Source organism: Elephas maximus, chromosome 7 (assembly GCF_024166365.1).
Source record: "Elephas maximus indicus isolate mEleMax1 chromosome 7, mEleMax1 primary haplotype, whole genome shotgun sequence".
In the NCBI taxonomy this organism is placed as follows: Eukaryota; Metazoa; Chordata; class Mammalia; order Proboscidea; family Elephantidae; genus Elephas; species Elephas maximus.
The window spans coordinates 88,254,524-88,398,702 of record NC_064825.1 but is presented as its reverse complement, the minus strand read 5'-3'; the positions used below and the strand labels follow the sequence as shown (position 1 = coordinate 88,398,702).

General features: G+C 37.4%; 1 protein-coding gene across 1 annotated transcript; it reads left to right on the top strand.

Moving 5' to 3' along the window:
* Window positions 1–56,621: 56,621 nt before the first annotated feature.
* Window positions 56,622–140,960, top strand: CSTF3 (cleavage stimulation factor subunit 3). Its single transcript, XM_049890856.1, has 21 exons — window positions 56,622–56,824; window positions 76,424–76,525; window positions 76,644–76,739; window positions 113,188–113,220; window positions 113,630–113,727; window positions 116,961–117,027; window positions 117,109–117,143; window positions 117,250–117,376; window positions 122,334–122,411; window positions 123,156–123,318; window positions 127,552–127,661; window positions 127,944–128,060; window positions 128,320–128,394; window positions 130,003–130,146; window positions 131,054–131,156; window positions 134,190–134,259; window positions 135,563–135,758; window positions 138,425–138,578; window positions 139,299–139,393; window positions 139,539–139,599; window positions 140,248–140,960. The coding sequence occupies exons 1-21, from the start codon at window positions 56,798–56,800 to the stop codon at window positions 140,448–140,450; spliced, it is 2,154 nt and encodes a 717-aa protein (XP_049746813.1). The 5' UTR covers window positions 56,622–56,797; the 3' UTR covers window positions 140,451–140,960.
* Window positions 140,961–144,179: the final 3,219 nt, after the last annotated feature.

The following is a 144,179-nucleotide window of genomic DNA, read 5'->3' as shown; positions in this document are numbered from 1 at the left end:
CATTGCTGTTGAGTCATCTCCTGCTCATAGTGACTCTATAGGACAGAGTAGAACTGCCCCATAGGGTTTCCAAGAAACAGCTGGTAGATTTGGACTGCTGACCTTTTGGTTAACAGCTGAGCTCTTAACCACTGTGCAACCAGGGTTCCTAAGGAATGGATAGAGGAATGTGTTCCTTGGGGTGGGATAGAAGTTTAAATCTGTAGATTAAAAGAGAAGGTTTTCTAATTTTTTAAATTGTCAAACCCATTTTCTAGTCTGTTATATGCACAATTATTTTTCTTTTTTTTTAATTTTTATTGTGCTTTAAGTGAAAGTTTACAAATCAAGTCAGCCTCTTACACAAAAACTTATATACACCTTGCCACATACTCCCAGTTGCTCTTCCCCTCATGAAACAGCCCGCTTCCTCCCTCCACTCTCTTTTAGTGTCCATTTCGCAGCTTCTAATTCCCTCTACCCTTTCATCTCCCCTTCAGGCAGTAGATGCCGACAGAGTCTCAAGTGTCCACCTGATCCAAGAAGCTCACTCCTCATCAGCATTCCTCTCCAACCCATTGTCCAGTCCAATCCCTGTCTGAAGAGTTGGCTTTGGGAATGGTTCCTGTCCTGGGCCAACAGAAGGTCTGGGGGCCGTGACCACTGGGGTCCTTCCAGTCTCAGTCAGACAATTAAGTCTGGTCTTTTTACGAGAACCTGGACTCTGCATCCCATTGCTCTCCTGCTCCCTCAGGGGTTCTCTGTTGTGTTCCCTGTCAGGGCAGTCATCAGTTGTAGCCAGGCACCATCTAGTTCTTCTGGTCTCAGGCTGATGTAGTCTGTGTTTTATGTGGCCCTTTCTGTCTCTTGGGCTCGTAATTACCTTGTGTCCTTGGTGTTCTTCATTCTTCTTCGATGCAGGTGGGTCGAGACCAATTGATGTATCTTAGATGGCTGCCTGCTAGCGTTTAAGACCCCAGATGCCAGTCTCCAAAGTGAGATGCAGAATGTTATCTTAAAAGATTTTATTATGCCAATTGACTTAGATGTCCCCTGAAACCATGGTCCCCAAACCCCTGCCCCTGCTATGCTGGCCTTTGTAATTTGTTTTTCTATATGCATTTATTTCATAAGTCTATCTATACTTTTATTTACTTATTATAAAGTCAGTCAGTAAGAATGGGATCACTTTGATTAACATAAAAAAAAGTCAAGAGTTATGTATTGTATGTTATGTATGACTATTTTCTTATGTCCACTCCTGCCCTTCAATTTTCCACCATTTTGTCATCTACTGTGATTTTACCATGTGTTATAAATCCTACCACTATGATGTTAATAAGATGGATTAGCGACAGTTATGTTGATGAGATCTACAAGATTAGATTGTGTCTTAAGCCAATCTCTTTTGAGATATAAAAAAGAGAAGTAAGCAGAGAGACGTGGGGGCCTCACACCACCAAGAAAGAAGCACTGGGAGCACAGTGTGTCCCTTGGACCCAGGGTCCCTATGCTGAGAATCTCCTCAACTGGGGAAGGTTAATGACAAAGACCTTTCTCCAGACCCAACTGAGAGAGAAAGCCTTCCTCTGGAGTTGGTGCCCTGAACTTGGACTTCTAGCCTACTAGACTGAAAGAATAAACTTCTCTTTGCTAAAACTATCCATCTGTGGTATTTCTGTTACAACAGCACTTAGGTGACTAAGTCACTCCTCATCACAGAAACATGTATTTGCAAGAAATAATTTTTTTGCCTTGGAACTCTGGGTTGCTCTTTAATTAAACCAATTCATAAATGATAAAACTTATAATAACATTTGTTTCAAAATTTCATCACTAATAACTAATAACATCTAACAATTGCTTTATCTTATATAAGTCTGACTAGCAACGCTCAAAACTTAAACTAAGCATGGAATATATCTATAATAAGGTATTATCACGACATGACAAATGTTGCTCTGCATTACAAAATAATTTTTTTCCAAAATAAATGAAAAACCAGAATCAGAGTCAGAAAGCATGAGAAAGATGATCTGGATCAAAGGATAGCATATTGATTTACAATTCACATATTTTTTATAAAAGACAAATTGCCAATTTAGCAAAATAATGTTCATGTCCTATAGGGTTGCTATGAGTCGGAATCGACTCGACGGCAACAGGCTTCGTTTTCAGGTTTTGGTATTAGTCAAGGAGGGAAGGGATCCTAGTGGTGCAGTGTTTAAGCGCTTGGCTGCTACCTGAAAGGTCAATGGTTTGGACCCACCAGCTGTCCCGAGGGAGAAAGATGTCGCAGCCTGCATCCACAAAGATTACAGCCTTGGAAACTCTATGGGGCAGTTTTACTGTGTCATGTAGGGTTGCTATGATTCAGAATCGACTCCACAGCAAAAAGTTTGTTTTTTTATTAGTCAAGGACAGAAGAAATCTGACTCAGATGGAATTCAATTTTCTTCATCATGTTTGACATGTTTAACCCTAATGCACGTTTTGGCACCCATGAAGCTGCACTGCTCAGATATTCTTTCAAGAGAGAACTTGTTTTAGAGCAGTGGGCTAACCACCTCCAGCTGTAGCACCTTTGAGATCCATCACAGCATTCAAACTAATGGCACAGTTTCCCCAGGCAGCTCTCGGCCAATGATTGAGCATGGCTTGGGGACTCAGGCCTGGCCATTTCTGCCCATCAGAGAACTCGTCTATGGGCAAGATTTGCGTTAGAGCTACCTTGTACTTCTATCTTGGTGTCTGCTTCCCAGAAGACATGATATGCGTGACATAATACAGATGACATACATATTTTTAAAATACACTCATTGTCTTTATTTTTTGGGAGCCCTGGTGGCACAGTGGTTAAGAGTTATGGCTACTAACCAAAAGGTCAGCAGTTCAAATCCACCAGCCGCTCCTTGGAAACTATGGAGCAGCTCTACTCTGTCTTACAGGATCAAAGTCTTAGTCATCTAGCGCTGCTATAACAGAGATACCACAAGTGGATGGCTTTAACAAAGAGAAATTTATTTCAAAGAGAAATTTATTTCCTCACAGTAAAGTAGGCTAAAAGTCCACATTAAGGGCATCAGCTCCAGGGGAAGGCTTTCTGTCTCTGCCGGCCTTCTCATCAATCTTCCCCCGGACTAGGAGCTTCTCTGCACAGGGACCCCAGGTCTAAAGAACACACTCTGCTCCCGACACTGCTTTCTTGGTGGTATAAGGTCCCTGCTCTCTGCTCGCTTCCCTTTCCCTCTTGTTTCTTGAGAGATAAAAGGTGGTGCAGGCCACACCGCAGGGAAACTCCCTTTACATTGGATCAGGGATGTGACCTTAGTAAGGGTATTAAAATCCCACCCTAAACCTCTTTAACACAAAATTACAATCACAAAATGGAGGATGACTGCACAATACTGGCAATTGTGGCCCAGGCAAATTGATACACACATTTTGGGGGGACATAATTCAATCCATGACAGTTGCTATGTGTTGGAATCAACTCGAGGGCAACAGTTTTTTTATCTTTATATTTTAATTCACTCATATAAAATACACAATCTTCACTCATTTCTCTTTCTCTCTCCCACCCCGTCCTTTCAAATAATGTAACTTATACAGCCACAGTGATATGTTTGTTGCTTGTTTGCCATTTAATTTATTGAAAGGATGCTACCTATAAGTATTTGCAATCTGAAGAATCATTTCCCAAATAATCCATCCCATTTTAGCATTAGCCTGTAGTCTTTTCGTGGCAAAAGATACATAAAACATTATACCATTTTTCATCAAAAAGTGATAAAGCCAAGACATCTAATTAGCAAAAAGCTTTCTATTTGAGACAACAGCCCAATTTGTTGAAACAAGTGCTTACTATAAATTTAAAATATTTATTACTATTTATAAAAACGGTGAAGAAATTTGCAAAGAGGGCTTTTTTGTGTGTGAATTTCACGTTCTAAAACTGTCAAATACTTGAGATTTAATTCAAAAGCAGAATGTGAATATCACCATTAATTAAACCAAATTAGTAAACATTTATCAGGAATGCTCACCAAGCATCCACTAAAAATAGCAATTTCCAGCTCGTATCAGAAACTGCAAAGTTTCAGATATGGACGCATCCCTGTGAGATCTCTCTGACTGCCATATTCATTATAACTAAAGAACACATCTCCAAGAGAAATGGCTTCAGAGAATTTTAAAAACATGAGAAAGGAAAAGTGACATCATCCTTTCAGTTATACCCTACCCAAAACGAGAGATAAGTTTTATCTGAGTTTGTTTTCCTGGCTGTTGACAATAGGTTTGCTGCAACAGAGGTGTCAGATTGCTTCTCTCTGTGTCAACATCAAATTCAAATTTGAGAAGTCACTCTGCCATCAGAACATGTTGTGCAAATCAGGGCTTTGAACCGGTTTGTTGTGTTTCAAACACCTGCTGAGAATTTGCATTTCTAACAAGTTCTCAGTTGATGCTGATACTGCTAGGTAGGGACCAATTCTGAGACCTGCTAGTAGAGCAGTAGGCCTCAAATTTTAGTATACATAAGAATCACCTGGGGATCTTGTTAAAATGTAGATTCTGATTTAGTATATCTGGGGTGGAAATATAAATTCTCAGCAGGGGTTCGAACCAGAATGAACCAGTTTGAAGCCCTGGTGCAAATTAACATTAGATTTCTAAGCCGTGAATATATTTCAACAGATGTAAATTTTGCCTGTTGTTGTTGAGTTCTGATTCATAGCAACCGTATGTACAACACAACCAAACACTGCCAGGTCCTGTGCCATCCTCACGATCATTGCCATGTTTGAGCCCATTGTTGCAGCCACTGTGTCAGTCCACCTCATTGAAGGTCTTCCTCTTTTTTGCTGACCCTCTACTTTACCAAGCATGATGTCCTTCTCCAGGGACTGGTCCCTCCTGACAACATAACATGTCCAAAGTATGTGAGACAAAGTCTCGCCATCCTCCTTTCTAAGGAGTATTTTTTTTTTAAACCACTTAGAAATAAGAGTTTATTAATGTATTTATTTTTAAAACTTTTCTCCTATGTAATATACATTTCTATTAACTGGAATCATGCTGTGGATACAATTTAGTGTTTTGATTTTTCCCCAAGCATTTGTTCTGGTGACTGTGGGCTTCTTTGGCTGCTTTTTCCATTTGTTCGAGTTGTAGGGTTAAGCTATTGATTTTGACCCTTTCTTCTTTGATTTGTGCATTTATTGCTATGAAGTCTCCTCTAAGCATTGCTTTTTCTGTGTCCCACAGGATTTGATATGTTGTGTTTACATTCTCATTTGATTTGAGGAATTTTTTTTTTATTTCAATTTTTAATTTCTTCTGTTACCCAGTGGTTTTTCAGCCAGGTGTTACTCATTTTCCATGTATTTGATGTTTTCCCCCTGTTCTTCCTATTACTGATGTTTAGGTTTATAGTGTTGTGGATCAGAGAAGATACTTTATAATATCTCAATAGTTGTGAATTTATTGAGGCTTGCTTTGTGGCCTGAAATATGATCTATTTTAGAGAAGGATTCATGTACATTGGAGAAAAATGTATACTGTGCTGCTGTTGGGTGGAATGTTCTGTATATGTCTGTGATGTCAGGTTGGTTAACTGTGTTATTTATGCCTACTATATCTTTGTTTAGTTTCTTTCTATTCTGTCCTTCAGCAAAAGTGGTGTGTTAAAATCTCCAACTATTACTGTAGAACTGTCAATTTCTCTTATCAATGCTGTTAGAGTTTGTTTTATGTATCTTGGAGGTCTGTCCTTGTATTTAAAGTCTATTTTATCAGAGATTAATATTGCTAATCCTGCTCTTTTTTTTGTTACTGTTTGCATGATTTTTTTTTTCAATTTTATTGTGCTTTAGGTGAGAGTTTACAGCACAAATTGGTTTCTCAATCAAAAATTTATACACAGATAGTTTTGTGACATTGGTGACAATCCCTGCAATATGTCAGTACTCTCCCACTTTTCCTTTACACCCTAGCTTCCCTGTTTCCATTTGTCCCATGTTCCTGTCTTTTCCTGCCTTCTCATCTTTGCCGTTGAGCAGGTGTTGCCCATTTGGTCTTGTATATTTGATTGAACTAAGAAGCATGTTCCTGATGTGTGGTGCTGTTTCTTTTACAGATCTGTCTAATCTTTGGCTGAAAGGTGGACTTAGGGAGTGGCTTCAATTTTGAGTTAGCAGGGTGCCTGAGGGCCATAGTCTCAGGGGTTCCCCAGTCTCTGTCAGACCAGTAAGTCTGGTCTTTTTTTGTGAATTTAAATTTTGTTCTACATTTTTCTCCTGCTCTGTCCAGGACCCTCTATTGTGATCCCTGTCACAGTGGTTGGTGATGGTAGCCGGGCACCATCTAGTTGTTCTGGGCTCAGTCTGGTGGAGGCTGTGTTTTATGTGGTCCATTAGTCCTTCGAACTAATATTTTCGTTGTGTCTTTGGCTTTCTTCATTCTCCTCTGCTCCAGATGGGATGGGATCAAAAAGTATATCTTCTCCCCAGGTCCTTCTTCCCAGCCTGTAGTCTGGAATCTCTGCTGAAACCTGTCCACCATGGGTGAGCCTTCTGGCATTTGAAATACCAGTGCCATAGCTTCCAGCATCATAGCAACATGTAAGCCATCACAGTACGACAAACTGACAGAGAAGTGGTGGAAATTTTGCCTAGGCTGTATTTTTTTGCATCTCATTATAGTTGCTTTGTAGAAGTGATCGTTAACTCCTATCAGGCATTGGGGTAAAACAATTTATCAGAGTTGAGAATTGGAAGAGTTCTTCAAGGACAACACAGTGTTGTTGGTTTTTAATGTTTCCAATACTCCTAGCAATAAGGAGCCCTGGTGGCACAATGGTTAAAGAGCTCGCTGCTAACCAAGAGGATGGTTTGAACCTGTTTTTATGGAGAGATCTTATAATCTGCTCCTGTAAAGATTACAGCCTAGGAAACCTTATGCAGCAGTTGTACTATGAGTTGGAATCAACTCAACAGTACGCAACAGCAACGAGCAATAGTCTTTTCTGTAAAATACTGAGGCAAAAGAGTTATGGATTCCCTAATGTGATTATTATTTTCATGGATTAGGTAGCTGGTGCCTCACAAGTGTCTGAAGGGATAGGACAAGAGACAGATAAGATTTGATAAAAACAAAATCGTGAAGCATGTAGCACTACTTGGAAAGGTAATGAGTCAGAAGAGTGAGTACCACAGTGGTAGAAAGGCTGGGGTTCAGGGAATGGAGGGTGGTATGGATGGTTCTGGAGGTCTTATGAACTCTCTGGGAACATAAATAAGGCAAAGCGTGTTTAATGAAAGCTGGGGTTTTTTTTTTTTATTGTATTTTATTTGTTTTGCTTTTTTTTAAAAAAATTTTTACTGTACTTCATATGAAGGTTTACTGAACAAACTAGTTTCTCATCAGTTAATACACACATTGTTCTATGGCATTGGTTAACAACCCCATAACATGTCACCACTCTCCCTTCTCAACCCTGGGTTCCCTATTAGCAGCTTTCCTGTTCCCTCCTGCCTTCTAGTCCCTGCCTGAGGGCTGATACACCCCTTTAGTCTTGTTTTGTTCCATGGGCCTGTTCAATCTTTGGCTGAAGGGTGAACCTCAGGGGTGACTTCATGACTGAGCTGAAAGAGTGTCAGGGGCCATACTCTCAGAGTTTCTCTAGGCTCTGTCAGGCCAGCAAGTCTGGTCTTTCTTTTTGAGTTAGAATTTTGTTCTACATTTTTCTCCAGCTCTGTCTGGGACCCTCTATTGTGATCCCCGTCAGAGCAGTCAGTGGTGGTGGCCGGGCACATCTAGTGGTACTGGACTCAGCCTGGTGGAGGCTGTGGTAAATGTGGTCTATCGGTCCTTTGGACTAATCTTTCGAAAGCTGGGGTTTCTTGACAGTGGCTGTGGAAATATGCTTTTTCTATTTCTCAATTAGTGTAGGCTTGACCCTAGGACTAACATTTGAGAACGCATGTCTCCAGTAAGCATTGCATATTATTCGCTCACTTTGTTGTAGATCTGGTGATTAAGAAGCTAGCAACATCAGATGGTACTCAGGGGGCACTGGGAGAATTAATGTGCCTCCCTGCACTATGTCCTTGGCAGAATCTAACTCAGTTTCCTAATTTAAACACAAATGGTTGCCAGAGGTCTTTTTCAGTTTTGAGTTCCTATATCTCTATTAGAAACTATGTTACAACACTAAACAGAACTTTTGGACAATACCTGCATTGATTTTGAACACCTGCAATTCTGATGGGATGCCTGGTACTAGCAGATAAATTATCCTTTCCTCAGTTGAGTTTAACAGATACAAGTTTTCCTGAAAGATGAACGAAGAAAGGCATATCCACGCTGAGAAGTCATTAGTAGCTCGCAAATTAGTTTGTTCTTCAGCTCTGAAAGAACTATAATTAAACACTTTCCATTTAACTGGGTTTTCTGATGAGGTTATATGTTAACATTTATAAAGAAATTAAGTATTTCAAACAAATATAAATATTTCATGTGAACAAAATAATTACATGTGAATGACCGCCCCAAAATCCTCAAATAAAAGAACGTCTGGTGAAAGTTGCTTCTGTTTTGTGAAAGGTCCTAAATTATCATTATTATTCATTCTTCAAAGCACCTTGCAGGTTCTACTCCCCCATAAAATCCGTCGTAAGGAGTTCAGTTGCAAAGATTTCCCCTACCCTGAATTCACTCTGAACATAGAGATGCTGTGTCTTAGCTTAGCACTTAATTATCCTAGTGCAAGTTGATTTATTCAAGATTTTCAGCTCTTCAAAAAACTAGAACCATTTTTCCTTGTACCTCGACAAAAGTTGAATACGCTGTTGTGCACATTTGAATAACAAGTGCTTGTGTCAAGAACTCTGTAGTAAGCATTATGTCATATGATTCTCACAACCACTCTATGATGATAGATTCAACTATCCCCTTTTTAGAAATAAGGAAACTAAGGCACAGGGAGGTGAATTCATCACAGTTAGCAAGTGCTGAAACCAGGGCTCAAAACAACGCAGTCTGAAGCTAGACTCCAGTCCCTTAACCACGATGCTATAGGAATATAAATACTGGTGGCTTGAAAAGAAAAAATAAATGGTGCTTTGTTTTATCCTGAATGAAAATTATACTTACTTAGACGAGAAACCTTTAAAGAATCAGACCCTTAAATGTGAACACAAATGCAAATAAATACTCTCTACATCAGTGCACAATTATTTCATAGAAATCTATTTATGAGTGAATATACAAAACTGTATCTAAATAATAAGCCTTTTTGAAAGCTTGCATTTGTTTTAAAACTAGTAGGGATTAAAAGTCAAATCCTGGCCTCAATGGAATGTTTTTTTGTAAGAAAGCAGTATTAAGTGAGAAAGACATAACTCCTATATTCAAACACTGTAAAAGCAAATGCCTAAACTGAGCTTTGTTTCCAGAGCATTAGGAAAAACTTAAATAAGGTGAAATTGCAATTCCATGTATGTAGTTGTATTGTGGTTATTGGTGGAAAGGGTAAAAAAGCAGGACCCACTATTTCATATTTGCAGAAGTTTGTTTCTGCAATACATTTTGGTCACGCTCTATTTTTATATGAGCCTTAGGGAATCAGGACCGGGAAATATGTCTCTAAGGACACATATCACAGTAACTTTTCTTAAAGTCAGCAGGACTTACTGAGTCTTTTGTGAGCCAAGCACTAGAGTAGGCACTTCGGGCACTGCAAGAGAAGCCTAAAACCTGATTGTGTAAAAACAAAAAAAAAAAATTTCATCTTTCCCCAAAACCAAGTTTCCTCTTTTTTCATGTTGTAGAGTTTCCTTAAATGCATATACTTGTTGCTATGTTTATTAATGTTGAACGTTGTATTGCCTTATGAGGCAATCACAACAAGCCAGTGAAAAAATGGGGCCAGAAATTGGATGCTGTGATTTCTCAGAATGCTGCGATTCTAACTAGCAGAAAGGGTCATGTGAGAGCTTTTTTAAAATTTAAATATTTACAGTGCATGACTTGAAAAGACTTCAGAGAATAAGTTCCACTAAATATGTTACTTGAGAGCCTTGAGTGCCACTGCCTACATACTATCTTTGAGACCCCATCACCACTCTCAAAAAAAAAAAAAAAAAAAGGTAATTGCACAATGTTGTGGTTTGACACAACCACTTGTCATGGATTGAACTGTGTCCCCCCAAAATATGTGTCAACTTGGTTAGCCCATGATTCCCAGTATTGTGTGGTTGTTCTCCATTTTGTGATTGTAATTTTATGTTAAAGAGGATTAGGGTGGGATTGTAACACCCTTACTAAGGTCACAACATCCCTGATCCAATGTAAAGGGAGTTTCCCCAGGATGTGGCCTGCACCACCTTTTATCTTACGAGAGATAAAAAGGGAAGTGAGCGGGGTGGGGGGCAGGGGGAACATGACCTCATACCACCAAGAAAGAAGCACTGGGAGCAGAGAGCATCCTTTGGACCCAGGGTTCCTGCATGAAGAAACTCCTAGTCCAGGGGAAGATTGATGAGAAAGGACCTTCCTCCAGAGCCAGCAGAAAGAGAAAGCCTTCCCCTGGAGCTGACACCCTGAATTTGGACTTCTAGTCTACTAGACTGTGAGAAAATTAGTTTCTCCTCGTTAAAGCTATCCACTTGTGGTATTTCTGTTATAGCATAAGGCACCACTGTTGCATAGGTTTTAAATTACCTTTTCCTTTTGCCTTTCTTTACACTTAAAATGTCTGCTCAGTAAAACTAAGGGAAGCTTAAATTCTAATCTAGCATTATGCAAAGTTAAGTGTAAAACCCTTCCCTCAAATTATTAACTGCTTGTGAACTCATCAGGCATAGTGAGAAAATTCCAGACTTCTATTTAAACTTAATATTTGAAATATTTGCAGTATGGAAACCCTGGTGGCATAGTGGTTATGAGCTTTGGCTACTAACCAAAAGGTTGACAGTTGGAATCCACCAGGTGCTCCTTGGAAACCCTGTGGGGCAGTTCTACTCTGTCCTATATTGTTGCCATTCATTAGTCAGAATCAACTCTACAGCAACAGGTTTGATTTTTTTTCTTTTTTTTGGTTTTTATTTGCAGTATAAACCCGCCCAATAATGTACACATTCATTTTGTCTCTTTGTTAAATATTTACCCAATGCTTTATGCCTCTGGTTATATGAACGCAATACAAATAAGTCAGTTCTGTTGAATCAAGTATTTAAAATTTCCAATGAAGGAATAGATATAGAAAGTAAATAAACAAAGGAAAAACAAATTGGTAGCTAAACTTAGCTATGACAAGGCTGGCTGACTCATTCAAAATAGGCCCTACAGACATTAAAAAAAAAAAATTAGCAATATTGTAATACATAGGTATATGGTGGGAGCTAATATATAAAATTATCCTTAAAAATCTTTTAAAACCATCAATCTGGGTGCCTCAGAGTGCTAGAAGCATTGTTTATAGATAGTAGAACTTGGGAGCTAATATATAAAATTATCCTTAAAAATCTTTTAAAACCATCAATCTGGGTGCCTCAGAGTGCTAGAAGCATTGTTTATAGATAGTAGAACTTTAAAGTTAAGTCCTTGAAAATTAAGTCATTTCTCTTTCAAGGTTCAGCTTGACTTTTTTTTTTCCCCTCACAGTTTCAAACAATACAGAAGTTCATAGAGTAACATTAATTTAAGGTCTCTTTTTACTCCTACCCTCATTTCTAATTCCATCCTCAAAATTGTTAGTTACCGTAGAGCCGATTCCATCTTATGGCAACCCCATGTGCGCAGAGTAGAACGGCTCCATAGGGTTTTCAAAGCTGTGATCTTTTGGAAGCCAATCACCAGACCTGTCTTCTGAGGCGGCTTTGGGTGGGTTCAAGCTGCCAGTCCTTGGGCTAGCAGTTGAGTGCTTAAAAAGGAATCACTGTTAATACTGTAGTCTGATGTGTACCTTTGTAGTTCCTTTTCTACATATTTATGCATATGCACATATGCTTTTTTTTTCTTTGCATAACTTATTTTTAAACATCCTGAAACTTATGGGGAACTTGCAAATACAGTACAAAACTTTTTTTCTTAGATTATTAGATGCTAACATACTGTTCTGTAATTCTGTCCCCCCTCCAGAAATTTAGTGTATTTCTTACAAACATTCTCCTATATGAGTACAACATAACCATAATGAGAAAAGTGACATTATATTATGACCAGCTAATTCTTAAACCCCACTGAAGTTCCACCAGTTGTCCTAATAATGACCTTTATTGTCCAAGGATTCAGTTAAGACTCATGAGTTTTCGTATGTTGTCTTTTCAGTGTCCTTTAGCCTGGAACACTTCCTCAGTCTTTCTTGGATTTTCATGATGACAATTTTTTTTTTAATGTTTTTGTTGTGGTAAAATATACATAACATAAATTTTATCATTTTAACTATATTTGAATGTACAATTCAGTAGTGTTAAGTACATTTACAATGCTATATAACCATTACTACTGTTTTTTTCCAGATTTTTGTTACCCTAAACAGAAACTCTGTAGCCATTAAGCAATAACTCCCCATTCCCCTCCCCTTCAACCCTTGGTAACTTGTAATCTACTTTCCGTCTCTGTGAATTTGCCTATTCTGGATACCTCAAAGAAAAACGATTATATAATATTTGGCCTTTTGTGTCTGGTTTATTTCATTTAGCATACTATCTTTGAAGTTTATCCATGTCGTTGCATGTATCAGAATTTCCTTTTTATAGCTGATTATTCCACTGTATGTATATACCACATTTTGTTTAGCCATTTATCTTACTGATGGACACTTGGGTTGTTTCCACCTTTCGGCTATTGTGAATAATGTTGTAATGAATATTGGGGTACAGATATCTTTTTGTGTTTCTGCTTTCAATTCTTTTGGGTATATACCTAAGAGTGAAATTGCTGGATCATATAGTAGTTCTGTCTGTCAATTTGTCGTATTGTGGGGGCTTGTGTGTTGCTGTGATTCTGGAAGCTATGCCACCAGCATTCAGATACCAGCAGGGTCACCCATGGAGGACAGGTTTCAGCTGAGCTTCCAGACTAAGACAGACTAGGAAGAAGGACCCAGCACCCTACTTCTGAAAAGTATTAGCCAGTGAAAATCTTATGAACAGCAGCAGAACATTGTCTGATATAGTGCTAGAAGATGAGCCTCCCGGGTTGGAAGGCACTCAAAAGATGACTGGGGAAGAGCTGCCTCCTCAAAGTAGAAAAAAAAAAGAGTAGAGTTGACCTTAATGACGTGGATGGAGTCAAGCTTTTGGGACCTTCATTTGCTGATGTGGCGTGACTCAAAATGAGAAGAAACAGCTGCAAACATCCATTAATAATCAGAACCTGGAATGTACGAAGTACGAATCTAGGAAAATTGGAAATCATCAAAAATGAAACATGGATATCCTAGGCATTAGTGAGCTGAAATGGACTGGTATTGGCCATTTTGAATTGGACAGTCATATAGTCTACTACGCTGGGAATGACAGATTAAGGAGGAATGCTGTTGCATTCATCATCGAAAAGAACGTATCAAGACCTATCCTGAAGTACAACACTGTCAGTGATAGGATAATATCCATATGCCTACCAGGAAGACCAGTTAATATGACTATTATTCAAATTTATGCACCAACCACTAGGGCCAAAGATGAAGAAATAGAAGATTTTAATCAGCCGCTGAAGTTTGAAATTGATCGAACATGCAATCAAGATGCATTGATAATTACTGGCGATTGAAATGCCAAAGCTGGAAACAAAGAAGAGGGATCAGTAGTTGGAAAATATGGCCTTGGTGATAGAAACAATGCCGGAGATCGAATGATAGAATTTTGCAAGACCAACGAATTCTTAATTGCAAATACCGTCTTTCACCAACATAAATGGCGACTATACACATGGACCTTGCCAGATGGAACACACAGAAATCAAATTGACTACATCTGTGAAAAGAGACAATGGAAAAGCTCAATATCATCAGTCAGAACAAGGCCAGGGGCCGACTATGGAACAGACCATCAATTGCTCATATGCAAGTTCAAGCTGAAACTGAAGAAAATCAGAGCAAGTCCACAAGAGCCAAAATATGACCTTGAGCATATCTCACCTGAATTTAGACACCATCTGAAGAACAGATTTGATGCATTGAACACGAGTGACCGAAGGCCAGACGAGTTGTGGAATGACATCAAGGACATCATCCATGAAGAAAGCAAGCGGTCATTGAAAAGACAGGAAAGGAAGAAAAGACCAAGATGGATGTCAGAGGAGACTCTGAAATTTGCTCTAGAACATTGAGCAGCTAAAGCAAAAGGAAGAACTGATGAAGTAAAAGAACTGAACAGAAGATTTCAAAGGGCGTCTCGAGAAGACAAAGTATTATAATGATATGTGCAAAGAACTGGAGATGGAAAACCAAGAGGGAAGAACACACTCGGCGTTTCTCAAGCTGAAAGAACTGAAGAAAACATTCAAGCCTTGAGTTGCAATAGTGAAAGATTCTATAGGGAAAATATTAAACAATGCAGGAAACATCAAAAGAAGATGGAAGGAATACACAGAGTCATTATACCAAAAAGAATTAGTCGATGTGCAACCATTTCAAGAGGTGGGATATGATCAGGAACCGATGGTACTGAAGGAAGAAGTCCAAGCTGCTCTGAAGGCACTGGCGAAAAACAAGGCTCCAGGAATTGATGGAATATCAATCGAGATGTTTCAACAAACAGATGCAGCGCTGGAGGTGCTTACTTGTCTATGCCAAGAAATATGAAAGAGAGCTTCCTGGCCAACTGACTGGAAGAGATCCATATTTATGCCTATTCCCAAGAAAGGTGATCCAACCAAGTGTGGAAATTATAAAACAGTATCACTAATATCACACGCAAGCAAAATTTTGCTGAAGATCATTCCAAAACGGCTGCAGGGGTATATTGACAAGGAACTGCCAGAAATTCAGGCTGGTTTCAGAAGAGGATGTGGAACCAGGGATATCATTGCTGATGTCAGATGGATCCTGGCTGAAAGCAGAAAATATCAGAAGGATGTTTACTCTTGTTTTATTGACTATGCAAAGGCATTCGACTGTGTGAATCATAACAAATTATGGATAACATTGCAATCAATGGGAATTCCAGAACACTTAATTGTGCTCATGAGGAACTTTTACATAGATCAAGAGGCAGTTGTTTGGACAGAGCAAGGGGATACTGATTGGTTAAAATCAGGAAAGGTGTGCGTCAGGGTTGTATTCTTTCACCATACCTATTCAATCTGTATGCTGAGCAAATAATCCAAGAAGCTAGACTATATGAAGAAGAACGGAGCATCAGGATTGGAGGAAGACTCATTAACAACCTGCGTTATGCAGATTACACAACCTTCCTTGCTGAAAGTGAAGAGGACTTAAAGCACTTACTAATGAAGATCAAAGACCACAGCCTTCAGTATGGATTACACCTCAACATAAAGAAAACAAAAATCCTCACAACTGGACCAATGAGCAACATCATGATAAATGGAGAAAAGATTGAAGTTGTCAAGGATTTCATTTTACATGGATCCACAATCAACAGGCATGCAAGCAGCAGTCAAGAAATCAAAAGACGCATTGCATTGGGTAAATCTGCTGCAAGGGACCTATTAAAAGTGTTGAAGGCAAAGATGTCACCTTGAAGACTAAGGTGCGCCTGACCCAAGCCATGGTATTTTCAATCGCATCGCATGCACGTGAAAGCTGGACAATGAATAAGGAAGCCTGAAGAAGAATTGACGCCTTTGAATTGTGGTATTGGCGAAGAATATCGAATACACCGTGGACTGCTAAAAGAACGAACAAATCTGTCTTAGAAGTACAGCCAGAATGCTCCTTAGAAGCAAGGATGGTGAGACTGTGTCTTACATTCTTTGGACATGTTGTCAGGAGGGATCACTCCCTGGAGAGAGACATCATGCTTGACAGAGTACAGGGTCAGCAGAAAAGAGGAAGACCCTCAATAAGGTGGATTGACACAGTGGCTGCAACAATGAGCTCAAGCATAACAACGATTGTAAGGGTGGCACAGGACCGGGCAGTGTTTCATTCTGTTGTGCATAGGGTCTCTTTGAGTCGGAACCAAATCGATGGCACCTAACAATAACAACAACAACAACAACATGGTAGTTCTGTGTTTAACTTTTGTATGTGTATGCCTTAGGTGAAAGTTTACAGAGCAAATTAGTTTCTCATTAAACAATTAATACACAAATTGTTTTGTGACATTGGTTGCCAACCCCGTGATGTGTCAATGCTCTCCCCTTCTCCACCCTGGGTTCCCTGTTTTCCTGTCCCTTCCTGCCTTCTCGTCTTTGCTTTTGGGCTGGTGTGCCCATTTACTCTCATACACACAACTGAACTGCAAAGCACTTTCTTCATGCATGTTATTGTTTGCCCTATCGACCCGTGTAATCTTTGGCTGAAGGGTGAACCTCAGGAGTGACTTCAGTACTGAGTTAAAAGGGTGTCTAGGGGCCATACTCTTGGGGTTTCTGCGGTCTCTGTCAGACCAGCAAGTCTGTTTTTTTTTGGTGTTTTTTTTTTTGTGTGTGTGGATTTGAATTTTGTTGTACAATTTCCCCCCACTCTGTCTGGGACCCTCTATTGTGATCCCTGTTACAGCAGTCCCTGGTGGTAGTTGGGCACCATCTAATTGTTCTGGGCTCTGTCTGGTGGAGGTTGTGGTAGTTGTGGTCCATTAGTCCTTTGGACTAATCTTTTTCGTGTATCTTTTGTTTTCTTCATTCTCCTTTGCTCTAGCTGGGATGGGATTAGTACATGTGTCTTAGAGGGTTGCTTATAGGCTTTTAAGACCGTAATAGCTACTCACAATAGTTGGATGTAGAACATTTTCTTTATAAACTACGTTATGCCAATTGAGCTAGATGTCCCCTGAGACCATGGTCCCAGCCCTCAGCCCAGTAACTTGGTCCCTCAGGGAGTTTGGATGTGTCTGTGAAACTTCTATGACTTCGCCTTGGTCAAGTTGTGCTGACTTCCCCAGTAGTACATACTGTCTTAGCCCTTCACCAAAGTCACCACTTATCTACCACCTAATTAGTGTTTTTCCCTTCCCATTCCACCCCTCCTTGTAATCATCAAAGATTGTTTAACTTTTTGAGGAACTGCCAGACTGTTTTCCATAGCAGTTGCACCATTTTACAATTCTACCTGCAATTGTGGTGTAGGTGAAGAATGTTGAATATACCATGGACTGCCAGAAGAACAAGCTAAGCAGTCTTGGAGAAAGTACAGCCAGAATGCTCCTTAGAAGTGAGAATGGCAAGACATAGCCGTGCTTACTCTGGAAACAACATCAGTACAGACCAATTAATAGAAAAGGTCATATGGTTGGTAGTGTGGAGGGTCGGTGAAAACAAGAGAAATCCTCTATGAGATGGGTTGATATGTGGCTGTAACAGTAGGCTCAAACATAAAAACAATTCTTTATGCAGATCTAAGTTTCTGACCTATATAATTTTCCTTCTGCCTAAAGAACTCTTTTAAAATTTCTCATATGATAGGTCTGCTGGCAATGAATTCTCTCAGCTTTTGTTTGTTTGAGAAAGTCTTTATTTCTCCTTCATTCCTGAAGAATTTCACTGTATAAAGAATTCTAGGTTGGTTGATTTTTCATTCCACTCTCCTCTGTAATATTTCACTCCACTTTCTTTTTGCTGATGAACTTCATTTCTGATGAGAAAACCAAAACCAAACCCATTGCCCTTAAGTCAATTCCAACTCATAGCAATCCCATAGGATAAAGTAGAACCGCCCTATAGGGTTTACAAGGCTATAATATTTACGGGAATGGATTGCCACATCTTTCTCCCATGGAGCGGATAGTAGGTTAGAACTGCAGACCTTTCAGTTAGCAGCCAAGCTTAACCACTGCACCACCAGGGCTCATTTTTTCTGATTAGAATTACGGAAGTCCGCTTTAATTCTATAGGTAAGGTAATTTTCCCCCTCTGGCTTCTACAAGATTATCTATTTGTCTTTGGTTTTCTACAGTTTGAATATGATATGCCTAGGTGTGATTTTTGCTCCTCCTATTTGGCTGCAACACTCCATACCAGGCCCCTCCTCCCCGCCATGTAGAAACTTTGCCATTCCTAGCTGTGGAATCCTTTCTCACTCCATTCAGGCTCTGACTTCTCACACTGGGTTGCCCAGCCTATATGGACAAACTCCTCACCCAACTTAGGCTCCAACATCCCACTCAGTATGCTCCTCTTCCCCTCCTTGGGCTCTAACACCCCACAACAGAGCACCCTCATTAAGTGGATACCTTCCTTGCCTAGCTGGGTCCTGATACTTTGCATAAGGTGCATCCCTTGTGGGGATGCCCTCTTTACCACACTTGGGCTTCAGTAACCCCTACTTGCATGTGGATGTCCTCCTCACCGTCCAGCAGGAATATCACAAGAGTCATGTTTTCTTTTAACCACTTACTGTCAAATGACCCCTGATTTTAATCTGTCCCATTACTTATGATGTTAACTTGATCACTTGATTAAAGTGCCTGCCAGGCTTCTCCATTAAAAGCTTATTCTTTTTTTCTCTGTGTAATTAGTAAGTATTCTGCGGAGACTGTATCTGTCAATTTGACTAGGCCATGATTCTCAATATTGTGTGATTGTCCACCATTTTGTCATCTGATGTGATTTTCCTATCTGTCGTAAATCCTACGGCTATGATGTCAATGAGGTAGGATTAGAGGCAGTTATGTTAATGAGGCAGGACTCAGTCTACAAGACTTGGCTGTCTTAAGCCAATCTCTTTTGAGATACAAAAGAGAAAAGCCAGCAGAGAGACAGGGGAACCTCATACCACCAAGAGGGAAGCACTGGAAGCATAGCAAGTCCTTTCAACCCAGGATCCCTGCACAGAGGAGCTCCTCGGCTGGGGTAGAATTGATGACAAGGACCTTCCTCCAGAGCTAACAGAGAAAGAAGGCCTTCCCCTGCATCTGGCACCCTAAATTCGGCTTCTAGCCTACTAGACTGTGAGAGAATAAATTTCTCTTTGTTAAAGCCATCCACTTGTGGTGTTTTTGTTATAGCAGCCCTGGATAACTAAGACAGATATTCCGTTATCTGTAGCTGAACGTATTCTGATACAATTTCACACCATTTAAAAATTTATCATATTTTTAAAGAACGACATGTATCTTGACTACTAAATGTTAGATGGTTGATATTTATTGCTATCAGCCTCGTGATTAATAAAAATTTTGTTTGTAGAAATGACTGAGAAAATATTGTGGATTGATGAGAAAGTGAGTAAATCGATACACTCCAAAATAAATATGTGCACACCAAAATGTACTTTATAGAAATATTTGCTTTTTGGAAGTATCACTAAAGAAAAGTGAGAAAGATATGTTATTCCCGGTCCTGCCAAATATATTAGCAGAACATTTTCTTCAAACTATGCCCTTAGAAAAAGGTATTGCTTTGAAATATATATATGTATATATACTCACACCTCCTAAAGTTGTTCAATTGATTTCTTTGGTTTTAAAAATATTTGTATTGCTTAGAATGTTTTCGTCTTTAGAAAAACATTTCAAAAATATATGAACACATTCTTATTTATTTATTTATTGTGCTTTAAGTGAAAGTTTACAAATCAAGTCAGTCTGTCAAACAAAAACTTATACACACATTGCTATGTACTCCTAGCTGCTCTCTCCCTAATGAGATAGCATATTCCTCCTCTCCACCCTGTACTCCCATGTCCATTCAACCAGCTCCTGTCCCCCTCTTGCTTCTCATCTTACCTCCAGACAGGAGTTAGCACATAGTCTCATGTGTCTCTGTGAGCCAAGAAGCTCACTCCTCAGCATTATCATTATCTATCTTAAAAAAAAAAACAACCCATCGCCGTCGAGTCCAGTCCAATTCCTGTCTGGAGAGTTGGCTTCAGGAATTGTTCCAATCTTGGGCTAATAGAGTCCAAGGACCATGACCTCTGGGGTCCCTCTAGTCTCAGTCAGACCATTAAGCTTGGTCTTTTTAAGAAAATTTGAGATCTGCATCCCACTGTTCTCCTGCTCCATCAGGGATCCTCTGTTGTGCTCCCTGTCAGGGCAGTGATCAGTGGTAGCCAGGTGCCATCTAGTTATTATTCCGATCTCAGGCTGATGGAGCCTCTGGTTTATGTGGCCCTTTCTGTCTCTTGGGCTCATCTTTACCATATGTCTTTGGTATTCTTCGTTCTCCTTTGCTCCAGGTAGGCTGAGACCAATTGATGCATCTTAGATGGCCGCTTGCTAGTGTTTAAAACCCCAGATGCCTCTCACCAAAGTGGGTTGCAGAACATTTTCTTGATACATTTTGTTATGCCAATTGACCTAGACTGAACACATTCTTATTGTAAAAGATATAAACAATAGGAAAATATAGAGAAATATGAAATCACTCTTAATTTCCCTCCAAATTCATTTTTCCTCTCCAGAGAAAAACCTCCAACAGTTTGGTGTGAATTCGACATATGAACTTATATACATGAACACATTCAGATATTTTCTCTTTTATATAATGAGGATAGTACTATATGCTTTGTTCCCCAGTTATGCTTTTCCTCCATATTATGTCTTCAAGATTCTTTGCAGGTTACCACATACATAGAGATCTAATAGATTCATTTGTAACAACATACTATTTCATAGTATAAAGAAAAAAAAAATTTTTTTATAGATTACTATAATTTATTTACCCATTGATAGAAATTTAGATTACTTCCAGCTTTTCTGTTATTGATTTGGTAAAGCAATGATTATCTTCATATACACATTTTTGTGCATGTGAGAGTTATTTCTTTAGAATGGACTCTTAGAAATGAAAATATGGGCTCAGTGTACACATGCATTTTGAAATTTGGTAACGTCTCTTTGATTTCCAAAAATGCTTGGACATTGTGCAAGCCCATAAATACTGTAAAGTGCAGTCCACATCTCTGAATACTCACTAGCAACTGACATGTCAATCATTTTAATTTTTGTCAATCTGATGGGTAGCATATTGCATTGTCATTATAGTTTACATCTTCTTGATTGCTAATGAGGATGGACCTCTATTCACTGGCCATTTTTATTTTTTCTTCTGAGAATTGACTATTAGGCAAAGTACTTATTTTTCTTTGGAGAAGTTTATTTTCTTATTGATTTTTAGCAGTTTTTTTATGTTTTGTTGATATTAATCCTTTGTTTCTCCTAGTCTCTCCTGTTTTTAAAACTAGTTTGTAGTGAATTTTATCACACAATGCTGTTTAATTTTTAAGGGTAATCATTCTATTTTCAAATAACTTTTTATGATTTAGAAGATATATTGTATATATAAAACTGAAAAATACACAGACTATGAAGACAACAGAAAACATTCCCAATTCAACTCACTTACAGGGAATCACTGTTAGCATTTGGTGTATTTCCTTTCAATGTTTTCCTCTGTATCTCTCTACTCTTACATATGTGTGTGTGTGTGTGCATGTGTGGATGTGTATTCTAATGTTGGGATGATATTATATATACAATTTACTATCTTTTTTTTAACTTCTCATATCATGAAATATTTTTCATGCCATTAAATATTCTTTGAAGATATTATTTTGTGATTCTGCAATAATCCATTGTGTGGATATGCCATAATTAATTTAACCAGTACCACATTTGAAGTCCCTGGTTAGTACAAATGGTTAGTGTGCTTACTACTAACAGAAGGTTGGAGGTTCACGTCCATACAGAGGCACCTTAAAAGAAAGGACTGGAGATCTACTTCTGAAAAATCAAACATTGAAAATGCTATGGAGATTCACTCCAATCTTGATCAAAATTCCAACAGCCTTTTCAGAAATGGAAAAACCAATCCTCATCTTTTTATGGAATGGCAAGACGCCCCAAATAGCTAAAGCAATGCTGAAGGAGAAGAACAAAGTAGGAGGACTCATACTTCCTGATTTTAAAACATACAGTGCTCAAAACACTACATCACCAGGGCTCCCATTAACCATTAAAACCTGTTGTTGTCAGTCGATTCCAACTTGTAGTGACTCTATAGGTCAGAGTAGAACTGCCCCATAGGGTTTCCAAAGAGCTCCTGGTGGATTCCAACCGCCAACTTTTTGGTTATCAGCTATAACTCTTAACCACTACCTACCAGGGTTTCCCAATAGCCATTGGAGAGATGCAAATCAAAACCACGATGAGATACCATTTCAGTCCTACTAGGATATATGATCGCTATGAGTCGAAATTGATTCGACGGCAATGGGTTTGGTTTTTTGGTTTAGGATGCCTAGTGCAGAGCCCTGGTGGCACAGTGGTTAAAGAGCTCGGTGCTTGCCAAAAGGCCAGCAGTTCAAATCCACTAGCTGCATTTTGGCAACCCTATGGGACTGTTCTACTCTGTCCTATAGGGTCACTACGAGTCAGAATTGACTCAAAGGCACTGGGTTTAGGATGGCTAGTAGTACTAGGAAATATAGCCACAGTGCTCCTTGGAAGCAAGGATGGCGAGACTTCATCTCATGTACTTTGGACATGCTATCAGGAGGGGCCAGTCCCTGGAGAAGGACCTCGTGCTTGGTAAGGCAGAGAGAGGGTCAGCAAAAAAGGGGAAGACTCTTGACAAGATGGATTGACACAGTGGCAGCAACAGTGGGCTCAAACATAGCAATAATTGTGAGGATGGGGCGGTGTTTTCATTCTGTTTTACACAGGATCTCTATGAGTCGGAACTGACTCAATGGCACCTAACAACAACAATACAGGATGACTAAAATAAAAAACTAAAAAAAAAAAAAAAACAAATGTTGGAGCCAGGATGTGGGAAAATTGGAACCTTTGTCCATTGCTGGTAGGAATGCAAAATGGTAGGTACAGCAGTTGTGGAAAACAGTGTAGCAGTTCCTCAAAAAACTAAAAATAGGACTACCATATGACCCAGAAATTCCACTGCTAGGAATATACCCAAGGGACTTCAAAGCAGCAACAAGAACAGGCTTATGTACACCAATGTTCATAGCAGCACTATTCACATAGTCAAAAAGTGGAAACAACCTAACTGCCCATTCAATGGATGAATAGATAAGCACTGTAGCACATACCTAAAATGGAACACTACTTAGCCAGAAAGAGAAATGAATGGAGCTTGAAGACATTATGCTGAGTGAAACAACTCAATCACAAAGGGACATGTATTATATGATTGCACTTACATAAAAAGACAAGAACAGGCAAACATGTAGAGACTAAAGTTTATTAGTGATTACCAGGGGCAGGCAGGAGGGGGAAAGGAGGGGTTTATTGCTTATGGAGCACGAGTTTTGGTTTATGGTGATGGATAAAGTGCATTGATTAAGAATAGGGTTGCACAACCGATTAATGCAATTGTTGTCAATAAGTTGTATACCTGCAAAAAGTTGAATTGGCAAAAGTTGTATGATAGATATATTTACAACAACAATGACAAAAAAGAGCAGCTGCTGAGGCTACTTATATACAACTGAACACCTCATGGAATTTGATTTCTCGGTTTAAGGTCATGGTTTCATGGGACCTCCCAGGTAATTGGCCTAATAACCGGTTTAGTGCTTCTGTTCTATCCCCTAGTTTGTTGTATAGTGCCTGGGGTCTTAAAAGCTTACAAGCAGCCATCCAAGGTACAATAATTGGTCTCTATTCACCTGGAGCAACAGAAGGTGAGTCAAGAATAGGAGGAAGAAATGGAATGTGCAGCTAATTGCATCCATGAACAACTGCCTCCTCTGCCATGAGACCAGAAGAACTGGATGGTGATGAACTCTCATTAAAGACCATTTTATTCAAAGACTCTATAGAAGAATCCTAATCAAAAGGGAGAAAATGTAAAAGAGAATTTCAAATTCTCTTGGAATCCAGATTTTCTGGAGCTATGGAAGCTGGATGAACCCTTGAAACTATTGCCCTGAGATAATCTTTAAACCTTAAACCAAAAATATCCCCTGACCTGGGGTATGTACCAAGGTCCCCTAGACTGAATAGCAAATCAAAGCATCCTTTGAGAATGCAAGTGTAAGGAGTGGGGGAGATACGTAGGTTATTTCCATAAATGCCTGATAACCCCAGAGAAGTAGTCTTAAGCCTACACTCTTTTATCCCTAAGGCAGAGAGGAAAGTGAACGTGTGGCTCTGAAGACTGAGAATGGGATGGAGGAGGGGAGGGGAAAGGGAAGGGACAGGCAGAGACAGAAGGTCCAAGAGCTAGGAATCCAGGTTAGAAGACTCATCCCAAACATTCATGAATATTTTGTAGTCTATTCCAAGACACCTCTATATTTGTTATGAAATTTAAATATTTTAAATGACATACCATTCAGAAAAATGAGACTTCTAGAAGATACTCCCTGTTTATCCTGTCACTCCTCTATCACACGACTGCATATATGCAGAGATAACGACTGTTAAGTGGTGGACTGACTCCAGTTTGGGAAGCATGAGGCTAATATTAGGCCATGAGAGCTGAGACCTCACCCATTAGGAGCTAGTGAATAATGACCCTCCCTTTTAAACTTTCATAAGGCCAAATAGTTGGAGGAGCAACTCCCTTGGAGGGAAAAAGAAGCAGAGTGTACTAACTTGGTTGGGACGTGGAAAGGAGGAAAACTGTTGAGGAGTGACACAGAGCCTTCTAGCCCAGCCTCAGGCACTCACGTCAGGCTCCCAGGGAGAGGGACCTGGAACAAGAACCAAATCAAACAAAACAGCTGCTATGCCTTGAAGCCCTGCAGGGAACTGGAAGCAGGGGCTGCCTGCTTTGTGACCTAGAAATGGAGGGTAGAGGAAGGGAGGACACTTTTGCTACCTCAGCCCAGTTACTCTGGGAGAGGAACCTGAAGAGCTGCTGTGGCCATGGCAACAAGGAGGTGGGGAGGCTGAGGAGAAGCAAACACTACCAGCAAGGCGGTGGTGCAGAAGTCCCTGGAACTAGAACACAACGATTCTAGCGGGGTGGAGATGAGGGATGGGGGTGAGGTTCCAGCAATTTCACTGTTGGGCCCTGGGCCAGAGACTCATAATCCTTCAGTGCACTCCCAGTATGGGGTGCGCAGGCAGGTGGGGTAAGGCCAAGAGCTGAGCTGTTCAAATCTAAGTCTGGAACCCTAGCTCTACCACTTACTCACTGTGTGACCTGGGACCAGTGGCTCAATCTCTCTGAGCCTGTTTCTTCATTTGTAAAATGGCGATAGACGGTGCAGAGATTTAGAGAAATCATTTTTGGGAAGTGTTGTAGTGCTGAGTGCCCCTGCCCAGATAAAACAAAAACCTACATAATAATAACATTTTCTTTAAAGCTGTAGGAAACCTGGTGATGTAGTGGTTAAGAGTCACGGCTGCTAACTGAAAAGGTCGGCAGTTCGAATCTACCAAGCGCTTCTTGAAAACCCTATGGGGCAGTTCTACTCTGTCCTGTACACTCACTAATGAGTTGGAATCGACTCGACACCAACGGGTTTGGATTTTTTTGCTTTTAAAGCTGTGGTTCTCAAAGCAGGTGGTATTTCCCAAGGGGCATTTTGGAATTCTATGGCAGCATCTACAGATGTCACAACGATTGGAGTGCTACTGAAATTTAATAGACAGTTTCCAAGGATGCTGTCCACCCCCAAAGAATTATCTTGGGTCCCTCACAACTTCTGATGTCTCTCCAGACATTCCTATCAGTGAAAAACCTGTTTATAACTACATGAGCCTAAAACCCACCTTCATTGTCATATAAATACACACCCTGACACAATTTTAATATATAATGAATTCTCCAGAAATACAGCTTTCAGATAAAATGAGGGGAAAAACCCATATCAAACAGGCCTTTCAGTTAGCAACCAAATGCTTAGCCACTGTGACTTTGGGGCACCTTAAAATGAGGGAAGGTTGCATTCTGTTTTGTTGCAATTTTACAGATTTTCACTATTTCAGAAAAAAAAAAAAAATCCCTTGACAGCCGCACCATTTGTGGCATTCAAGACGCTAATTCCCCACAACAGTAGCAGTCTGCATTTGTAGCTGTTACATGCAAAATGATTCTAGGCATTGGTGCAAACATTTGACTTCCTCATTGTCTCCTAATCATTCCTGAGTACTGATATGTTGAAATACATATTATTTTATTATGAATCGCTTTCCTTACATTTCTCTTTTATACTCAAGTTAGAGCCATATATATATTTTTTTAATTATGTGTACAAATGGGTTATTTTGTCTATGAATATTGCTTCAGGGCAATAAAGAAAATGTCATAAAATAATTGTAATTGTAAAAGAGGGGCAACCCTATTAGAAAAAACTGCCTTCCTGACAACATGGTGATAATGATACTTAAGCCACAAATGAATGGTCCTCCATTTTATGTAGTCGTGTGCACAGTTGCTGTGTATACATTTTGAATATCTATGAGATTGAAGAAGTTTCCTATGTGGTATATATACCAGGGCAAATCACAACCTTCTTTCTTCCATTTACTAGTGTATGTGATAATCAGATTAATCTCTCAGGAATCAGGGCTTCCCACTTCCAAATCTAAAGCTGAGGATAAGAAGTGACAAAAAAAGAGAGAGAATCCTTAGATCTCCAGGAGCCAGGCAGAAATAATGGTGATGCCAGGTGTTATGGACTGAACTGTGTCCCCTCAAAAATGTGTATCAACTTGTCTAGGCCATGATTCCCAGTATTTTGTGATTGTCCACTATTTTGTCATCTGGTGTGATTTTCCTACGTGTTATAAATCCTACCTCTATCATGTTTATCATGTTAATGAGGCAGGGTTAGAGGCAATTATGTTAATGAGGCAGGACTCAATATATAAGATCAGGTTGTATCTTGAGTCAATCTCTTTTGAGATATAAAAGAGTGAAGAGAACAGAGAGACAGGGGGATCTCATGTCACCAAGAATGAAGAACCAGGAGGGAACTGCGTCCTTTGTACCCAGAGTACCTGCACTGAGAAGCTCCTAGACCAGGGAAAGATTGAAGACAGGACCTTTCCCCAGAACTGACAGAGAGAGAATGATTTCCCCTAGAGCTGGCACCTGATTTTGGACTTCCAGCCTCCTAAACTGTGAGAGAATAAACTGTTAAAGCCATCCACTTGTGGTATTTCTGTTACAGCAGCACTAGATAACTAAGACACCACTAAGGCATTTATTTTCATTGTGGCTCATTATGTGCCAAGGTTCTATGTCACATACTAAACATTATCTCATTTAATCTTTACATCAGCTCTCTGAAGCAAGTACTATTACAAGTATTCCTATTTACACATGAGGAGACTGAACCTCAAAGAGGGCAAACAATATCCTCAATGTCATACAACTAGTAATGGTGGAGTCTAAGATCTGGTCTGTCTGACTCCACAGCCTAAGCTCTTAACCACTACATTAAATGGAGAAAACAACCTTAATTGGAGAAGAGGAAAAACTTTACCCAAAATTAGAGAAACTCAGTGAAGAGTACAGAGAAAAGAGCTGTAAGCTGGATTTTAGAAAACCCAAATCTCAGGCTTGGCTTTTTTCACTGACTTTGCTGTGTGACCTTGGACGGGCAATACCACATCATGATGTATGAGTGAAAGTTCCAGAAGGCAGACTGTCTGGGTTCAAAGCCCATCTCTTTCACTTACTATGGGTGTAACCTGAGACAAGTTATTATCCATTCTGTGCCTTAGTTTCCTTGTTTGTGATACAGGTATTATAGAAAAGTGTCACGCATATTGTAAGCATTCAGATGGCCAAAGCACTCAACTGCTAGCCTAAAGGTCAGTGATTTGAACCTACCCAGTGGCTCTGTGGGAGAAAGGATCTGGTGATCTGTTCCAGTGAAGATTACAGCCTATAAAATCCTATAGTGCAGTTCTACTCTGTCATATGGGGTCGCCATGAATCAGACTTGACTCAATGGCATGCAACAACAGCACTACTATTAGGGTTGGCTAACGTGCTATAACAAAAAAGTCCCATGTTACCTGTAGGATTCCTTGGAATCAGACTTTGAAATGGAGAATTGTCTCTTACTCTGGAGGGGATGTCCCAGCATACCACAGGTTACTTGGACTCAGAACATTTCACTTAAGTTACAGGGCCATGGATCTTTGTAGGGTCTATCTCCCATCCTTTGGAGTATATGTGTCTTATCAAACCTCCAAATATACTTATCACTTCTTTATCATCCAGTTGAATTAACATGATGTCATCAATAAAATGAATTAATATGATACTTTGAGGAATGCCCCGATGGCCCAAGCCCCTTCAGAATATATTAAGATAGAGGGTGGAAGAGTTAATACAGCCCATTACAAGACCGTAAATGTAAACAAACTAGTTCTGATTGGCTTGGATAATTTCTTATTCTGTTGTACATAGCATCACTATGAGTTGGAACTGACTCAGTGGCATCTAACAACAACAAGTTCTTAGGTGATACTGATGCTCCTGGCCCATAGACCACATTTAGAGTAGCAAGGTGCTACTAGCTAGGGTATTATTTTTGTCTGAATGGTCCAAGTTGTGGAAACCCTGGTGGTGTAGTGGTTAAGTGCTATGGCTGCTAACCAAAGAGTCAGCAGTTCAAATCCGCCAGGTACTCCTTGGAAACTCTATGGGGCAGTTCTACTCTGTCCTATAGGGTTGCTACGAGTTGGAATCGACTCGACAGCACTAGGTTTTTTTTTTTTTTTTTTTGGTTGGTCCAAGTTGTGTCACCATCAAGCCTCATTTCCAGCTCAAGAGAAGGAGGAAAGGGAGGAAGCGAAGGACAACTTCCTTTTAAGCAAGTGACTTGGAAGCAGCATGAATCACCTCTGTTCACATTCCACTGGTGAGAATTTATAGACATGTGGCTACAGCTAGCTATAAATCTATTACTGTGGGAAAAAAGGAGAACAGATTTTCAAGAACAACTAGCAGTCTTCCTTGGCTATCCTTATTATTATGTATCACTGCACCTCTCTAGGTCTCAGTTTCTTCATCTGTCAAATGGGTTTTTGTGACACCAAATGTCCTAAACCTGGACTCTGTGCTTACTTATAGTTGCTTTCTTATGTGACAGAAAAAAAAAAAAAAAGAGAGAGAGACAAGGCAGATTTTTTATTTTATTTGTTATTTTCTTCTAATGGAAGATCTTTATTAGATGAAAGGGATTTTAGGTGTGAAGATGCAAAATTGAGGAAACTGGGAAAAAGGTCAATTGCTCTGTAGTAGAAAAAGGAGATTAAGGAATTGGGAGGGAAGATGAAAGGGGCTGTAAAGCTAATTGTGGCCAGGCTGGCCTGACAAGGCCAGCTGAAAAAAAGCAGACTTAGAAGGGAGAGGAGGTAGCTGGTGTCCAGAGATGAACTCAGGGTGTGTGTGTGGGGGGGGGGGGGGGGGGCGGGGGAGGGTGGAGGGGAGGCAAGAATTTTTAATGGGAATTTTTATTAAATTTTACAGTATGTTCTATGATGTAACTCTCCAACCCATCCTCTCTATAAAATCTTCCCACTAGTGCATTGCAGAATGGATTTTCTTTTAAGAAATCAAGAGAAGGACTGAGTCTTACCCTAACAGTAGCACAGGTGGGAACAAAGGCTGTCGCTGGTTATATAATAGTAGATACTCTCGTTTACCTTTGACACTTGCTATAAAAATAAAAACGAAGAAAACAAAACACACGCATACACACACAAGATAAAAAAAATCAGGTTTAAAAAAAATAGCAGGTTTTGCTGCACTGCAGAAGGCATACTGGAATATGTTTCCGCTGTGATGACTGACTGTGAGGGTCTCAGCATCTTCATCCATGACCTAAGGAATACTCATGCAATGATTTTTAAGTTTCCTTCCAATTTTACACTTCTAAAACTCAAAGTCACTTGTTAAATAGGATTTAAGTAAAACTGAATCGACCATAATTTATCAGTTTGGTGGTACTAGAAAGGCAGAAATAAACAAAAAATAATTAAAACTATAACTTAATAAAGGAAGAAACTAAGATATATGGAGAATTAAAGACAAAGTGCCTTCATTGGCTTGGAAATCTATATAATTACATCAATTCTTGTGCCTTGAGTTAAAATTTTGCTTTCAAAACAAGTATCATTCTTTACTGTGTTTTTGCTCCGACTGTACAAAAGGAAGCATCTTAGGATAATTATATATATATATGGAATAGGGGCACCTACACATGGTACAAAATGTAAAAGGTACAAGAGGCTATACAGTGAAATGTCTCTATGTCCCTATTCCCCAGCCCCTCAGTCTCATGGAGGCAGACATCCATTTCTTGGGTATCCTTGCAGAGACAGTCTCTGGGTATATAAGTTAATTCGGTTGTTAAAATGAGACACTTGCTATCTTAGTTCCAACTATAGCCTCAAAGGTTCACAAAAATCACTGGATAACAAAGAGAGATGCTACTTTCCATACAGGACTTACAAAGGTAAAAATCAAATGCTGGCATTGTGAATCTTAAGGGTGCAAAACGCTTGAAGTTGAATTGGCCAAAAGAGGGGGATTTGTTTTAGAGAGAATTGTGTTATCTTCGTGTTTTCCTTATGCCTGGGAGGGTCAGGAGGGGGGTGTTTCCCCTAACCTTAAACTGAAAAGAAGTCTTCAAAGAGACCACCACTTCTAGGGATGGGTAACATCTCCCAGAGTTTGGGGGACATGGTAGAATGGTGGCTGATGCACAACTGGGAAATCCAAGGGGGTAAGCTGTGGCTTTAGGGCTGAAGAGGAAGAGAATGGGAGAGGCCAGGCTTCCCTGGTAATGAGCTGCACTGGCTTGAGGGCCAAGTGGGTTCACTGGCAAAGGCCAACCTGAAACTGGCTTTAAAGACATTGCCTGAGAGGGATGCCTGGAGGGAAGTGAGACCCCAATGTAGTGGGGTGAACCATGAGACATCCAAGGACTGGGGGTTAGAGGGATAAGTGCCTGCCAGAAAAAAGCATCAACCACATCACAGGAATTGAAATGGGAGGCTTCTGGTGAGCGGATTGCTGAGAAAGCCATAAGGGAGAGAAAGAATTAGAACCAGTATCTGCTACTCCTAGAAGGCCCCAACTAGAACTACCTGTTTGCGATCAAGTAAGATCTTTCCTGTCCTTCTCTCTTCTTTTCAACCCTGGAGGAGTCAGAGGAGCCTAGGGAAGCAGTGGTGGAAGCAGTAGAACAAGGCTGAGAAGCAGAGAAGCTTTCCAGCCTCCCCACTCAGGCTTAAAGCACTTTGAGCTAGAGGAAGAGATAAGCTCTAATTTAGATAGAGGTTTGGAGTTTCAATTATTTTACTGGACTAGCCAACACTTAATTACTGAAATAAAACTATTATTGGACATAAAAGTGCTCAGAAGGCTTTTTATTATCTAAGGGTGACCCAAAAAGTTATGGGGTACCTGCCCAAGACTTTATCCAATATTTACAGGAAGAGTAAAGGGAAAGAATAAAGTTGCTTTTTACTTATTCCTCATTGAGTATGACCCATTTAATGGAATTGTTACAGAAGCATATATGTGCATACCATACATACTGTTCTACACTTTCCTTTTTTATCATGATATATCTGAGTGGCTGCTCCACATTGGTATATATAAATTTACTGCATTCTTTTAAACAGCTGCATAGTAGACCATTTTAAGAATGTACAATAATTTACTTTAATAGTTCCCTACGACAGACTTTTAGGGTATTGTCACCATGTCAGTAATTCTTAATCCGTAAGAAAAATGCAGAAAAAAAAATTAAACATTTTGATGCTGCTTCTATACACAAACACATATTTTCTAAGTATTTCTATTTTATGTGAATGATCTTTCCATTTTCGAAGAACTTTGTAAGAAAAATTAAAAATGTTTTCATTGCTAAGCTTCAAAGTAGTTTAATTATCCACTGGATGCTTGTCATTAGTGATTGAAAGGTGAAACTGAAGGCAAAGCAGTTATAATTAAGTTCATTCTGGAACTTGGCTGGGCCACTTAAAAACATTTTCCACCTGTTCCAAATAATTTTAATAATACCTAGGAAGGTAGAGAGGAGCCCTGGTGGCACAGTGGTTAAGCGCTTGGCTAGTAACTGAAAAGTCTGTGGTTCGAACCCACCCAGTGACTCCTCAGGAGAAAAGACCTGGCGATTTGCTCCCGTAAAGATTACAGCCTAGACAACCCTATGGGGCAGTTACGCTCTGTTATATAGGGTCGCCATGAGACAGAATCAACTTAGCAGCAAACAACAGGAAAGTAGAAGTGGACCAATTATTTATTTTTAAAAATCACTTTTTGTTTAACAAACTTTACTTTTGTGCTTACTATGTGTTGGGCACTGTTCTAAGTTCATATCACTAATGTTAGCTCATTTAATCCTTCTAACATCCTTGGGAAGGAAGCATTATCATTATTCTCACTTTACAGGTGAGGAAACTGAGGCCTAAAGAAGCCAAATAACTTGATCAAGGTTGCATGGCTGGGAAGTGACAGCATGGGTATTTGAATGTGAGCAATCTGGCTCCAGAGTTCCTTATCATGATCACTACACCCCTGCAGGGTGACTATAAGTAAGTCTATCATATCTCTGCAAAATGATGAATTACAGAGTGCTTTCTTAAAACAGAACTAATCATCAAAACCTTAACCTTCAACATTATTATCAATAACAAAATTTGATGACGAGTACACTCTACATGAAGGACACCACTTTGGCACTGTGGATAAAAGAGATTCAATATTGCCCCTGTCCTTGATGGGGCTTAATCAAGTGAAATTGCCAGAGGCAGCGTTCTATGGAGTTACCAGGTCAGTTCTGAGGGGAAAAAAAAAGTAAACCTGATAATTAAATCCAAATGGGGCGGCAGGGAGGGTGAAGGATCCAAGGTGCAAATTCAATCAGCACGGAAGTGGGTCAGAGGTTGGAAGCCACCAGTGGCTCCATGGGGAAAGATGTGGCAGTCTGCTTCGGTAGAGATTCACAGCCTTGGAAACCCTATGGGGTGGCTAGGGATTGACTTGAAGGCAGTGGGTTTGTTTTTTGGGGGGAATATGTGAGGTGGTTCAAAGCAGAATGAAGGAGAGCTCAAATCCTTATCAGGCTGAGAGCTTAGGTGTTGGCACAGATTGTTACTTAGCTAGTGGCCTCTGATACAGGTGTCCTGGGAACAGTTAAAGGAGGCCATACAGAGAGGGTGCCATGCTTGCCCAGCTAATAAATGGGAAATCCAAGGCTTGAACATACTACTTCTGACTCCACGTAGTACTCTTTTTATAGCACACATTTTAAATTTATAGACAAGATAGGCTTATTTTGACAAGCATTCAAACAAGAGAGATCTAAGTCAGGAAGGGAAAGCTCAGATGCCTACTGAGGCCAAGTTGGCAACTATAAATGCATGTAGCAGGTCAGCGCAGCCAAGTAGGAGGGCCTGCTCTCTTTTTGATACAATTCAACAGTACTTCTGATTGCAACAGCCTCTCCGGTTGCAGCAGCACAGGATTTTATTAACTATTTCACACCACAATCATTGCATATGCAGGAAGCAGTTGTTCTATGGAAAGGCACTAGCTGAAAAGGCAGATTGCTTGAGTTTTATTCTTTACGGGTTCTAAGGGGAAAGTCAGGCACATGAGGGTGGATGGGTCTCCCACAAAGGATATTTTTGTGACAATGGCAGAGACAGCTGGATTGTAGGCTCTGTCCAATACTGTTCCCCTCACTACGTAAACAGCCTTCGTGCTTATTTTCAGAGACAGAAAGGAAGGAGGGGGGCAGCTAAGGAAACTGGGTCAAACCACAATCTGTCTTGGGTGGGATGGGATGGGGTGGGGGAGGAACCCCAGGAAATAGAGCAGGTGGTGACAGCTGTGAGGTGTAGAGGAATGAGTGCTGACTCCTTTGGGAGCCTGCTGAAAATAAGAAATAGACTCTGAAGGAGGTGACCTAGAAGTGGGAATAGACCGGGTGCTTCTTAACAGCCTTGCCCGTGAAGTTCAGGGATCGTGCTCAATGATCACATTTTTAAAGCAACTAAGTTGGAGAAACTATGAAATTCTGCCTGATGAAATAAAATTAGTTAAATAAAAGTCACGATGACGTTGCTGGTATGTTTAGTTCATTAGGTTTGATTTACCCAAATTGTCTCTCCAAAAGCTACTGCCACTTAGCACTTAATCATATCCCTCTTTTCTTTGGGGTACGCTTGCAGGCATTTCGGTAGAAATTGCACTAGAAGAGCTCAAACTTTGTTTTCTCCATTTAAGAGGCAGTTTTGTCTTAAATTGATTTTCTTCCTCTGCTACGTATCTAAAAATTTTGCCTTCATCTTAACTATGCCTGAAATAAGCTTCTAAAATTAAAGCAGTGAAAAATCTTAGAGGAAAAAAAAGTTGATAAAGTTCGTTAGCTTTACAAATAAGAGATCTTGCAACTTATAATTTTAAATTTTTAGAATTTTACATTTCAATGCTTTATTTCTATTGGGAGAGTTGTTCGTTTTTCAAGATTTCTACATATAATTTTAGGAAAACAAGAATATATGTCCACCACAGTTGTTTAAGAGCCTTGGTGTCACAGTGGTTAAGGCTCTCGACTGCTAACAGTAGATCAGCAGTTCGAAACCACCAGCGGCTCTGCAGGAGAAAGAAAGATGTGGCAGTCTGCTACCACAAAGATTTAGAGGCTTGGAGACCCTATGGGGCAGTTCTACTCTGTCCTATAGAGTTGCTCTGCGTTGGAGTTGACTCAACGGCAGGGGGTTATAGTCATTTTACTTTGTATCCCACAACTTGGAAAAATAATGATTTTATTATTTTTAGAGGCAGCCACCAATGAACTCCAGACAGTGATGCCAGAAGCATAGTGTTCTTTATTTTGGAAATATATGAATCTATCATGCATCTCACACATCCAAAGAAAAGAAAGAGGCCTAAAACTAGACTAAAAATTTCTAGTAGGAAAAATAGGTATTTGTAGTTTTCATCAGTGAAAAAACACACTGGGCCTCTAATAGTGAATCACATATAAGGAGATTTGCCTAATAAATCCTCTGCTTCAGAGTTATCTAGAAGGCTTTATCCAAACTCCTTGTAAGGTCACTTCCAGGCACAGTAAGGTTTATGAGGTAATGTTAGTTTTCTAAAAAGAAGTTAAATATTGTGTAAGAAGCTGCCAAATGTAAAAATGTTCCTCTTGAAATGGTCCACATATTGTTATAAAAAGCCCCTCTAACTATAATTAAAAAAAAAAAATTTAAAAGACAGCCATTGAAATAAGTAACTTGGCAGTTTCCTTTGAAAGTAATTCTAAATAATACCTTTTCGGCTGCTTAGCAAAATATTATTTATTACAAATAAACTGTGCTCAAAAGAAGTGTATTGTATTAAAATATAGATATTCCTTAAAGACTTTTTTCTTGGATAAATTTATCCGCTCTGACAAAAAGATTCTAGAATGTAGCAGGTGGGTGGTGTATGCAGTCTTACAGCCTAAGCAAAGCAAACTTAGGAACAGATTTTAAAAAATAGATTAAGAGTTTTCTAAGCTACTGCTTGCCTACACTAGCCAGCTGAAGGCTTTAAATAATTTAATCCCTACAACAACTGCCAGCTCCAACTGGAAGCTTTAAACAAGTACTGGATTCACCGAGGACTCCAACAGGTGCAGTCTAATAGTGTTTCCCTAAATCTGCTACTGATCTGTTTGTGCATACGTAGACATCATATTCTTAAATTCAATAGGGCACTAATTAAATTAATCCAAGTGCCTCTGGTTTTCTCCTATGTTCCACTACCATCGTACCTAAGATATACCTCTATTCTTCCCCCAAAGAATATTTTTTTATTTTATCTTATTGTGCTTTAGATGAAGGTTTACAGAGCAAATCAATTTCTCATTGAACAATTAATACACATATTGTTTCGTGATACTTAGTTGCCAACTCCATGACATGTCAACACACTCTCCCCTTTTCAACCCTAGGTTCCCCATTCAATTCATCCAGCTTTTCTGTCCCCTCCTGCCTGGGCTGGTGTGCCCATTTAGTCTCATATGCATGGTTGAGCTACATGTACTATTGTTTGTTTTATGGGCCTGTCTTCACTCTCTGTCAGACTACTAAGTCTGGTCTTTTTTTGAGAGTTTGAATTTTGTTCTACATTTTTTCTCCAGCTCTGTCCAGGATTCTTCTATTGTGATCCCTGTCATAGCAGTCAGTGGTAGTAGCCAGGCACCATCTAGTTGTACTGGGCTCCGTCTGGTGGTGGAAAAAAAGGCTGTGGTAATTGTGGTCCATTAGTCCTTTGGGCTAATCTTTCCCTTGTGTCTTTGGTTTTCTTCATTCTCCCTTGCTTCAGAAAGGGTGAGACCAGTGAAGTGTCTTAGATGGCCACTCACGAGCTTGTAAGACCCCAGACGCTACTCGCTAAAGTAGGAAGTAGAACGTTTTCTTTATAAACTGTTAATGGCAATTGAGCTAGATGTCGCCTGAGACGACCATCTCCCCTCCTCAGCCCAGTAACTCAATGCCTATGGAAGTTCGGATTTTTTTTTTAGTTTGGATGTGTTCATAAAGCTTCTATGACTTTGTCTTGGTCAAGTTGTGCTGACTTCCCCAGTATTGTGTAATGTCTTACCCTTCACCAAAGTTATGACTTATCTCTTGTCTAATTAATGCTTCTCTCTCCCCACCGCCCCCCATAACCATCAAAGATTGTTTCTGTGTGTAAACTTTTTATGAGTTTTGATAATAATGGTCTTATACAGTATTTTTCCTTTTGTGATTGACATTTCACTCAGCATAATGCCCTCCAGATTCATCCATGTTGTGAGATGTTTCGCAGATTCATCATTGTTCTTTATTGTTGCATAGTATTCCATTGTGTGTAGGTACCATAGTTTATCTGTTGATGGGCACTTAGGTTGTATCCATCTTTTTGCTATTGTGAATAATGCTGCAATGAACATGGGTGTGCATATGTCAATTTGTGTAACTGCTCTTATTTCTCTAGGATATATCTCTATCCCAAAGAATATTTAGCGCAATGTGAGGTTGTTTTGAACATTACTTTTCTAAGCAACGGTGTTATTTTTAGCTTTGGAGGGCAAACTAAATAAATTACTCTCTATCTACTGATATTGCTCTTTCTATCCAACTGACTTTGCCTATATGAGAATTTACTGAGACATTACAGTTGCTCAGAAGATGTTTTTTCTTTTACCCATTTATAAGATGTATAAGAATATACTTGTCACTGACGTATTCATATATACATTTAGGTCCTTGTGATGGTTAAGACTGTGTGTCAACATAAGGCTATGCGGGCAATTCCTGTTTCATGGCAAGATGAGAAGGAAGAGGGGTACGGGAGCTGGTTGAATGGACATGGCGAATACAGGGTGGAGAGGAGGAATGTGCTCTCTCATCAAGGGGAGAGCAGCTGGGAGTGCACAGCGGGGTGTCTATGGCTTTTTGTAAGCGCGATTGACTTCATTTGTGAACTTTCAACTAAAGCACAATAAATAAACTAAAAAAAAAAAAGATTGTGTGTTAACTTGGCTGGGCCATGATTCTCAGTGTTTTGGCAGTTGTGTAATGTCATCACGTCCCTGTTGAAATGTGATATGTGATCACCCCCATGATGGGATCTGCTGTGAGCAGCTAATCGGTTGAAGGGGAGTTTCCTTGGGCGTGTGGACTGCATTGGGTGTGCTCAGACATTCTGGCAGGGCTCTGGGGCTTTTGCTCATTCTGGATCCTGCAGCTGTCTCCTGTTTGTCTGACCTCCAGTTCTTGGGGCTTGTGCTAGCACCCTACCTGCAGTCTTGTCTGCCGATCTTGGGATTCATCAATCTTCACAGCCTGTGAGCAACAGCCCTGCTTTTCAACCTGCCAATCCTGGGTCCACCAGCCCCTGTGGCTACATGAATCAGGAGAAGCCTCTATCTTGACCCACAGCTTGGAATGTTATAGCCTCAAGAACCACGTGAGCCATTTCCTTGATATAAATCTCTCTCTCTATATATATATTTATATGCTTTACTGGTTTTGCTTCCCTAGAGAACCCAGCCTAAGACAGATCTTAATCCATTTTGAGTTAATTTTTGTATGGTATACAACTTAATTCTTTTGCATGTGGAAATTCAGTTGTCCCATTACCATTTGCTGAAAAGGCTATTCTTTTCTTTTTGAAAGGTCTTGACACCCTTGTAGAAAATCAATTGGCCACTGATGTATGGGTTTATTTCTGGACTCTTGATTCCATTCTATTGGTCTATATGTCTATCCTTACGCCAGTACCACACTGCTTTGATTATTCTAGCTTTGGAGTAAGTTTTGATATTGGGAAGTGAGTCTTCCAACTTTGTTCTTCTTTTTCAAGACTGTTTTTCAAGATAGTCTTTTGAAACTGGTTTATTTCATTTAAAATAATATATTTGAGATTCACCCATACTATTCTGTGTATCAATAGTTTGTTCCTTTTAAATGCTTAGTACTTCATTGCATAGATGTGCCACAAGTCATTTATTCATACACGAGTTGAAGGACATTTGGTTTGTTTCTAGCTTTAAAAAAAAAGCTTTTAGGTATTGTTAATAAAGCTGCTATAAATATTTGTGTATGAATTTTTGTGTGAACACACATTTTTATTTCTCTAGCAAAAATACTTAAGAGTTAGATTGCTGGGTCATGTTAAATGTATGCTTAACTTTATAAGAAACTGCCTGATTTCCAAAGTGGCTATACTGTTTTTGCAATCCCGCCAACAATGTAAGAGTTCTAGCCATATTTGATACTGTCAGATTTTTTTAAAGCCATTCTAATAGGTGTGTATATTCATTCTGTTGTATATAGGGTTGCTGTGAGTCATAATCAACTTGACAGCACAAAACAACAGTAGGATCACTATGAGTTGGAATCGACTTGACAGCAATGGGTTTGGTTTCTCGTTTGTAGTAGGTGTATAGTTATATCTCGTCAGTGGTTTAATCTGCATTTCCTGAATGACTAATGATGTTGAGCATCTTTCATGTGCTTATTTGCCCTCTGTTTATTTTCTTTGGTGAAGCATCTATTCAAATCTTTTGTCCATTTTTAAATTGGGTTTGTTTTCTTATTGTTAGGTGTTGAGAGTTCTTTTTACATTCTGGATACAACTCCTTTGTCGGATATGTGACTTGTAAATATCTTCTCCATCTGTTCCTTGGGTTTTCATTCTCTTCACAGTATCTTCTGAGGATTTAAAGTTTTAAATTTTGACAATGTCCAGTTTTTCAATATTTTCTTTTATGGGTTATACTTTTAGCATCATACCTAAGAACTCTTTGCCTAACCCAAGGTGAAAAATATTTTCTCCTAAAAGTTTTATATTTTTACATTTAGACTTGTGATCTATTTTTTAAGGCATTAGGCAGAGGTCAAGATTCAGTTTTTTGCATATGGATGTCCAATTGTACTAGCATCATTTGCTGAAAAGGCTATCCTTTCTCTATTGTATCATCTTTACACATCGGTCAAAAACCAGTTCACTATACTTGCGTGTCTATTTCTAGACACTATTTTGTTCTGAAGTCTTAAAATCAGTTTGTGTGAGTCTTCCAACTTTATTCTTTTTCCATATCAACTGGAGAATCAGCTTGTCCGTATCTTCAAAAAATCCTTTTCGTACTTTGATTGTAATTTGAAATATAAAGCAATTAGGGAATAAATGACAGATTCATATTTAATAAGTCTACCACCAGTCTTAGCAAGCTTTTTCATCATTTTCATAGTTGCATCCTAGTGTTTAAATACTTTCATGAAGATGAAGTCTAGGATTCATTTATACTTTTAACAGACCAGAGAACTTAGTAATTAGGCATTTAAGTCTGCACTGAGTTTCTAGAAGGCAGAGACTGTATGCTAGTTATCTCTGAATTTACAGTATACAGAGAATTCAAAGTACAGAATAGTACTTTAACCTTTAATCCAAAGATTTGTGGGTTAAATATTTAAAAATGAGATTCTTAATTGATTGTATTAGTCTTTCAGATCTAAAGAGAAATTGGGCATATAGAGCTTCCATGATGCAAGAAGAAAGAAGCACCATATCTCCTTTTTAAGAAGAGCCATGTTAATAGTCTCTGGAGCAAGTAGGGAAACCCTGGTGGTGTAGTAGTTAAGTGCTATGGCTGCTAACCAAGAGGTTGGCAGTGGGTTTGGTTTGGTATTTTTGGAGCAAGTAGAAGTAAGAGGATAGAAGAAGCTGTCCAAAAACTTTTCACCAATCACAGGATATAGATTCACAAAGCATGAAGGCAAATTGTTTTTTAGATGAGGCAGAGATACATTGTACCTAACTTGTTGTACGTTGACATACACCTACACCTACACACACACACACACACAAGCTGATGAAAAACTGAAAAAATTCTAGTAAAACTGGTAAAAATTTTTTTTTTGGCCATTCATAAAAATTGTTCTTTCCTTTACTTGACTCCCATACTGTATTTCAGTTTGTTTGTTCAGATTTAACTTTAAGAGAAAATTCATTACAAAATTAAGTATTTTACTACAAAAAAAAACAACCCCACTTTTTGCTTTATTGTGTTGTTGTTGTTAGGTGCTGTCATGGATTGAATTATGTCCCCCAAATAATGTGTGTACCAACTTGGTTAGGCCATGACTCCCAGTATTCTGTGGTTATCCTCCATTTTGTGATTGTAATTTCACGTGAAAGAGGATTATAGTGGGATTGTAACAACCTTACCAGGTCACATCCCTGATCCAATATAAAGGGAGTTTCCCTGGGGTGTGGTTTGTACCACCTTCTCTCTCTCAAGAGATAAAAGGAAAGGGAAGTGAGCATAGAGTTGGGAAACTTATACCACCGAGAAAGCTGTGCCCGGAGCAGAGCGACTCCTTTGGACCTGAGGTTCCTGTGCTGAGATGCTCCCAGACCAAGGCAAGACTGATGACAAGGACCTTCCTTCAGGGCCAACAGAGACAGAAAACCTTCCCCTGGAGCTGACGCCCAGAATTTGGACTTGTAGCCTACTAGACAGTGAGAGAATGAACTTCTTTGTTAAAGCCATCCACTTGTGTTATTTCTGTTATAGCAGCACTAGATGACTAAGACAGGTACTGTCAAGTCAGTTCCAACTTATATTGACCCTATGTACAACAGAATGAAACACTGGTTGACCCTGTGCCATCCTTACAATCCTTGCTATGTTTAAGCCCATTGTTACAGCCACTGTGTCAATCCAACTCATTGAGGGTCTTCCTCTTTTTCGCTGATCATCTCCTAAGCATGACGTCGTTCCCAAGGACTGGTCCCTCCTGATAACATGTCAATGAGACAAAATCTCACCATCTTCCTTTCTAAAGAGCATTTTGGCTGTACTTCTTCCAAGACAGATTTGTTCATTCTTCTGGCAGTCTATGATATATTCACTATTCTTCCCCAACACCATAATTGTTGAGGAAAACTGTAGCAATCATCATCATCAATTTTCGTATAGCTACAGTTCCAAGTTAGGTGCTAAGAGATATATCATGTCTTTTCTGATACCCAGATAGCAACAAAATTATCTTTATACTAATTGTGTGACCATGCTTGCTGAAAGTGAATAGGGACTTCAAGCATTTACTGATGAAGATGAAAAACTACAGCCTTCAGTATGGAATACACCTCAGCATAACTAGACCAATAAGCAAGACCATAATAAACAGAGAAAAGACTGAAGTTGTCAAGGATTTCATTTTACTTGGATCCATCACAATCAACGCCCATGGAAGCGGCAGTCAAGAAATCAAATGACATATTGCATTGGGCAAATCTGCTGCAAAAGGCCTCTTTAAAGTGTTAAAAAGCAAAGATGTCACCTTGAAGACTAAGGTACACCTGACGGAAGCCATGGTATTTTCGACTGCCTCATATGAAAAAAAGAAAAAAAATTTTTTTTTCATATGCATGCCAAAGCTGGGCAATGAAAAAAGAAGACTGAAGGATAATTGATGCCTTTGAATTGTGGTATTGGTGAAGAATATTGAATATACCACAGACTGCCAGAAGAACGAACAAATCTGTCTTAGAAGTACAGCCAGAATGCTCATTAGAAGCAAGGATGGCAAGGCTTCATCTCACATACTTTGGATGTGTTATCAGGAGGGACCAGTTCCTGGAGAAGGATATCATACCTGGTAGAGGGTCATTGAGAAACAGGAAGTCCCTCGATGAGATGGACTGACACGGTGACTGCAAAAATGGGCTCAAACATAGCAACCATTGTGAGGATGGTGCAGGACTGGGCAGTGTCTCGTTCTGTTGTACACAGAGTCACTGTGGGTCAGAACTCACTCTACAGCACCTAACAACACAACATAAGACATAAAATGGACATGTAAACAAGTTTAAAAAAACTAATTGCGTGATCAGGGAAGCCAAAAGAGCAAAACTCATCGTTTTTTGTCTGCTACTGTTTGAAGGAGCCCTGGTGGTACAGCGGTTAAGTGCCCAGCTGCTAACCGAAAGATCAGGCTTTGAACCCACCATTCACTCCATGAGAGAAAGGAGAAAGACATGGAAATCTACTTCCTTAAAGATTACAGCCTTGGAAATTCTGTGGGGCAGTTCTACTCTGTCCTATAGGGTCACTATGAGTCAGAATTGAGTTGATGGCAAGGGTTTTTTGTTTTTTACGGTTTGATTTGGTATACTTCTAATAAATGGTTTTTATGTGAAACTGTAGGGTTAAGATTTTTAATTTTTTAAAACCCTTTAGTTCCTTCATCTTAATAAGGCTATATGTACACATTGATTGATACACCAAGACACAGATCCACCATTAAAATGACTCATCTAGAATCGTTTAAGAATTGTTTTCTTCTGTGTATATGTCAGGAGTGCCTTTCTACATGTCTAGTAACTAGTATCCAGATAAAAATGATAATTTTACTAGTTAATTGTTAACTGGACAAGCATTTTACATTATTTTTCCAATTGTAGTGATGGATTTGCATAGATTATTTTTTTCAGGCCCCCTTTTGACCAAGAGAAGACATTTGTCAAGCAGTTGGCTGAGGTTAGGGGGACATACAAGACAAATAAGCCACAGTGGGATCAAAACTATAACCTCATTGAAAAAGAGTTCCAACTAACCAGCACAGAGATAATACATACTCCTTAGAACTTTGCTTTCTGTCTTTCTCACAAGCATTTTCTCTGTAGTCACAAAAGTATAAAGACATTTTATTCTAAACTACCAGCAGAACTCTTCGTGCCAGGGATAGCACATTCCACCCTTCTATGTACTATTACTAGCTAGTAAACAAAGAAACGACCATCATAGAGTATAAGCATTTGTTGGACTTTTGAAGAGTCCTTAGATGAAAGTCACCACACAGAGCATAGTGGTCATATTGTACTACTGTGTAGAATATTATTATACCACATTACATACTTTACTGAAGGCTCTTTGTGGGTCAAATTCATGTGCTGAAAACAGACATGGCATTTTAAATAATGTAAATTTATGGAAATTGTAGATTTTTTTTCTTAGAAAATAAACACATCCTTTATATAATTCCCAAGGTAAAGGGTAAGAGTGAAACTTACAGAAGCAAAGCTCCAAGATATTGACTATTTTTATATGATACCAAGTTGTTTCCAGAGTTGGTAAATCTGTTTTTAAAAATTATTTTCTATTTCAAATGAGTCATTTGGTAAACAGGCTCACATAAACGAGAGGAAGCACAACAAAAGCAGGAAGGAGGAGATGCATTTATAATTTATCATAATGTAGTTCTGATAAATTACTTTCCACTTTTGGTTGCAAAGAACAGAAATTTACTCAGTCTTAAGGAAAAAAGAGGTTAACTGTAAGGACAAATAAGATGACGAGGACTGGTTTAAACTGTTAAGCAATTTCAGAACCGAGCCAGTTCTAAGACTTGTTCTACCAGTCTCCACGTGGTTTCTCTCTCTCAAAGTGTCTCTCTTCTTTCAGCTTCAACCTCTTCAAGTACAGAACATGTGACTGGATCATTTAATTGTTCAGAACAGTCATATCTATTGGTTGATTCTGACTCAGGTGCTTATCCTTAACAAAAGCATGGAACTGTTTTTCTTAGGAGGCAGTAGAAGGCAGCAAAAAGTCTGTGTTGTGTCATGCTAGCATGTTGTTGTTGGGTACTATCAGGTCGGCTCTGACTCATGGAGGCCCCATGTACGACAAAGCAAAACGCTGCCTGGTTCTGTGCCATCTTCATGATCATAGCACCATACTGGACAATATTCTGTTGTGCCCCATAAGGTTTTCATTGGCAATTTTTGGATGTAGATTGCCAGGCCTTTCTTCCTAGTCTTAGTCTGAAAGCACTGCTGAAACCTGTCCACCATAGGTAACCCTACTGATATTTGAAATACTGGTGGCATAGCTTCCAGTATCATAGCAATATGCAAGCTACCAAGATATGACAAAATGTCAGATGGATGGTGGCCTACTAGCATAGGCCCTACATTTTTTAAAGTCAAAAACATTCCTGTACATCAATCAAAATTGTGTATGTCCAATGTTTTCTACAACGGGAAAAAAATGTATGTATACAGTTAAATATAAAAAAAAGACTATGCATAATAAAAGTAGTTTTTTAAGATGGTAAGATTATGAGTGGTTTTTTTTTTTTTTTCAGTTTTCTCCAATATTGTTGTTATAGTGTTTTCACCAATTTAAGTTTTAATTCGTTTTAATACAATATTCAGAACAGTGAATATAATTTTAGAATGTCCAGATGTTGCTTTTTAAAAAGATTATCTCTATGTTTTTACTTTTCGAATAATTTCAAACTCAAGTAGTAGACTCAGATTAAATTTAGGAAATATGTAAAGTATGAGTTTAATCAAACATTCTAATTCAGGATGAGCCAACAGTCATTCCAGTGAGTCTCATCAAGTACATGAAGAATTCATCACTTGGAAGTGTTATACAACTTTAAAAATAAAATTCCAGATATATTTGTGTCCTTTTCACACAGGCTTTTAAAAATATTTGCCCATCCCTCTACATAGCAGAAGTCATGTGCCTGTTAACCTGTTGGTAAAAGAGATCAAAATATAAAAAGCAGACTGAAACATTAGAAAAATATAGCCGTGGGGGTGAGGAAGTGGGGTATGCTTGATGCATTTATGGAAAGTGCGTGTGTTATTGTAAGTATAACATATACCCTGTACTTGCAAACAGCTTTTTATGACCAATTTTAACTATGAAACGAGATGTTTTAAAATTAAAAATAACTGTAGAAATAACCAAAGAACTTTTAAAAATCCTATCAGTTTGTTAACAGAGCTTATTGCTTTATTATCAGTGATGCTTAATTAATTTTTTTCTTACGCCAAACAAAGGACTACAACTAGTTTTCATGGGCAGCAGAGACATTTCTAAGTGTTTAAGATGACGGATCAGATGGAATATGTACTATTCAGAAAGCCTAATTACAATAGCTGCTCAGCAATTTAACAATTGCCATTTATGTTTCCAATAAAATTCTCATATAAGTTATAAGAAGTAAGTTCCTTAGTCATATGATAAATATACTTGGTATACTCAAGAATTCTGATTAATATTTCTAACTGATTTTTGATAAGGAAACAACTGTCTTACCAAACTTGTTTAATCGCTAGGTGTAAATTGTATTCGTCTGCCCCCTGGGGGATTCACAGAAACATTGCAAGTGGCATAGTAATAAAATATTACAATATATGTGTGTTAATTTACCTTTATTACCTGTTGCCGCTGAGTCAATTCTGACTCATAGCAACCCTATATGACGGAGGAGAACTGCCCCCATAGGATTTCCAAGGAGCGGCTGGTGGATTCCAACTGACAACGTTTTGGTTAGCAGATAGGACTTCTTAACCACTGTGTCACCAGGGCTCCCCACGTGTTATTAGTATTCTATTTATCTTATAGTGATGTTATCTGATATATACGTAGATTTGTCACATATGTAATATACGTATACATATACATTTAAAAAGTTACCATCCAGTCGATTCGGACTCCTGGCAACCCCACGTGCATCAGACTAGAACCAGGCTGATTTTTCAGGAGTAGATTGACAGGCCTTTCTTTCGAGGTGCCTCTGGTTCTTTAACCATTTGCACCACCCAGGGATTCCATTATGTATATAAACCCATCGCCGTTCAGTCAATTCCAACTTACAGTGACCCTATAGGACAGAGCAGAACTGCCTCATAGGCTTTCCAAGGAATGGCTGGTGGATTCAAACTGCTGACCTTTTGGTTAGCAGGCTGAGTTCTTAACCACTTCACCACCAGGCCTCCAATATATATATATAGGGTGGGTGGGTGGGTGGGTAGATGGGTAGGTAGGTAGGTAGGTAGATACACACACACATATATAAACCAGGGCTTCAAAATGGGTTCATTCCAGTTGAACCCTCTGAGAATCTGCATTTCCGCCCCACATATACTCAATCGCGATCTACAGTTCAACAAGATTCCCAGGTGATTCTTATCTATAGTAAGTTTTGAGACCCATTGCTCTACTAGTCCTTCTCAGAATTGGTCCCTAACCAGAAGTATTAGCATTGCCTGGGAACTTGCTAGCAGTGCAAATACTCAGCAGGGATTCAAACCGGAACCAGTTCAAAGTCCTGATATAAATGCATGCATATTTACATAACTGTGGCCAATGATGTAGGAGCAAAGCCAAGAAACTTGTGTTCTGAATGCCAAGTGAAGAAAGCATTTCCAAAAGAAAGGAATGATCATCTTTGTCAAATGCTGCCGGTAGAACATCAAATAAGATGAAATGAACTAAAAGTTGACCATTGCACTTGGGAACTGGGAAGTCATAGGTGACATGGACAAGAGCTGTTCCTGGATATTTTATAGTTTTTATTGCTATTCCAAGGATGATCTTTTTACTTCTGACATTTTTCTAACCCATTATTGACAGAGTATAGGAAAGTATTAATTTTTTAAAAATATATTTATTTTTGGTGGCAATATACACAACCAAACATACCTCTATTCACAATTTCTACATGAACAGCTCAATAACACTGGTTACATACTCCACATTGTGTTACCATTCTGTCTCTACCCATATTGTTTCATCACCATTAATTTAGGCTCTCTGCCCCTTAAAGTTCTCATCTGCGCTTTAGATTAACTGTTGTCAGTTTACCCTTGTATAATTTTTTGCAAGAGTGCTATCTATGCTTGAGGCAAATATTCTTTATTCATTGGGCTAAACCGTTGTTTAGTTTAACGAAGGCTTCATGGGATAGTTTTGGTTCAAGGTTTTAAGATTATTTCTGGGCATTAGATTCAGGGGTTTCCCCAGTCTCAATGGATCTAGTAAGTCTGGTTTCCATATGAACTTGAAGTTCTCTTCTTAGCCTTGATCTTACTTGACCTAGTAGTATCTGACGTAGTTAATCATTTCCTTCTCTTTAATAACCTTTCTTCACCTGGTTTCTAGGACATCATACTCTCTTGGTTGTAGCTGATTAAAACACATTTACTTTATGAAAGTCTATGTATGAATCCAAATTATATTTAAAAAAAAAGTCAGGAAAAATTCGTTTGTCACCATTTGAAGCATGTTATTATTAATTCACTTAAGCATTGAAACTGCTTTTCTAGTAAACTAAATAGGCCCAGTTCATGAGGGAAAACTCTTTAGAAGAATGCTAGTATATAAATACAAAAGCAATTTTAGAATTAGAAAATGATTCTATAACCTACCCTAATTGAATTAGCAAGTGAAAGACTATATCAATTGGTAACCATTTTCTACACTTCACGCAGTTATTAGATCAAATCTTTGCTTTTTAAATTGATTATTTACAATGACAATGTTGAATTTTACTTAAGCCTGTGATACTGGAAATCCCTCCACCATTTGTGTTCTGGAAAAGGGCTTACCAGGATGGTATTAACATTCTCCTCAGTTTGACTAAATTTTCCTCTAGCTTCTTCCTGACTCTAGGCCCCTGATTTCTACTCTCCCTAGTCCTCACAGAATCCAGATGGAACATGTTCTAGTGTTAAAAGCAGGGTTTTGAACCTGTTCATCCCAGTTTGAACCCTTGCTGATAATTTGCATTTCTAAGTAGTTCCCTGCTGACAATCTGCATTCCACCCCAGATATACTGAATCAAAATCTACATTTTAACAGGGTCGCCAGGTGACTCTTACGTATAACTTCCTGGGAACTTGTTAGAAATGCAAATTCAAACAGGTTCGAAGCCCTGGTTAAAATAGAGAAACTGAGGCCCAAATTGACAGATTCCTCTGAGTGTATAGGAACATTCAGAAAAGTCACTGATCAATATGAAATGCATCCAATAACAGACAAAAATAAACGATGTGGAGACAGGTAATCATAAAATCTTAAACCTCCTGTGGGACAGGACAACTGTGATAGCCATGAAGCCTCTGAAGTTTATCTTGTGCAAAGAATTTCACTTTAGGCAATTTCAGGTGAATAGAAGCCACAGAAACCACCTAGTGAGCTGATGTCAGAAAGGAGGGCACGATTTCAATCATGTTGAGACTAGCCAATATAGTTTTCTACTCTGTTTAAAACTGTCTCTTCTCCTTAAAAGTGTCATCGTAACTAGCCTGCATTGCGCCATGCTTTTTAGAAACAAAATGGTCTTCCTATATGCATACAGAGTAACTGCTCAGATAAACCCTATATACTTTAAAGTATTTGTGCTTTATTTTTTTTAACAATAAATTCAGGAAATAACTTCATGTGATTGACATACTCCATTGTTTAATCTCCCCCTAATTACCTCCAGTACCTTTCAGTATTTTTCCACTAGGTCACTTCAGTCCTTTAAAACCTTTCTCAACCTATAATTTACTGGAGTAAGAGCTCAAATAGTTCTGGTCCCTTTTTCCCCGTTGTGATGGTTCCCTACCATTGCAATATTCCTTCCTTCCCCTCTCTTCCCTTTGTTCTTTCCCCTCCCTTACAATCCCAAAATCCCAAACCCATTCCCGTTGAGTCCATTCCAACCCAGAGCGACTCTATAAAGTCTTCCTCGCCTTTAACATTGTCTGGTGCAATTTTACACTTTGATAAAGGGAAAACAAGTAAGCATTTACCCTGCTTTTTTAAGGCTAATAAAAGTTCTTTTTTTTTTTTTTTTTTACAGAAAAGCTTTCTAATAATGTAGAAGGAATGATGGAATTAGAAAATTATCATTTGTTGAATCATCAAATATTTTGTTATTAATTCAGGAAAGGATTATCAATGGATGATTGAATCATGGTGAAAATATGTTGAAAAACAAGGTTCACACTGTGTCAAAGCCTCACCCTGCAGATTAACTAAAACCCATTGCCACTGAGTCAGTTCTGACTCAGGGCACCCCTATAGGGTGCTACAGGGCAGCCCCATAGGGTTTCCAAGGCTGTGATCTTTACAGAGGCAGACTGCCACAGGTTTCTCCTGAAGAGCAGATGGTGGCACTGACCTTTTGGTTAGCAGCCAAGTGCGTAACCACTGTGGCACCGAGGCTCCTTACTCAACTATAAAGGGAGAAATGTACCTAATAGAGAGATCTGAGGATCTTAAACAAGGGCTCAAACTTAGCATCAAACTAGTAGTTTGATGTACTTCCTGATGGGATGCAAAATGAAGTACACAGCTATACCTGTGACGTACTCTTTGCAAAAAGTTTAACCTGAAGCTATGTAATCATGCCTTTAGAGCAAACTTTTGTTTAAAGAAAACACAGGGAGGAATAAATTAAACTACAAGAAAACAATCAGATAAATCCAGCATGTGGGATATTCCTAAGACAACTGGCCTGGTCTTTTTTTAAAGTCATAAAAAATAACAAGTGTACTGTTCTAGAATAAAAGACTAAAGAGACGTAACAACCAAACGCAATGCATGAAACTTGACTGGATCTTGATTTGTAAAAAATCCTTATAAAAGCATTTTTGTCTTCAGGCAGGGATTGGACTGGAATATGGGATGGAAAATGATACTGGTGAAGAATAAGCTTCTTGGATCAAGTAGACACATGAGACTATGTTGGCATCTCCTGTCTGGAGGGGAGATGAGAGGGTAGAGGGGGCCAGAAGCTACCCAAATGGACACGAGGAGAGAGAGTGGAGGGAAGTACTGTGCGATCTCACTAGGGGAAGAGCAATTAGGGGTGTATAGCAAGGTGTATGTAAATTTTTATATGAGAGACTGACCTGATTTGTAAACTTTCACTTAAAGCACAATAAAAATAAAATAAATAAATAAATAAAAGCATTTTGGGGGTACCTGGGGAAATCTGAATATGAACTGGATATTAAAGAGAAAAAATTCTTTTTTTTTTTTTTAAATAATAGGAAACAATTACTGATTTTTTTAAGGTGTGATAAGGATATTGTGGATATGTAGGAGAATATTCTCGTACATTTTCAGAAATACAAACTGATTTATTTTGGGCTGAAATGTCTGATGTCTGCAATTAACTTTCCATTATTTTACAAAAAAATCCTATATATATAAATTCACGTATAAAACAAACACACAAAAGTGTTAATCAATGAATCAAGGTGGTAAGTATACAGGTATTCATTGTACTAGTCTTTGAACTTTTAAGTTTTTCATGATAAAAATTGGGGAAAATGGCATTTGAATCAAGCTTTGACGGTCCGAATGTGAATATGATTTTTTAAGGCTATGTTGTTCTCAACACTTTCTAGGTCCCTGGGATATATATGCTCCAGTTACATTTTCCAACCGTGGAGGTTTACTAGCAGGCATCTGAGCCACTTTAAAAAACAAGGAAGTTGACCTGCGCCTCCATTTGAGTGCTGAGAGCTATTCCTATGAACGGAGTTTCCTGGAGTGATTGTGTGAAACTATTCAGTCTTTGGCTTCTGTACAGTGAGATAAGACTTGCAAGTACGTTTACTATTTCCTTTGTGTTATTGGGAAGATATGGATACCAGCATTCAGAAATATTCAAGTAAATGAGTTATTTTGGGGGTGAAAACAGTTTGTGATGCACTTCCAGGGCCACGGGGCCAATATGTCCTGCATGTGTGATGTGCTTTATGGAACATGGTACTGATATGGCCCACTCTAAACCAAACTTATAACAATTATGTGTAGCAAGTGCAATGTTTATTTAGTATTTTGTGAATATTTTTGGAAAGCTGAGTAAGATATTTTACAGCTCAAGTGTAACCAGGAAGTGTGATGCAATTCCTAGGCCATGAGACCTATGTGTCCACGTGTGTGATGTGTTCATGGTACATGGTACCAATATATCCTACTTGCAATTGCCACCCCATTTTTTCAAATAACAAAAGAACCACCAACAAACAATGATTCAGCATCCATTCCATTAGTGAAAAAACATGGCATCACCAAAAAATTCCAAAAAAATCATTCACCCACGAAATATTAGATCATTGTAGACAAACTCACAAAACAGATGACACACAATCCAGAAATAACCACCTTAACATCTTGAGGTAATATGTCATTGTTGTTCAGTGCTGTCAAGTCAGTTCTGACTCAGTGACCCTACATACAACAGAATGAAATACTGCCCAGTCCTGCACCATGCCCACAATCATTGTTATGCTTGAGCCCATTGTTGCAGCCACTGTGTCAATCCATCTTGTTGAGGGCCTTCCTCTTTTTCATTGATCCTGTACTTTACCAAGCATGATGTCCTTCAGGGACTGCTCTCTCCTGACATGTCCAAAATATATAAGACCTAGTTTCGCCATCCTCACTTTTAAGAAGCATTCTGACTGTACTTCTTCCAAGACAGATTTGTTCATTGTTTTGGCAGTCCACGGTATATTCAATACTCTTCGCCAACACCACAAGTCAAAGGTGTCGATTTTTCTGTCTTCCTTATTTACTTTTCAGCCTTCGCATACATATGATGCAATTGAAAATACCATGGCTTGGGTCAGGCACACCTTAGTCTTCAAGGTGACATCTTTGCTTTTCAACACTTTAAAGAGGCCTTTTGCAGCAGATTTGCCCAGTGCGATGTGTCTTTTGATTTCGTGACTGCTGCTTCCATGAGTGTTGACTGTGGATCCAAGTAAAATAAAATCCTTTAAAACTTCAATCTTTTCTCTATTATGGTGTTGCTTATTGGTCCAGTTGTGAGGATTTTTGTTTTCTTTATGTTGAGGTGTAATCCATACTGAAGGCTGTGGTCTTTGATCTTTAGCAGCAAGTGCTTCAAGTCCTCTTCACTTTCAGCAGGCAAGGCTGTGTTATTTGCATAATGCAGGTTGTTAATGACTCTTCCACCAATTCTGATGCCCGGTTCTTCTTCATATAGTCCAGCTTCTCGGCTTATTTGCTCAGCACACAGATTGGATAGGCGTGGTGAAAGGATACAATTCCGGCGCACACCTTTCCTGACTTTAAACTATGCAGTATCCCTTGTTCTGTCTGAACAGCTGCCTCTTGATCTATGTACAGGTTCCTCACGAGCACAATTGTGTTCTGGAATTCCCATTCTTCACAATGCTATCCACAATTTGTTATGATCCAGACAGTCGAATCCTTTTGCATAGTCAATAAAACACAGGTAAACATCCTTCTGGTATTCTCTGCTTTCAGCCAGGATCCATCTGACATCAGCAATGATATCCCTGGTTCCACGTCCTCTTCTGAATCCAGCCTGAATTTCTGGCAGTTCCCTGTGGAATTAGTGCTGCAGCTGCTTTTGAATGATCTTCAGCAAAATTTTACCTGTGTATGATATTAATGATATTGTTTGATAATTTCCGCATTCGGTTGGATCACCTTTCTTCCGAATAGGCATAAATATGAATCTCTTCCATTCAATTGGCCAGGTAGCTGTCTTCCAAATTTCTTGACATAAACAAGTGAGCACTTCCAGTGCTGCATCCATTTGCAAAAACATCTCAATTAATATTCGATCAATTCCTGGAGCCTTGTTTTTTGCCAATGCCTTCAAGTGCAGCTTGGACTTCTTCCTTTAGTACCACTGGTTTCTGATCATATGCTACCTCCTGAAATGGTTGAACATCAACCAATTCTTTTTGGTATAATGACTCTGTGTATTCCTCCCATCTTCTGACGTTTCCTTTGTCGTTTAATATTTTCCCCATAGAATTTTTTACTATTGCAACTCGAGGCTTGAATTTCTTCTTCAGTTCTTTCAGCTTCAGAAATGCTGAGTGTGTTCTTCCCTTTTGGTTTTCTATCTCCAGTTCTTTGCACATGGCATTATAATACTTTCTCTTCTTGAGCTGCCCTTTGAAATCATTTTTTTCCTTTTGCTTTAGCTACTCGACGTTCAAGAGCAAGCTTCAGAGTCTCTTCTGACATCCATTTTGGTCTTTCTTTCCTGTTTTTTTAACGACCTCTTGCTTTCTTCATGTATGAGGTCCTTGATGTCATTCCACAGCTCGTCTGATCTTCGGTCATTAGTGTTCAGTGCGTCAAATCTATTCTTGAGATTGTCTCTAAGTTCAGGTGGGATTACTCAAGTTCATACTTTGGCTCTCAATGACTTGTTCTAATTTTCTTCAGTTTCAACTTGAACTTGCATATGAGCAATTGATGCTCTGTTCTGCAGTCAGCCCCCGGCCTTCTTCTGACTGATACTGAACTTTTCCATCGATTCTTTCCACTGATGTAGTCGATTTGATTCCTGTGTATTCCATCTGGTGAGGTCCATGTGTATAGTCAACATTTATGTTGGTGAAAAAATTATTTGTAATGAAGAAATTGTTGGTATTGCAAGATTCTATCATGCTATCTCTGGCATTGTTTCCATCACCAAGGCCATATTTTCCAACTACTGATCCTTCTTCTTTGTTTCCAATTTTTGCATTTCAATCACCAGTAATTATCAATGCATCCCAACTGCATGTTCAATCAATTTCAGACTGCAGAAATTAGTAAAAATCTTCAATTTCTTCATCTTTGGCCTTAGTGGTTGATGAGCAAATTTGAATAACAGTTGTATTAACTGGTCTTTCTTGTAGGTGTATGGATATTATCCTATTACTAGCACATTGTACTTCAGGATGGATCTTGAAACGTTCTTTTTGATGATGAATGCAACACCATTCCTCTTCAAGCTGTCATTCTGGAACTATGATTGTCCAATTCAAAATGGCCAATACCAGTCCATTTCAGCTCACTAATGCCTAGGATATCCATGTTTATGTGTTTCATTTTTTGACTATTTCCAATTTTCCTGGATTCGTACTTCATGTATTCCACATTCTGATTATTAACGGATGTTTGTAGCTGTTTCTTCTCATTTTGAGTTATGCCACATCAGCAAATGAAGGTCTCAAAAGCTTGACTCCATCCGCATCATTAAGGTCAACTCTACTTTGAAGAGGCAGCTGTTCCCTGGCCATCTTTTGAGTGCCTTCAAACTTGGGGTGCTCATCTTCCAGCATTATATCAGACAATGTTCCGCTGCTGTTCATAAGATTTTCACTGGCTAATTCTTTTAGAAGTAGGGTGCTGGGTCCTTCTTCCTAGTCTGTCTTAGTCTGGAAGCTCAGCTGAAACCTGTCCACCATGAGTGACCCTGCTGTTATCTGAATACCAGTGGCATAGCTTCCAGCATCACAGCAACAACAGGCAAGCCCCCACAGTATGACAAACTGACAAACACGTGGGGGATATATACATACATATATATATAGACACCCTGTATATACATACTATATATATCTATATGTACGTATACACGTGTGTTTATATACATATACATATAACCCTGGTGGCGTAGTAGTTAAGTGCTACAGCTGCTAACCAAAGGGTCGGCAGTTCGAATCCGCCAGGTGCTCCTTGGAAGCTCTGTGGGGCAGTTCTACCCTGTCCTATAGGGTCGCTGTGAGTCGGAATCGACTCGACAGCATTGGTTTTTTTTATTTTTTATACACTGAAAGGAGTCCCTGGTGGTGCAAATGATTATGCCCTCAAATACCAGTTAAAAGGTTGGTGGTTTCAATTCACTCAAGAGGTGCCTCTGAGAATAGGTCTGGTAATCTGCTTTCAAAAGGTCAACCTTTGAAAACCCTATGGAGCATTCTACTCTCCATACATGGCACCACCATGAGTTAGAATCAACAACATACGTGTATTAGTCTATATCCTGTACACTATTTTGTATTCTGCTTTTTCATGTACTATCATGGATTCTTTTCTATATCAGTAACTGTACATTAGCATCATTTTACTGGCTGCATGGCATTCTATTGTCAGGATGTCTTGTGATGTATTCAACTAGTCCTCTATTGTTGGATGGTACAATGAGTATCTGTGAATATACATCTTTTGCTCATGTGTCTGATTATTTGGGAGGGTAACAACTGGTAAGTGGACACAGGAGTACATGCAGGGAAACTGAAAAGAATAAGGTGTGTATGGGAAAAGTTGAATACAGTAATTTACTTTGCAGGGCTTCGAACTTGTTCTGGTTCCAACCCCTGTTGAGAATTTGCATTTCTAGGAAGTTCCTAGAAAGCTATACATAAGAATCACCTGAGGATCTTGTTAAAGTGTAGATTCTAATTCAGTATATCTGCGGGTGGAAATGCAAATTCTCAGCAAGGGTTCCAGCTGGAATGAACCAGTTCAAAGCCCTGTTACTTTGCCTGCACATAGGTCACTATAGGAGGGAAGGGTGAAACGGATCCTTGAATGGAAAAGGTGTTTGTTGAGAAGATTTGATCTCAGTAGTGAAGAGCTCAGGCTGCTAACCAAAAGGCCAGCAGTTCGAATCCACCAGCTGCTCCTTGGAAACCCTATGGGGCAGTCCTACTCTGTCTTATAGGGTCGCTGTAAGTCGGAATCGACTCAACCGCACATAACAAGATGCCAGATACTGTTCCAAGCACTTTTGCATGTACTATTTCAGTTGCAGGTACTATTATTACTCTCATTTACAGGCAAGGAAACTGAGGCACAGAGAGGTTAAATTGCCCAAGATTGCTGACGCAGTGAGAAGTGGACTGACTCCAGAGCCTGAGGGCTATTACACACACTTTGCAGATAACAACCGTGGTGAGATGCTGGGTTTAGAACCCGGGTCTTAATGACTTCAAAGCCTTCTACACCAGAGTAGATGGTAACGGAATAAATTAATAAATGCTCACCTTGTTCACCACACCTCGAGAAGTGTAAACAGCATTAGCCGAGACCATAGAAAACCTCGAGTGATTCCTTATCCCTCAAATATAGGAGGCATTCAACACTCAACATTGCTCCCTAAAATGGGCAGTTTCCCTGAAATAATGTCAGTCAAGCTTCACCTGTGAGGGACCGGACTCCGTAGCGCGGTAATTAAATTTCAAAAGACCCGCGAATCTCCAAGCAAAAACACTTTTCCGCCCCCGCGCAGGTTGAGCTCAGCTCACCAATACCCTCTCCAGCGCCTAGCGGTGACGTCAACTCAGGCATCGGGTCCTGCCACGGAGATCTTTCTGCGTCTGCGCGCCCAGAGTAACCGACTTCTGGCCACCTTAACTCCGCCCACTGCCCCGGAAGTTAATGCCGAAGTCACACCCTCCTCCTCGGCCGGAGGGGGCGCAGCCATTTTAATTCATATCTGAGTGGGCGGTGGCGATTGGTGTTGGCGGTCTGTCTCCGCTGGGCAGGGGGTAACTTTACTGGTTCGAGGGTGGTTTTTAGTTTAATTTTTCTTTTCTAGCTTCGCATCGTGGGCCAGTACGGACGTTCTGATCAGCCGAGGCCATGTCAGGAGACGCAGCCACGGAGCAGGTGAGTAAGGAGAGTGGTGGGGCCTCGTGGCGACCTCTTCTCCACGTCTCTGTTCGTCCGAGTACTCCAGCCATGTTCGCCTGAGGAACGTAACAGGGGTCTGTGAACCCGGAGGACGGGGTACAGAAGAATGGTGGGAATGGAGAGCAGTAGCTGACTGCGATTAAGAATTATTTTTTCGCTGCTCAGTTTTAGGCGTTAATATGAACAAATATTTTATCTAGACAATGGCTGAGAGGCTGCTTCGTCCCATTTAGATTCATGGGAATAACTCGAGGTGAGATGTTTTCCTTTTGTATCGTTTTGGTGTTAGGGTGGCTAGGAGTTGATTATTTTAACGTGTACCCGTCGTTTTAGAAAAATTTGACATCGTTTCTTATATCCTCTCTCAAATATTACTGTACCCAGAAGTAGAGCGGTTGCGAGAGCGAATGAAGAGAGAAGCAGTCTTTGAGTAAAGCTTGGTTATACTGAGGTTTAGGGAATTCTGTGGCTTTCTGCTCCTTCCGTCCTTTTCTCCCTTGTATCTGCATTTCATTTTCATTTTTCCAGCGACACCTTTCAGGATTTGATAAATTGAAAACGACAAGTCTGTTCTGGCCCCCGTAAATAAAAGCATCTGGTTTAGTACTAGATATAAGTGACATTTAAATATTTTAAAATTCTGGGTTTTAGTTAAATATGATTTGTTTGTATTCAGAATTTTGTAGCATAGCATTTTCCTTTTTTTTTTTTTTTTAAGTAATAGGAAACTGGTATTTTATAGGAAACCCTGGTGGCGCAGTGGTTAAGAGCTACAGCTCCGAACCAAAAAGTTGGCAGTTCAGATCCGCCAGGCGCTCCTTGGAGACTATGGGGCAGTTCTACTCTGTTCTATAGTGTCCCTATGAGTCGGAATCGACTCGACGGCACTGGGTTTGGTTTTGGTTTGGTATTTTATAAAAGATTGCTTGAAATTTGTTTTCCCGGTTAACTCCTGGTATGTTTAGTTAGACAATTTTTTTAAATTGGGGTAGCCAGCCTGCAAAGTCTCAGTTTTCTGGAATTCCCCATTGCCATAGCAACGAAATACACTTAGGTTTTCATTTTTCAAGTTCCTAGCTTATAATGTCAAGGCCGTTTTTGGAAGCTGACAAAGATGAGGCAAAACAGCTTTCCTATTGAATAGTCTGAGTGGCCACGAATTTCATTATGCTGGGAAAGCTTTGCCTTTGCTCGTGGACTGATTTCAGTCTTGAAATTTTCCAGTGTTTACATGCTGTTAGAATACCCAAGAATGCAAAGTCTTCAAATTGTTACATCAAAACTGTTTATTTTACCTACCATTTTTCTGGACTGGTATTTTGTCATCTGGAAATCAAGGAGGAGTAATGTGCTGTGGTTTCATTGAAAGTTTCCAGATCATTGTTAATTCTTAACGATGGTCTAAACCTAGAGCCTTGATAAGGATAAGATTCAATTCAGGTTATAGGTGTTGTATTTAATTTTGCATTACATCAAAAAGAGCTTATGCTGATTACATCAAACGTCCTTTGATGCTGTGTTGTCCCACTATTGGTGATGATTAAATTTGGTCACTTGATTAGGATGGCGACTGCTGGATCTCTTCATTGCAAAGGTTTATTTCCCCCTTTGCAATTACGTAGTGAATGGGTTGATACCTTGTTCCCCAATAACCTTTCACCAAGTCGGTGTATCATCTATTAATAATGCTTGGCTAAATTGGTATTACATTGGAGGTGGTAAATGGTAATATTCTGTCTGCTGGCTAATGTTTTCCATAGGTTTCTTTTTATTTAGTCTGTTACAATCAGCTATAGTTATTTTTGTTTTGGATGCTCAACTTCTCCAAAATTTGGCTGAGAGGGCACCTTTGTGGTGGCATCTTTTTTTCTTCAATTTAAGAGATACTTTGACATCTGGTTACCAGCAAGGCGTCGTCTTCATATGACCCTCTTAAAAACAAACTTTTTAATGATAAATTTTAAACATAAAATATATGAAAGACCAGTACAGCCTGTCTCCTGGTACCTATCACAGAGCATCAACAATTCTAACTCATGGCTCATCTTGTTTTCTCCATACCTTCACTTGCTCACTCCATTACTCTCCATATCTTCATTTGCTCACCCGCATTACCTTGAAGCAAATCCCAGATACTGTATTCAACTATAACTGAAATGGCAATTAAATAATATCTTTCCTTAAAAAGTGACATGATTGAAAATGTAAATCAACTGTACTTGATTTATGTGAGACAACTGTCAGTGAAAACTTGAGTGCCTAAAATGATTAAAAAAAAAAAATGATGAGGAAAAAAAGAGCGAACAAAACTAAAGACCAAAACCAAACCAAACCCAGTGCCGTCGAGTTGATTCTGACTCCTAGCAACCCTATAGGACAGAGTAGAACTGCCCCATAGAGTTTCCAAGGAGCGCCTGGCGGATTTGAACTGTCGACCCTTGGGTTAGCAGCCATAGCACTTAAACACTACACTACCAGGGTTTCCAAAACTAAAGAAGAATGAAAAAATCACAACCATTCAGAATTGTGGATTTGCTTTGGAAAGATGTCAAGGCATGGGGTGGGCAAAGAATTCTGCAAGATATAATGTGGAGTTTTTTTTAGACTTTAGGTGGTATTGAAGGTGAAAAAAACTGTTGAATAAACTTGATAATATCTTAATTTCTTAATAAAAGAAATGAATGATTGTTGTTCTTAAATCTCTAGGTTTGTACCCTCTGAAAGAGGAACGATTGTAGGCAAGGGCTTTTTGTTTAATTTGTTTTACTCTCGTGGAGAAGTTCAGTTTTGCCATTTAGAGAGCTGCTTAAATTACCTTACGGTGTTCCTGACTATTCTTCTACAGCTCCTTATTTACGGTTTTTGTCAGCTTTGTGGTAGCAGAACTATGCACATGTAGGCTTTCCTCCTCCCCCTAACAAACACATCTGGTTTCTGTGTAGAATTATGACTGTATCTTTATTTTGTATTTTTCTTCCTTAGTTCAGCTTTTTGTCTCATTCTCATAACTCATGTAGCGTTCTCTATAACTCATACGGAGTTCCTCTACGTGATTTTGAGTTTCTTGAGTTGAGGCGACTGCCTTATTTATTCATCTTTGTATCTTAAAAGCCTAGGAAATAGCATTTTGTTACCAAGAGATGTTCGGTGAGTGAGTGGATGAATTTTGCATCTAGTCTATATGCACTGTGGAAATCCTGGTGGCGTAGTGGTTAAGAGCTACAGCTGCTAACGAAAAGATCAGCAGTTTGAATCCACGAGGCGCTCCCTGGAAGCTCTATGGGGCAGCTCTGCTCTGTCCTCTAGAGTCACTATGAGTCGGAATGAATCTACTCGAGGGCAACAGGTTTTTTGTTTTTTGTTTCTTTTCTGTATGTAGTATGATATAAATCTCTCGAAGAATTTAAGCTATTGGGAAGACAGGTTGTGGGTTTGCAGTCAACTTTACCCAAAGAATTTGGTCTTTGTCCTAGGTTTCAAAAAGATAACCTCTTGAGCCTTGGAATTTCCGGTCATTCATTCCAGCTTTTGTTATTATTGAGGAGCACCGACCCACCTGAAGGTTTATGCTAATGAAATGACACTTGGATGTGGGCTGGCCAGGCCAGAAAGACCCACCATGTAATTCCCTCTGACCTTAGGGGGGAGGGGGGCTGAAGGTGAGTTAAGCCACGTGGGCAGTGATTCAGTCAATCATGCCTACCTAATGAGACCCCAGTATAAAAACTCTGCACACAGAAGCTTTGTGAGCTTCCTAGTTGGCGAAAGATATTGATGCAGGAGAGCGGTTAGCGAGCCTTTTGGGACATGGAACGTCTGCATTGAGAACCCTCCCAGACCTGATCCTATGTCATCTCTTCATCTGCATCCTTTTTGCTGATATAAAACTGCAATTGTTAGTATAGTGCTTTCCTGAGTTCTGGTACTCGGCCTAATGAATTACTGAACCCGTGGGGATAAGGAGAATCCCCAAAAGTGTAGCCAGCAGGTGAGGAGTAGTGAGAGTGTCGTGGGGACCCCAAGCTTATGACTGGTGTCTGAAGTCTTGGACAGACTAAGCAATCTGAAGGATTATGCCTTTAACTTGTGAAATCTGCTTTACCTCTGATGGTTAGGGTCACAGGAAGATGTACTGCATTTGTAGTTGGGTCAGAGAGGATATTTAAATTTAGAGTTAGAATTGTTGGTGTGTATTATGCAGGTGCACAAAGAGATAAAGGTGTATACAGCTGTATAAATAATATATAAAGTATATAAAATAAAGTATAATATGTTGGGCTTAAAAGTGGGTATTTTGTTGGATAAGAGGAGGAAAATGTTGGCTAAGTCAATTCATATGAACCTTTGAGCCCCTAAAATCCTGTTTTACACTCTGTTTTTTAGAAATAGTGCTCCACTTTTTAGGAAAATATTTAACCTATCCTAGCATTCTTGTTAGGTGCTGTAGAGTTCGACTTATAGTGATCCCATGTGACAGAGTAGGACTGCCCAATAGGGTTTGATGGCAGAATGGTTAAGTGCACGGCTGCCGAACAAAAGGTTGGTGGTTCGAACCAACCAGTGGCTCCATGATAGAAAAGACCTGGTGATTTGCTCCTGTGAAGATTCCAGCCTAGGAAACCCTATGGGGCAGTTGTGCTCTGTCCTATAGGGTTGCAGTGGATCAGAGTCGACTTGATGGCACGTGGCAACAGACTTTAAGGGAGCAGATCGCTGGGTCATTTTCCTGCAGAGCCAGTGGGTGGGTTTGAACCACTAAGCTTTAGCTTAGCAGCCAAGTGCGTAACCATTGCGCTACCAGGGCTCCTTACCCTAGAATTAGGAAGGCCTAAGATATAAAATAATCCTTACTTTAGGTAAACTACATGACTTAAAAAAGCACAAATTACAGGCAGTCCGTAGGTTACAAACATCATACAGACAACTCATGTTTAAGAACAGACTGCCATAAAGCCTATTATATTAAAATTTGAAATATGTATAGTGGTTCGTAATAATGAACGCGTGCACTACTTTGTGATGTTCATGAAAATATTGCATGGTTTGGAAGTGTTTCTTCAGAGTTTTATATGCTGCATAAAGGTAAAATACACATACTATACTACTGTATTTCTGTGCAAATAATGCACTTCTCTCCCCCACCCCAGGTATTTTTGTAAATGGTCTATGCTAATTTTTTTTTTTTTTTTTTAAGAGCAACATGTAAAAAAAATTGGCATAGTGGCACTTAAGCAAATGCTTCCCGGGAAGAAATGTAGGTGTGCGTTATTTGCATAAAAATACATTATTAAGACAAACGTTCGGCTGACTGATGCGAAATAAGAACCATATGTACCTATTCTGACTTAGACCTACAAATTCAACTTGAAGACAGACTTAGGAGCACACCTCATTTGTAACCCAGGGACTGCCTGTAGTTGCCAGTAGTTCTCAACAAAAAGGGAGATACAGGGGTGTAAATCAGTGTTTTGCTTCTGGCGAAAAGTAGATTTGGAAAGATGTAGAAAATATGAAAAATATGTGTTCGGTTGTATACTTGGGAGTCCCTGGGTAGTGCAGATGGTTAAGCACTTGACTGCTCCCTGAAAGGTTGGTGGTTTGAACTCACCCAGAGGCATCTTGGAAGATAGGCCTGATGACCTGCTTCCAAAAGGTCACAGCCTTGAAAACCCTGTGGAGCAGTTCTACTCTACACATGGAGTCGCTGTGAGTTGAGATTCACTGGACTGCAACCAGGAACAACAACATTATATACTTATTAATGAGGAAAGAAAAAGATGAAACACGCACAGTGTTGAAACCCAAAACCTGATTTATTTTGTTATGTAACCACTAATACAAGCATTTTAGAGGTAATAGCACAGCCAGCCAATTTTAAAGCCAAGTTGGGTGTTTGTGGGGTGGGCCGGGGGCGGGGGGCAGACAGGAAGAGGGAAGGGCGGGCCAGAATGTATATGGGACAGTGTATTCTTTGGACCCGATATTTTTACCTGTTTTTAACAAAATCCTTCTGTAATAGCATTTTTTAACTTTTTTTTGTGTGTGTGGTATTTAGTATAATAGTTTTGGTCAGGCAAATTGATTTGATCTATATTGTCATTGGAAACCCTGGCGGCATAGTGGTTAAGAGCTGTTGCTGCTAACCAAAAGGTCAGCAGTTTGAATCCACCAGGCGCTCCTTACAAACTCTATGGGGCATTTCTACTCTGTCCTGTAGGGTTGCTGGGTTGGAATCAGGCAGTGGTTTTTTTTTTTTCCTCCAATATTGTCATTACTATTTCTTGGACAAACTAGACTATGTAGAATAGGCTAACAGTAATTATTCTTAACAAAAATGATCAGTGCTTACAGAACGAGAGTATTTTTCTTTGAGGTACAACAGAAAGGTCTGTATTAGGTGAGATTGCATTTCTTCAACATTGGATTGTTTCAGTGAATGCAGGCGCTTACATTCTAGGTAGACCTGCAGGGATGGCAAAATCTGAATTCAGATATTTGTACCTGTTGAACAATTATCGGAAACATTTCACGGCTTTAAGCTTTACTACCATGTTTTTAATTCTTTAGTTTCCTTTAGACAGGACCTAGGAGTCCCTGGGTGGCACAAACAGTTAAGTGCTTGACTGCCAACTGTAGAGTTGGTGGTAGGACCCCACCCACAGGCGCCTCTGAAGGTAGGCTTGGTGACCAGCCTTGAACACCCTGTGGAGCAGTTCTACTCTACATACATGGATACAGATAACAAAGACAGACAGGATCTAGTTGTGGATTTGAATTTTTTTGTTTTGTTTTCCCAGATAGTGGGTAATGATGTGAAAACTGATCTAAAAAGGGATTTGAGTTGGGCAAATGTTTAAACTATTTTTAGACAAATGAACAGTTTATAATCAGTAAATGTTGACTAAAACCAGAAGGGCAAAACTGTCCTAGTTGACTTTTTTTTTTTTTTTTACTGTTTCACTTTTTTTTATCTAGTGAGTTAATATATTGGCTACTCTTGGGTAAATGAAACCCCATTTCTTAATTTACAAAAGTTTAAGATTTTTATTTGTAGTTCATAGCTATTTCCTACGGAATACTTAAGGAAATTTAACAAGTGAAATAATGTTGTTGTGTGCCCTTAAGTTGATTCCAACTCATGGTGACCCTGTGCGTCACAGAGTATAACTGCTCCGTAGGGTTTTTCTTGGCTGTAATCTTTATGGAAGCAGATCCCCAGGCCTTTTCTTCCTGAGTGCTGCTAGGTGGGCTCAAACTGCCAAACTTTTGGTTACCAGCCAAGCACAAACTGTTTGTACTACCCAGGGATCTTAAGCAAAAATGATGTTTGATTATTTTAAACCAATAATCTTAAGCCTAGATAGTTTTGGGGTTTTTTTTCCCCAATTGTTTACATGCTTAGCAGATTTTTAGCCTTGGAAATGATTAAAGAATGCATATTGCTTTGTATTACAGGATACACATTCAGTTTCATTCACAAAAAAATCTGGTAGAGTTCTGTTGCATTGGTAAAGGAACACAGAACTAAGCTGACATCAGTCCTAATGAAATACCTGTCACATGAAAGTCTTTTATTTTCTAGGCGTATGAGTGAGCTCATTTAAGTTACTACTAGTAACAGTTCTAGTTAGCACAGCCTTGGCAGAGTGTTAATCTAAAGAAGTCTAGTTTTAATTTTGAAAAAGAGACTTAAGACTTCGGATATATTGTGTAGTATATGCAGTTTTCTTAATGTTTTAGTTTAAAAAAAAATTAAACTGGAATGGCTTAGGTCTGAGCCACCTTATTTTTAAGAAAACATGGCATTTGGAAAAAATGTGTTTACATAACAGGTAGATTAGGTAGTTTTTCTCAAAATGGAGTCTATGGCCCAGTTGCATCATAGTCACTTAAAGGTACATTATAAAAGTATAGCTGCCTAGACCCCAATTCAGACCTAATATATCAGATTCTGTAAGTGAAGCTGAGAATCTTCATTTGAAACAAGTGTCACAGGTGATTTTTATGTAAATGAAAGTTTGCATAACCAGTGAGTTTGGCCGTGGGAGTACTTAGACCTTAAAAGCTTTTAATACATTCTTGACAAAGTAGAGGAAAAAAACTGCAAATTGTTTGAGAATAGTTCGTCTTTTGATGGTATTTTACTGCTTTTTCCTCCCTCCCCTATAATGTCCTTAATAGTGGAAAATACTCATTATAAAAACCATGGTTAAGACTCATCTCGGTTCCATTGGCCATGTTCAACAGCTCATACAGATTTAAATCCTTTAAGCTACTATTTTTCCCCCTCTTCTCATACTTTTGATGTTTATCACTTGGGTTAAGCTTTCATTGATCCCTCCTTTCAACATAATTTCAGTATGTTGTGTGCAACAGAGTTGATTCTGACTTACAATGACCCTAAAGGACAGAGTAGAACTGCCCCATAGGGTTTCCAAGGCTGTAATCTTTATGGAAGCAGACTGCCACATCTTTCTCCCGCAGACTGGCTGGTGGGTTTGAACTCGCAGACCTTTCAATTAGCAAACAAGCACTTAACCACTGTATCACCCAAACCAAACCAAGCCCGTTGCGATTGAGTTGATTTCGACTCATAGCAACCCCATAGGACAGAGCAGAACTGGCCCGTTGGGTTTCCAAGGAGCGGCTGGTGAATTTGAACGGAACCTTTTTTGATTAGCAGCCTAACACTTAATTACTGTGCCATCAGGGCTCTACCGCGTCACCAAGGGTCTTTAATTTCATTATTACCCCAGCATTGTTTTTAGCTGCTGTCCAGTCAGCCCCCAACTCATGGTGACCCATGCACAGCTGAATGAAATGCTATCACCATCCCCACGCTTGGTTACAGATTGGACCGTTGTGGTATATAAGGTCAGCACTAGATTGCCAGGCCTTTCTTCTTAGTCTCTCTTAGTTTGAAAGTGTCGTTGAAACCCATTCAGCATCATAGCAGTGTATAAGCCTCCACTGATAGATGGGTGGTGGCTGCACATGAGGTGCCTTAGCTGGGAAATGAGCCTGGATCTTCCGCATGGAAGGTGAGAATTCTACCACTGAACCACCAGCACCTTATAACCCCTAGCATAACCAAAGCCCAAGTTGCCGTCCAGTTGATTCCAACTCATGGTGACCTCGTGTGTGTCAGGGTAGAACTGTGCTCTATAGGGTTTTCAGTGGTTGATTTTATGGAAATGGCCATGCCTTTCCTTCAAGGTGCCTTTGAGTGGACTCAAACCACCAGCCTTTTGTTAGCAGTCAAGGATGTTAACTTTTACTACCCAGGACTCCTACCTCTAGCATACCAATAACCAAACCCAGTACCATCAAGTCTGTTCTGACCCTGTAGCACATAATAGAACTGCCCCGTGGGGTTTTCAATGCTGTAAGTCTTTACGGAAGCAGACTGCCACATCTTTCTCCCGAGGAGTGGCTGGTGGGTTTGAACAGCCGAGTGCTTTAACCACTGCACCACCAAGACTCGCTATATATCCGATAAGGGACTTGTATCTAAAATTATTATAAAGAACTTCTACAAGTCCATAGAAAGACAGATAACCCAGTTAAAAAATGGGCAAAGGATCTGAATAGCCATTTCTCCAAAGAAGATATACAAATGGCTGATAAGCACATGAAAGATGCTCAATATCAGGGAAATTCAAATCAGAATACAGTGAGACACTGCTTCATACCCACTAGGATGGCTATAATCAAAAAGATAATAACAAGTTTTCAGAAGGATGTGGCGAAATTGGAATCCTCATACACTGCTGGTGGGAATATAAAATGGTAAAGTCCCTTTGGAAAACAGTCTTGGCAGATCCTCAGAGTTATCGAGAGATCCAGCATTTCCATTCCTTGGTATATACTCAAGAGAATTGAGAATATATATGTTTACACAAAATCTTGTACATGAATGTTCATAGCAACGTTATGCATAATGGCTAAAAAGTGGAAAATAGATTGGTGGTTGGCTAGACCTGGGAATTGGGGGGAAGTGGGAAGTTGCTGTTAATGGCACAGGTTTCTTTTTGGGGTAATAAAATATCTTATAATTGGTTGTGGTGATGATTCCACAACTCTAAATATACTAAAAACCATTGAATTGTATACTCTTAAGTGGGTGAATTATATGGTATATGGTACGTGAATTACGTCTCAATAAAGCTGTTATTTAAAAAGTAAAGCTAAATATGTAGTGGAGTTACCCTACCTCCATACTCATAGCCAGTTGAACATGTGTTGTTATCCCCAGAGAAAATAAAGTAGCTGACATTTTAACAATACAGGACTACTGGAAAACAATTCATAGAACAGATGCTAGTGATGGCCCTTCAGTAACATTTTCTTCTGTACAAAAAAAAAGCTCACATCATCTAGTTCACAGTTTTTTCTGATTTTTATTTTTGCTATTTGAAACAGTATTTTTTGGTTTTTATATCAGCATGCTCTGCTGTTACATTATTTTTCCATTAAAAAAAAAAAAACTGTACAGCCCTCCCCCAAAATAAAACATTTCCTTAGTTCTGCTAATGTCATTGGTAGTGTGCGTTGCTTAGCATCTTGTCCAACTTTTGTTCTACTTTATTAGGGGCCCCACCTTGCTCCCCAGTAGTTTCTCCTGAAGAATGACACTGGGACTATTATTATTCCAGAGGCAAAAGCTGAACTTTGATAGAGTTTCTTACACTAGTAAGTTGTTGGGATGTATAGCATGGACAGCTGTTCTTCTGCTACACTAGGTATGACCTCATTCTGTTTGGGTGTATCACAGATGGACACTGGAAACTTGCAAAAAGTTTTCTTAAAACTGCCTATTTCCCTGCTTTGCCAGTGGATTCAGGAAATAATGCAACTCTCATTCTTTACGATGACGCAGCCTCTCTTCTTGTGGGTACTAGAAAATGCTCACTTTTCCTTTGCCCTGTAGCAATGTGGTAACTGGGCCAGAAGACAGAAATGATTTTTTCTCAGCATTGGCTAACCAAACTCAAACCATTGCCATCAAGTCGATTCTGTCTCGTGGTGACGCTATCAGGACAGAGTAGAACTGCCTTATAGGGTTGCCAGGAAGTAGTTGGTGGATTCGAACTACCAACCTTTTGGTTAGCAGCCAAGTGCTCAACCACTGTACCACCAAAGCTCCATTGGTACCCAACTGGTTTATAGTTTTGGCAATGAAAAGGCTTCTTAATGTGGGACTGAAATTTGGCCATAATTCCAGAATTAAATGTTGGCCATTTTGGTTAGCTTCATTCCTTAATTGTTAATTAATATAATTGATAGAAAATTATAGAGAGAGACTGTTTTATGCGTTTTCAACATTTTTGGCCAAAGGAAAATATTTAGGGATGTTACCGTGATATTCCAGCACTCGTCTGCAGTTTGTCGTACTGTGGTGGCTTGTGTGTTGCTGTGATGCTGGAAGTTATGGCACCAGTATTTCAAACACCAGCAGAGTCACCCATGGTGGACAGGTTTCAGCAGAGCTTCCAGACTAAGACACACTCGGAAGAAGGACCTGGCTGTACACTTCTAAAAAAAATTGGCCAAGGAAAACCTTAGGAATAGCAACAGAACATTATGTGATACAGTGCCAGAAGATGAGCCCCTCAGGCTGGAAGGCACACAAAATAAAACTGGGGAAGAGCTACCTTCTCAAAGTACAGTCAACTTCTAGGATGTGGATGCAGTCAAGTTTCTGGGATCTTCATTTGCATATGCGGCACAGCTCAAAATGAGAAGAAACAGCAGCAAATGTCTGTTAATAATCTATGAATCTAGGAAAATTGGAAGTCATCAAAAATGAAATGGAATACCTTAAAGATCAATATCCTAGGCATTAGAAAAAATGGGCTGATATTGGTCATTTTGAATTGGGCAATCATATGGTCTACAATGTCGGGAATGACAAATTGAAGAGAAATAATGCTGCATTCATCGTCAAAGAGAATGTTTCAAGATTATCTTGAAGTACAATGCTGTCAGTTATAGGATAATACCTATACGCCTATAAGGAAGACCAGTTAATATTATGACTATTTCTGAAAATTACACACCAAACACTAAGGCTGAAGATGAAGAAATTGAAGATTTTTACCAACTTCAGTTTAAAATGGATCAAACATGCAATCAGGACGCATTGATAATTGCTGGTGATTGGAATGGGAAAGTTGGAAATGAAGAAGGATCATTGGTTGGAAAATATGGCCTTGGTGATAGAAAACACTGGAGATCACATGATAGAATATTGCAAGACCAATGAGTTATCCATTGGAAATACCTCTTTTCAATAACATAACCACTGAACGGAATACACAGAAATCAAATTTATTACATCTGTGGAAAAAGAATATAGAAAAGCTCGATATCATCAGTCAGAACAAGGCCAGGGACTGACTGCAGAACAGACCCATTGATTGTTCCTATGGAAGTTCAAGTTGAAGCTGAAGAAAGTTAAAACAAGTCCATGAGTGCCAAAGTACAACCTTGAGTATATCACACCTGAATTTAGACACCATCTCAAGGATAGATTTGATGGATTGAATACTAATGCCCAAAGCCAAGACCAGTTGTAGGATGACATCAAGAAAGCAAAAAGTCAGTACAAAGATAAGAAAGAAAGACCAAAATGGATGACAGAAGAGACTCTGAAACTTGCTTTTGAATGCAGAGTAGCTGAAGTTAACAGATGAAATGATGAAAAAGAGCTGAACAGAAGATTTCAGAGGGTGGCTTGAAAAGACAGAATAAGGTATTATAATGAAATGGAGTTAAACCAAAAGACAAAAAACATGCTTGGCATTTCTCAAGCTGAAAGAACTGAAGAAAAAATTCAAGCCTTGAGTTGCAGTATTTAAGGATTCTGTGGATAAAATATTAATTGATGTGGGAAGCATCAAAAAATGATGCAAAGAATATGCAGTCACTGTATCAAAAAGAATTGGTCGATGGTCAAATATTTCAGGAGGTAGCATATGATCAAGAACCGATGGTATTGAAAGAAGAAGTCCAAGTTGCACTGAAGGCACTGGTGAAAAACAAGGCTCCAGGAGTTACGGGATACCTACCGATAGAGGTGTTTCAGCAAATGGATGCCATGCTGGAAGCGCTCACTTGCCTATGCCAAGAAATTTGGAAGACAACTACCTGGCCAGCCAACTGGAAGAGATCAATATTTGTGCCCATGCTAAAGAAAGGTGATCCAACAGAACGTGGAAATTATTGAACAATATCACATCACATACAAATAGAATTTTGTTGAAGGTAATTAAAAAAACAGTTGCAGCAGTACATCAACAGGGAACTGCCAGAAATTCCAGTAGGATTCAGAAGAGGACATGGAACAAGAGATGTCATTGCTGATGTCAGGTGGATCTTGGCTGAAAGCAGAGAATACCAAGAAGATGTTTACCTATGTTTTATTTACTATGCAGAGGCATTCAACTGCATGGATCATAACAAATTGTGGATAACATTGCAAAGAATAGGAATTCCAGAACACTTAATTGTGCTCGTGAGGAACCTGTACATAGACCAAGAGGCAGTTGTTCGAACAGAACAAGAGGATACTGCATGGTTTAAAAGCAGGAAAGGTGTGCATCGGTGTTATATCCTTTCACATTTATTCAGTCTGTATGCTGAGCAAATAACCCACGAACTGGACTGTGTGAAGAACTGGGCATCGGGATTGGAGGAAGGCTCATTAACACCTTGCGATATGCAGATGACACAGCCTTGCTTGCTGAAAATGAAGAGGACTTGAGGCACTTACTGATTAAGATCAAAGACCACAGCCTTCAGTATGGATTACACATCAACATAAAACAAAAACCCACGCAACTGGATCAGTAAGCAAAGTCATGATAAATGAAGAAAATAATGAAGTTGTCAAGGATTTCATTTTGAATGGATCCACAGTCTACGCCCATGGAAGCAGCGGTCAAGAAATTAAACAATGTATTGCTTGGGCAGATTTGCCTCTTTAAAGTGTTAAAAAGCAAAGATGTCATTTTGAGCACTAAGCTGTGCCTGATCCAAGCCATGGTATTTTCATTCGCCTCATATGCATGGGAAAGCTGGACAATGGAAAAGGAAGACCAAAGAAGAATTGATGTGTTCGAATGATGGTGTTGGTGAAGAATATTAAATGTACCATGGACTGCCAAAAGAACAAACAGGTGGAAGAAGCGCAGCCAGAATGCTCCTTAGAAGCGAGGTTACTAGCAGCAAGACTTTGTCTCATGTACTTTGGACAGGTTAGCAGGGACCAGCCCCAGGAGAAGGACATCATGCTTGGTAAAGTAGAGGGTCAGCGAAAAAGAGGAAGACCTTCAATGTGATGGATTGACACAGGCGCCGCAACAGCGGGCTCAAACATAGCAACAATTGTGAGAATGATGCAGGACCAGGCAGTGTCTCGTTCTTTTGCACATAGGCTTCCTGTGAGTCAGAACTGACTCTGCTGCACCTAAGAACAATACTGATGTTATCAGAAGAACTGAGCTATGGTTCTGAAATTCTAACTGGACTTTGGGCAGATTCATGAAATTATATTTATTTTTAAATAGGGCTAATAATCTGTTAATAACAAGAAAGGATTAAAAATGCTTATCACTTTTTTTTGGTAAAATGTGTATAACAAGATCTGCCGCTTTTAAGTATACAATTCAGTGGCATTGATTACATTCATAGTGTAGTGCAACCATCACCACGGTCCGTTTTTCATCAGGAGTTATTTTTTTAAATTTGAACTCCAGCATCCTCTGTGGGACTTGCTGAGTCCATGGGAACCTGTCTCCCCAGGTATCTATAGGTAGAATTTTGCGGGTTACATGAACTTGGATGGAGAAAATATTCTTTATTTTCACTAATCTTTAACTAAAGTTGAGCATTTCCTTCAATTATAAATGTAGGCAAGAGACCACATTAGTGTTAGCAGCGTCTGTGACTTGGGCACTAATAATCAGAATGTTGTTTACACACATTAGTAGACTTGATAATAGATCTCATTATTTAATGTATTATATATTACTGTATAAAACTTGTTTTAAAAACATTTTGATAATTATATTTAGGCATACAGTAATTGGTTTTCTTTGAAACCCTGTATAGTTTATGTATTTAAAAACATTCTGAGAAAGGGGCTGTAGGCTTCACCAGGCTGCAAAAAGGGTCTGTGGCACCAGAAAAGATTAGGAACCCCTGGAGAGCCATGGTTTTCAACCTAGGCTGTGGATTGGAGCCACCTGGAGGGTTTTTATTTTTAAACTGATGGGGCTTGACCATCTTTAAAAATCCCTTCACCCCTAGGGAGTCCTGGTGGCATAGTGGTTGAGAGCTGGCTGCTAACCAAAAGGTCAGCAGGTCAAATCTACCAGCTGCTCCTTGAAACCCTATGGGGCATTTCTACTCTGTCCTGTTAGGTTGCTATGAGTTGGAACTGACTGGATGGCTTTTTTTTTTTTTTTTTTTTTTTGGTGGTATGTCTAGGTGGTTCTAATGTGCAGCCAGGATTGAGAATCACTAAAGGGCTTGCTTATTTTATTTAGTAAGGAAATGTTTTTCTGTGATAGTTGTTAGGTGCCATCCAATCGGTTCCGATTCATAGCAACCCTATAGGACAGAGTAGAGCTGCCCCATAGCGTTTCCAAGGAAGTGGCTTGTGGATTTGAACTGCTGACTTTTTGGTTAACAGCCAAGTTTTTAACCACTACTCCACCAGGGTCCTTTCTGTGATTATGCTTGGCCAAATAGAAGATACTGTCTTCTTACTTTCTTAGTGTTTTTTACAGATTATGATATACATTAACTAATTTGGGAGGTTAATTTTCACAACGGGTCTCAAGTGATTTACTACCCTCTCAACAGACTTATTTGAAACATGAATTGTTGTAACTGAATAAAAGTAACTCAGGTGTAAAAAACCAAACCCACTGCTGTCCAGTCGATTCCGACTCTTAGTGACCTATAGGACAGAGTGGAACTGCCCTGTAGAGTTTCCAGGGAGTGCCTGGTGGATTTGAACTGCTGACCTTTTGGTTAGCAGCCATAGCACTTCACTATGCCACCAGGGTTTCCGACTCAAGTATGGATTAGCTGTTTTTAGTTCCTGATTTAAAGTTAGTTTCTTGTTATCAGTTTTAGAGCTCTGGTGGTGCAGTGGTTAAGCTCTTGACTGCTAACCAGTCAGCAGTTCGAACCCACCAGCTACTCTTTGGGAGAAAGATATGGCAGTCTGCTTCCATAAAGATTACAGCCTTGGAAACACTATGGTGCTTGGGCACTTGTACTCTCTTGTGTAGGATCCCCGTGAGTCAGAATCGACTTGATGGCAATGGGTTTGGTTTTATCAGTTTTATATATACAGAAGAGTAGAATATACAGTATAAAGTAAGTTTCTCTGTATATCAACACTCCTACAAAGAAGCAGTCCTTTCACCAGTTTCCTGTGTATTTTAAATGCATTCTAGATGGGAGGGTGTGTGTATGTCTCCCCTGTCTGCCCCCACTTTTTTCTGTAGAGATTGTTTCATGTTACTGCTTACAGGTCTGCTCTTCCTTACTCTTTTCATTGCTAGTTGCCATCGAGTCAGCTCCGGCTCACAGCCACCTTCACAATTGTTGGTATGTTTGAGTCCATAGTTTGTGGCTATTCAGTCTGTCTCACTGAGGATTTTCCTCATCTGTGTTGGCCCCCTGCTTTACCAAACGTGATGTCTTTTTCTAATGATTGGTCTTTCCTGATGAGGTGTCCAAAGTTAGCAACCCGAAGCCTTGCCATCTTAGTTTCTAAGGAATATTCTAGTTGTAAAAGTTTGTCAGTTTGTCATACTGTGGTGGCTTGTGTGTTGCTGTGATGCTGGAAGCTGTGCCACCTGTATTTCAAATACTAGTAGGGTCACGCATGGTGGACAGGTTTCAGAGGCACTTCCAGACTAATAGAGTAGGAAGAAAGGCCTGGCCATCTATGTCCTAAAAATGGCCAATGAAAATCCTGTGGATCACAACAGAATGTTCTTTTTAATGACTACAAACTTCATAATTTAACTAGTCTTTTTATGTATTTTCCAGTTTTATGCAACTATACAAGTAGCCTAGCAGCTAACTACCCTTCAGTGTACATCTTTGTGTACATGTGCACAAGGTTTTAGAAGTGGAATTCAGGGTCAAAAGTTCATTTTAAATTTTAATCAGTATTGCTGCTGGCCCCTACCACTAGTGTGAGAATGTCGTGTTTCTTCATATCCTTGCCAATGCAATGTTAATTATAAAACTTTTGCATTTCTTATGAGTGTTTAAAAGTTGTATTTCCTTTTGTGCTAACTAAACTTTGCCCATTTTCTTTTTGAATTGCTAGTCTCATTATTGACTGGAATTTCTATTAATAAACTTAGTCCTGTGTCATGTATTGGAGATGTTTTTTGTTTGTCATTTGACTTTAGTTATGATACTTTCCTCATGCACAAATTTAAACTTTTTATTTAGTTTTTTCAAAGACTTCTGAAGAGCCTTTCCCATGCTAAATTTCACCATGTGTGTTCTTGTACTTTTGTTTTTAATGTTTAAAATCTTCGATCTATCTGAAACTTACTTTGGGAGAAAGAGTAAAGTAGGAATTCAACTTTTTTTTCCCCAAGTGACTATATAGTTAATATACTTAACACCATTTATTGAATAATCCACTATCTGATATGGAATGCCACCTTTATTTGCTAATTTTCTGTATATTACTCTTTCTGAACCCCCCTGCTTCATTTATTGGTTTGTCACCGTTACCAAAGTTTTTTATTCTGTATCACTTTATAGGTTTTAGTACTATGTGGTGGAGCCAGTAGTCCTCCTTCATTAAACGTTTTTTTCCTGTTGTTTTTTGAGCAAGCTGTTTACGAAACTCTTGTATATTAGTAAAACGTAATAATTTTGATTGAAAATTGCAGTAGTTTTTTAAAACATTTTTCTTTCTAAATGTACACTTACCAGTGGTACTTAGGGAGGATTGGCAAGCTAGTTTATTCCAAAAAAAGTTTATTTCTCCCAGATAATTTTTTTTCTCTAAACATAACTTTTCTCAGTTTTTCCAAATGGTGTTTTTACAGAATTGTTTCATAATATTAACTGCCATTTAAAAAAAAAGTGAGGGGCAGCATCCCTCTTGAATGTTACCAGTATGTCTTGCCATATTACAGATTTAGAGAAGTCCTGCAAAAAATAAAAGTTTGTATAAATTTGGAAACCCGGGTGGTGTAGTGGTTAAGAGCTACAGCTGCCAACCAAAAGGTCAGCGCTTGGAAACCCTATGAGGCCAGTTCTAGTCCATCTTATAGGGGCGATATGAGTCAGAATCAACTCAACAGCAATGGGTTTGGTTTTTTAGTTTTGTATAAATTACCATTTATCTGACTTATTTGAGCATCACTTTCTTATTGTGGTACAAAATTCTGAATGACAATTTAAGAAATAGTACTTGTATTTATGCCTTAGATGGCATAAGGTGTTTTTTAGGTTACATTTTTGTAATAAAAATTTAAATGCTCTTAATATTAAGGAATTTGGGAAATATTGAAAGGTAAAAAGGAAAAAAAAACCCTATAAGTCATGACCATTAAAAGCATTTTAGTTTGTTCTTTTTCATCTCTTTCATTGCAGCCTTCTTTTAATTGTGCTGTATATATCATTGGCACTCCTTGGAAACTGTATGGAGCAGTTCTACTCTGTCCTATAGGGTCGCTATGAGTCAGAATCGACTCGATGGCACTGGGTTTTGGCTTACGTATCATTTGTGATTTTTTTTTACTTTATGTCAGTTAAATTTCCATGTTATTTCACGCTCTTGCTTTTGTGGTTCAGGATTAAATGTTCTACAGCAGTGTTTCTCAAACTGTGGTTCAGGGACCCCTGAGGGTTCCTGTGACATTTAGGGGATCTGTGAGTTCAAAGTATTTCATAATCTAAGACTTTTCTTGCCTTCACTTTTATTCTGAGTGTACAGTAGAATTTTTTCGCTGCTATATGGTATCATAGCAAATTAAGTGCAGAAGCAGATATGGGAATCCAGCTGCCTTTTTTAAAATCAGGCAGTAAAGAGATTTGCAAACATGTAAAACAAAGACGTTTTTCTCACAGGATTTTTTTCATAAAAATATGTTAACATGCAATAAGCTTATTGTGAGTGAATGAATAAATTTTCTTAATTTTAATTTTTAATATAAATTTTTATATAACTCACATAAACAAAAACTCTTTGTAGTCCTCCATTGTAGTGTGTAAAGGAGTTTCTGAGCCCACAGAGCTTGAGAACTGCTACTGCAGTATTTAAAAGATGGGTTTATTTAAGTAAAGAAAAAAATTTTAAGTATGTGATCACTTGATTTTATTTTTTATGTAAGTGACTTCTGATAAAGTATATACATGGGTTCCAAAAAACACGGGCCTGATTTATAAAAGACATTTTATGCTCTGTATTGTGGCACTGCATCCTGGGACTGATATATTATGCTTGCATTAAGTTAGGCTTGAGATTTTAAAGAAACAAAAACAGTAACTTTGGTTTGTTATTTATTAATTTTTTTCCAGGCAGCTGAATATGTCCCAGAGAAGGTGAAGAAAGCTGAAAAGAAATTAGAAGAGAATCCATATGACCTTGACGCTTGGAGCATTCTCATTCGAGAGGCACAGGTTTAGTGATATAGGATTACATTTTGTTCTCTATGGGTCCAATCACACTACTTGGTTCTGCAGTAAAATTTTCGTAATCCTTATATTGTAAATGCTGTTTATTGGTTTTCAATTTTAGAATCAACCTATAGACAAAGCACGGAAGACCTATGAACGCCTTGTTGCCCAGTTCCCCAGTTCTGGCAGATTCTGGAAACTGTACATTGAAGCAGAGGTTAATATTTTATTTATTTTATTTTTTCTTATATAGCATCTGGTGGGAATTGAAGCATACACTATAGTGATAGAAAACAAGTTAGGAACATAGTACAACTAGGACAAGGAGGATTTAAATGTCTCTTGCCTTTATTTTGTAAAATAGGTATGAAGGAGTAATTAAAATGAATTTTGAAATTTGGGTCTTTTACAAGCTGATGATTGTTGCATTTTGGAGTTGCAACAACATTAAAACAGTTTCAATGGTATTGGAGTGCTTTAGCCTTTTATTTACTTGTCATGTGTCAATTTATTGCCTCCTGTGTCATTTATTTAGAACTCATTTTTCTTTTTGTTCCTACTTACAAACTAATATGAATGGGATTATATGACAATACAGACATATTATCTTAGTTTCATAGGGTATTTTGAGTGTCTGGTAAAATGAAATATTTTTAAGAAAAAAAATTTAGATTTTAATTTTGTGAATTGCTTGGTTTGTCAATAAATGTAAGCACTTCAATAATTTAAAGAAAAGTTTTTCTCTAGGATAAAGCTTACGTTATGCCAGGAATAAGTTTGTGTGACTCAAGCCTATGTAATCATAATTTACCCAATGATATTTATTTATTTTCTTTTTAAACTTTCTTGAAATTTGAAGTCAGACATATTTACTTTAAAGAGTAAGGACCCCATTCTTGATTATGATTAGAAGGAAAATTTACATTTTTGAAGACCGGAGTTAGCAGTCAAGATGATAAAAAAGTGTTAATGTGTCGGTAAGAATTGACATCAGTGTTGTCATAACAGTTTTCAGGAATGGGGTGGAAAGGTGAGGTGGGAATAATTTATATCCACATTAAGCTGAAAATGATAGCCATTTCTTTATACTTATGCAGTATTCTTCTTTTGAATATTAATTTTATAATATAAATTCTCAACATAGTCAAGTACACTGCAGCCTCCTCCTAACATTTTCCACCGTAGTTGAAATTTGATAATGTGTGGGTCTGTTTTGGACCCATTCAGAGGGCTTTAGTCACCAGCAGTACTGAATGGACTTCAGCACAACACAGTCCGCCTGTGATGTGTCCCTCAGAATGGACCTAAGCAACAACAGATTTAAACTGAGGCTACAGTGTACTCATTGCATTTGTGCTGTAGTTTCCATTGTATTACTTTGTGGGGGGAAATTTATAGGAACATTGTGTGTGTGTTCAGTTATATGTGTGGTTGTGTATGTGGTATGTGTGTTTGTATGTGTGAGAGATTGTACCTATGTGGAGTCTGGTTGTACTTTTGGCCTGTGACCATATCCTAAAGTTTTCATCGATTATCCTCTGGGATCATTTCTTGCCTTACTATAATTAAATCATCATAGTAGACCGACATGAAATTTCAACAGGTGAGTGAATAGGCCTAGCTGAAGTATGCTGAAGCCAGTGCTGCTTTTAAAGCAAGGATCCTGGATCACCTGAACCTGGTCTGCATTCCAATTTTGACTTTACAAGCCACGTTAGCTTATATGTGAACTCATCAGAAATGAACATAATTGGTACATAATCATTTTTATATAGTGAAGTGTTAGTACTTTGAGTTTTAAAAATTTGTTTTCCGTTTCTTAAATATTCAAGCATTATCCATGCATTTTATTATATCATAAGTTAAATTGAAATTGGCATTTAGATATTCCATTCTGTGATTAAAAACACAGTGAGTCTGTTTCTCCCATATTCTAGCTATAAGATACAAGCTGCATTCTATAAAGAGGAAAAGACCAGGTGATATTCCAAGGGGCTGAAAGTTGTCTAAATAACAGGCTCATTTTATATATTTAAGAGTTGCTACCAGAGTTGCCTAATTTATTTAGTTGGTAATGTTTGTAGTTATATCTCATATACATGCAAATAATGTATTATGTATAAAACATTTATTGATAAAAAATGGTAAAGAATATATATGTGTTTTTTTTTTAATTTCTATTCCTGATTTAGGAAGTAAGATGTAAAATTGAGTGCTGGTATCAGAAATGAGTATCTTGAGTTGTGTTTTTCACTTTTCTGGTTTGCTCTTTGTTTTTTTTCTCACATTTTGTATTTTGTGATACTTCTGTGAAAGGCTGAAGTTTTCTTTGGTCATATCATACGGTGTGACCTTTAATATTCCTGGAGAAGATATATAACCTATTTACAATACTTTTTAAAAATCTGAAGTGATGATAAGAATGTCTTTACATTGAAAGTAATGCTAACAGTGTTTACATAACATCTTGTTTGCACTTTCAAGAATAAAGTTTTTCTAATACATTGTTGTAACTCAGTACTTCGTGGTGGGAAGACTAGTGTTTCACTTATTTACATTTAGTTAAACCAACTTGTATGACTCCAAATACATTTAGTTTTTTCCTAATAGAAAAAAAGTAAATACATCTATAATAAAGATAATTTGTTTCCCTGATGAAAAATTTCTTCTTGTGAAATCTAAAATACAAAACAGCCAAAAAAGGAGAGCAGTTTTTTACTTTTTTGTTTCTAAGCTTGAAATAGCGATTGAAAATGAGAGTATATAATTACTTAGGAAAGAAGTTAATGACAGTAGTTTGATATTGTTAATATTTTCCACTGTATTACCTTTTCTCATACCAGTGAGTGTTTAGCAATACCTAGCTACCTGTGCAAAATTTGAATGTTAAAAATGTCATCCTAAATTCATTACCTTTTTGCTACAGCATGGAAGTTGTTAGAGGTAAAATTCTCTTGTTCTAGTGAAAGAGCGATTAGGACCAACCCTTATGTGTTACAAAAATATAATTTCAGAATAATCTAGGCCAAATTTTAAAAGTGTATGTTACGTAGGAGATCACATTTTGCCTCAAGTGCTTGAAATGTATTGCATTATTCTTGTATTTCAGAAACGCTGTATCACGTGACTTAACAGTATCATAAAAGCAAACATTTGTTCTAAAATGATATAGTTACAAAGCATAGAGACTAAATGTAATTGTTATGATATGAAAATACTTTTGCTTTTGCCTAGTTTTTAAGGAGAGGCAACATTTTAATACATTTCCAGTCACTTAGTTGGTATATGAATGCCTTAAATGCAGTGTAGTATATTTGTGAATTTAAGAAATGCTAGTTTTTAAGCACTAGGGTTAAGTGAGGTACCCCAATCAGAGCCATAATACTCTTAAAAAAAAACACTTTCTAGAATGCTCCAAAGGGTCAATAACTATTACAAAATAAAATTTACATACAGTATTGCTGCATACTTTCATTTTTTCCCCTCCTGTGGTTCCTGTAGATTTTCATGTATGTAGGTAGGTAATCAGTGTGACAGATACATGAGCTATATTATTTTATTGTTAAAAGTAATTTATGTTGAATTGAGGCACATTGATACGAGATTTTCTTCCTGAAAGATGATGTTTTTTATTGGTAGCTGAAGGAAAAATGAAGATGGTAACGCTGCTGATAATAGCCACAATGTATCTTGCTGTCTATTAAAGCTGTAATTCTTTAATAAAAGTATATAGAGAATTGATTGCTTCTTATTTAAAAGTTTTTAAAAACGTGAATTCTTTCTCTATACTTGGTTTTTCTTTATAGATAATGGATTGTGAAGTATACATTTCTGTTTTCAAAATAACCTTTCTTCTTGGGAAATGGAAGTGAACTCAGGATGCAACATGAGTGACCTAAATTGAAATAAATTTCTACACTGTTATACAATGTTTTAATATCTTTAAATAGCAGTTTAAAACACTGTATTATCATGTTTTGTATATATTGAGCAATGTGATTTTTATATATAGGTAAAATTATTGCATTATCACAAATTTTGACAATATCTTTTCTATACTTCAGCTTGTAGCCTTTTTTTCTTTTTAAACATCTGTACTCTTTTCTTATAGACCTGCTCTTTTCCTGTTTGTAATAAATGTTGGTCCATGTCTGTGTGATTATTCAGATTTTACTCTAAAACATGATATGCTTTTTTTAATCTACAGTTTCTTAAATGCATGTATAAACGTGGAGTAGGGATGTAAAAGAAACCAACAGGAATTATTTGCAAACAGAACTGAGTAACTGATTTGAATAATTAAATACTTTTTGAAAAGCAAAGTAGATATTTGCATGTTTACTATTATAAAGTAGTAAACTTAGATTTTAGTTTTGTGGAATTGTCTTATCCCATCTATTTCCCTTTCCATTATTGTAGAAGAAGTGTCTGTTGTTACTTTCACTAACATGGCCTATACATTTTCTCCCTTGGGGCTTTTTCTTTTTATCCAAGACATTTTGCACTAAAACTGCAAAAGGATATAGTCACTTAAATATAAAACGTCTTTAAAGAAATTGTTTTCTAATCTTTATATCTTCTAGGTAATTCTTTTATATGAAATGTAGCTATCTTATTTGTAAGCAAATCTTGTGCTTATATTTAATATTTTTCAACTTTAGAAAGCAGACTGTAATCTTTCCAGTCATGATAAACTTTTATTGGGAAAAATGTAATTTTATTTCCTCTCTAAAGAATCTTAAATTTTTAATCCAGCTTCTTGATAATCTACTCTTTTGTGATACAGTAAGATATGATATGTTCTGAAATTGTTAAACAGAAAGGGGGGCATCTCTAGGTTTATACTAAAAATACATTCTGAAAGTAGTTATGAAACAGAACTATTGGCTCATGCGGTTTGAAGTTTTCCTGTGTGTAGTATTTTAGTCTAAAATTTTGGGACCTTTATGGAATGACATACAATTCTTAGTTTTAGTTTTCTGGTTTTGTGGTCATTAAGCTCTTAGGGGATCATTTTGGTATACAATCCCCCCTCCCCTATACCAAGATGTATAATTAAAGATAAGCCCCAGCATGGGATTCATGAATAAACATGAGCACACTCAAGCCTTTCACCATATTACGGGGTTAGAAACCTCCATATTTGGAAATAGAATTAATTCCAAAAGCCTTTTAGGATGCTCAGACTCTTTGGTTCTAATTTAAGCTTACAGGAACCAGGTGGGAATCAATCGATCTCTTGAAACAGACCTTTGAAAGTCAGAAACTCAGATATCTATTTTCTAATGTGTTCATTGTTTTTCTTTTATTTAATGTGTCCTTTCAATTTTGAAACAGTTATTCTCTGAATGAGTCTAGCTCAAGGCACTTCAAGGAAATAAAGATGTCCAAAGTACTACCAGTGGTATCTGTTAAAAGCTGTACTTTAAATAAATATGGACAAGAATGCATTTAACTTGTGCATAATTTGCTTTTTAAACCTTAAATTTTACTGCTAAATACTTGCTTTCAGCAACTCCATAGCAGACAATAAATAGTTGCTTAGTAGTATAATGGCATAATAGATTGGAATCTATAGAGTTTTCCTCCCACACCTCAAAATCTGTGGCAATTTGAATAGTCAGTATTGCTTCCAGTGCAACTTATTGAGGAACTCACCTGCTTTTCTAAGATTCAGGGAACCATAACTTGGGGTAAGTGTCATTTTGTATGCAAGAGATCTCAAAGGAATATTTTCCGTTTGAAAATGTGGTTAAGTGGTAGTTTTAAGGACAAAGAAGTTTCCGTTAAAGACAGGATTAAAATACTATTTTGGTATAATAATTGAAATGTCATGTCCAAAGATAAGGAATAAGGTCTGAAAGCTTTTTTAAGTATCCTGATACTTCTGATCATGTGATGTGTAAAATTTATTTAGGAATGTTCAGTTACAACCTTTTTTAATGGAGAATTTTAACTCTAACACACTGATGATATTAATATACACTCTTCCTCTGTCCAGGTATTTGTATATGAGAAATGATTTATTGTGACAGTTTCTACAACTTTTTAATATTGGAATTGGGGAAAGGATAGGTGTCACTTCATCATGATGGTTGTGTTGAAGTTTCACTAACCAAACTAAATATTTCAAATAGTACATACTTACAGCCAAAGTGGGCGTTATTTATACCAGAATTTTAGAGCTGAAAGGTAAGATAAATTTGATTAGTTTGTCCCCTTATTTGTACATGAATAAAAAGATTGTTACCTTTTGGAGCCAAAGTTCATAAGCTTCACTGCTTCAAGATTACTTGAGAAGCTTTTAAAACACACAAGCTTTCCAGTTAGCACTCAGAATGCTAACCAAAAAGGTCAGGGGATAGAACCCACTCTATGGGAGAAAGATGTGGCAGTTAGCTTGCGTAAAAGATTTACAGCCTAGAAAACCGTATGGGGCAGTTCTACTCTGTCGTATAGGGTTGCTGTGAGTTGGGATCAGGTTTGGTTTTTTGTTTACTCGGTCTGTAAAGGATGGACATGTTGAATCTGTTTCCTAAATGTTTTTAAGAATAGGCAGGCAGTTTTGTGAATTAGGCCATTAGAAGACAGTAATCAAACCTTATCGCTGTCCATATATCTCATACCCAACAGAATATTCCATATACAGTAAAAGCAATAAACTCATCAGGCTCCTGACTTGTTCTTTAGTGATTTGTTCTGTTATGATTTATAGGTCAGTATATAATCAAGAAATAATTATGTGCTTGCTAGCCTTGACTGGGATAACTTTCTTGGGTCGACAGTCAACATTAGCATTGTCATTTTAGCTTATTTTGACAGTTACTTACTCAGTTTATTCCTGGGTTTCAAACCTGTCTTCTGGCTCCATAAGCTTTTTCTTTCTTTTTTTTTTTAAACACAAAATAATCACAAATGTCAAGCCAGAGTTTGCTTTTAGCAACTCCATAGCAAAAAACAGATAGTTGCTGGGCATGAGTCAGCCTCTGAGGAAGCCCCAAGCTGCTACAGAATGGATTTAGGCTGGAGAATGTGGCTTATAAGAATTAATACAGCTTTTAGTGATTGCTAACTCCTACCTTTGAGACATAAGAATACTGTCTTCATATTTTTAGATTATTAGCTAACAAATCCATTTAAATACTGCTTATTTTGTATACACAGTGGAACTTATTTAGGGGGTGGAGAATGGCCTGTTCTCACAAAGGATCATTCTAGTTATTTCTGTAGTCAAGTTTCAATTCATTTCTTTTTCACTAGACCCATTCTAAACTCACATCCTCATTTTTGTGTTTTAATCTCCTATTTCTTTAAATAGCCTTTGGCAGTTTTTTTTTTTTTTTTTTTTTTTTTTGCCCTTGACAGTTTTAAAATCAAGTACAACTAATTGTAATTTTAGAGTGATTTTTCCAGCTAATGCCTGTTATCAAAGAATTGGCTCTTTCCAATTATAAACAGAATCTTACCAGGAATGATATTTAGGAAATATTCTGAGTATTCTAAATTTCATAAAACTTAAAATGTCAAAAATGACTACCATGTAAAATATCATGAAAATATTAAACAGACTGTTGTAGGAGAGAGTTTAAACAATTTTGAGGCTGTTGCCAGCAAAATAACTGTTTCCTGTATTATCTGTACATTTGCTTTAATTCCATCATTCGGCATGTCTCCTGGCTATCAGTTTTGGCTATTGTGTAGCAGTTAAGTGAATTTTTTTTAATGTTTTGTGGTTCTGGTAATTGGGAAATGTCAGTAGGTGAGAAAGTGCTTAAACTTGTTCATTTAGATTATAGATTAGTAGAGTTTAAGACTCAAATCGTATGCCAGTCGCAGGGAATCAGGTGGTTTCATCTGCTTTGTTAAGGGTAGAATAACAAATCGGAGGGTTTGTAACTTTTAAGGGTTACAAACTGACATTTTAAGCAATTTTTATAATGCGTTTTAAACAGTATTTTGAAATGAGATTTTTAAACGTACAGGAAAGTTGTAAGAATAATGCAAATTCCCAATTCCACTTTAAACAAACTAGTTTTTAAAATTTTGCCATGTATGCTTTACATACATACATTATATATGCACTTTTTTTTCCTGAACCATAGGTGATTGGGTTCGTGCCCTTCAATACTAATAAGTAATTATAACTAGCACTAATACAAACACAGTTCACTTATTGAACTCAGAAAATTTAACACTAATAGAATAATCTGCAGTCCATGTGCTAATTTTGCTATTGTTCTAGTAATGCAGTGCCCTTTATAGCAATAAATTGGTATCCCGTCTGAGATCCTTAGGTTTATGTAGTTGTCGTTGCACTTTAGTATACCTTGATCTGGAACGGTTCTTAGTCTTATGTTCGTTTAATGCTTCATTAGAATCAGATTATACATTTTAGCTGAAATTCTATGTAATTGTCCTTCTTGGGGCCTCTCAGAGGCACATGATCAGTGATGTCAGTTTTGATTTGGTTAATATTAGGGATACTTTCAGATTCGGTAAACATCCTTTCTCATCCAACTCTCCCTGTAGAATCTAATGATACAGGGCTTATTTTTTCATAACTTACGTAGTATGTTTACTGTTAATTACTGAGTATAAATTGGTATTCTATAGTACGACTCTAAGCTTTGTTACTTACGTTTGAAAATTATTGGAAAGTTCTAGTCCCCCCCCGCCATGCTTTTTTAATTTTAAAGAGCTTACTAGTAATTGTTAGAAAAGATAACAGTTTACAGAATTTGACTGGCTTACGCTTGTAGCAAATTTTCTAAAAAGTGATATGTTAGTGATGGCCTTTATATTCTGTCGTGAAATGAGGAAGATAAAAAAGTTGCTCCCGCAGTCATTTGACCGTACGCTTGCCCATTTTCATATATGGATAAGAACCACTGTCCAAAAAGCAAACCTGTTGCCACCACTGTAGGCTAGGGAAAATAAATAGCTTCATATTGATTTACTTAGTTGACCAAATGGCAGATGCTTTGAGTAAAAAATGTTTAAAAAAAAAAAAATCAGTGGAATCTTAGCCTTTAAAACAGATAAAGTGAGTTGAAAATAACCATCTAGATAAATACTTGATTGTGTTTGCAAATGCTGTATTTTAAAGTACTTGTTTAAATAATCACTTGGCTGTATCTTCTTGAGACACAATAGAAAGTTGCAACACTTTAAAGAAAATAATTTCCTTATAAATAAAGATGTCAGAATGCTTAACCACGGAAGTGATATTTATCCAAAAATGAGCTGTTCCGTGGCAAATTTGACTCTCCTGAGTTCACAGAATAGTTGAGATTTACATTTAAAGAACACAGAACAAACAGGGAAGTTGAAACACTGGTATAGTCAATGTAGGCTCACTCCAAGTAGGCTTAATGTTCATTTACATTTTGTCTTACATGCTTTATCTTTCTGTGCATAAAGAACATTGTCTTAATGACCATAATACCGTTGTCACATTTGAAGAGAACACTAATGCTCTTGTATAACTTAATACTTAGTTTAATATTTACGTTTTTCCAACTGTTCCCAATTCATTCTGCTTCTAAAACTCACTGTTTTTATGGTTGATAATAAAATCCCAAGTTTTTGTATTTTACGTCATAATTGTCCTTCTGTTGTGCCTTGTGTTTAAGTTTACCCCATATACTTAATGCTATTTCCATACCCACCCATCCATTTGAATGAGAACAATAATTTGGAAGGCAGGTGGGGAGTGCATTTTTTTTTTTCCACTAATAGGCAAGTTATTTTAACCTACTTTTTGTGGATCTTACCCAAATATACGTGGTACAGTGCTGAAGTTCGTAGAGTCAGCAGGTTCTTTCAGTTATGTTAGATTTTCATAGAGATCTTCATACATACACATTTGTATAGATCTACAAAATGTTTACAGAAAACCTATACTGCATATAGACATAAGGTAAAGTATGTGCAGGAGATATCTTTGGAGGTGAGATGTTTTCCAGATTTTTAGAATTTAAAAGTATGCATTGAGAAATTTTTCAATTGTATCTTGTTGGTAATAATTTTTTCTTTATTCTGATTACTTGTCTCAGTAATTGGCTAACTTTTATTGAGTGTTTAATGTTTTCCAGGCACTGTGCTTATTAGTGCTTTATACAGATGATGTGATTAATCAGTTTACCCTTGAGGTAGGTGGGTATTCTCCTAAGGAACCCTGGTGGTGCAGTGGTTAAAGCACGCAGCTGCTAACAAAGACCAGTTTGAACTGACCATCTGCTCTGCAGGAGAAAGATATGGCAGTCTGCTACCATAAAGATTCCAATCTTGGAAACCCCATGGGGCAGTTGTACTCTGTCCTACGGGGTCTTTATGAGTTGGAATTGACTTGATGGCAATGGGTTTGGTTGGTTTTGGTAGGTATTTTCCTAGTTTTTTTTTTTTTTTTTTTTCAGATCTTCAGTTTTTCTGATTAAGAGGAGTTAAGTAGCTTGCCTAAAAATCAACAGTGTAAACTAGTAAGTGGGGAAGGTGGGAACATAAACTCAGGCTTTCTGATTTCTGGGTGTGAGCTGATTACTAACCACTATAAGAGCTCGGCTGCTAAGAAAAAAAAGATCAACTGTTCGAATTCACCAGCTGTTCCTTGTAAACCCTGTGGGGCTGTTTTACACTGTCGTATAGCGTAGCTATGAGTCAGACTCATAGTGCTGTGACTTGATGGCAGTGGGTTTTTGTTTGTTTATACTAACTGAAGGAGCCCTGGTGGTACAATGGTTAAGCGCTGGGCTGCTAACTGAAAAGTTGGTGGTTGGAACCCACCAGCAGCTCCACGAGAGGAAAGACCTGACAATCTGCTCCCATAAAGATTACAGCTTAGGAAACCCTATGGGGCCATATGACTGTCTTATAGGGTCACTGAGACAATGGACAGCACACAACAATGATACTAACCTCAGGGACCTAAAATAGCTTAATGAAGCTGTAGTAGTTATATAGGAGGTTTATAACTGGAGTTTTTGTTTGCCTGAGAGTTTCTTGGTATTCTTAGTTAGCTCTCTTGTTAATAAGTTGATCAGGATTTTGAGGTACATTGGAAAAAGTAGATTACATATAGCTACTTAATCACATGAAGAAAATTGCTTCAGTGGAATTTTCTACAAATCTTTTAGAAGATGGTATGGTACAGTTACACTTCACGCAACCTGAATGCTTTCTATAAAACCTTTCTAAAATTCTGCGTACTGTCGTTCTGTGTGCTGTTCCTTTATATGTAGAGTCTTTAGCTGTATGTATTTGGGCCTGATTTCAAATGGCAGAAAGGAGTTCTGTACATCAAGGGGGGTAAGTCTTAGGTATTTTTGGACATTTAATAATTTGTATGAACACATTCTTTACAATTCTGAATATTCTTTACATTCTACATTAATATGAAAATAACTTTTACTGTCAATCTAGCCTTAGGAGTTTAAGATGGGATTTTCTTAAGGCCAATGTTAAAAATATAGGTAGAGTATGTTAGACTTTGAATATCTGCTTACAAATAGTTGTTCTCATACTTTCCAAAATCGGTTGTTTTTTTTTTTGGAGTTTTGAAAAATTTTTTGGAGGGCAGGATTTTTAAAATGTAAGAAATTAAGAAACAAAACCATGAAAAAAATAAAAATGAAAGATTTAAGTCAGAGGGGTGCATTGTGTAACTCAAGCACACACACAATTTGTGAAAGAGGATCTTGATGCCTGTAGCTAATGGGGAAATCAAATTTATTGAAACTGACCCAACCTTTCTTTCCCATTACTTGTAATTTATGGTTTCTCAGACTTATATACTGAAGAAATTGTTTTTGAGCACATCTCCAATCTGTGTTACTGAAACTTGAAATATCTTCATGCAGCTACCTGGTACTGTCCAGTTAATTTGAAGTAAATTACGATGTTAGGTCATAATTTGCATTGTTTACCTGTAAGAGAAAATTTGCAATTTTAAGTTACCCACAATTAAATAACTAGAATTTTACCCTAAGGATGCTTATTCTAAGATATTTTATGGATAGGAAGACAACTTTATAAACTGGTTTGTAACTTTTAGGAGATGCCGTGTAGGCTAAAACATGCAGAATTGTGTAAAGAAGTCTTGGCAAGTAATTTTATGTGTGAAAGACTAGTCCTTAAAAGCACTCTAAAATGATGGGTTTTTAGTAGAATAAAAATTCATAGATGTCTATTAATACATTTGCCTGGGTTATATTCAGATGAAATTGCCCAAAATTTTATGCCATTTTCAGTAGTATAATTGTTGAATTTGTGGATTCTCAAGTCATCTGGTGCTTTTTCAGGCCCCACACCAACTGTGTTTTAATCAGTTTTTATGTGGCTGTAGGCAAAAAAAAAAAGTTTCAGGTTCTGACTTTCACTTTATGTATCGGGAAAATGAGGAATTGCCTTTCTTCCTGAACTGCATCTAAAATTTATTAACCTTCTAGGATTTACTGAGTAAACACATGCCACTTAGGTGCTATGGACTCCACAGCAAATAGAATGGACCCTGTCCTTTAAATTTACAATACCACTTGGTGTAGGTGCTTTGGTGGGTCAAGGAAGTCCTTTAAGACAGGACTTCTAAATGGAGGCCTGAAGTACGAGTAGGAGTTAATAGAGAATGCCTGGCAAAGAGACCTGCAAGTGCAGAGGCCTCAATGGGGAGGGACAATGTGCTTTATTTGAGGAGTTAAAACACGTTTACCTTGATAGTTTCTAAGTGTAATTCTGCTACTCTTTTAAACAAATGGCCTGTGACTGTTAATTTCAGAAACAGAACTTAATGGTCAGTGTTAATCTAGAATTGCAGTTAAGGTGTTATGAAATAGAGTTGTACAAAAATAATGAACATCTAGAATTTTACAATGGCTGAAATAATAGGGCGCCCTGGTGGCAAAGTGGTTAAGAGCTCAGGTTGCTAACTAAAAGGTCGGCAGTTCGAATCCACCAGCTGCTCCTTGGAAATCCTGTGGGGCAGTTCTACTCTGTCCTGTAGGGTTGCTATGAGTTGGAATCAACTCAGAGGCACTTAACAACGAAATAAGGTGAATGTAACTTAGGTCTAGGGAAAAATTGAGATGTCATAATTCTAGTCTCATTGCAAAATAAATATAATAAAAATTTGCCATTGTAACCATTTTGAATTCTACAATTCAGTGACATCAATTACATTTACCATGTTTTGTGAACTATCCATAAAAGTTTTTATCATCCCAAGCAGAAACTTAGTACTGCTTATATTTTTATTTAATAGGAAATTAATGAGTGATTTCCAGGATAGGGTACCACCTTAAGGATAAAAGTTTTCTGCTTGATATCCAAAAAAACAAACCTACTGCTGTCAAGTCGATTCCTACTCATAGTGACCCTATTGGACAGAGTAGAACTGCCCATAGAGTTTCCAGGGAATGCCTGGCTGATTTGAACTGCCAACCTCTTGGTTAGCAGCTGTAGCACTTAAACCACTACGCCACCAGGGTTTCTGCTTGATATCCACATGGTAGATAATCTACATTGTAGAGTCTCTTCTGCAGCCACTCTGGCCTCCTTGGTGTTTTTCAAACATTTCAGACACTCCCACCATAGGACCTTTCTTTACATTAGCTTTTCTGTCTGCTCTAATGATACGCCAGCAGGTAACTGCTTGACTATTTTGCTTTCTGTAAATTTTTGCGAAAGCGTTAACCTTCTCAATGAGTTCTACTGTGGCCACCATATTTAAAATCCCTAACACCCCCGTCCTGGCATGCCAGAACTTCTGATCCTTTGCTGTGCTCTATTTCTTCACCTTCCAGTATACTGTATAATATACTTATTATGCTTTATAGTTTCTCTTTTGTGCGTTGGCATATTCCAGGAACCTGAAATATTTGAGTTTATCATATTTTACAACTTTAATTTTAATATTAAAGGATTGCCTGATTAAAAGGCATTACTAATTCACCTAGCTTTTTGAAGTACATTTTTTAAATTGGTTGCTTGTGTTTCTGAAATACAGACAAAGCTAAAAAAGCAAAATCTAATATGAAGATAGATTCCTGGCTGGATACAAAAAAATTTCAGGCATATAGAAGTAAAATTTCTGAGACCTTTGTATTTATATGATAAAAATTTGAGTTTTCACATTTTCAAATAAAAAAGGTTGATTGTCAGATTGCTCTAGACCAGACCATATTTGTAAAGCATCAACAGTCTAACTCTCCCTACTCCTTTTCACAGCTTTGACTAAGGTTGTAATATATGCACAATGCCAAAATCTGATGAGCAGAAACTCATTGAGACCATTTAGATGATTGAAAATATATAAATGCCTGTGTTTTAACTTAATCCATAAACTGTATAGATTTATTTTTTAAAGTAACAGAATTACTCTAGCTTTAATTTTTTAAAGAAACAATGGAGTTCTGTGTTAAATACTATATATTTACTATTTTAGCGTGTTGTGGCTTTTGTCCAAACTTTTCACTTCTGTAGGCATAGCAAATATTAAGGTAAACTCAGTTGCTGAATCTATGAAGTGTTTCTGAGAACTGAATTATAATTACTTTGGAATTCTGTAATAGTGCATTGTAGGAAATGTATTTGGTTAATGGAATTTTATGATAACTATTTTTTACCTTTGCAAATTAGTATTTCAGTGAACATCGAATTTTAGTTTTTAGTTGCCTATTAGAATATTAGAATAGCTTGCATGTTTTTTCCAACTTTTTTTTTAACTAGGTGTTAATAAAATACCTTGAAAGAGACTACCAATTATGGTGGACTGCGTTCCTCAGATCAGCTCTCTCACTGAAAATATCTAAGGCTGATGAACAGGATTTTAAGAACATCTTAAAAACATTGAAAAACTTAGGGCATAGTAAGGAATTACCAGGCCACAGTCTAATTGGGGGAGTCAAGTAGCAGATATCAAGAACACAGGGAGACAAACTGGTTTTGCCCTGAGGACATTATCCAAACTGGGAGAACTTGAGCTGCAATTTTGAAGATTTCTAGGAACTGAGGCAACAAAATTCAGAACCCAAGACCTGCCCAAGGTGGAATATCCAACTGAACGTCTCCGTTTAAAGTTGTGTGCTCAAAAGGCTACCATCAGGGTGATGGTGAACCAGAAGTAAATCTATACTTCCCAACCACAGAAGACTGAAGGAAGTCGTTTTGATTTGAGCTAAGTTGGTTGGGGGAAATCCTGAGATAACAACAAGCTGGCCCTTGCATGGATATGTAGTCCTAATGCACATCACTTGGGTGGTTGAAAGAAACTCAAGCCATTGATTTCAGGCTAAATTATGCCCCTAGGTGCCTGGTAATAGTTACTGAAACTGTCTGGAGGAATGCATCTTTACACTAGATACCAAAGAAACTTAATGAATACTTAATGGATAAGGAACAGTTCTGTTATTAAAAACTAAGCATATGAAGAAGACGTATATATAGCAGAAACAGTTCTGCAAAGTCTTCAGAAGCTAGAATTATCAGATTTAGTGAGGTTAATAGCAGATTAGACACAGATGAAGAGAATTGGAGAACTGAAGGAATACAGATGGGCTCTTAAAGATATAATGAGATGGAAGATATGAAAGAGCGGTTAGGAGACACAAAGGATAGAGTAATAACATAACTGAAGTTCCAGAACTAGAGGAGAAAATAAGGCAGAGCATCATTTAAAGAAAGAAAGGCAAAGAATTTTTCAAATTATAACATCAACAGATCAAGTTTCTCAGTGAACCCCAAGCAAAATTTTTTTTTAATTTCTGTACCTAGACACATCAGAGTGAAACCATACAACACTAAAGATTGTGGGTGGGGGGGGGGAGGAATCAGAGAAGCAGCCAGAGAAAATAGACAAATGACTTTCAAAGGAATTGCAGTTCGACAACAGCAACGGTGGAAGCCAAAAGACAGTGGGACTGTCTCTTCAATTTGCTGAAAGAAAATGGCTGTCAACTTAAAGCTCTATACCCAGGAGAAAAAATTTCATATTTTGGGGTGAAAAAAGATGCTTGTAGACAAGGTTATTAAAACTATTTTCAAAGTTATACCTGCATTTATGGACATTTCCAATTGTATATAGATAGCTTTCTTAAACATGTATATAAATTTTTAAGAAAAAATCTAAATAAATGTCAATCAGATTACTCTCAGTAATTTTTTTAACAAGCCTTCTCCAAAGTCATTCTATTCTAATGAAAGTTCTCTTAAAGAATTTTTATTAGAATTATGATTAGTGGAATAGTTAGGTGCGATCAAGTTGGTTCCAATTCAAAGTGACCCTATGTACAGTAGAATGAAATACCACCATCATCAGTTCTTTAGTCTTCCTTGTTTATTGTCCAGCTTTTGCATGCATATGAGGCAATTGAAAATACCATGGCTTGGGTCAGGCGCACCTTAGTCCTCGAAGTGACGTCTTTGTTTTTTTAACACTTTAAAGAGATCCTTTGCAACAGATTAGCCCAATGCAATACATCCTTTGATTTCTTTACTGCTGCATCCATAGGTGTTGATTGTGGATCCAAGTAAAATTAAATCTGTGACAACTTCAGTCTTTTCTGTTTATCATGATCTTGCTTTTATGGGTCCATTTGAGAGGATTTTTGTGTTCTTTATGTTGAAATATAATTTATACTGAAGACTGTAGTCTTTGATCTTCAGTAAGTGCTTCACAGCCTCTTCCGTTTCACTTTTATAGTAATCCTAGGTACATTTTTATCAGGGACAAAATTATTATGCATTTTATTTTTGTAAGTTTACTAATTTGTGAATATGATAAACTTTTCAAGTTTTTACCCAAATATATAATTGAAAAATATTATTCAAGGTTTAGTACTTCATGTGACACTTTAACTTACTTGAAAATGAATTTTTTAATTGAGTTTCACCAGTGCCTCACTTTATTAATTAGTATCCATTATTAAGTTTGAAAATTAACCAAGTAAATTTTTATGGTAGTGCTTCTGTACTTAGTTTCATCAATTTGTGTTGGAGTTGTTTGCTTTTAAAAATGCCTACATTCTGTGAGGTGTTTAAAAGTTTTAAAACTAATCTTTTACCTTAAAAATACTATTAAATAATGTAACAACACTGAACATCTCATGTATGCAAATACATTCTATTTCTTTTGTACATTCTGAAGTTTTTGAAATATTTGTTTTGAAAATTGGTAGGGAAAATATAGAAACATATTTAAGCATAAAAGAAACCCAAGAAGATTATGTACCAAGTAGAGAAAAGCTTAAAAAACACCTATTTTTGAAAAAGTAATGCATTCACATGGCTCAAAAATCAGAGGATACAAAAGGGACCTACAGTGAAAAGTCGCCTAATCCCTCGCCTTGAACCACCCGTTTCGTTTCCCCAGTAAAAATGTTCAGTTTCATGTCAATCTAGAGATGTTTACTGCATGTACAACATGTATATTTTCTCTACATTACATTCTGTTTTGCAATTTGTTTTTTGCTTAACAGTGTATTTTGGAGATCATTGCTCCTCTATGAGTACATGGTATTCCATATTTACCCTGTGCCCCTTTGAAGGACATTGAAGTTCTGCCCAAACTTGTCTTACTACAGCCAGCAGTACAGTGAGTAACTGTACATGTCATTTCCATTCGTGTGAATATATCTAGATTAAATTCCTGGATCAAAGAATATGTGTATTTTTTAATTGTTATTTTCTATATCTCATTGTCTTCCACAGATGTAACAATTGAAAAACCCATCGGTAATCTTTCAAAGAGCCTGTTTCCCCAAAACCTCCTCACATGGTGTATTATGACACTATTATGACACTTTCTAATTTTTGTCAGTACTATTAGGTGAAAGGAAACCCTGATGGTGTAGTGGTTAAGAGCTATGGCTGCTAAACAGAAGGTCAGCAGTTCAAATCCACCAGGCGCTCCTTGGAAACCGTGGAACATTCTACTCTGTCCTATATGGTCACTGTGGGTCGGAATTGACTCACCCGCCATGGGTTTGATTTTATTAGGTGAAAAATGATGTCCTAGTATTTATATTTCTCTTATGAATGAGAGTGAGCATGTTTTCATATGTTTAAGAGCCCTTTGTTTTTCTGAGAACTGTTATCCTTTGCCCACTTCTCTGTTTTCTTATTTGCAGGAGCACTATACATTAAGGAAGTAAGGGAAACTTTAACACCATTTTCTATTTAAAAGTACGACTAATTTTGACAAATTTACATAGTCAATGTATATTAGCTTGTTTTTTTCTGTATGTCAGTGGAAGGAATGATAAATACGTTCTAAGATGAAAGACCATTCTTTTCCTTTATTTTGGTATTGTTGACCTGCTTGAAATATTTTGCTTTTAGAGACATGTTTTGTACTTAAGTTTTTATTTAGCTGGTCAAACCTGTAATTTCCCACTTAAATTAAAATCTTGGGTTTGCAAATTATTTTTCTCAGACATCTTTAGAGCTTTTTATATTCTTGCAGCTCAACTTTAAACTTTAGAAGACTTGGGTAACGTTATGTAATGAGATAGTTTTACGTAGATTTTATAAGGGCTTATTTCTGTTACTAGTTATAATTTTTCTCTTGTTTTGCCTGTAAAATTCTTGTGAAGAAAAGTCTTGATTCGCACTACAGATTTTCTTGAGCTGTTCAATAAGGTTATATTTTATAGAAAATAGACATCGAAATCAAGACAATCTTTCAAGAATCACAGATATTTTTAAAGTGAGTTTTATGTATAAGGATTATATCCTATATGTTTAATTTTAATCATTTTTAAAACTAGTTTCACTTTGGTGCAGTAATTAAACACTTCCTAAAATCTGGTTTTCCAACATGCACATCTTCCAATGCAACAATATATCTCAGCCGTGGCAGTGTGAAAGCCAGTCCTTCGGGTATTTTATACTTGGTGTGTATATTTGGGGAGGAGGGGAGTAGTGGGATTCCGTGAGGGGAATGGATCCCTAGTCTTGTCACTGCCTGTCCTCCTGTGCTCCTCTGCTATAGGTAGTGATTGGGAAAGGGCCACCTGGAACTCAGCTTTCAGACACTGACCCTTAGGAAATTATTCTTTTCCTATTATTATGTGTCACAGCTTCGGATAATCTGACTGCTTGAATGACCTCTTAAACAAGGCCTGGACAAAATTAAACCTGTATGTTAGAATCAACTAGAAAGAATGGCCATGTGTGTACACTAGACCACAGGGGGCTTCCCTAGGCCCCTGGCTAAAGTATTATGTATTGTCCCAGTGCTTGCTAGTCACATTTTTATCACATCAGTTTTCTTTACAATTTAGTGACAGCATGAGGGTCTCTTTCTTACAGCAAGACTTCCAGTAGAATATTCATTTCAATCTCATCTACTAAAACCTTAATAGCAATTTTCCTTGTAGAATTTGAACTTTACAATGCTTTTTTGCCTTTGGAAAATGTCACCACAAGCATATATTTGGCAGAGATAAAATGTAAAATACAAACCAAACATTTTAAACTATATAAATCAGATTCCAGAAAAAATAGGACATGCCTTTGTTAAGTAAGGCTTTACAGACTTGTTCAGAGAAATATATTCAGAAGTTTATCAAGGAAGGAACAAAAGCTAAAATTTAAGCATCTAGTAGATTATAAACATTCTGGAGATAATGAATACTTCAAGTTTTAAATTGAAACTAAATCTCATGAAGATCCAAAATTTTGGAACTTGCCTATCACAAGGAAGGGGAAAAAAAATCATGACTATTTTATTTCTTGGGTTTTTTGGTTGTTGTTTGTTTTCAGAATTTAATATTTTTATCTGAATTTTTTCTTTGCCTTTCATAAAGATGATTTCTTAACTACTGCCACCTATTCAAACTCTACTTTCAAAGTCCCCAAATTCCTGTCTTTGGGTGATCATTTGAAGTAGTGCTAGCCTGGGAAATAGAAACGATGTTTCCATTCAAGAGACTGGAATGTGTAATAATGGAATGATCTAAACCATGTGAAAACCTACTAGCTTTCAAAATCCATATTATGGGTTTAATTCAGCCCTTATTTTGTCTATTCTGTAAAATTGTTGTTTTAGTCTGAATTGACTGACAGTATAAGAATTGGCACTGCTTGTAAATTATTTTATTGGTGTGAGTTTTTTTAATGTTTTAACAAGAATTACAGAATTCATAATGAGCTTTATTTAAAATTTATATATTTACACTTTTATATTTCCACTGATATTCAAAATAGTATACTATTAATTCCCCAAGTTTTGCGTTAATATGAAGTAATAACTGGTAGTATTTTTCTCACATTCATGTAGCGACTATTGAATGTCTACTATGTGTTCAAACCAAAAACCAGACCTGTTGTTATCAAGTTAATTCTGACTCATAGCAACGCTACAGAACAGTAAAACTGCCCCATAGAATTTTCAAGGCTGTAATCTTTACGGGAGTAGATTCCCACATTTTAGGAGACAGTGGCTGGCGGCTTTAACCACCAGCTTTCGGGTTAGGAGCTGAGAGCTTTAACCACTGATAAAATTCTTTGCCTTCATGGAATTTTTTTTTTTTTAATGATATTGATGTATTTGTTTTCTAATGAGCCAATGGAATAATATGTAGATGCAGTACTGAAAAATTACAGTTAGCACAGTTTAATTGTCGTTGAAGGTAAATATATGGACAAAAAATTTTTGGAATTGGTTCAATTTTAAAAGGCAAGCATAATGAAATAGTATCAAATGAAGGGAATTTGAAAGAGTTGAGAGGAAAAAGCAGAACTTGTCATGATCCTTAAAAAAGTAAAGTTATTGTATTTTTATATAAAAGTAATATACATACATGCTTATTGTGGAAAAATTAGACGTGTATAGGCAAAAAGGAAAAAAGTTCATTCCCATTACCTTTCACCACTGCTAACCTTTCTAGGTCTATAAATATATAATTTAAAAAATGTTTGGAACCCGTATTTTTCACAAGGTAGCATATTTTTGTGTCATCATTTATTCTACAAAGTCACTTTAAATAGCAACACAGTACTCCATTCTGGATATATGCTATTTAACCAATTCTTTGTGGTTGTACATTTATGTTGTTTCCTTTTTTTTTTTTTTTTTTGCTTTATAAGCAACTCAAATATAATTTTACTTAAATATTTTTATACACATAATCATTTCTTGTGGCCACCCTCTTAGAATTCATATTTCTTTATCAAAGGTTGCTGATGTGATCTTTTAAATTGAGCCTGGAAATGACTTCTAAAAATGGCTTCAGATTTTTAGTAAAATTGGCCCGTGTGTAGTTTGTCCAGGAGTAGAGAGCAGAGGGTTGAGTAAAGATACAGTTTTGGTGAAAAAGATTATTAGGAGATTATTTGATAAGCACTTATTAAAAAGGAACTTGGAATTAGGTCATTGCAATAACAAAATAGAAATATACTATGTATGTAGGATTGGGAAAACTAGTACTGGGTCACAATATAAATGTTGATTTTATTTTCTTGGATAAAATCCTATAGAAAAGTATCAAAAGCAGAGTAGCAGGATGCAATTAGAATATAATGATTTCTAATCTAAAATTAAGAGTATTTGAATGGAAGTATTAATAAGATCATGGAATATTTTAGTCTAAAAAATACACTGCAAGTTTTGTAGAATGAGGATATGGGTTATTTGCAGAATCATGAATCTCTATTGATAGGTAAATATTGGAAGTGTGGAAAAATTGCTTAAAAATGGAGAAATGTAATCTTTTGAATTTGTATCCACTTCAGTATAGAAGCTTAATCCTGTTTTTGGAAAAGTGATTTTAAGAAAGGCTAGATGAAGCATTATTCATGATACTAGGTATCTTATATAAATGTTATACCTGATTTAACAGTATGAAAATGTTGGTAGAATTAAATCAGTAATAAGAAAATGCATAGGAAAATGTGGTATTTTTATGGGACTCAATGAAATGAGAATGCTGAGCGATCTTCAGTAAAGGAGTAAATAAAATTGGAGCAGTCCAATGATAATTGACAGTGTTTTTTTAAATAGCACTTCTTAGTTTGTATGCAGTAAAAGTATATTGAGAAATGAAAGAATTGTAAAGAGTGGTTATTTAATGGTTTTTCACCCCAAAAAAATCTTCCATAACACATAAGGAAAAAAAAATTACTACACTAATGGGAGATTAATTCAGCAAATGAGAGTGAGATATTTTTTAAGGCAATATATAAAGCTTATGTAGTAATCCTGGAAAAATTGTATTGATTGAATAATATTTTCAGTTTACCTGGAAGGATTTTCATTTTATTAAGGGAACACTTGATAAAAACAAAATTAATGTAGTAGGGTAGAAAAGACTATAAGATGATGTGGGAGAAATAAACAAATATTAGACATTTGAGCAGAAGAAATCAACTCATCTATTTGAGTACCACTCTGGCTGGGCAGTAGGAAACTAATGCAATATTTTAGATCAGTGGCTTATAAACTTAATTTTCTGACACCCCTGGTAGCTCAAAGATGTGAGCCTACTGTATAAAAAAAATATTTCTCAAATTCTCTATGTTAATTTATTTACCTTTTAAAAGGAACAACTATGCTATATAGCAATTTGAGGGCACCGTGGGGAGGTGGCATAGTGAGGGGTAGAGTAGCAAAGCCTGAGTCATGAAGGTTAACTAGTGATTTCTGATACCTTAGACAAGATTACTCACTTTTCTCAAAAGGTAAAATATTCTATTATCAAGGGAAGAGTATTTTTCTAACTCAAATTTTGTAGATTGATTATTCTTTGAAAAGTAATGTTTGGCATGGTTTTGACAGAATGCATTTACTGCAAGTGAAGAGTTTATAAGTTTATTAAGCAAAACAGGTTGAGTATAAATGCTAAATGATTGTTGACAGATACCCTATAAATCAAACTTAGGTCAAAGTTTTACATTTGATGGTCTTGGTTGAAATCAGTATTGCCTGATTTATCTAGCAATTATTTAACTTTGTGTAGCCTCATAGGCATGAGAATTTGAGAGGTTTTTAAAACTGATTTAAAATAGAGATGTTTATATCCAGAGAAAAGTACCAGTGTACTATTCAGAGGGAAATTTACTGTCTAAAACCAGCTATAATTTTCTTTCTTAAAAACAAAAAACCAAAAAGCAAACAACTGTTTACTGTTGTGAAAACACATGTTACAGGAGTATGTAACAGAGTGAAAAATTGTAATCCCAGCCTTTCTAGTGAAAATGATTTTGATTGACAGTTTGTGTGCATTCTGCTTGAGTTTATTTCTCTTGCGTAAAGGGATAGATGGGTGGATGAATAGATGGATAGATAAGCATACTATATGGGATTACTAATTATTTTTCATTTTACTTCCTGTTTTATAATGTGCTATGGACATATTTCCATTTATATACTGTATATAATCCATTGTGCAAAGCATAATTTAATCATTCTGCCTTTGGTCATTTAAGTTTCCAAATTTTCTGCACTACAAGCACTCTTTCAGTGAACATTCTCATATATATCTTGCTTGTAAGCAGTATAGTATAATGACTAAGCTCAGTTGTGTGATCTTGGGCAAGTTGCTAAACCTCCTTGTGCCTCAGTTTTCTCATGTTTAAGTGGGAATAATATTGATCCTTACCTCAGTGCTGTTTCAGGATTAAATGATTTAATACATATAAACCCTTAAAAACATTATTTTAATAAATGTTGCTTGTATTAGCAATATTTTGTCATTAATTGTTGAATGATTTCTAAGAGGCTCAATTGTTTCAACTTTTAAATTTATAATAGATAAGCAGCAGCTTTTATTGCCAGTTCCAGTTGTCTTTTCTACCCCAGTTCTTGATTTCCTACCATCCATAGGTCTGTTTTTCTTACCATTTTCTTCTTTGACTTGCTTAGACTTCCTTAGATATTATCCTGTGTTGCTCTTCCTACTTCTCAAAAGTACTGCTCCAGGTTCTCTATCTTTTCTATGCTTTTAATGGATATTTTCCAGAAATTAATCTTTGCTTGTCTATATGTTCTCTGCTGTAGAGAATATACTTAATGCCTTAGTTATAAATAAACTTTTTGCAGATGACTTCAAATACACCTCTAATTCTACTGTCTTATTTGAAAACCAGCCTCTTAACTGTTGTTATTAGTTGCCATAGAGTTGGCTCCAACTCATGGTGACCTTAATGTATAATAGAATGAAACTTTGGTCCTGTGCCGTCCTGTTATCATTGGTGTGTTTGAGCCCATTGTTGTAGCCACTGTGTCAGTCCATTTATTGAGGGATTCTCCCGTTTTTGCCAACCTTCTGCTTTACCAAAGATGATCTCTTTTTCTAGAGATTGGTTTTTCCTGATGATGTGTCCAAAGTAAGACTAAGTCTCACTATCTTCACTTCTAAGGGGCTTTCTGTCTGTACTTCCTCCAAGACTGATTTGTTTCTTCTGGCAGCCACGGTATATTCAATATTCTTTGCCAACACTACACTTTGAATATATCAGTTCTTCTGTCTTCTTTTTTTATTGTCCAGCTTTTGGATGCATATGAGGTGATTGGAAGACCATGGCTTGGGCCAGGCACACCTTTGTCATCAAAGTGATATCTTTGCTTTTTAAAACTTCAAAGTGGTCTTTTGGTGCAGATTTTCCCAATGCAGTATGTGGTTTGATTTCTCGACTACTGCTTCCAATGGCAGTAAACGGCTGATTCTTGATACAAGTAGAATGAAATGGTTGACAACATTGATTTCTTCACCATTTATCATGATATTGTTTATTGGCCCGGTTGTGAGGATTTTCATTTTCTTTATGTTCTATTGTAATCCAAATTGAAGACTGTAGCCTTTGACCTTCAGCAGCAAGTGCTTCAATTCATCTTTGCCTTTGGCAGGCGAGGTTATGTCATCTGCGTATCTCAGGTTAATGAGCCTTCCTCCAGTCCTGATGCCACATCCTTCTTCATATAGTCCGCTTTTTCAGATTATTTGTTCAGTGTACAGACTGAATAAATAAGGTGAAAGGATACAACCCTGCCCTATACCTTTTCTAATCTTAAACCATGTGATATCACCTGGTTCTGTCTGAATGATTTCCTCTGACGCGTGTTAGAGGTTCTACATCAGCAGAAGTAAGTGTTCTGGAATTCCCATTCTTCGTAATTTATCCATAATTTGATAAGACCCACACAGTCGAATGCGTTCACGTAGTCAATAAAACACAGGTAAACATCTTTCTGGGATTTTCTGCTTTCAGCCAAGATGTGTCTGACATCAGTGATACATCACGCATTCCATGTCCTCTTCGGTATTTGGCTTGAACTTCTGGCACTTCCCTATCAATGTATGGCTTCAGCCATTTTTGAATTATCTAAAGCAAAATTTTGCTAGCATGTGATATTAATGATATTGTTCAATAATTTTTGCATTCCTTTTGAATGCTTTTCTTTGGAATGGGCACAAATACGTATCTTTTTCAGTCATTTAACCAGGTAGCTATCGTCCAGATTTCTTGACATAGACAATAAGCGCTTTCAACATTGCATCAGTTTGTTGAAGCATCTCAACTGGTACTCTGTTAATTCCTGGAGGCTTGTATTTTGGCAATGCCTTCTGTGCAGCTTGAACTCCTTCCTTCAGTACGAGTGGTTCTTGGTCATATGCTACCTCCTGAAATGATTGAACATTGACCAATTCTTTTTTGTACAGTGGTTCTGTGTGTTCCTTCCATCTTTTTAAGCTTTCTGTGTCGATTTTTTGCCCATAGAATCCTTCAATAGGGCAATTGGAGGCTTGAATTTTCAGTTCTTTCAGCTTGAAAAATGCCAATCATGTTCACCTGTTTTGCTTTTCTAACTCCATTTCTATGTGCAGTTCATTATAATATTTATCTTGTCTTCTCTAGGCTTCCTTTGAAATCTTCAGTTCTTTTACTTCATCATATCTTCTGTTTGCTTAAGCTACTCAGAGCTTAAGTTTCAGAGTCTCTTCTGATATCCATTTTGGTCTTCCTTTCCTTTTAATGACATTTTATGTTCTTCATGTATGATACCCTTGATGTCTTCCCACAAAGTCACTGGTGTTCAGTGGGTCTAATCTATTCTTGAGATGGTTTCTAAATTCAGGCAGGATGTATTCAAGGTTGTACTTTTGCTCTCATGGATTTTTTCTTTTTTTCTTCAGCTTCACCTTGAACTTGCATATGAGTAACTTATGAACTGTTCCACAGAGAGCCCCTGGCTTTATCTTGGCTGATGAATTGAGCTTTCTCCATTGTCTCTGTAGTTGATTTGATTTCTGTGTAATCCATCTGATGAGCTCCAGGTGTATAGTTGTCAATAAAACCCTTTGCCATTGAGTCGATTCTGACTCATAGCAACCCTATAGGACAGAGTAGAACTGCCTCGTAGGGTTTCCAAGGAGCTGCTGGTGGATTCGAACTGCTAACCTTTTGGTTGGCTGTCAAACGCTTAACCAGTGTACCACCAGGGCCCCTATAGTGGTCAGTAGTGCTGGTAAAAAAGAAAAATTCCAACGAATAAGTTGCTAGTCTTGCAGAATTCTTGGTTTGAACTTCTGGCAATTCCCTATCGATGTATGGCGTATTTTTTTGGGGGGGGGGGAGTTGTAATCCACTGTACATACAGTGCTGAGAAAACCTGCCACATGGGGAAAAAAATCTGAAAATATTACGAGAATTGCTGTAATGTTTACTTTTTCACTAGGTTTCATATGAGATAGCTATAAATAATTCACATACAAATTGTCTATTTTAAAGTTAAGATCTCTTTTATAGCAACTCTCATAACATTTTTAGGTATTTTTCCCATGAAAAAATACCTGTTATTTTTCCCTCTACTCTTTTTCACTCCTCACTCCCCTTTCTCCAAGTCCAGGCCACTATTACCCTACTTAAGAATAACAGCAATAACCTCTTAGCTATTCTTTTTTTTTTTTTTTTTTGTGCTTTAGGTGAAAGTGTACAAATCAAGTCAGTCTCTCATACAAAAATTTATACACACCTTGCTATATACTCCTAATTGCTCTCCCCCTAAGGAGACAGAACACTCCTTCCTTCCACTCTCTCTTTCTGTGTCCATTTGGCCAGCTTCTGACCCACTCCGCCCTCCCATCTTCCCTCCAAACAGGAGATGCCAACATAGTCTCATGTGTCTACTTGATCCAAGAAGCTCACTCTTCACCAGTATGATTTTCTCTCCCATTGTCCAGTCCAAGAGTTGGCTTTGGGAATGGTTCCTGTCTTGGGCTAACAGAAGGTCTGGGGACCATGACCATTGGGGTCCTTCCAGTCTCAGTCAGACCATTAAGCCTGGTCTTTTTATGAGAATTTGGGGTCTACATCCCACTGCTCTCCTGTTCCCTCAGGAGTTCTCTGTTATGTTCCCTGTCAGAGCAGTCATCAGTTGTTGCCAGGCACCATCTACTTCTGCTCTGGTTTATGTGGCCCTTGCTGTCTCTTGGGCTTATAATTACCTTGTGTCTTTGGTATTCTTCCTTTCCCCTTTGCTCCAGGTGGGTTGAGACCAATTGATGCATCTTAGATGGCTGCTTGCTTGTGTTTAAGACCCCAGACGCCACTCTCCAAAGTGGGATGCAGAATGTTAATAGATTTTATTATGCCAGTTGACTTAGATGTCCCCTGAAACCATGGTCCCCAAACCCCTGCCCCTGCTATGCTGGCCTTCGAAGCATTCATTTTATTCAGGAGACTTGTTTGCTTTTGGTTTAGTCCATTTGTGCTGACCTCTCTTATATTGTGTGTTATCTTTCTCTTCACCTAAAATAGTTCTTATCTACTATCTAATTAGTGAAAGCCCTTCTCCTTCCCGCCCTCCCTCCCCCAGCCCCCTTAACTATTCTTACAGTTTGCCTTCTTGCCTTATCCCACAGGACTAAAAAGTACATCTGTACCCATCTCGCATCTGCATGCTAGAGACTGATGAGCCTTCCTTTTTCTGCTTTGTTCATGGCCATTCAGCTTCCAGAAAAACCCCAGTGACGTCCTGTTGTTGTGTGTATCAGATTTAAACTCTGCTTGATTTTTTAGGCTCTCTGAAATCAGCCTTAAACACAATTAGCCAAACTGTTTTTCCAGTACATATTCTTAATTTCCTGTGGATGTCTTCACCACGCAGAACACTTAAGAAGCTCTTGTTATTTCATTGACTTAGACAAACCCTTTTTTTCATTAGTGGCCTGGAATTCCATCTGCTCTGTGACGCTTTCCTTCATCACTCTGGTTTGCTTGGAAATCCTTTTCCTCTGAATTTTATAGGACATGGAGCGTATACAAAATTATTTTAGTATATATTTAAATTCTGTCACATGTTATTTCTAATAATTTTTTCTATGTTTCTAACGAGATTGTCAGCTCTTTAATAGGGTCCTGGGCCATGTCCCCATATCCACTTGGTAATTCCTAAGCACATGCCACGAAATTACTTTTTAGTTTGTTCAGGAAAGTACAAGACTAGTTAATACCTTATTTGGTTAGTACAAGGAATCAAATGGAAGTAAATTTAACTCAGATCTGAAAGTAATCAGTTTTGTTTAGCAATTTTTAATGTCACCTGTAACTCACCAAAACCACAAACCAAACCTGTTGCCGTTGAGTCAATTCCAACTCATAGCAACCCTATAGGACAGAGTAGAACTGCCTCATAGAGTTTCCAAGGAGCGCCTGGTGGATTCAAACTGTCTGTCTTTTGATAACTCACCAAAACCCAAAACCAAACCCAGTGCTGTCGAGTCGATTCCAACTCATAGCAACCCTACAGGACAGAGTAGAACTGCCCCATAGAGTTTCCAAGGAGCGGCTGGTGGATTCAAACTGCCAACCCTTTGGTTAGCAGCCGTAGCACTTAACCACTACGTCACCAGGGTTTCCATATAACTCACGGTGGCCTTTAATTTCCTGCTCGTATTTAACAAGTACATTATTTCTATGACACATTTGAGTACCTGGAAGACTGAAAATTTAGGGGACATCAACAGGTTTTGACCCATCTGTTACATCTAAATTAGTGCATATGTATATATATATTTTTTTATATGTAGGCATACATTTGTATCTACTTGATAGGAAGATTATAGATTATACAAATAATATATATTTTTGTAGGAAAACTTAGAAAGTACAGATAAGCAAAAACTAAAAATTACCTATAATCTTATTACCAAGATATATAGAAAAGTCAGGATTTAAAAAAAAATTTTTTTTCTTTAGTCGTTTACGTGTCTGACTCTCCCCGCTAAATTTTAAGCTTCAGAAGGGTAGGCACTTAGTTTTATCCACCACTGCACATCCAGTGCTAAGAAAGACCCTGCCACATAGTAGGCACACAATTGTTTATTGAATAAAAGAATGCTTTTATTTGGTTATGCTCCTTTCCTGCTATCTTTACCTTAAAATTGGGAGTGGATGATGGATGTAACTTACAGCAACTTACAAAGGTAGAGCTCAACATTTCCAAATTCCTTAAAAATACTTAACATTTCTGCCATCTTCTAAGACATTTTTTCAGGGCATAGGCAGGTAGAGAGCAACAAAAAAGAGTAAGTTAAAAAAGTATATAAAAAAGGGTAAATAAATGGAAGATGGCTTTCATATTTAGGGCTACATTTGCTTTCAAGTTTAAGGATTGGCGCTAACCTTTTTGGATGATTAAGAAGATAAATTGAATCGGCAGCTTCTGCATCCCAGACTAAATTTAAATTGATTGTCTTAGGTCCCACAACAGCACATGTGTTGTACTTTAGGGTAGACATGGCGTGGGGAAACAAATTACGAATGTGGGCCTGCAATTCTTTGATTAATCACATTTATTGTCAGCAACTGCCATGTGAAATCACTTTAGATGGGGTCTAGCCCTGCCTCTGCTATGTAGCCTATTCGTAAAACTCAAGCATTCACTTATCCAAAGATGGTTGTTGTATAGGAACCTAAACAATGTATGTGGAAACTTTTTACTTTTTTCTTTAGATTGTCTTGCTTCTTTATTTTCCTCCATGGAATTATGTCAGTTAGGTACATTTATCAAATAGGTTTTTGAATCATTTCAAATCAACTGTGTAGTTACTAATGATTTTTATAACTGAGGTTTTAAAAGCAACATAATTTTTTTTTACTCTGATGATACGGGAATTGCTTTTTTTTCCCAGGAGTATTTTAAGAAAAATAATTGAGTTTGAGGAAATTAGTCAAAATGCTATTAATGTATAAAGATTTATCCTTCTAGTGAGAAAACATTAATTTTATAGGCATTTACACCAACATTTCATAAAAATTATAAATATTTGTGAACAGTTATATACTGTGGTTTCTTTAGATCTCCATATAAAAATATTCCCAGTTAAAAGGCATGGCTTATCCAAACTGTGTTAAAAATGGATATTACCACAGTTAGTCTGCTGACAAGGTTTACAGTTTACAAAATTAAATAATCTGCTGTGAGTGATCATTGGTTCCAATGAATGCTCAGAGGGCAGTTTTAGTTCCAGAAGACAATCTGTGATCAATAAATGATTATGGAGGTTAGCAAAGAACTGAAAATATAAAAACCAAACCCAGTGCCATCAAGTCGATGCCGACTCATAGCGACCCTATAGGACAGGGTAGAACTGCCCCATAGAGTTTCCAAGGAGCGCCTGGTGCATTTGAACTGCTGACCCTTTGGTTACCAGCCATAGCACTTAACCACTATGCCACGAGGGTTTCCGAAAATATAAAGTGTTCAAAATTATCAGGAACAAATCTTAGTGTTTACTCAATATGTGATACTTGTTTTACTCTTGCCAAAATAATCACTAACTTGAATTTAATAAATTTAAAGCTTAATCTTGATATTATTTCAGTTATCTTCCCCTTTTATAAAATAAATGTAATTGTGAGGATCTTGGTAATTGAAAATTTTTGTTCTTTTCCCTCCATAGCAAATTTTCATATCTTGGTAAAATTCCTAACAATTGATTTAAAAAGTAATAATGCAATTGTATAACAAATTTTTATGATAAGCAGTAGGCATACGAGAAATGCAAGTGTTAAAATGTAGCTTTATCTTTTTTCTCATAATGCTTTTTGAAATTACAAAAATAATATAGCCATGTTATAGAAAACTACACTAACATAAATTGTTCATATTTTGGAATATTTCCAACCACCTTTTAAAATAGATTTTTCTCTTTGTAACAGATGTGAAACCCTGGTGGGCTAGTGGTTAAATGCTACGGCTGCTAACCAAAGGGTCAGCAGTTCGAATCCACCAGGCGCTCATTGGAAACTATGGGGCAGTTCTACTCTGTCCTGTAGGGTTGCTATGAGTCAGAATCGACTCGATGGCACTGGGTTTGGTTTCTTGGTTTTAGTAAACGTCTGATAATTTTCTAGACTAGTGCTTCCAAAATGTAAACCCCTCTATCTCTTTGCATTAGAACATTCTGAGATTCCTGTTAAAAATGGAAATCCTTGGTTTAAATACTCATCTAAAATGGTTATGCTCATTAAAATTTGAGAACCACTGTTCAGGAGACTGAAGATACTTAAGATTCCTGGTCATTTAACATTGTATAGCATTATTTTTATTTTTAAAAATTTTTTATTGTACTTTAGATGAAGGTTTACAGAACAAAATAGTTTCTCATTAAACAGTACACATATTGTTTTATGACATTGGTTAACAACCCCATGACCTGTCAACACTCTTCCTTCTCAACCTTGGGTTCCCTATTACCAGCTTTCCTGTCCCCTCCTGCCTTCTAGTCCTTGCCCCTGGGCTGGTGTGCCCCTTTAGTCTCATTTTGTTTTATGGGCCTGTCCAATCTTTGACTGAAGGGAGAACCTCAGGAGTGACTCCATTACTGAGATGAAAGGGTGTCCAGAGGCCATACTCCCAGGGTTTCTCCAGTCTCTGTCAGGCCAGCATGTCTGGTCTTTCTTTTTGAGTTGGAATTTTGTTCTACATTTTTCTCCAGCTCTGTCCGGGACCCTCTGTTGTGATCCCTGTCAGAACAGTCAGTGGTGGTAGCCGTGGTAGATGTGGTCCATTAGTCCTTTGGACTAATCTTTCCCTTGTATCTTTAGTTTTCTTCATTCTTCCTTGCTCCCCAAGGGGTGAGACAAGTGGAGTATCCTAGATGGCCACTCACAGGCTTTTAAGACCCCATACGCTATTCGCCATAAAGAACATTTTCTTTATAAACTATGTTATGCCAATTGAGCTAGATGTTTTCTGAGACCATGGTCCCCACAGCCCTCAGCCCAGCAATTGGGTCCGCAGGGAGTTTGGATGTGCCTATGGAGCTTCCATGACCTTGCCTTGTACAAGGTGTGCTGGCTTCCCCAGTGTTGTGTACTGTCTTACCCTTCACCAAAGTTACCACCTGTCTATTGTCTATTTAGTGTTTTTCCATCACCACCCTTCCCCTCCCTTGTAACCATCAAAGATTATTTCCTTTTGCATAACATTATTTTTAGTAGATATAAACAAATTCTAGTAAGTTTTGCAAATTTATTTGTCTGCATATAATGGGCTTTTAATGGAGATATTTTCTATGGGTTGATGACTGAATGATCTGAGAAACACAGATGTCAAAACAAAATTCAAAGCAGTATCCTATCAAGAGGTTTTCTTTATTTTAAAAATTCAAACCAATATTGGTTATCAGGTAGAGTAGCTTCCCTGTACACATGTATAAAATATGTACAAAAATATGCTAAAAGTATACAAAATATGCTAAGTATATTTAAGAATATTTAACTTACGGATGAAATGTTTCAATATAAATACTAGTAAGCAATACCCAGAATAACATAAGAAGTGCTAATCATACCAGCTAACAAAACTAAGAACCAAGGAGTATAAGCAATACCTAGAATAATAATCTTTTAAAGAAGAAAAAAGCACTAGTGCTAGGATGACTGAAAACAGTGTTTGTGGCTATTCTCCCCAATAATGGCATTTGACTATGACCCGCAGCAAAACTTTTATCTTCTGTCAAATGGAACCAATACTCTTTCTGGCTACTTGGTTTGTGTGTCTCTGTTTAGAGAATTTGTAATGAAAATTTGTATTTATGATTAGCACCTGAAATGTTGTAAATGCTTTATGTTATTTTCAGTCCTTTGAACAACCATTTGAAGTAGGTGTTCCTATTATTCTCATTTTGTAGATGGGAAAACTGATGCTGGGGGAGATTAAGGAGTTGACACAAGATGATAAAATTCTTTGCATTTGATCACACTGCTTTTCCAAAGCAGGTTGCTAATTTTAAAAAAATAGATTTTTTTAAACAAATGATATATTTAAAAATAATGAGATTATGGCCACGACAGTAATGTCACTAGTGCTAGTCCTTGGTTGAATTAATGAATGACAATCAGTGGTCATATAGTGAAGGCCAGAGAGTCCTTCCTGTATTAGTCAGAAATCTCTTTTTCTACATGTACATACTGACTCATACCAGTTGAAGCAATAAATAATTGATTTGATGTATACAAGGTACAGGACCAGTTATTCATGTAGGAAGAAAAATATTTTGTAGAATTTCTTTGTTTTACATTTCTTACACACATACATAAAACCAGAAAACCAAACCTGTTGCTGCCAAATCGATTCTAATAGTGACCCTATAGGACAGAGTAGAACTGCCCTATAAGATTTCCAAGGATGTAAATCTTTATGGAAGCAGACTGCCACATCTTTTTCCCAAGGTGCAGCTGCTGGGCTCAAACCCCCAACCTTTCAGTTAGCAGCTAAGCACTTTAACCACTGCACCACCAGGGCTTTTCACATATATATGTAATTTATACTTAAATGTATGAATGAAATCATATACATGAAGTACAGTCTCTTTTTCTTATCTTTATTTCTCCATCTCTATCACCCCACTCACCATACCTATGTTAACGACCTTGTGTATTCCATGTTTTTCTCCATTCCCATAAAATCGTATAAAAACATATATAGGATTTAATTTTGGTCATTGTTTTACAATAATGGATTATGCTATACACATTTTTATTGTTTGATTCAATCGGATCCTGTGGAAGTCCCTTCAAATTACCTTTATAGCTGTAATTCATTTTAGTAATTGTAGTAAAAATACATGTAACAAAAATTTGTCATTTCAACATTTTTACATGTGCAATTTAATGACATTAATTACCTTCATTATATTGTGCGTCCACCACTGTTCCAAAATTTTCCATCACCCTTAACAGAAACTCAGTGCCCTTTGAGCAGTAATGTCCCCTTCTTCTCTTCCACCCCTGGTAACCACTAATAAACTTTGATCTCTACACATTTGCCTATTTTAGATATTTTATATAAGTGGGTTCATACAATATTTGTCCTGTTGTAACTGACTTATTTCACTCAGCATAGTATTTTCAAGGCTGTGTCATGTTTTAGCATGTATCAGAACTTCATGTCTCCTTATGGCTGAGTAATATCATTATATATATGGTTTTTAAGCATTTGGATTTTCCCTTTTGGGAATTGCCTGTTCATATTCTTTGCCAATTTTCCCAATGGGTAGTTTTTTTTTTTCCAACCTATTTTAAGAACTCTGTATATAATCTGTCATCTGTACCTGGAAAGCTCGTGACTTGGAACTCATCTCAACCCAACCTATTTACCTTTATTGAGCCAACCAGCTGGATATAAGGATTTTTTAGGCTCTATGCGAGTCTCAAAGAAGAGGCCTGGTGGAAAGGAGGAAGTAGCTGACCCACAGAAATACTTGGCAGTGCTCTACTGCCTTCCTGCCCCAGAGGAACACTGGCATTAGCCTGGCCTCCAAGAAACCAGGAAGGAACCAGCTGGCTGAGTCCTCCCTACCCTTAAACAGAGATTTCTTTCTGGATCCTCGACAGAGGACTAGAGCATCCTGTTTGCTGCCTATGCCTGCTACACAACTGTCAAGGTAGAGAAGGGATCAACTTGTATTACTCTAGGGACTGCCAACACTGGGCATCAGTAAATAGAAGAAAAAAAAAACACATCCAAGGATTCAGCAATCAGAAAGAAGGAATAACAAAAACTGTTAGAACAGGCCCCCCCAAAAATAGAACTGCTCAAGAGGAGAGTTGATAACTTGAGAAAATAATATGAACACAATGAGATTCAAAGTACAGTATTTTTTAATCTCTCTGGAGCCAAAACCCAATATTTTGAACCAAATAGCAGCAATAGGTGAAGTGGAAAAGAATGGTCATGTGGAGACTCAAATTAGTTCCCTAGAGAAGAATCTAGTGGAAGAAATATTTGAAAACCCACAGGAAAAATTCAAAGAAAGGGTAAAGCTAAGAGATTTTAAGGATAGAACCAGGAGGTATAACACATGAATAATAGGAATTCTCAAAGAAGAAAAAAAGAACAAATGGAAGAGAGGCAATAATTTTAAAAAGAAGAAAGTATTTGGAGCTAAAAAAATACCTGAGTCTATAGGTTGAAAGGCATGCTGAGTTCCAGACAGAATTAGTGGTAATAATAATAAATGTCAATAACTAAGTGATCACTCTGTGCCAGGCAGTGTCTTAAGAGTTGAATATTTACTAACTTACCGAGTCCTCACAGTAACCTTATGAAATAGGTATTATCACCCTTGTACAGATGAGGAAAATAGAGGTTAAGTGGCATAGCCAGAATGTGAACCCAAAATGTCAGACTCCAGATCGTTGATGAAACTGCCTCAAAGAGCAAAGACCTATGCTTAGGCATATACTGGTAAAATTTATGCACTCTGAAGATCAAGGGGAAATCTTACAAGTTCCGGAGAGAAAGATCAAGAGACCATTAAAGGAACAACAACAACAACAAAAAATCAGACTGCCATCAGGGTTCTCTTCTGCAGTACCTTAAGCCAGAAATCAGTGGGAAAATACCTATACTCTACTGAGAGAAAAGGGCCACAAGTCAAGATTTCTCTAAACAACCAAGATATTTATTTACTTGTCAGAGTAAAAGATTTGCAGATACACCACAGCTAAGGAACTAATCCCACCCACCATCTGATGGAAATACTCAAGAAAAGGAAAATGTAATATTTAACCTTGGCCTTTGAACATGTTATTTCTCCTGGAGTAACCCTTCCCTTTCTTCACCAGGCTTATGCCTCATCTTTAAGGCTTTCTCGGAAAATCTTTTCTAACTTAACCCAAGTTAGAGTTTTATGCTCCTCCTAAATGTTCCCATAGCACACGGTATTCCCTCATTTTAGCATTTACCGTGATCTCTTATAACGGCCTATTTGTGTATATTCCCCAGTAAGATTGTTAGTTTTATGAGGGTAGGGGCAGACCATGCCTGTCTTGTTCACTGTGGTATCTCTAGTGCCTAGCACAGCTGCCTGGAATATAGTAGATTTACTGACTGAATATTTATGTGTAGTTAAAACTCTCAAATCTTTTTTCTTGCTGTCTTAGATCATTCTAGTAGTGGTTTTCCAGTAAAGTAAAGCTTTCAGTTTACCTTTACTAGATACATAAAGCCCTGTCCAAGTAGCCCTTATATATATTTCTGTATCCATGTCATGACTATTTTATAAAATTTTAAATTCATGAAGTAGGTTTTCAATATAAATGAGTATATGAAAGTTAATAGAAAGGTATAAAAGTGAGTTTGCAAGATTGATCAGAAATCTTTTCCAGAGATAGTGTTTGGTACTCTAAAGAATGATAAGCCTATATTCTTTGTTTCTTTTCAGATTAAAGCTAAAAATTATGACAAGGTTGAAAAGGTGAGTCTTATGATATTCTTTATATTTTATGTTGAAGCTTAACTTAAAACTAAATAAATAAAATATAGTAAAGTGTTACAACTATTGAATCCAGCTAGTGACTATATAGGAGTTCATTTTATTATTCAACTTTTTTATATGTTTGAAAATATTTGTAAAAAAAAAAATCAGGAAAAACGATAAGAAAATAATTATACTCGACTGCACTGGGCACTGGGACTGACCAAAATCACAAGAATGATTTTGATTACTATCTAAATTGAAAACAGGAGTGAATTGTTATTTGCCTTTTATTTATAAAAAGATAAGCTCATGGAAGGAGCTGAAATTTTTTTTTAATGTTTCATTTCACTCATGTATAAATGAAGTTTGTTTAACTATGAATTCTGAAAATATTTTGTGTTTATAGCTATTTCAGAGATGCCTTATGAAGGTTTTGCACATTGATTTATGGAAGTGTTATCTTTCATATGTCCGAGAAACAAAGGGAAAACTACCAAGTTACAAGTAAGTTAAATCAGGATCTTAAGAATGCAGGTCACCTCCAGACATACAGTCAATCCCACATAAACTCACACTTTCTCTTAGCTCTAGGAGGGAGGAAATTTAAGGATTTGAAAAGCCAATATTCTACAACAAGTTAGTAGACCTTGAGAAAGTCCTTCAGAGAAAGGTACTGGCATTAGTCTTACTCTGGAGAACTGAATCACCCAAACACTTGTATAGAAACACTGTACATTTGCAGCACCAAACCACATTATTGAGAGACTTGTCAAACTCAAAAAACAGCATCTATTTTGCTTGTCCTGGCACCACTCTGGGTACAATGAAATTTGTTACTAAATGTTCTGAGGTGTCTTACAGTTTCTATCGTTGTATAGTTGACCTTCCCACTATTACTTATACTCATCTATCATCTTCACTGAATCTAAATAGTGGTTCTTCCTTAATAATATTTTTATTTATTTTATTATTATAAAATTCTATTGTATTTTTGGTGAAAGTTTACACAGCAAATTAGGTTCCCATTTAACAGTTTCTATACATATTGTAAACCCTGGTGGCATAGTGGTTAAGTGCTACGGCTGCTAACCAAAGGGTCGACAGTTCGAATCCACCAGGCACTCCTTGGAAACTCTATGGGGCAGTTCTACTCTGTCCTATAGGGTTGCTATGAGTTGGAATCGACTCGAGGGCACTGGGTTTTGGGGTTTAGACACATGTTGTTCAGTGACATTTTTCACAATGTGTGAACATTCTCATTATTTCTGTCCTGGTTGTTCCATTTCCATTAATATAGCTTACCTGCCCCCTTTCCTCCCACCCTTACCTTCTCATCTTTGTTTTACAGTAAATGTCGATCACTTGGTCTCATAGATGATTTTTTAAGGGAGTACGGTACTCATGAGTCATATTTGTTATTTTATGAACCGATCTGTTATTTAGCTGAAAGGTGACCTACATGTGTGGTTTCAATACGTAGTTTAAAGGGTAACTCAGGGCAATAGTCTCGGGGTTCCTCTAGTCTCTACCAGTCCAGTAAGTCTGGCCTTTTTTAGGAATTTGAGTTTTATTCTCCATTTTTCTCCCGTTCTATCTGTCCATGTTCTATCTATTCATGTTCTGTCTGTGGTCAGAACAGTCTGTAGTGGTAGCCAGGTACCATCTAGTTCTTCTAGTTTCAAGCAGGATGAGACTGTGGTTCATGTAGGCTTTTAGTCCTGCAGACTAGTTTCTTGAGACTTTAGTTTCCTTCTTTCTCTTTTGCTCCAGACACATAGAGGCCAATACTTGTGCCTTAGATGGTTGCAGGCTTTTAAGACTCCGACGCTACTCATCAAACTAGGATGCAGAACAAACTTTGTGAACTATATTATGCCAATTGACTGAGTTGTCCCATGAGACTATAGTCCTAAGCCTTTAAACCCAGTAAACCAATCCTGTGAGGTATTTGTTTGTGTCTATGAAGTATCTGTAACTGTGCTGCCTATGTGCTTTATTATATATATGAATATATATGCAGCACACACATACATGTATATACATATGCCTACAGATACACCTATATGTGCAACTGTGTATACACTTATATGTGTGGCATAGTGGTTAAGAGCTATAACTGCTAAGCAAGAGATCAGCAGTTCGAATCCACCAGGCACTCCTTGGAAACTCTATGGGGCAGTTCTACTGTGTCCTATAGGGTTGCTATGACTCGGAATTGACTGGACGGCAACAGGTTTATACACATATACACAGATATATATATATATATGTAACCGCATGCATGGAAACCCTGGTAGCATAGTGGTTAAGAGCTACGGCTGCTAACCAAAAGGTCAGCAGTTCGAATCCACCAGGCACTCCTTGGAAACCATATGGGGGCAGTTCTACTCTGTCCTATAGGGCGGCTATAAGTTGGAATCAACTCGAAAGCAACGGGTTTTTTTGGTTTTAACCACATGCATATTTTTTGGATGTTACTGCAAAATTGTATATGTTATAGCATTTACCAAAAAATCCCTTATTCTTGTATATTTCTTAGTGTTATCATTTACTTTGGTCAAGTTGTGCACGCTTCACCCACATTTGGTATTGCCTTTTCCGGCACCAAAAATAACAAGTGTCTACTATCTAGAGAGTGATTCTCCCTTCCTCCCCCTCCCATCTCTGGTAACCATCAATAAATGTCGATTTCTTTGTGTGTACCTATTCTTGTCCTCTTATTAAAAGTGCGATCATACGACATTTGTCCTTTTGTGATTGACTTAGCTTACTCAGCATAATGTCCTTCAGGTTCATTCATGTTAAATATATTTTGAAAATTCATCATTACTTTTTATAGCTGTGTAGTATAAGGTCGTATGAGTTGGAATCGACTCGACGGCAATGGGTTTGGTTTTTTTGGTTTAGTATTCTATTGTATGTATATACCACGTTTTGTTTATCCATTCGTCCGTTGATGGGTACTTAGGTTGTTTCTGACTTTTTGCTATTGTGAATAATGCTGCAATGAACATAGGTGTGCATATGTCTATTTGTGTCAGCTCTATTAGATCTCTAGGGTATATACCTAGGAGGGGGATTGGTGGATCATAAGATAGTTCTATTTCTAGTTTTTTGAGGAAATGCCATACTGTTTTCCATGGTGGTTGCATTTTACAGTCCCACCGGCAATAGATAAGGGTTCCAATCTCCCCATATTCTCGCCAACATTTGTTGTCTGTTTTTTTCATCAGTGCCATTTTTGCAGGGGTGAGTCTAATGCTTTTTTATACAAAGCAAACAGGCGAGAACTTATTTTCATAACTCAAATTTTCTTTTCCTCATTATCCTTTATTGTCTTACATTAAAAGGGGAAGTTCTCTCTCCCTAAATTTGACTTTAAAGCTAATAATAGATCTTCAGATATAACTTACCTCCTTAATCAGAGAACCAGATATTTCCATATCTTAATCTTATAAGGTTAAGATTAGGTAACTTAAACAACATAAAGTAAGACATGGGTCTTATCTCTGATAAGCTCACATGTAGAAGGAAAAGGAAGCAAAGTATTTAAATTCATGAAAGAACTATTTTCTTTATATACTTGCAAAGATATCTTCACATTTCTGTTTATAGAAAAAGTTCAAACACTACCTTGACTGTATGATCAGATGTTATGGTTATGTTTTAGTTGTAGGCACATTTTAATAACTCATAAATATTTCTTTAAAAAGCATGTCTTTTACACTTCATTTCAGAGAAAAAATGGCTCAAGCATATGACTTTGCACTGGATAAAATTGGAATGGAAATTATGTCTTATCAGGTAGAGTTAAAATTTTTTAAAAATACACTTAATAGATTTGAAAATACAAAAAATATATTAACATTTTATATTATTTCTTAGATTTGGGTGGATTACATCAACTTCTTAAAAGGCGTGTAAGTATTTTTATAGTTTTGTTTTTCGTGGAGAAAGTTTACTTAAATGTAACATGGTATAATATATGATATGATATAATTGATGACATTTCTTATCCAACCCCAGGGAAGCTGTTGGCTCTTATGCAGAAAATCAGAGAATAACAGCTGTCCGAAGAGTTTATCAACGAGGTTGTGTTAATCCAATGATCAACATTGAACAACTCTGGAGAGACTATAACAAGTATGAAGAGGTAAATTAGGCCAGAAGTAATTTATTATTATAAACACAAAGTCATTCTAGTTTTTACGCATGGTTGATTCTAACCTCTCTAGTAGTGTTGCATTTGTCTATTTTTATACTGATCATAATGAAAGAGCCACTCCTAATATTTTTACAAGGTTTTGAGATTCTGCATATTAGTGTTGAGTTATTTTTCAGAGCCTACTGTGGGAGAACTATTTTTTTTTCTTTATTGTGCTTTAAGTGAAAGTTTACAAATCAAGTCAGCCTCTCATATAAAAATTTATATACACCTTGCTATGTACTCCTAGTTTCTCTCCCCCTAATGAGACAGCACACTCCTCCTCTCCACCCTGTATTCCCCGTGTCTGTTCAGCCAGCTTCTGTCCCCGTTCAGCCAGCTTCTGTCCCCCTCTGCCTTGTCATCTCCCCTCTAGACAGGAGCTGCCCACATAGTCTTATGTGTCTACTTGAGCCAAGAAGCTCACTCCTCACCAGTATCATTTTCTGTCTTATAATCCGTTCTGGAAATTCTATGGGGCAGTTCTACTCTGTCCTATAGGGTTGCTATGAGTCGGAATCGACTTGAGGGCACTGGGTTTAGTCCATTCCAATCCCTGTCTGAAGAGTTGGCTTTGGGAATGGTTCTGTCTTGGGCTAACAGAAACTCTGGGGACCATGACCTCTCGAGTCCTTCTAGTCTCAGTCAGACCATTAAGTCTGGTCTTTTTATGAGAATTTGAGGTCTGCATCCCATTGTTCACCTGCTCCATCAGGGATTCTCTATTGTGTTCCCTGTCAGGGCAGAGCTATAATTCTTAAAAACTATTTTTAGTTGCTAGCAAACCATACTCATACACACTTGTGCCATTAAATTGTTATGAATGGCTACCTTTGTGGAATTGTCTTTCCAGTGGTAATGATCAGTTGCAGTGCACCTCTTTCACCTAGTTACAGAAATGTGATTGCCGTTGTTGTTGAGTCAATTCTGAATCATGGCGACCCCATGTGTGCAGAGTAGAACTACTTCGTAGAATTTTCAAGGCTGTGAACTTTCAGAAACAGATCACCAGGCCTGTTTCCTGAGGGGCCTTTGGGTGGGTTTGAACCACAAACTTTTTGGCTAGTAGTTGAGAGCATAACCATTTGTACTACCCAGGGACTCCAGAAATGTGATTACTATGTGGCTACATCTTTGTGTCATTGGTATTATGCTTTAACCAGCTGAACTATTCCACCCATATAGGTAAAAATACGTGCCACATAAGTTCTGTCATTAAAAGGACATTCCTTATATGTCTATTACGATTTAGAAGAATGTATATTCCACTGTTAGATGCAGTAATCTATAGACGTCAATTAGATCCAGTTCATTGATGGTGCTGTTCAGTTCAACTGTATCCTTACTGATTTTCTTCTTGTTGGATCTGTCAAACTACTAATAGAGGGGTGTTGAAGTCTCCAGCTATAAGAGTAAATTCATCCAGTTCTTCTTGCAGTTCTATCAGTTTCTACTTCATGTATTTTGATGGTCTGTTGTTAGGTGCATACACATTCAAGATTGTTATGTCTTTTTGAAGAACTGACTCCTTTATCATTATGTAATGTCCCTCTTTATCTCTGATGATTTTCCCTACTCTGAATGATACTTTGTCTGAAATTAAAATAGTTACTTTAGCTTTCTTTTGATTACTGTTAGCATGGTATGTCTTTCTTCATTTCTTTACTTTTAATCTATCTGTGTCTTTATATTTAAAATGGGTTTTTTAATAGAGAACATATACTTGGGCCTTGTTTTTTATCCGCTTTGATAGTCTTTAATTGGTATATTTTAAGTCCACTTTCAAATAACGCCATACCATTTCACAGATAGTATAGATATAACAGAGTATTCCCAATTCCTCCTTCCCATCCTTTATAACATTGCTGTCATTCATTTAATTTATTTATAAACTGTAACCGGCCAACATATTGTTACTGTTATTATTTGAACAAACTGTTACCTGTTAAGAATAAAAAAAAAAGAGATTTTGTTTTACCTTCATTTATTCCTTCTCTAATGCTCTTCTTTTCTTTATGTAGATTCAGTTTCTGACCTATATAATTTTTCTTCTCTCTGAAGAGCTTCTTTTAACATTTCTTATAAGGCAGGTCTACTGGTGACAAATTCCTTCAATTTTTGTTTGTCCAAGAAAGTCTTTATTTTTCCTTCACTATTGAAGAATAATTTTGCTGGATACAGAATTCTAGGTTAGTGGCTTTTTTTCTTTTAACACTTTAAATATTTCACTCCACTCTCTGCTGGCTTACATGGTTTCTGAGTACAATGTAATTCTTATTCTTGTTCCTCTATGGACAAGTTGTTTTTTTCCCCTCTTGCTTCTTTTAAGATTTTTCTCTTTGTCTTTGATTTTCTACTGATTGCATATGATATACCTAGGTTTAGATTTTTTTGGTATTTATCCTGCTGAGTGTTCCCTGAGCTTCCTGGATCTATAGTTTAATGTCTGTCATTAATTTTTGAAGATTCTCAGCCATTATGACTTCAAATATTTCTTCTGTTCCTTTCTTCTCCTTCTGTATTTCCGTTACTCATACATTACACCTTTTTTAATTGCCCCAAGGTTATTGGATCTTCTGTATCATTTTCTTTTTCCAGTCTTTTTTCTCTTTGCTTTTCAGTTTGGGAAGTTAGTTGCTTTTGACATGTCTTCACACTCACTGATTCTTTCCTTGACCACATTCAGTCTACTGATGAGCCTATCAAGGGCATTCTTTATTTCTGTTACCATGTTTTTCATTGCTAGCCTTTTCTTTTGGCTCCTGGAGTTTCCATCTCTTTGCTTCCATTACCTATCTGTTCTTGCATGTTGCCCACATTTTGTATTAAAATCCTTAGCATATTAATTATAGTTACTTTAATCTCATGTCTGATAATTATAAAACTTCTGTCGTAAATTAGTTCTGTTGCTTAGTTTGTCTCTTCAGACTGTGTTTTTTGTCTTTAGAATCGCTTATAAATTTTTGTTGAAAGCTGAACAAGATGCATTGGGTAAAAAGAACTGAGGTTATTAGGCCTTTAGTGTGAGGTTTTATGTTTATCTGACTAAGAGCTAAACTGTTTACTGTTTGCTGTAGCTGTAGGTGTCAGGGGCCAAAATTTCCTGTAGGGTCCTTGTTTTTGTCTCCTCTGCTGTCTTTGAGTTTCCCTTCAAACTCCTTCTTAAATAGAGCCTGAGCCTTGCAGTTCTTTCAGTTGCAATGCCCTGTTATTATATAGGAGTCCTACTGATGTGGTGGTAAGGTGTGGAGAATTAGATGTATTCTAGAATACTGTGATTAGGTCTCAGTCCTTTAGTGGGCCTGTGTTCCTGGGCTGTGATCTTCCAAGCACTTTCTAGGCTTTTCCCTCCCTTAGATGAGACAAGAAAGCTAGAGGTAGCTGGGACTGGTTATTTCCCTTCCCCTTCATGAATTCCTTCAAGTCAGTTAGGGTCTTCTAATGTAATTTTCCTTGAGAGCAGGCCTTTGTTAGTGAGAATAGAACACACATTTCAATAAAGTAACTTTTCCCCTTTCCCTACCAGAAGCACAAGGAGATTTTTTTCCCATTTTTACCCTGAGAACCTGATTGGGGCTTTTGGAGATAAAACTAAACTAACGTGTGAGGCCTTTCTAAGGCTGGGCCCCCAGGAGTATTTATCTCTCAACTATTCTATGCTCAATTGTTCAGTTTTCAGTTATCCCTTAAATTTTCCTACCAGTTGCTGGCTCCAGTAGTGGTTTCTGCTCTCAGTAAGCTGTGATGGATCTAAGAAGAGTTGTTTTCAGTTTGTTCATCTTTTTTCTTATGAGGATGGAAGTGACAACTTCTGAGCTCTTTACGTGTCACACTAGAAACTAGAAGTCTCCTTTGTAATTTGTAAGAACTTTTATATAGAGTAGTGAACTCTTCCCTTACAGACATGAGCAGTGGTTCTGAAACTTTGTTCTTGGGATTTTAAAACTTATTGAAGACTCCAAAGAGTTGTTTTGTGTTGTTGTTAGTGTTTTTTAATGTGGCTTATATCAGTCAACAATTAGCATATTGGAAATTAAAACTGAGAACTTTTCAAGATAGTTATTAATTTATTTAAAAGTAAATTTTATAAAACCCTTAGATTTTAACATAAATAGTATTTAAAAAATATTTTCCAAAACAAGGATAATTTCAATGAAAAGATTGGCATTGTTTTATATTTTTGCAAATCTGTTTAATGCCTAACTTAATAGAAAACAGGTGGATTCTCATATCTCCTTCTGTATTCAATCTGTTATGATATTGAACATCATATAGTCTCTGGGAAATTCCACTGTATTTGAAAGGAGCAAAAGGTCTTGGGGACTAGGGGTCCTTAGACTACCTTTTGAGAACTGCTAGGCATAAATGGTAATGTTTATCTCTCCTTGCTCTCACTGAATTTTTTTAAAGCTATGCGATCAGTGGAAACCCTGGTGGTGTAGTGGTTAAGCGCTACAGCTGCTAACCAAGAGGTCGGCAGTTCAAATCTGCCAGGTGCTCCTTGGAAACTCTATGGGGCAGTTCTACTGTCCTATAGTGGGTTTGGTTTTTTGGATGCAATCAGTTAGGAGGAAGTAAGCTTTTAGAGCTGAGGCATGGCTATTCACCTGGATGAATCTGTACATTGTAGAATTTTATGTGAAATAATTAATCCTTTTCAAATTATTCACTATCTTTAAAAATTCCTGATATATATAATTTTACTACTGCTCATAATAGACATAAGCAGGTCCTCCTTGATCTCTGAAGTTTATACTACTACTAAAGTTCTATTTCACTAATCAGAAATACCTTTTAAAATGAAGACTTTAAAGTCATTCAGTAAATGAATAAATTAACTGTATTTTGCTAATTATACATCGTATACTTAATTTTAAAATAATGTTTTCCTTTGTTTTTTTCTTAGGGTATCAATATTCATTTAGCCAAAAAAATGATTGAAGATCGGAGTAGAGATTACATGAATGCTAGGCGTGTAGCAAAGGTATGGAATTCCATTAGGCCATTTACTTTAATGAGCCTTATTTATGGAAGAGTTTTCCCTGTATAATATTACTCTTGATACTTTCAGTCATTAGCAATTTTAACTAAGGACAATTAGATACAGTGTCTGAGCACTTGCTATATTTGAAATGAAATACCTCTCTACAGATACATTAAAGGACAAAATAGAATAAGTCGAGTTTGGAAGAAATTATCTTTCCAAAATATGGAAACATATGTGCTCATCTGAATACTGTACTACTGTGTGATCTAATAACATAACCCTTAGGAACAGATTTTGTATTGTGTGCATACTTTGCCTTTCACTGACATTCTTAGAATAGTAAGTTAGGAAAAATAGGCTAGTAGTACTAAGTATTAAAATTCTAAAGGACAGATAGTTTCTCCAAAGATGGCAGTAATAATGCCACTATATCATCAGTTATGTTGATCTGTCAGCCCTTCCATCCTGGAGAGTGACCTCCTTGATCACCTACAAAGACAGCCCAGGGGTGTTCTGCTTATTCAGCCCTGGGAACCTGTTCTCATGTGGGTAATACTCTCCTATCAGGTACTCACTCTGTTATCTTTCTTCCCATTCTTAAATAGTTTATAGTTAATATTAACAGAGTAGTATTTGAAAAGAATAGGTATTTTAAACAAAATAGATCAGACTGATCAACTCCATTCCACACACTTGAGTTTTTCAATACCCACCATAGAATTCTAAATGCTTGTTGTCTAGGAATATGAGACAGTAATGAAAGGTTTGGACCGCAATGCTCCCTCAGTGCCTCCTCAGAATACTCCTCAAGAAGCTCAGCAAGTAGATATGTGGAAGAAATACATACAGTGGGAAAAGAGCAACCCTCTTCGTACAGAGGATCAGACCCTTATAACAAAAAGAGGTAAAAAGCTTGGCCCTCCTGGGACTCCAATTACATGTATGTTAGACCACTTCATACTATTCCTTAGGTCACTGAGACTCTGTTTTTCTACTGTAATCTTTTTTTTTTTTTTCCTTTTATTTTTCCTTTTGGATAATTTCTATAGATATATCCTCAAGTTCACTGACCCTTTGTTCTATTGTATCTAATCTGCTATTAAGGCATCCAGTAAATTTTTCATTTCAGATATTGTATACTTTCACATTCTGGAAGTTTCTATCCTAGAAATTTTTTATTTTTTCAGTTCATTTTTATGGTGTCCATTTCTCTACTGAGAGTCCCTGTCTGTTTATTCATTATGACCATCTTTTTTCTTTATGTCCTTGAACATACTTATAACAGTTGCTATAAAGTCCTTGACTCCTAATTCTTAGGGTTGGTTTCTTTTGACTGCTTTTTCTCTTGACTATGGGTTACATTTTCCTGTTTTTTCACGTGTATGTTGTTGTTAGATGCTGTCAAGTCGATTCCAACTCACAGTGACCCTACGTATACAACAGAATGAAACACTGCCTGGTTCTGCATCACCCTCACAATCGTTGCTATGTTTGAGCCCTTTGTTGCAGCTACTGTGTCAATACATCTCGTTAAGGGTCCTCCTCTTTTTTTGCTGACCCTCTGCTTTACCAAGCATGATGTCCTTCTCCAGGGACTGGTCCCTCCTGATAACATTTCCAAAATATGTGAGATGAAGGCTTGCCATTCTCAACTTCTAGGGAGCATTCTGACGGTACTTCTTCCAAGACAGATTTGTTTGTTGTTTTGGCAATCCATGGTATATTCAATATTCTTTATCAAAACCATAATTCAAAGGCATCAATTCTTCTTCGGTCTTCTTTATTCATTGTCCAGCTTTTGCATGCATATGAGACAATTGAAAATATCATGGCTTGGGTCAGGCACCCCTTAGTCCTCAAGGTGACATCTTTGCTTTTGAACACTTTAACGAGGCCTTTTTCAGGAGATTTGCTCAGTGCGATACGTCGTTTGATGTCTTGACTGCTGCCTGATTGTGGATCCAAGTAAAATGAAATCCCTGACAACTTCAATATTTCTTCTGTTTATCATGATGCTGCTTATTGGTCTAGTTGTGAGGATGTCTAGACATTTTAATTTCTTTTTTTAAGATATTGTCCAAATGATACATTATAGAAACTCTGGATTCTGCAATCTTACTCTGAAGAATGTTAAGTTTTATTTTAGTTAAACAACTAGCAGATCACCTGGACTTTGTGGAGGCTTGGTTTTATAATGGCAGGACCGATCTTTTTTAGTTTTGCCATTTATCTTAGGATAAAGGATACAGATAGCCCTAGGCCATATTTTTACTCTTAAAACCTAACCCTTTTGAGATTTCAATGGAAAGTCCAAGGTTAAGAAAGTACTCAGAACTTCTAACTTGACAGGACTCAAATTCCAAATTTGGTCACTCTTGAAATGGGCAGCTGCTGAAGTATCGATTCAACTCTTTTTCAGCCTTTCAGCTTTATTTTCTGTTTTTTTTTTTTTTTAATTCTCCCCTACAGATGTATATTTTAGGATTAAAGATTTGAGGGAAATTTATACCCAGATTTTCAGGCTCTGCTCTTTGTGGTTCTTTCCTTTTTGGGATTTCCCTCCTCTGTTTCCAGCTGCTCTTGTACGTAATTCAGAATTCCATCCTCTGATGCCTCAAGCAAATAATACTGCAGCATTTCACTTTAGTTCTAGCTACCCAGAACTGCACAGACTGTGATGTACCTATGTTAGTTCGTACGGATGCCATAACTAATTACTCCAAACTGGGTGGCTTAAAACAACAGAAATTTATTCTCTCACAGTTGTGGAGGCTAGAAGTCTGGAATCAAGGTGTTGACAAAGCCATGTTCCCTCTGAAAGCTCTAGAGAAGAATCCTTCATTTCAGAGTTTCCTCTGAAAGCTCTAGAGAAGAATGCCTTCCTAGCTTCTGGTAGCTCCCAGCAATCCATGCTGGTTTTGGCTTGTAGATGTATTAATCCAATCTGTGCTTCCTTCTTCATTTGGCCATCTTTCCTGTGTCTCTGTGTCCAAATCTCTTCTTACTCTTAAAAAGAAGCCAGTCATTGGATTTAGGGCCTACCCTAATCCAGTAAAACCAAACCAAACCTGTTGCTGTCAAGTCGATTCCAACTCATAGTGACCCTACAGGGCAGAGTAGAACTGCCCCATAGGGTTTCCAAGAAGTGCCTGGTGGATTCAAACTGCTAACCAAAAGGTCAGCAGCTGTAGCTCTTAACCACTGTGCCAATAGGACCTCATTTTAACTTTATTACATCTGCAAAGACTATTTGCAATAAGGTCATATTCACAGGGACTAGGAGTTATGACTTGAACATATCTTTTTAGGGAACACAATTAAACCCACTATAGAGTCCTTAAGGGAAAAAACCCATTGTGGTTCCCTTTTTTCAAAGGTTGATCCCCTTTGGTTTTTCTGCTTTTTGGTTATCCTCTAGTGCCTTTGGGGCCCTGGGTGGAGCATATGGTTTGCACTTGACTACTAACTGAAAGGTTGGCAATTGAAACCCACCTGGTGGTGGCAAGAAAGAAAGGCCTGGTCATCTGCTTCTGTAAAGATTACAGCCAGGAAAAACCCTATGAAGCAGTTCTACTCTGTAACATATGGAGTTGTCATGAATCAGAATCAACTTGATGGCAACAAGTTTTTTTGTTTTTTGGTGCCAGTGCCTTCAAATAGCTGCTTTTTGTATTTTTTCAGAGTTTATAATTTTTATTTTCAGGAGGGATAGTCCGATACAAACTACTACTCCAGAGCTGGAACTTGGAACTTTTGTTGTTGTTGTTGAGAACGTACACAGCAAAACATATGCCAACTCAACAATTTCTATATATATAATTCAGTGACATTGATTACATCCTTCAATTTATATAACCATTCTCACACTTCTCTGAGTCGTTCCTCCCCATTAACATAAACTCACTGACCCCTAAGGTTCCTATCTAATCTTTTGAGTTGCTGTTATCGATTTGGTCCCATATAGATAGTTCTTAAAAGAGCATAATGCTTAAAGCAGTTTTTTGTTTTTTTGTTTTTTTTTGTTTTTTTTTTTTGACTAGTTAAGCTAATCTTTTATTTGGTTTTAGAAATACTACAGGGAATATTTTTAGTTTAAGGTTTAAAGATTATCTCAGAACTATAGTTTCAGGGATTCATCCAGCCTTCATGGCTCCAGGAAGTCTGGAGTCCATGAGAATTTGAAATTCTGTTTTGTATTTTCCCCCTTTTGATCAGGATTCTTCTATAGAATCTTTGATCTAAATGTTCAGTAATGGCAGTCAGGCACCATCTAGTTCTTCTGGTCTCATGGCAAAGGAGGCAGTTTTTCATGGAAGCAATTAGCCACCCATTCCATTTCTTCTTCCTGTTCCTGACTCTCCTTCTTCCTCTGTGGTTCCAGGCAAATAGAGAGTAATTGTTGTACCTTGGACTGCTGCTTGCAAGCTTTTATGACCCCAGGCTCTATGCACTGAACCAGGAGGTAGCCTAATATTAATAGGCTAATTAACTGGGATGTACCATGAAACCATGGCCCTAAACCTCCAAACCAAGGAACCATGGAAATTTAGAATTTTTTTAAATTCCTCAATCTTGTCTTACTCTATTACCTGTAGGCCTTTGCAAATACTATTTCCTTAGCCTATTTTTTATTTCTCCCTGTCCCTCGTCCACTCCATTTCCTCTCTCAACTGACCAGCTTCTATCCCTTCTTCAGGTTTTGCTTTAGATATCATCAGTTCCTTAGTGAAGGTTTTCTTAAGTACCTAAACTAAATCCTGTAGCTCTAAGTTTTAAGAGTATGCTATAATTTCCTTATATTACTTACACTTTTCATAATTGCTTTCTTAATGTCTGTCTTTCCATATATTATAGACTTTTTGGGTATAAAGTCTCATTCACAGGTATATCCACAGTGTCTTTCACATTCCCTAGAATATAATTGGTGCTTAGTAGATATTAATTTAATAAATGATGGATGGATGGATAGGGCTTGGGTGGATAATGGTGCCAGAAATCCTCACGTTTTTTATTTCTAATCATCATTCATTATTGAGGACCCTGCCTTAGGCTAACAATTTAGTTGTGATGCTTTCATTGATAGTTTTACATGAAGTATTTCTTTTAATGGACTGTTGTTATCAATGTCTTCTTCTAGTTATGTTTGCATACGAACAGTGCCTGCTTGTTCTGGGCCACCACCCTGATATTTGGTATGAAGCTGCACAGTATCTTGAGCAGTCAAGTAAACTGCTAGCAGAGAAGGGGGTGAGTATCCCCAACCCCTTAGAGTGGCTATTTTTTAATGTATTAAAGTGATGAATCATTTAGGGTACTTGTATGATTCTTGTAGAAGTTAAAATAATGGAAGAAGTATTTGGAATTTTTTTTGGAATCCAAAAATGCAGATGTGTCCATACATACATATAAATAAGTGTGTATTTTCTTAGATACACATAAACAAATAAAGTAGGTAGTTTTATTAATTTTATTTTCTTTCAACTATATTAAAATAATTGAGGTAGTGCTTTCATTTATTTTTTCTCTCAGGATATGAATAATGCCAAATTGTTTAGTGATGAAGCTGCTAATATATATGAAAGAGCCATAAGCACTTTATTAAAGAAGAATATGCTGCTTTATTTTGCATATGCTGATTATGAAGAGGTAGGTAAAAATGCTTAGAACTTTCTTATAATTCAGTTTTTACTGCAGGAGTGAATTTGGTTTCTTACTGCTCCTTTGCCAGGTATATTACTTATGTTAGACAGAGATAATGCAAAATAAAGTTATTAGTCCTCAGTTCGTACTGAATTTATGCTCAAAGCAGGTGCCATTGTGGAGTGTGGCCTCTGGATTCGTCAGAGCTGAAATCCTGCTTGTTTATGTGTATATATTTACATTTGCTTCTTCTCTACCACCTTAGAGTCGCATGAAGTATGAGAAGGTTCACAGTATATATAACAGACTTCTGGCAATTGAAGATATTGACCCTACCTTGGTGAGTAGCTTTACAAATCTGTTTCCCAGCTTTACAGTCAGATTAAAACAAAAAAAAAAGTTTTAACTATGTAACATATAGTAAAATTCAGTCCTGTTGGTATATAGTTCTCTGATTCTTGAGAAAATAATAGTCATGTGAACACCATCACAACAGAAATACAACACACTTCCATCACCCCTGAAAAATTCCCTCATGTGGGGCCCCTTTGTAGTCAATCCTTCCCTCTCCTCAAACCCTTGGCAATTGATTTGCTTTTTGCTGGATTTTTTTTTAGTCCACTTTATGCCACATAATTGTCTAAAACAGTTTTTTTTAAATAAATGGGGCAGGAGGAAACAACATCCCAGAAAAGGACTGGACAGGAACTCACTTTATCCTGCGTTCTGCACTATAATAGTGGTTTTTATAGTCCTGAGTTTCTGCAAAAGTGTGAAGGAGCACCCCCAGTGAGAGAGGGATAGGCCAATAGGTGGGCTCTAAACCCTCTGCCCTAGGTCTGCTAGAGGTATACTATTTTGTTTTTCTGTTTATATTGGAATACCATTTATGTATTATTTTTAAATTTATTCTGCAAATAGCTCTGTGCTATGCACTGTGTTATACTCCAGGAGTATATTAACAAACTAGGTAAAATCCCTTTCCTCAAGTACCTCCTAGTCAGGGTCATCAAGTGTCCTAATTTTCACAGATCTGAGGGGCTTTCTGGGATATGGGACTTTTGGTTTGAAAACTAACAGTTGTGGGCAAACCAGGATGAGTTAGTCACCCTACTCATGGTACAGTGTCATTTGCTCATTAAACATTGCATACTCTTCAGGTATTGGGCACTCTGTAGATGCTGGGTATAAAAGGCTCATAAATGGTTTATTGATCAAATTACATAATCAACTAATCAATAAAAAATTCCATTATATGGTCTTCATAGGCTTTTAAAGCAATAAACCAAGAAAATGTGAAGTTAAACATGTATTGTTAAACATGCTTTTATTAAAGAAAACATTGAATTTCTAGATGTTGGCTTTTATTAAAGAGTGTTTTCCAGTTGTTTCACTTTTTTTTTTTTCCCCTTTAAAATTAATTTGCATGTTCTGGAATTAGTGGTGATGACTGGAGCCCTGGTGGTGCAGTGGTTAAGAGCTCAGCGGCTAACCAAAAGGTCAGCAGTTCAAATCCACCAGCTGCTCTTTCGAAACCCTATGAGGCAGTTATACTCTGTTCTATAGAGACACGATGAGTCAGAATCTATGGGTTTGGTTTTTTTGGTTTTGGATTACTCAGCCTTATGAATATGCAGAAAAACCATTGAATTATATACTTTAAAAGGGTAAATTTTGTGTTATGTGGATTACATCTCAACAGAAAAACAGGACAGCAAAATAATAATAATAATAATTAATTTGTACACATCTTTAATTCCAGAAAATATTAGCTTGTAGATTTAAAATCAGGCAATGTTGATAATTCTACTAATTTCTTGGGTATTCAAGATTGTTTTCTTATAGTATAGGAATAAAAAGTGAACCTGCATTACATTCTAGAAGGATCACATTCTGCCTAATTTGTAGATTCCATTATAATTAACAATTCCTTTTTTTTTTTGCATAGGTATATATCCAGTATATGAAATTTGCAAGAAGAGCAGAAGGTATCAAATCTGGAAGAATGATATTTAAAAAAGCAAGAGAAGATACCAGAACCCGCCACCATGTCTATGTTACTGCAGCACTCATGGAGTACTACTGTAGTAAGGTAAATATTGAAATACAAATATAAAGAAAGGTAAAATAATTTTCTTCATCTGAGGTACATTACTTAAATGAAAGATAGTCCTGGTTTCTGTCATTAAACTTTAATTGTTGCATTTCATAAAGAAAATCTAAGTGTATCTGTGTGAAATTACATGGCATGTCATCCAAATCCCCTCTGCCTGCTAATTTATGCCTTATTAAGCCCCATTATTGCCAAACTCCTTGAATATTTTTTATTGTGATAAAATATATATAAGAACTCAAGACAGGAACCATTCCCAAAGCCAACTCTTCAGACAGGGATTGGTCTGGAATATGGGATATAAAATGATACTGGTGAAGAACAAGCTTCTGGGATCAAGTACACACATGAAACTGTTGGCATCTGCTGTCTGGAGGGGAGATGAGAGGGCAGAGGGGGCAGGACACAAGGAGAGAAAGTGGAGGGAAGGAGTGTGCTGTCTCATGAGGGGGAGAGCAATTAGGAGTATATAAAAAAAAATAGCAAAGTATAAATAAATTTTTATATGAGAGACTGACTTGATTTGTAAACTTTCACTTGAAGCACGATAAAAATTAATTTAAAAAATATATATGTAAGAAAACATTTGACATTTCAACGAGTTTAACCTGTACAATTCAGTGACCTTAATTATTGTACAACCCGTTTCCAATTTTTCTCATCACCATTAACAGAAACTCAGTGCCTGTTAAGCAATAATTCCCTCTCCCACCCACTCCTGGTAACCACTGATAAGCCCTTAAGTGGTTTTTTACTTAACGTGGTTTTAATTTTCATTTTAATACCCATGTAGCTTATCGTATGTAAGTGTTATAGTTTTAATATTCTTATGAGCATCTTGCCAGACATTTCATGGAAATCAGTACTTTATTCTCTTTACTTCTAGGACAAATCTGTTGCCTTTAAGATTTTTGAGCTAGGGCTCAAGAAATATGGAGACATTCCAGAATATGTCCTGGCCTATATTGACTATCTCTCTCACCTCAACGGTAAGTAGACACTAGAACAGTTACTCAGTATTAAACATCAATGTCATTCTCTTAAATTACATTGTTAGGTTTTATTTCTTCTCAAATGTACTATAATGTTGTCATCACATCAGAACTGGGCAATTGATAGGCACTCAAGAAATATTTGTGCCCTGACTATCAACCAGGAATTTATACTGGTAGATGTTTTCTGACTCTGAAGAATGGTCTTTAATACATCATCAGTAATCAGTAGCAGTTTAAGCCCACAAATTTAGAGTTGGGAGACATAGACTTGTTTATGCCCATCTCTGATGACTCTGGGCAAGTGATCCCATTTCCCGGGAAGAAAACAGGTCCAAAAAAACAAACAAACTCAGTCTAGCCACCATTAACAAAAATGTGTAAGTAAAGAAAATGCTTTTAAGCTACTGTGGAAAAGATTTAGAAAAGATGTGTGTTTTATTAGCATCTTAGTTTTTATCTTCCTATTCTGTTGTAGTAATAATAATGGCCATCCTTTACTGAGTCCCTACCATGTGCCAGGCACTGTGCTAGGTGACTCGTATAAATACATATTTATACGAGTCACCTAGCACAGTTAGTCCAGTTACAGTTGGGGATATACAATTTCTTGATTAAAGATATGGTGTAAATGTTGATTTAGGCAAGACATACACAATTATGTGTCATGTAAATGGTTACAGAATTAGATATTGCATCAATGATTTTAAATGGTGTTTTAGGAAAATATAGCATTCTGTATACCTAAATAATATAAAAGAATAAAACTTAAAAACTTGTATTTCAGCTTAGTGATTCTGCACTCTGAAAAAAGATTTACTCCAAATAGTGAGACCATGGGCCATTAGAAATGATCATTTTTTTATGTGAAATCAATGTTCCTCACCAATTCTAAATTGTTTTCCTTGATTTTTTAAATAGTAGTTACTAGTATGCTAATATTTGTATTATTATTCTAAAAACGAGGATGATACATCAGCATTAGTTTTCCAAAATTAATGATTAGACAGTTCATTTTTTATCCATTCATTTATCTATCCATTTATCTAGTACCTTCGGGTTACCAGGGCCTGGGAGTACAAAGAGGAATAGGACTCCATTCTTACCCTCTAAGAATCTGGTGAGGGAATCAGATGTGTAAACATGATTGCATCATCGTTTAGTTTTAACTGTAGCATGAATTCTGGGGTTAGGTGGATTAGCTGTGTAATTTTAAGCTTGTTTTCTTATGTGTAGAATGGTCATAAGAGTACCCATCTCAAAGGATTGCTGAGAGGATTAAATGAGTTTTTACATGTGTTTGACTTTTATGGAATGTGGTCAATACTCCATAAACATTAACTGTTAATGGTGATGATGAAATGTGCTAAATACCATAATAGAGCCCTGAATGAAGTACTCTGGGAGCATAGAAAAGGGGGTGTAATTTAAGTTCTAGAGCAGTACTGTGCAATTATGGTAGCCGCTAAACTAGGCTATTGAGTACTTGAAATGTGGCTACTCCAAATTGAGATGTGTAAGTGTAAAATACATACCAGATTTCAAAAACTTAGTATAAAAAAAAGTAAAATATCTTAATCATTTTTGTATTGATTACTACATGTTGAAATGATAATTTGGATGTATTGAGTTGATTAAATATATTATTAAAGTCAATTGCACCTGTTTTACTCTTTCAAATGTAGTTAGCAGAAAATTTTATATTACGTATGTGGCTTCCATTATATTTCTGTTGGACAGTGCTGTTCTAGAGGGTGTCATAAAGAAGGGGACATGAACTGGATTTTGAAGGTTGAGCAATAGTCAGGTAAAGAAAAAAGGAAAAGGCATTCTGGGCAGAGAGTATAGCATATACACAAGCAGTAGAAAAGTTATGTGGAATAGTAAAAAGTATGTCTGGGGCAAAACTTGGAATAAACCAAAAGGATAAAGATGTAAGTATCACTTACCATTTTTTTAAAGTATGTTAAATCGAAGGTGAAAGCTGTGAATAGGGTGCTATCTTCCTTGGTTCAATCTGTATATGAACATGTAGTAAAGCTGAATAACTACCTTCAACCAATAAAAATTAACTACTCTGCTGGATTCTTTTTTTTTTTTTCAAACAATTTTATGGAGGTATAATTTACATATCCTAAGTTTACTTATTTTAAGTTTATAATTCAGTAAATTTACTGGATTCTTAAATTTAATAAGATCCCTTAAGAGTTTAGCAAGAAGTATCATTTTCTCACTTCCAGCTACAGAGAACCTCTCAAGAATCTTAAGATTTAATTCACGTCTGGCAACCACTTTTAATTAATTTCTATTTGCATATTTATCTAGCAACCTAGATATTATATTACCCATATAAGAAATTAGTTAAGGATACAGTAGTCCTGGTGTTTCAAAGGACTCAACTGTACCTAAATTTGAGCTTGTCATCCTTCACATTCAATATATTTTAAAAAATCAATAGTCTGACAATTATAATGTGAGCATATTTAAAATTTGTGTTATTTTAAAAAGGCAAATGGGATAAACCAAAAAACCAAACCCATTGCCATCGTATTGATTCTGACTCATAGCAACTCTATAGGACAGAGTATAACTGTCCCAAAGGGTTTCCAAGGCTATAAATCTTTATGGAAGCAGACTGCCACATCTTTCTCCCGCAGAGTGGCTCGTGGGTTCAAACCACTGACCTTTGGGTTAGCAGCCAGACACTAACCACTGCGCCATCAGGGCTCCTGCAAATGGGCTACACTGTTGTAAACTGTTTTGCATTATTACAAGTGTAGCATAGTATAGAAGGGCTGAACTAGAAGTAAAAAGACTTCGCTTCTAGGTATGGTTGTTATGCAATAACTGATCCACATCAATCACTAAATCATTTTTTAACCTCTGTTTCCTCATCTATAAAAATCAACTGTGATAACAGTTATGTTTCTGCATAGGATTTTTGTGAGGAATGAGATCATGCATGTGCAAATACAATGCTGAATTGTAAAGCTGATTTTTTAATTTTTAAAATCATTTTTAATATCCTAGAGGACAATAATACCCGAGTTTTGTTTGAAAGAGTTTTAACATCTGGAAGCCTTCCTCCTGAGAAGTCTGGGTAAGAACTGTGAAAACTTGTCAGGTTTTGCTTTAATAATTGAATTGTGACCTATGGAATCGTATTCATCTTTGAGATTCTTCTATGGGATGAATGTTTGCTTGAGTATGACTTTCAGGGGAAATTTCCCTCCTCCCTCAAGACTTATTTTAAAAATGCCAACCTGCAATATTTTCATACCTGGGTAAAATTTTTTATTTTTGCATAGTGATTTTTTTTTAAACTTGTTTTGACAGGTGCTACAGCAACTTATTATTACATATTTTAATACATCTTTCTAGTTTACTATATCCCTAGAAATTGATATGAACAAGTTAATAGAAGAGTTCTGAAATTTTCACCTTCTTTACTCAAGAGCATTTTTGCCTTCCTTTCTTATTGAAAGTTAAGTTTCTTTTATGTCCTTGATTTATGGTTTTGACTGTCAGTTTTATCATATAAGGGAACAACACGGTATAGGGGAAAGGCTTTGGAGTGGCACAGTCTTGGTTCAGTTCAGCAAACTAGACCTTGGGCAAATTTCATAAACTTATCAATTCTTACTTTCTCATTAAGTAACAATAATACTTACCAGTATAGGATTTTTATGATAGCCCAGTGCTAGGTATATAAGAGGCACTCAATATATTACTTTAGTATAAAGATGCTTAGTGACATTTAAGTAGAGTCTTAGAACATTAATTTTGGCTGTTAAAACCAGCACAAATTTGTCTCCAGTGATGCATATTAATATGAAAAGATAGAGAACAATCATATTAGATTTTGGAATATATCTTTATCCATACATTGGATGAAGAATGCATCCTACATTATACCTCATACCACTAAACCAAATAATGAAGCCACATTATTCGGAAGAAATTGGAAATCTGTCTAGGTTCCTTTTCCAAGTCTTCTACCCTGAGTTTACCCTCTCTGAAAGGTAAATGTCTCTCTTACTGACCATAGGGATAGGTCATATGTGCTAAATATGTAAAAAAATTTTACAAAGGGAGAGGAGGAAGCAGGGGGCTTAAATACTGAAGAAGTATTCGGGGTGAGGTATTACGATGTGTGTAATTTACTTAAAAATACTTAAGCAAAAGCAAGATGAAGCAAATATGGCAAAATATTAACAATTATTCAGTCTAGATAATGGTATATAGGCATTCATTATACTAGTTTTCTGTAGTTTGGAAATTTTTATAACAAAAAAAGAGCTTTTTATAATTAAAGAAAAAAGGGGGACTTAAAGCTTTTTTGTAAATAGGCACCTCCCTCAACCCAGAATCATTGCGTATTGATTAGATTTATTTTCTTACAGAGAAATCTGGGCCCGATTTCTAGCTTTTGAAAGTAATATTGGTGATCTAGCTAGTATTCTGAAGGTGGAGAAAAGACGGTTTACAGCATTCAAAGAAGAATATGAAGGCAAAGAAACAGCTTTACTGGTAGATAGATACAAGTTCATGGATTTGTATCCTTGCTCTGCAAGTGAACTCAAAGCACTGGGTTATAAGGTATGTACCTAGGACCAAGATGTGTGCTGTCCTTACTTTTTCAGTGTTTTAGTATAGTTCATGTATAACCTTCATCCCAAAGCAAATTCTGAAATAATAATCTAGTTTTAAAATAGATTTACAGAAAACAAGAAGATCAGGGATTTTCCTTTAGTTTATGAAACACTAAATATCAAAGGTAGCTAAACAAAATGAGAAGTAAAATGTGATTAACAAATGCTTTTATTCTTTCCCTGAAATTGTCAATTTCTTTTATCTTATGCCTGGTGGGGTAGGGGTGGGAGGTGATGGAAAGAAGAAGAAAAACAAAAGGAAATATGAATGTCTTCTTAGGTATTAAACTTCCTTTTTACTAATAAAAAAAAAATTTTTTTAATAGCTCTTATTAAATTGGTGAACAAGTACTTTGATAGGAGATCTTAAACCAAATGTAGTTGCTGTTATGTATAAGATAAAATGAAGAACCATTACAGCTTGTCAAATCCATGAAGTTCCCTGAGGAATCTGAATCCTTTAAAGGTGCTCCTTCAGTAGGTCTCCAGGGAATTAGCTTATCTAGGAGTGAATAGGAGTGAATAGAACTCCTCTATGTAAACTATGTAAACTACTGATTGTAAGAGAAGTCTGATATCTGGACCTGTGCAGGCCACGGGGCAGATTAATGTTTATGCAGCCCTAGAAATAGCCCTTGTTGAGAAAAACCATTCTTCTATCATTTCTTGATCTTTCTGTGTTGTGTGAGCAAAGACCAAGTTGGAAATACAAAGGGAAACTATTTATACAAGAGTCCCTGATGGCTCTGTAAGCCACACGGCATTAGGACCTTCCTCGTCATCATCCTCCACTTTCTCACTGCCCTTTTGGCCTGGGTCTCACTCTGTATCTGAACCACTTCAAGAAGTTTGAGAACAACTACCCATAATTGAGCTTCAGATCCTGTCATTAATGGCAGCCCCAGTTCTGTACCAGTCCCAGATTCCTATTCAGAGCCAAGATGTTTGTTCTTGCTCAGGGATGAGCAGTTTCTGCTTGAGTTTAACTACTTCCCAATGAAAAGCTAAGACACTTTAACACTACTTTGTGGAATTATTTGAAAAAGCTATTTCAACTTTTCTAAGATGAAAATGGCAATTAAGGAAGTTTATGAAAATAAAGAACTTATTACTTCCAAGTGGAAACGCTGGTGGTGTAGTGGTTAAGTGCTATGGCTGCTAACCAAAAGGTTGCCAGTTCAAATCTACCAGGCACTCCTTGAAAACTCTATGCAGCAGTTCTACTCTGTCCTGTAGGGTCGTTATGAGTTGAAATCGACTCGACGGCAACAGGTTTCTATTCCCAAGTAGTACTACCTCTTGAATGTGAATTTCCCAACTTTCATTTCTATTTCTATTCGCACATGTGGTGGTGTGTAGTGTGCACATACGTGTACACGTATGTGAGAGGGAGAAGCAATTCCCCAATATATCTGCTCATTTAGATTTGCCCATATAATAGCTGATGTGGTCAACTGCATTACCAAATTTTGAGAAAACAAAATGCTCTTATATCCCCTCTGGTGGATATAGGGGCTCTTCTCCAGGCATGTTGACACTGGCTTGCCTGTACCAGGAGTTCATTTGCGGTAGGGCCTCTGTTAAAAGGTAGATATATTTCTCCCCTTGATATATCTTAGAGAGTTGTTCTCAGCCCTGGAGGGGCATTGCTAGTATACTGGAAAGAAGACTCTGTATAGGTTTTGAGGTCAGAGAAGCCTGGGTTCTAATCCCCTCTCTACTTAGGCTTTGTGACTTAGGAAAAATCAGAACCTCTTTAAGCTTCAGTCCTTCTGTAAAATGGAGATGTTGATATTTACCTCATCAAAGGGCTACAACTGCCTGACACATAGTGGTGCTCAATAAATGTCCCTTCTCCCCCATAGCAGTATATTGGGAATAATTTTTCATTTCATTAGTCCTTTATAATAAAAATGTACCTAATGTTGGGATTCACCTAAAGTAGCAAAACAGCACAGTGTTTAAGAGCCTGGCTGCTAACCAAAAGACTGGCAGTTCGAATCCACGAGCCACTCCTTAGAAACGCTATGGGGCAGTTCTGCTCTGTCCTATAGGGTTGCTATGAGTTGGAATCTACTTGACAGCAACAGGTTTGGGGTATTTTTTTTTTTTTTTTTTTGGTTTAGTATAAGGTAGGATAAAATGTTTTAGCTTTCATGGAGCAGGACCTCACTTAATCCACATTCTTATTTAAAGAAACTGCCAGATGTTGTTCAATTCTAGAGGAAGGGAGGTGTCAGGAGAATATCTAAAACTGCAATTTTTCCTCTACCCTCTATTTAGTGCCTAGTCTTCTGACTTTCCCCATTAAAGCTTGTATTTATCCTACAAATGTCCTAACAGGTGATGCTGAGTCTAATGATTCTTAACTGGGGTTGGGGTAGGATTATAAAACACTGAGTCAATGATTTGTCAGTCTTTAGAGCCTTATTGCTTCCCTTGCTAAATATTTAACAGTCTTTAATATCACTGAAGTTCTCGCTTATCCCTCTCCATTTCTTTCTGCATTTTAACCCATGTATTCACACTCTACCCTCGAGATTGTAGAACTGCACATTTATACTGTGTAAGTCCCATTTTCAGATTTAGGATTCTTCTGTTCTGCATTTTCAGGATGTCTCCCGTGCTAAGCTAGCAGCTATAATTCCAGACCCAGTTGTAGCTCCTTCTATAGTGCCTGTTCTGAAAGATGAAGTGGATAGAAAACCAGAATACCCTAAACCCGACACTCAGCAGATGATTCCATTTCAGCCACGACATTTAGCACGTAAGCCGTGACTTTAGATCCTGTACTGAGACCTCAGTTTGTTTTCTGATTTCAAACTGATTTCAATCCAGAGGTGTGGGGGTGAAGTAACATGACCTTTTCATTGTAGGTTAATGATTAGACTTAGGGTCACTATGGCAAGTGGCTTAGCTGTAATCTTTGAACCAAAATGAACTAAGACTCTCTCTTAGCTCAACGATCCAGATTCTGGTAACCCATTTGGCAGTGATACTTAGTTTTCAGAAATACCATTACATACAGAGGGCATGTATAGCTGACTTCCTTCAGTGATATTATTTGGTATCATTCCCATTTACTAATGCACTGTAGCCCCTCTGGATCCAGTCTGAGCAAGGCCCTTATGATTAAATATATTGTTGAATAGTTTTCTGACTTTAGACAGGATTACTGAACAATGACTGTGGGGCTCAGAGATGGTCTTTAGGTCAGCCCCTGGATTATTTTATGAAAAGCAACTTGCCTAATTTTCTGCCACCCTTTTTTTTTATGGCCACGTGGTTGAGGCTGCTTTCACTGTCTCACCCATTTAAGTTTTGCTAAAGCAGGTAACCACTGAAAGCAATTTAAAATATCCTGAAGAAGGCAACATAGACATAGAAAATAATTATGTACAAATCTACTTTTGTATAATTTATTGTAGCTCTAGCATCTATAGAAATTGTCCATTCCATTTGGTTCAGACTTTTCTTCCTCTCACAGCTCCAGGCTTACACCCTGTCCCCGGTGGAGTGTTCCCAGTGCCACCCGCAGCAGTTGTTCTAATGAAACTTCTCCCTCCTCCTATCTGTTTCCAGGTATGTTTGCTATTATTGTGGTATATGTTGGCTCAATGTGTTATAATAATTGCATGCTTTTTCTTTTCTATCATGAGAAATACAAATTTCTGCTATTTTAACTTGTCAGATTACTGGGGATTAAAATTCCTTTGTATCAAAATAGGGTCCTTTTGTACAAGTGGATGAACTGATGGAAATTTTCCGTAGATGCAAGATACCAAATAGTAAGTACTGCAAATTCCATTTTTAGGGTGGCATTCTCGTTGTTGCCTCATAGGCAGGAGAGATTGTTACTCTGCCACTGAAGTTTCCAAAGCCAGGCAACTTGCAGAAGTACAGTGAAATCCAGGAGTGATTGGAACCCTTTGACAGATAGAGGCCTGTTCATATTTTAACTCCACTAAGTAAAATGTCATAAAAGCTTACCTTTTCTATTCATGTTATCATACACTATCAGACTTGGCTTATGAAAGTGCTTTAATTTTAACAGCACCTTTTGTCTTTTCCTTTAATTATTTAGGGTCAAATGTACTATTCTGTGGGGCCCTAGTGGTACAGTGTTTAAGAGCTCAGCTGCTATGCGGCCTGGTGGTGCAGTGGTTAAGAACTCAGCTGCTAACCAAAAGGTCAGTCAGCAGTTTGAATCCACCACCCGCTCCTTGGAAACTGTATGGGGCAGTTCTACTCTGTCCTATAGGTTGCTATGAGTCAGAATCGACTAGACAGCAACAGGTTTTGGGTTCTGTTCTTCGTGTTGCTAACAGTAGGCTATGAAATTAACTGTAAAGTATCCAAACTAGTGCATACACATTCTTTCATACCAGCATAATTTTAAACGTCCTCCAACAGCCCTTTCTGTTTTATTTAACTAGCTGTTGAGGAAGCTGTAAGGATCATTACCGGTGGGGCCCCAGAGCTAACTGTAGAAGGCAATGGCCCAGTAGAAAATAACGCAGTACTCACCAAGGCTGTCAAAAGGCCCAATGAGGATTCAGATGAAGATGAAGAAAAGGGAGCTGTCGTCCCCCCGGTTCATGACATTTACAGAGCACGGCAACAGAAGCGAATTCGGTGAAGCAGGCTCAAAACCTGCCTCTGAAAGAAAACTTAGCCAGGATTCCCTTTTTGCCTCTTAAGTCATATGTTTATGAGACAACACTTTGTTACAAGGATCTTTGAAACAAAGTTGTATTGTCATTGGTGCCTCTATCATATGGTTCTTGAGAAACAAACAAACCTGTGTGATTTTAGACTATGGAACAGACCTCTGCTCTAAACAAAATTAGGTTTTCACAAATGTGAGAACAGTACAAACTGGCAGAACCACATTTTGTTCCCTCTTCAAGGGCGTCTGTATGTGTATGTGCCGCTTGAAGATTTGTGAGTTTTCAACAGTTTTATTTTAAAAACTGTATGGCTTAATGATTGTAAAGCGTTTTATCACATTTTCTGAAAAACAGTTGTTCTCAGTTTGCTTATGTAGAGTCCTGCCTTATTGTTTGTTTTTATTTATGGCAGAATGTATGGAATCTGTTTTGTAGTTTACAATTTTAAAACAGTCCTTTAAAAAAATAAAAAGATCTCAAAATCTCATGCCTCCTTTTCCTTTTTTCATTCAGACTTTATTTACAGTAACTACTTATTTTATGCCATTCAGTCAATACCATTTAAAAATAACTGTCAACAATACAAGGAAACTTCATCTTGTATTAACTGTATGTATACTTAACCAAATGTCTTTTCCTGGTCTGTTTTGGCACTACCTGAAAATATGAGTGATCCATTCTTCAGTGGCAAATTAAATATTTTAGAAATCCTCAATGCATTTTTCCCAATTAAATCCGTTGGCCGACTGAGATATTCTGTTATTTTTCATGTCTCTTAAAAGCCTTTAGCCTCCCAGTGTAATGGTTCACACACAAATATATGTCGAAAGGTCCTCAGTGCTCAAGAACATTTTTTTCATGAGCTAGACATATGTAGATAGCGTTTTAAAAAAAATGACAGCCAATTAACCAAATTCTAATCACAGTGAGCAAACACTTGTCATGTGAAATAAGTCCAAAGAACTAGGCTTTCGCTGTTTGTTTGGTAGCGACATTACCTCCTCAAACTCATTTCTAGAAAAACTACTAGACAGAAAACTAGTTATGCTTAGTGTGGTTGTGATTCAAAATAAAAGATAAAAATCAGGAAGAAAAAAAAGTATTATGGTTATAAGGAAACTAATTTAGAATCTGAATTCAAGTGTGATTAAATGTTAATTTTACATTTTAAAATCAGCTGATAGTTCCATAAAATTCTTTACTTATAATGTAAGGAAGGTTGTCTTAAATCATTTTCCTACACAAATTTATATGCAGCAAGGTTATATTTACATAGTTGGTTACGGGCATGTTTAGTTTCCTGGATTTTCCCACCGAAGCCAAAACATCCGTAAAAGCAAGTCAGATGGTTCTAATAAAGACTGTTATCCTCTCAAGTGTCATTTTCAAGCTATTTTTTGTTTGTTTTTTATATATCATGATTATCAAGAAAACAATCTTAAGGGCATAAGTAGTATCATATGGCACAGATTTAAAATGCAGAGGTGTGGAATATTTCCTGAAGTGCTTATCTTTGGATGGTGTTTTGAAGAAAACAAAATACGGGTAAGTGGTTTCAAATACCTCTAAGTGGTCTGCAGTAGTGTTTCCATAGACTACAAAACAAGGCCTCATGAAATGCATCGGAACCAATCTTTTTTGTGCTGTATTCAAGAAAAAGTATTCTATATACTTTGGTGAAAAGTGCCACTAAAAACTGTTCAGGCCATTATGTATAATTGGTTTTACTGTATTTATTTCTAAGATGTTTTTCCCTAGATTTATCTGATCTTTAAACATAAAAGAATTACTTGTTAAAACCAGTTGCCATTGAGTCAATTCCAACTCATGGTGACACCCCATGTGTGTCAGAGTACAACTGTGCTCCATAGGATTTTCAAAGGCTGTTTTTTTTTTTTTTTCCTCAAAAGCAGATCACCAGGCCTTTCTTCTGAGTTTATCATTGGAAATCTAATGTTCAGGGTCTCATAGGGCAGCCACTGCTACATTTCCAAGGACACCCTTATTTGTATTGCTGCACCCAGAGAAAAATGCCAAAAGATAACCATATTTTTCCTATTTATAAGAATGATGACATCTCCCCAAGATTCTAGAACTGGAAAAAAATTTCAAGCATTAAGTCCTTCCTAAACAAAAATTAGCCACGTTTTGGCCTTTACCACTGAATTTACTTTGCCACAGGTAAGAAATGGTTATATAGTAAAGCTACATAGTAAATTTAAAACCCTAAGCAACCAAATTGTAACACTGAATAGGATGCAAAAATACACCACTTTTGTCAGCCTATTGATGTTGGTCAACAATAATGAATTTCTTTGGTAGTTTTACAACCCTCTATATGCCTATGGAACCTGGTGGCATAGTGTATAAGAGCTACAGCTGCTAACCAAAAGGTCAGCAGTTCGAATCCATCAGGCGTTTCTTGGAAACTCTATGGGGCAGTTCTACTCTGTCCTATAACGTCACTATGAGTTGGAATCAACTCGACGGCAATGGGTTTGGTTTTTGGTATATGTCTATGGGGAGACCTGGTAGCACAGTAGTTAAGCATTTGGCTGCTAACAAAAAGGTCAGCAGTTCAAATCCACCAGCCCCTCCTTGGAAGCCCTATGAGTTGGAATCGACTAGACGGCAGTGGGTTTTTTTTTTTTTATATATGCCTGTGGGGCCCTGGTGATGCAGTGGTTAAGAGAATGGCTGCTAATCAAAAGGTCGGGAGTTCGAATCCACCAGCCACTCCTTGGAAACCCTAGGGGACGGTTCTTCTCTGTCCAGTAGGGTTGTTATGAATCTGAAACAACTCAGTGGCAATGGGTTTTATATGCCTATAGTTAATATGTAAGTGTAGAATTCATCCAGTAGCAAAGTGTAATAACTATGTTCACAAATTCCATTCTAATTTACATTTCAGCTTCCAAAGCAAACTTCATTAAAGTTGGTAGTAATTTCTTGACTGACATTAAGTGAAGTTGTTTATTATATACTGAAGAATTGTCCACTGCTGTCGAGTTGCTTCTGACTCATGGCGACCTTATGTGTAACAGACCAAAATGTTGCCTAGTCCTCCATCTTCATGAAGAATTAATCAACTCAACGGCAATGGGTTTGGTTAGAGGTCCTGGGTGGTGCAAATCGTTAATGCACTTGGCTGCTAACCAAAAGGTTAGAGGTACGAGTCCACCCAGAGGTGTCTCGGAAGAAAGGCCTGGTGAACTACTTCTGAAAAATCAACCATCAAAAACCCTGTGGAGGCCACAGTTCTGCTCCAACACACGAGGTTAACATGAGTTGGGATCGACTCAAAGGCAGTTAGTGATGAGATGTCTGGCCTTTGCCCTCACATACCAGGAGGTCATCTCCAGGCCCCTGGAATGTCCTGCTTGATAGGAGTGTCCTTGTTTGCCTGGGGGCTTTGTCCACCACAATGTGGTTTATGATGGGTGGCTTTGGGACACACCGATCAGTTCCAATCTCCAGAGGACTGATGACTAAAGGTATTAGGCCAACAGCCAGGAGGGGCTCCAGACTAAAGGTCAGCCACTCAGGCAGTATGTGATCAAGCTGCAATAAAATCTCTGGATACCAAAGGCTCAGGTAAGCCTTCTGGTTGGCAAATACTCTGAGTATCATCACACGTAGTCGGGAGGAGGTAATGCAGTCCGGTACTCCAAAGGGAAATGTCGACCCGAAGCTTTGCG

Bases quoted from the DNA above. Each gene is read 5' to 3' on its own strand.
- CSTF3 (XM_049890856.1), top strand. From the start codon at position 56,798: ATGTCAGGAGACGCAGCCACGGAGCAG. The intron at 56,825-76,423 runs GTGAGTAAGGAG...ATTTTTTTCCAG, and splicing joins GAGACGCAGCCACGGAGCAG to GCAGCTGAATATGTCCCAGA. The intron at 123,319-127,551 runs GTAAAAAGCTTG...GTCTTCTTCTAG, and splicing joins GACCCTTATAACAAAAAGAG to TTATGTTTGCATACGAACAG.